The sequence below is a fragment of the Dryas octopetala genome, chromosome 7 (genome assembly GCF_963921425.1).
Source record: "Dryas octopetala chromosome 7, drDryOcto1.1, whole genome shotgun sequence".
NCBI lineage: Eukaryota > Viridiplantae > Streptophyta > Magnoliopsida > Rosales > Rosaceae > Dryas > Dryas octopetala.
In genome coordinates, this window is record NC_141372.1 from 19,505,053 (window position 1) to 19,648,039 (window position 142,987).

At 36.2% G+C, this 142,987-nt stretch overlaps 12 protein-coding genes, 1 long non-coding RNA gene and 3 pseudogenes across 28 annotated transcripts; 7 read left to right on the forward strand and 9 right to left on the reverse strand.

Annotated features, from left to right (window-relative positions):
• Positions 1-527: 527 nt before the first annotated feature.
• Positions 528-941, forward strand: LOC147280321 (protein PHOSPHATE-INDUCED 1-like). Its single transcript, XM_086252181.1, has one exon. It carries the CDS (start codon positions 528-530, stop codon positions 939-941), a length of 414 nt encoding a protein of 137 aa, XP_086108307.1.
• Positions 942-1,401: 460 nt separating this feature from the next.
• Positions 1,402-5,788, reverse strand: FUM1 (fumarase 1). The gene is made up of 17 exons (XM_086250152.1): positions 5,459-5,788; positions 5,247-5,364; positions 5,014-5,163; positions 4,781-4,891; positions 4,620-4,703; positions 4,394-4,492; positions 4,258-4,308; positions 4,117-4,166; positions 3,622-3,703; positions 3,383-3,477; positions 3,220-3,286; positions 3,037-3,087; positions 2,796-2,891; positions 2,247-2,345; positions 2,108-2,137; positions 1,962-2,027; positions 1,402-1,787 (listed from the first exon to the last, which is right to left on the reverse strand). Exons 1-17 carry the CDS (start codon positions 5,602-5,604, stop codon positions 1,701-1,703), a joined length of 1,482 nt encoding a protein of 493 aa, XP_086106278.1. The 5' UTR covers positions 5,605-5,788; the 3' UTR covers positions 1,402-1,700.
• Positions 5,789-14,619: 8,831 nt separating this feature from the next.
• Positions 14,620-19,068, forward strand: LOC147280323 (putative polygalacturonase). Of its 3 annotated transcripts, XR_015123377.1 has the most exons (8): positions 14,620-14,801; positions 15,349-15,419; positions 16,651-16,971; positions 17,104-17,224; positions 17,318-17,492; positions 17,603-17,673; positions 17,808-18,719; positions 18,854-19,068. XR_015123377.1 is itself a non-coding variant. In XM_086250852.1 (7 exons), the coding sequence occupies exons 2-7, from the start codon at positions 15,408-15,410 to the stop codon at positions 18,479-18,481; spliced, it is 1,374 nt and encodes a 457-aa protein (XP_086106978.1). In that variant the 5' UTR covers positions 14,620-14,801; positions 15,349-15,407; the 3' UTR covers positions 18,482-18,826. The 3 variants fall into 3 exon arrangements, 2 of the variants coding, with proteins under 2 accessions (XP_086106978.1, XP_086106980.1); XM_086250852.1 differs by lacking the exon at positions 18,854-19,068 and having other exon boundaries at positions 17,808-18,826; XM_086250854.1 differs by lacking the exons at positions 14,620-14,801; positions 18,854-19,068 and having other exon boundaries at positions 15,348-15,423; positions 16,651-16,948; positions 17,808-18,826.
• Positions 19,069-19,428: 360 nt separating this feature from the next.
• LOC147280324 (major allergen Pru ar 1-like) lies at positions 19,429-20,331 on the reverse strand. Its single transcript, XM_086251696.1, has 2 exons — positions 19,985-20,331; positions 19,429-19,882 (listed from the first exon to the last, which is right to left on the reverse strand). The coding sequence occupies exons 1-2, from the start codon at positions 20,166-20,168 to the stop codon at positions 19,581-19,583; spliced, it is 486 nt and encodes a 161-aa protein (XP_086107822.1). The 5' UTR covers positions 20,169-20,331; the 3' UTR covers positions 19,429-19,580.
• A 12,447-nt stretch (positions 20,332-32,778) lies between these two features.
• LOC147280325 (uncharacterized) lies at positions 32,779-34,665 on the forward strand. The gene is made up of 3 exons (XM_086252182.1): positions 32,779-33,090; positions 33,420-34,227; positions 34,337-34,665. Exons 1-3 carry the CDS (start codon positions 32,779-32,781, stop codon positions 34,663-34,665), a joined length of 1,449 nt encoding a protein of 482 aa, XP_086108308.1.
• Positions 34,666-47,751: 13,086 nt separating this feature from the next.
• On the reverse strand, positions 47,752-49,377 carry LOC147280326 (uncharacterized). Its single transcript, XM_086251910.1, has 6 exons — positions 49,337-49,377; positions 49,082-49,255; positions 48,893-49,000; positions 48,737-48,806; positions 48,539-48,637; positions 47,752-47,937 (listed from the first exon to the last, which is right to left on the reverse strand). Exons 1-6 carry the CDS (start codon positions 49,375-49,377, stop codon positions 47,848-47,850), a joined length of 582 nt encoding a protein of 193 aa, XP_086108036.1. The 3' UTR covers positions 47,752-47,847.
• A 2,943-nt stretch (positions 49,378-52,320) lies between these two features.
• LOC147280327 (uncharacterized) lies at positions 52,321-52,729 on the reverse strand. The gene is made up of 3 exons (XR_015123494.1): positions 52,686-52,729; positions 52,459-52,599; positions 52,321-52,373 (listed from the first exon to the last, which is right to left on the reverse strand). It is a non-coding gene; the product is annotated as an uncharacterized LOC147280327 (long non-coding RNA).
• A 181-nt stretch (positions 52,730-52,910) lies between these two features.
• LOC147280328 (uncharacterized) lies at positions 52,911-56,306 on the reverse strand. The gene is made up of 3 exons (XM_086252183.1): positions 53,845-56,306; positions 53,643-53,748; positions 52,911-53,564 (listed from the first exon to the last, which is right to left on the reverse strand). Exons 1-3 carry the CDS (start codon positions 56,304-56,306, stop codon positions 52,911-52,913), a joined length of 3,222 nt encoding a protein of 1,073 aa, XP_086108309.1.
• A 5,701-nt stretch (positions 56,307-62,007) lies between these two features.
• Positions 62,008-62,676, reverse strand: LOC147280329 (uncharacterized; annotated as a pseudogene).
• A 209-nt stretch (positions 62,677-62,885) lies between these two features.
• LOC147280330 (uncharacterized) lies at positions 62,886-63,760 on the reverse strand (annotated as a pseudogene).
• An 8,614-nt stretch (positions 63,761-72,374) lies between these two features.
• ATHSP22.0 (HSP20-like chaperones superfamily protein) lies at positions 72,375-73,297 on the forward strand. The gene has a single exon (XM_086249518.1). It carries the CDS (start codon positions 72,671-72,673, stop codon positions 73,295-73,297), a length of 627 nt encoding a protein of 208 aa, XP_086105644.1. The 5' UTR covers positions 72,375-72,670.
• A 1,441-nt stretch (positions 73,298-74,738) lies between these two features.
• LOC147280332 (pentatricopeptide repeat-containing protein At1g33350 pseudogene) lies at positions 74,739-82,911 on the reverse strand (annotated as a pseudogene).
• A 5,300-nt stretch (positions 82,912-88,211) lies between these two features.
• LOC147280333 (Tetratricopeptide repeat (TPR)-like superfamily protein) lies at positions 88,212-96,663 on the reverse strand. 11 transcript variants are annotated; one of them, XM_086251344.1, is made up of 12 exons: positions 94,139-94,595; positions 93,883-93,924; positions 92,624-93,790; positions 92,392-92,533; positions 92,087-92,264; positions 91,119-91,274; positions 90,823-90,874; positions 90,621-90,663; positions 90,415-90,536; positions 89,735-89,774; positions 89,198-89,328; positions 88,212-88,701 (listed from the first exon to the last, which is right to left on the reverse strand). In XM_086251344.1, exons 9-12 carry the CDS (start codon positions 90,486-90,488, stop codon positions 88,650-88,652), a joined length of 297 nt encoding a protein of 98 aa, XP_086107470.1. In that variant the 5' UTR covers positions 90,489-90,536; positions 90,621-90,663; positions 90,823-90,874; positions 91,119-91,274; positions 92,087-92,264; positions 92,392-92,533; positions 92,624-93,790; positions 93,883-93,924; positions 94,139-94,595; the 3' UTR covers positions 88,212-88,649. The 11 variants fall into 11 exon arrangements, with proteins under 11 accessions (XP_086107470.1, XP_086107460.1, XP_086107461.1 ...); XM_086251334.1 differs by lacking the exon at positions 90,823-90,874 and having other exon boundaries at positions 90,621-90,727; positions 94,139-96,663; XM_086251335.1 differs by lacking the exon at positions 90,823-90,874 and having other exon boundaries at positions 89,735-89,809; positions 90,621-90,727; positions 94,139-96,663.
• A 5,428-nt stretch (positions 96,664-102,091) lies between these two features.
• On the forward strand, positions 102,092-112,023 carry LOC147280334 (gamma-tubulin complex component 2-like). Of its 4 annotated transcripts, none has more exons than XM_086251631.1 (22): positions 102,092-102,325; positions 103,285-103,416; positions 103,566-103,624; positions 103,724-103,769; positions 103,857-103,991; positions 104,127-104,258; positions 104,567-104,650; positions 104,732-104,830; positions 104,967-105,058; positions 106,729-106,801; positions 106,877-107,029; positions 107,141-107,260; positions 107,405-107,458; positions 107,865-107,948; positions 108,051-108,125; positions 108,213-108,344; positions 108,752-108,877; positions 108,967-109,074; positions 109,673-109,735; positions 109,910-109,984; positions 111,272-111,471; positions 111,566-112,023. In XM_086251631.1, exons 2-22 carry the CDS (start codon positions 103,333-103,335, stop codon positions 111,690-111,692), a joined length of 2,121 nt encoding a protein of 706 aa, XP_086107757.1. In that variant the 5' UTR covers positions 102,092-102,325; positions 103,285-103,332; the 3' UTR covers positions 111,693-112,023. The 4 variants fall into 4 exon arrangements, with proteins under 4 accessions (XP_086107757.1, XP_086107756.1, XP_086107759.1 ...); XM_086251630.1 differs by having other exon boundaries at positions 103,292-103,416; XM_086251633.1 differs by having other exon boundaries at positions 103,344-103,416; positions 103,854-103,991; positions 111,566-112,022.
• A 7,779-nt stretch (positions 112,024-119,802) lies between these two features.
• On the forward strand, positions 119,803-124,795 carry LOC147280335 (gamma-tubulin complex component 2-like). Its single transcript, XM_086252185.1, has 9 exons — positions 119,803-120,163; positions 120,274-120,332; positions 120,432-120,477; positions 120,572-120,706; positions 120,833-120,964; positions 121,272-121,355; positions 121,446-121,544; positions 121,681-121,772; positions 124,693-124,795. Exons 1-9 carry the CDS (start codon positions 120,080-120,082, stop codon positions 124,793-124,795), a joined length of 834 nt encoding a protein of 277 aa, XP_086108311.1. The 5' UTR covers positions 119,803-120,079.
• Positions 124,796-126,085: 1,290 nt separating this feature from the next.
• On the forward strand, positions 126,086-128,312 carry LOC147280336 (putative glycosyltransferase At5g25310). Its single transcript, XM_086251579.1, has 4 exons — positions 126,086-126,775; positions 127,382-127,525; positions 127,629-127,764; positions 127,876-128,312. Exons 1-4 carry the CDS (start codon positions 126,545-126,547, stop codon positions 128,103-128,105), a joined length of 741 nt encoding a protein of 246 aa, XP_086107705.1. The 5' UTR covers positions 126,086-126,544; the 3' UTR covers positions 128,106-128,312.
• Positions 128,313-142,987: the final 14,675 nt, after the last annotated feature.

Below are 142,987 nucleotides of genomic sequence, written 5' to 3' on the forward strand. Positions count from 1 at the left end.
GGGCATAAGACTAATAGAAAAGAAATAGAATGATGGGCTTATTAAATAATTAAAGAGTTAATTAATTAATTATTTAATTAAAGGTTAATTACCTAGTCAAATGGACCAACAAACTTGGTCCATAAGACTAGGATGGTCGGCCCTCCTTTAGTGGAAAATAGTTTTCCACTCAAGTCTATAAATAAGGGGACAAGTCAAGTAGTCAAGTAGTCAGTACAAGAGAAGTCCTTCTCAGTAAAGATCACTCTACGTTCTTTCTATTTCTCAAAGGCCACACTTGTGAGAAGAGAGCTAGCACTCTCATTCTCCAACAAGTTCATCCCATCTCCTCCTAGTGTAGACTTATTAGTGGTCATACACATGTGTGACTAGAAGAACCAACTAGTGAAGAGCTTGTGGATTCATACCTTAATGGGCTTCCGATCAAGAAAACAAGGTATGAATTCTCCTTGGTTAAATCATGTTTTATTGCATCATATTTCAATCCGAAGCATAATCATATGAATTTTAAATTCTGCTGCGTTTATATGATGATATTCCAACAGTATGGACACGTGAGAGACCCCTCGGCGCACTACCCTAGTGTTTGTGCATGGCCTTATGTTGTTCCCGCAGATGGTCCTCTGGGGCAGGTGGCCCTTGTGCCACCCAACGGTGTTGGCATTGATGCCATGATTATAAACATTGTGACGCTTCTTGCAGGGACTGCTACGAACCCATTTGGAACAGGGTATTATCAAGGGGATGCCCAATCACTGCTGGAGGTTGCCACAGCTTGTCTAGGGGTGTTTGGTGATGGAGTTTATCCTGGATTTCCTGGGAATTTGACGGTCGATGAAAAGACCAAGGCAAGTTACAATGCCCGTAATCCTAATGGCAAGAACTTCCTTCTTCCTGCCATGTGGGACCCAACAAGCTCCACTTGCAAAGTTGTTGCTTGAATTAGTTCATCATATTCATAGGGTTACATTACATGTATCAGATATATAACCCAGGAACGGTGTTGCCAATATCATGCTAATTTTGACACCGAAATAGGTGGATAGATTTGTTTTGTCCAGATATATTTCACATACTGTGGAAACCATTTTAGTACTAAGGTATTAGGAAAGCACCCTACGAGGTCGTTGTATATAGTTAAGGCTTATTTCTTGTTTAATATGATCATTCACATGAAAGAACTCAGTGGCAGCTCCTATCTATTGTTTTCTCCATGCTTCTTGTTTTTGTTGCCTTAAATTGTCTAATCTTCAATGAAGTAAGTATGCAGTTCAAATATATACACACATTGATATAAGGACACAGAGCATAACGAGGCTAAGTGAGAATAGTGAGAATGGAAGTAAACTAATTAAAGACAAAATGGTTATGCATATCGAACCATATCAAAGGGTGGTAACATGAGTAAATTTCATCCTTTATTCTATTCTGCTGAGCGAATTCCCAATACCATGTATTGTTACAAAAATTGGGAAGGCTTTCCCCTCATTGTCCCAATAAATCGTTCTTGCCAACAAAATTGCCCCAATGAACAAAGCCAGCCATGGAGAAAACCTTAAGAATATTGTTCGTTTGTAAATGTTATGAATTACATCACTATTGAATCCTTATTTCTCCTGGAGACGAAATGCAAAGATGAAACAGAGGCAATTGATGCATAAATCAAGAATTCAATTTTCAACGGCTTCTAAACCAGTCTGTCAGTCAGATGGGCCAATCATCTTCTCAGGCACCACAAGAGTATCAAATTCTTCGCTGGTTAGCACTCCAAGTTTCAAAGCAGCATCCTGCAGATTGTTACATCTTTGTTAGATTCAATGTTTCAACCATCCAAAATGCCAGGGATTAAGTAACTATGATGCCAAATCCTATTTCCAATGGGGTTAATGTATTGCATTTATTTCATGCTTCCTACTTTGAAACATAACAGATTATCACTTAGAAAAGGGAAGAATTAGCACCTTCAAAGTGGATCCTTCCTTGTGGGCTTTCTTTGCAACTGCCGCAGCATTGTCATAACCAATTTTCTGAAATAGAAGCAGGAACATAAGTCTGATTCAAATCAAAGGTACAAAAGGAAAATGTAAGACATGAACAGGAAACTTACAGGATTCAAGGATGTGACCAGCATTAGTGACTGCAAATCCATGCATTTCCATACAGCAAGAGCATAAAATCAATTAGCTCTGGGATCTAACATATGGCATATTAAACAGTTCTATGTTCGTCACCAAGAATGAACTGACCTCGTGAAGTAACTTTGAAATTCTTTCCCTATTAGCTTGAATTCCCCTCACACAGTTCTTTTCAAAGGAAGCAGAAGCATCCCCAAGCAATCTCAGAGACTGTCAGTAGAGGAGGCAAAAAAACAAGCTAAATGAACAAGTGCATGCATTTTGTGACGTAGAAGGACATAAGATTCCCAGCACAAAATCAAGTACGTATAATTAAAAGGGCATCTCCTTAAGCAGGTTCATCATACAGAGCTGAAATTATCATTTAAATGCTTTATGAGAACATTGTAACTACCAAACTACATTCAAATTCCAGTATGCACATTTGGTTCTTTTTAATTTTCTCACCTAATAGGCACAGAATTCTCCATACTTCAAACAGGTGATGTCTGAACTATTACATTTTTTTCAGAAAGCAGAACTGCTAGACTGAGTGACTTCTTAACAAAGCATTATCAAGTGGCAAGAAATGTGCCTACCCAGCTGCTACCAGTTGTTCTGAAATTGCCTTACACACAACATTTCAAATAAAAATCATAACGATCTTACGGCAGAACGTACATGTAGGAGACAGCTAGCAATCATTGGCTTGAATACATTAAGTTCAAAGTGACCATTTGATCCACCTACTGTAATGGCCACATGGTTACCCATAACCTGCATGACAAAAAAAGATACCAATTGCTGATAAAGAAAAGTTCTATAAGCAAGATAACAACATCCAATCATCATACTAACAGCTTGCTAATGACTTCCCAATCATTCATATTATCTTCATGAAACGGAACTTGAGACACATTACCTGAGCACAGACCATTGTGAGAGCCTCACACTGAGTAGGGTTAACCTTTCCCTGAAACAGAATAAATTCAGTCAAAATGACTGGTTCAGTGAGATTCGAAAAAATACAGAAAGCTAGTAACAGGTTTTGGGCTATTTAGTCATAATTCACAAACATATGTTAGGCAAGATAAGAGAATTTTACAGGCATAATGCTGCTGCCAGGCTCGTTTTCAGGAAGAATGAGTTCACCAAGGCCACAACGCGGACCACTGTACAACAAAAGCACTGTGAAATTCAAAAATACAAAAAGGGCACGGGGAGGAGGGATGAGGAAAATGCATGTGTTATCCAGCTAGTAGACAAACCTTCCTAATAACCGTATGTCATTTGCAATTTTCATCAGAGAAGTAGCAACTGTGTTTAGGGCTCCACTAGTTTCAACAAAAGCATCATGTGCAGCCTGGAAAAAACAAATGACATAGGGCAAGCACTATTAGTTTGTTGTACACAATGCAAAAGAAATGTACAAACTGCTCCATACAGTCAAGTATTCCTTCCACCAAAAAGAAGAAGAAGAAGTATCACAATTAGTGCAGTGACTAACCAAAGCTTCAAACTTGTTTTCTGCAGTGACAAATGGTAAGTTTGTTTCCTCAGCTACGGCTGCAGCTATCTTTACATCAAATCTAGATGACAGCCAGAGCATGACCGGTCAGTTTTGCAAAATCTGGATCATGCTAGACCACTGAAGAAGCAATTACTTATTCTAAAAGATGGAAGACTTGACATCAATGCAAATGCAAAAAACACTACAAAGTTACAACAAAAGTTATATTTTTACAAATTTTGGTTATAAAATACAAAGCGGGCATCTCTCTGTCTAATAACAATTTAACTATAAGAAATAGTGAAAGAAATGGTGTACAGAATGATTTATGGGGAAAAAAATATTAAATCTTTAAATATCAGAGCAGGAAAAAGGAAAAAAATAAGAATTGAATTGAAACCATGATTCTTACAATTGAAAGCACATCACTATACCAATGTAAAGAGATAAAAACAACTAGGAAAAAATAGTGAACCTTAAAGCTATTCATACCCCTTCTTTGTGTTCAATCCAGTCCCAACAGCGGTACCACCTTGTGCAAGCTGTTCAATTGAAATTACCAATCAATCAGAACATTTTAAGAGAAAAATAAAAGGTGAGAGACAGCAACCGACAGTCATATGAGATGCCAACCTGATACATGTGGGGTAGAGTACACAAGACTCGGTCAATTCCATACTTCACCTGCAGCCAAAGCAAAAGGCTTTTGGTAAGTCCCTCCCAACAACATAGTAAGTTTGTCATCTGGGCAAGAGGAAAGTAAGTTTACTTGTGTCGAATAGCCGCTGAACTCTTGTCCAAGAGTCAAAGGCGTTGCATCTTGTGTGTGAGTGCGTCCAATTTTAACAATATCTTTGAATTCGTCGGACTGGTCATTTCAGAACAGATGGAATTAAGAAAAAGGTTTGACCTCTTTATGAAAAACTAAAACAGCACTACAATTTTGATTCATGAGATATCAATCTGTTTTAAAAGGTTAGTAAGATAAATCAAACCTTTGAATGTAGAGAAGTATGCAACGTTTTCAACTTTGGTATTAATCTTGAATTTATTTCCATTGCAGCTGCAATGTGCATGACCTGGAAATCACACACAACGTTTAAAAGACAAAAAAACAAAAAATAAGTACCACGAAAAGAAAACACAAAAGGCTTACAGTTGGGAAAGTGTCATTAGAAGATTGTGATCTATTAACATGGTCATTTGGGTGCACAAACTTTTCACCACGCTTATGACCAAGTATCTCAGCCGCTCTGTTTGCAATGACCTGCAGGACACAGTTGAAATTTCAATAATACAACATTCATAAACGTATATAAGGAACATGAGCATGGCCATAGTTTCAAAGGATGACGCTCATGGCCATAGTTTCAAAGGATGAGTGTTAACCTCATTGGCATTCATGTTACTTTGGGTTCCACTGCCAGTTTGCCATACAACAAGTGGGAAGTGTTGGTTTAGCTTTCCCTCAGCCACTTCTTGGGCAGCTTGCATTATTGCTTTCCCAATTGAAGGATCAAGACCATACTCCATGTTCACCTGCGGTTTCGACACAAATGAGCCAGACAATTCATCGAACATGTACTATGCGTCTATCAAAGAAAGAAAGACAACCCACAAACCTTGGCAGCACATTTTTTGAGAACGCCAAAGGCACGAACAATGGGTTCGGGCATTCGTTCACGCTCGCCCCCAATATCGAAATTCTGCAACGACCTTTGAGTTTGCGCCCCCCACAACCTGAAAATGACGTTTTTTTATAAATAAATCAGTTTCAAAATTAAATTAAATTAAAAAAGGATACAGATAAAAATGATCGAAGACAAAGACGAACTTGTCTGAAGGAACAAGAATGGGTCCAAAGGTGTCCCTTTCCTCTCTGAACGACGTCGAATACGATCGCCAACAAGTAGCGTAACGGAGCGCCGTTAACGGCGTCGATCCACCTGCTACTCGCCGTGATACGATGTACATGGCCATAACGGAGGGGTTTCAACAGAAATGCGAGGCAGGGTGTCGTAGAGGGTTCAGTGAGTCAGTGATGGGAGTAGAGAGAAAGAGAGAGAGAAGCATGGAAGTTGGGTGAATCGTGATTGGGTCCAAGTCATTGGGCGGCGTGCCAGAAATGTGGGATTTTCTGGACTGTGAATGCGCAATCACCTAACAAACCCAACTGTCTATTTCATGTCCTTCTGTGGCTGCGCACTGGGTCTGACTCTTAACTCGTTTCAATGTTACATTTGGGCCAAGTTGGAGCCATTTTTCTGTTGGGCTGAACCGCGAGCAAGAGGCCCAGTACAGAAGAAAATCTGGACCTACCCTCACAGGCTCACAGTCACAGCAAAACAAGAATGCTGGCTTTCTCTCTCTGGCTTCTCAACCCAACCCAGCCACACCAGTCCAATCCCACCTCCGACCTCGACCGGGCTGGGGCTGGGGCTGGCCTCTTTCTCAACAGGAAAGAGAGAGGGGAGAGAAGAGAGGTGAGAGAAAGGCAGAGAAGAGACAGAGGGGAGGGAGAGAGACAGGGGAGAGAAGAGTGAGAAAGGCAAAGATGAGAGAGAGGGAAGCAGAGAGAAGGGGGAGGTCAGCCGTCGGTTTGAACCGCCGGCGATAGAGCGGCGCCGGCGATGGTGGGGTTAAGGTGGGTCTGGACTTGGAGATGGTGATGGGTGGTTTGGAGTGTGTAATGAGTGTATTATAGTCATTTGGGTTAGAGATTAGAATTGTAATTTAATAAATGAAGGAAAGGGGTGTGTAGTGAGAGGAAAATGGGTGTGCAAATAGCAGCACTCCAAAACAATCAAGAACAAGTTCAAAGTTCAAACCCCAAGGTGTTGAAAGCATAAAAAATTGAAAAGAATCTAATGGAGAGAAGACCTTTGGATTCAACCCATGAGTTAAGGAGTTGTCTTTGGAACAAAAGTGTCTATTTTATTGACCATACAGTGCAGTTCCATTGTTGGGTGCAAGTTTTCTTCCTTTGTGACCAATCTCGTTTCTCTAGGCTAGGGCCTGTTTGGTTTAAGTTTTGGAGGCTTAGGAATGAAAAATCAATTTCATTCCCACGTTTGGTAAGTGAAGGGATGAGAAATGGTTTCTTGGCCCATGAGAATTTGATGCACCCAAAAGGGGGAAAATGAATATCTCCTTTCAGGTTGGGTTTTGTTTTCCCTCCTCTTGGGAAAACATTTACTACATTTTTCAAAGAAAAATATACCCCTTATAATATTTGAAAATATCAATTATAATACCTTCATTTATTACATACCTTAATTTACAAACCAAACATGGGAATGAAGGTATAGAAAAAAGAGAGCAGTTTTGCCCACCTCCTTTAACTCAGGTGTATGCTCACCTCCCATCTAAAATGCTGTCATGTGTTTAAAAAATTAATCATGAGTTAATCTATTGTATTTAATTGCTTCTGATGTTATAATGATGAGAGAGAAAAATAATTTGACAACTCTTTTCTACTTTTATCCTTATATTTTATTACTCAACTTTTTTCCACTTTTTTATTACCTATTAATTTCTCTTTTCTCTTTTATTTAATTATTTCTAATAATTTTTGCTTCTGTTTTTTTTTTTTTTGCTCTTCTCCAGTACGCCTCTAGTATCCAAAAAACCACATCCATTTAATAATTTTTGCTTCTTTTTTTTTTTTTTTTGCTCTTCTCCAGTATGCCTCCAGTACCCAAAAAACCACATCCTTTTTTTTTTTGGGTCTTCTCCTGTATACACCTTTTATCTACTTTTTTAATTAATTAAAAAAATATTCTAACAACACATTTTTTTTGGGCCTAAGAATTCTTCTCTCTTGTCTCATATATGACCTTTTCAGATCAAACAAATTTTTAGGCCAATCCAAGGTGTTGCAGCATTTGAAGAGAGAAGAATAGTTGCAACGACATAATTTTTTTTTTTTTAACTCATGTAACTTTTTTATTGGATTTTCTATATATGCAAATGAGTTGTTTTAGATTTTTGTTTGGCCGACATTTTAGATTAAACTTTGCAAATGAGTTTTTTTGTTCGAATTGCAAATGTGTTGTTGGAATATTTTATTTTTTCATTAATTAAAAAAATAGATAAAGGTGTATACAGGAGAAGACCCAAAAAAATGGATGTGATTTTTTGAGTAGGCGTACTAGAGAAGAGTAAAAAAACAAAAGAAGCAAAAATTAATAGAAATAATTAAATAAAAGAGAAAAGAAAAATTAACGGGTGTGGAAAAAAGTTGAGTAATAAAAGATAAGGGTAAAAGTAGAAAAGAGTTGTCAAATTATTTTTCTCTCTCATCATTATAACATCAGAAATAATTAAATACAATAGATTAACTCATATTTAGTTTTTTAAACACATGGCAGTATTTTAGATGGGAGGTGAGCATACACCTGAGTTAAAGGAGGTGAGCAAAACTGCTCTCAAGAAAAAATGAACAAATTTTACTTCATATTCCTGTACAAATCAAATATGGGAATGAAAATAACAAGGTAATTTCTAGTTTAATTACTTTCCCACAAGGTTGAAAATATTGAAAATTCCTTAAATATCGATACTCAAATTTACGAATATATTGACGGATATATCGATATCGACAAATATCGGTGTAAATTATAATTTTGAATGAAACTCTTAAGAAATATTGAATCAATCATTAACTTATGTATCATAAACTACTATATTTATGATAAAACTATATGATATGAATGAGTATAATATGCATCGCTTATAGGTATGAAAACAAAACTTGAACTATAATGAATTATTATGCATAATTATGAAATTAAAACATGAGTATTTTAAGTGAAACTTTAGGAATGTAAACACATCGAATAACAACCCCTTCACCTGTAATAACACCCATTCTTCTTTAATTGTTTTAGAAAATAATAACAGATATTCACTAACTCATTCAATAAAGGTCGGTCATCACTTGGTGATGTCTTCCTCTCGAAAGCGAGGGGTGATCTCATCTATTGATTGATCCATGGAGAAAACCCATTAATGACTAACCCATACAATAAACACCCAGCCCACAAACCCATTTTTTTGGCCAAAAAACAACAACATTTCATTAAAGAAAAAGCCTAAGTATAGTGAAAACAAAACGACGAGAGAGAAATATCAAAACAAACAAAAAAAACCAAAAACAGTAAAACAACTAACACCCACCTATAGACAAACATCAAAAGCTCAATACCCAGCCCCAGTTCAGATCTAATCTACAAGAAGCCCACTAACTCATTTAATCTACTAGAGACTAGAGAGGAACAAACGAAAGAGAGACATAGGGAGAGAGGACTCTCGCTTATGACTCGCCATAATGGCCGACAGATAGCTCGTCATCATTGCCAATAGCTCGCTGTATCGATATTACCGAAATATCTTACAGGTGAATTAAATAACGAGACCCAAAAAATCTTATTCGCCCGATATATCGCCAATATGGTCGATAATTTCATCCTCCATTTTCCAACATTACCAAATACATAAATGAGAATTTTACATTTCATTTCTCCTGGAAAATATATATGAATTGATTTCCCAAGAAATCAATTCCGTGAACCAAACGGGCTCTTAGGGTTAGCCTAAGTGATGAAGACAGGGGCGGACCTAGGATTTTAAAATGGCGTGGGTTGAATTTCAAAGATAGGTTGTCTTGTTACTTGACTAAATATTTTCTGAATATGTTGGCAAGAGTACCGTCTTTATCATCCACAAAATGCATGGAAACTTCAAAAAAAAGTATGATATGAATTTTTCAATCCATTTATAATTTATTGATATGATTTCACTATATAAAAATTATTCTTCTATCTATTTCTCCCAATGATAAAAGAAAAAATATAGGGAATCGCAAGAAAAAAAAAAAGACATTAGATCAAACACTTGATCCCTACCTTGGAAATTTTTATAGAAAATTAAGAAATACTAATTAAAAAATAGGAAAAACAAAGATTCATATCCCTTATAGCTGAAAATTATAGTGACACTTTCTATTAAAGAAAGAGAAACATGGGCTTATGTTTATGTTGGTGAACTTCAATATCCGGTGGGTACTTATGTTTATGTTGGTGAACTTCAATATCCGGTGGGTACTCAACAACAATTACAACAAAAAATAAAAAATAACAATAGTATGGTCAAACATCTGACTAGGCCCACTAGAGGATGTATGAGGAGAGTTGTTAGGTTGAATACAAGAGTTGAGATAAGATAATGACCATTGGGCTAAGGCTGATAAGTGAGCTATGTGAGATTTGGGCTAAAGCATACATACTAAGGGTTTTTTCTTTTTCAAGAAAATTGGGTGGGCTGCAGCCCACATGAGCCCTCACTTAGGTTTATCTCTGGATGAAAATGAGTGGGATAAATGTTAAGATTAGATTATTCCCTCAAATAAAAAAAAAATAAAAAAAATCGTTTATACGTTGGTTCTTGGATTCCATATGTTTGGCAATTTAATAGGAAAGGTTTTTATTTTGTACATATTTCTTTGCCATTTTCTTGATACCATGTTGAGGTTGTTAAGAGTGCAAGATTTTGATAAAGAAAGAAATTCACGCTAGGAATCGAAACCCCCCCCCCCCCCCCCCGACTCCTCTGCTCGATGCTCGACATTAATCAACACTCATAAAAGAATTGAAAAACAGACAACAGTGGGCTCCAATTCAATAATCAAACCAAAAGTTACACCCTTTGAAATTAACTTCAAATTAAAACCAGTCAACCCAACCCCAATATCATTCAATTTGTCCCTCTTAACTCAGGGCCTACTGTTACCTCGTGGTTGTGGAAATAAGAACTACTACCCAATATAGCCACATTTGTTTCAGCTCACCCACCTTGATCAGAAACAAAAATGGACCAAAAAAAAAAAAAAAAGGAAAAAGCTTTTAATGCAATTTGGTGCGAAAGCTTATACACGTTCATGCATATGTTTGATGTAGCGGCCATTTCCAGTTAGCAGCCAAAAAGGAAAGAAATTGTGGGTGGCAGCTGGCTTTCTTTGTTCGCTCCTTGACTGCGGCGGGTTGCCCATGTGATTGTCTTTTTAGTTTTTAAGTTTTAACCAAGGCCCAAGGGTGTTTTCGTCAATATACTTTAAATCACCACAAGCACTTATCACCTATTACTATAAAATTTCAGAATTTTTCTTTATGCTTAATTATGTTTTTATGTCATTTACAAATAAATCAATAAACAAATTTTAAATTACACATTAGTTAATGAACTATTCCTAAACCCTAGACTATTTCTAAATAATATAACAGTCACTATTAACTAAAATAAATTAAATAAAATTATACACCATACAAAAAAGGATATAACAAATATTAAAAATTACACGTACCCTCTACCACCAGTCCCACGTTACTAACAACACTAACGTTTGAAAATTTAAAACAATAATGTTAGTTGTTTCACATTTTTTTTTTTCATATTTGTATCTCACCTGATGTGTCATTACTTTACTGGAAGAGTATTTTCTTTTTCTTTTTTAGGTTTTATTTTTTAATTTTTAATGTCTAATGTATAAAACCATATAAGATGGTATGAAATTGTGGTATAAAAATGTGGTAAGTGTAGCATTACTGAATTTAAAAACAAAAAACAAAAAGGTCAAAATATATCTCACATTAACGCGTGTTTAAAGCTCAAGTTAAAAACTAAATAAACTCATAATTCAATCTCAATCCAGGTCAACTATCTACCTGTACATACACTCAACGAACATGTGAAATTGATGGGATACATATATAATTGTAGAAATAATGTGCCAAGCACTAAAAGATAGCAAGTGGGAAAATAAAACAAAAGCAAAAACTCGATCACGTGAGATTAGTCAAGGTTCCAAACGAACTTGGTAGATCTCCAGTAAGGTTATTGTATGACAAATCCCTGCATAAATCACGAGTAAGAAAGGCATACTATATTGCAGTTCCTGACCGTTGTTGAAATAAGTATTTTGATTCTCTTCACTTTAGAATAACAAAGAAGATTAAAAATTGTGCATCTTCTGTATAATGACATTTTATTCCACATTAACTTAAAACATCAAAGTCCAAAAGCTCTTAGTTCATAGACTTATTTAGTAACTGTGCAACCTTAGACTCAAAATTTCAAATCATAAAACCGAGTAAAAAATAATTTAACACTACAATAAAACATGCAAAACCAATAGTGCCCAGAGTTTCATATACTTCAAATTGGTGGACGTGACAATTACTGTTTTTGAATTGGTAATGTGTGACGGTCATCATTTTTAATTGGTAACTGTGCAACCGTCATCATTTTTTAATAGGTAAGTGTGTGACAGTCACCGTTTTTTAATCAGTAACTGTGCGACAGTCACCGTTTATGAAACGGTAATTGTTTTATACTGTTGATAATGTCATTAGTTCATATAAAAGTGTCATCATGAAAATTAGCAAATACCATTTCAGTTTCAAAATAATAATAGTAAAATCAGTGATGGAATTAAATTTTGTAGTTAAACGACAATGATTATAGATTTCAATTAAAAAAAAAAAAGTTTCTACTTGTTATGTTGTTGATACTGTCATTACTCATTAGTTCCTATAAAAGTGTCAAAATGAAAATTAACAAATGTAAATTCAGTTTCAAAATAATAATAGTAAAATTAATAATTGTGTGCTAGTGACTGAATTAAGTTTGTAGTTAAACGACAATGGTATACTAAGAAAACAATACAATACTAAGGACATGTAAATTTTTAATTTATGACCGTTAAATAATATCTAATTAAAACAAGGGAGACTTAGAGTTTAGTCCATTTTATGAGTTTTTCTTATACTAAGACCGGTAGTGATTTAGAGTTTTTAATCAAGTCCTTTTATTTTTCTTATTTGACGGTTGCATGTTAGGTTTTAATTTCGGGATTTTGGGCGGACAAATCCCAATCTACACCCTAGAAGAGGAAATACCCTTCAAATCGGGAGAAGACTTTATTATGAATTAAAATGATTTTCTTATAAATTAAAAGGACTTGATTAGGAATTAAAAAAAATTTCTTATAAATTAAATGATTTTATTAGGAATTAAAATGATTTTCTTATAAATTTTAAAACACCTCCGGTCTTCATCTAAAAAGTATTTTCTAAAAGAACCAAGTCTAATTATCTCTTAAAACAATAATGAGCGAGATGGAATTCAAGATATTGCAAATTTGTAGCTTAAGAAAACTGCAATTACCACATAATCTAATTTGGTCATGGAATCCATTATCTCTATGATGCGATTTATTGTGGAGGTGGTACTATAGTACTAGTTTTTAGAAGCTAGCTTAAATTTAAGCTTCTGTTCATTGCTTGAGTTGATAAATATATATATTTAGAAATTAGTTATATGAGTTATTTATACTTACACGCCTTAAGGTTTATTGTCTTTTCACATATTCCCTGAGGTTTAAAAAATTACATACATACTTCCTAAAGTTTCAAAACTATTGCACATAACCACTGTAAGAGAAAATATTAGGCCATAATAAGATAAGGTGTCCAAATAAGAATTTTGGAACGGTACAAAGAGGTGGTGTGAACATTTCAAGGAAAAGAGGAAGAGTGAGTGGATGAGTCAATACATTAAGGGGAATGGGGTTATGTGCAACAGTTTTGAAACTTTAGAGGTGTATGTGTAATTTTTGAAACCCTAGGAGGTGTATGTGAAAGACGATAAATCTTAGAGGGTGTAAGTGCAAATAACTCTTAGTTATATATACTTTCTTAACTAAAGTTACATCTCTCGGTTGGTTAAATAGTGTAGCTGTAAACCCAGACACTCGAGTTTGAGTCTCTAATTCGACCTTTGGAGCTGGGCAGTAAGGAATGTAAAATCTTTTGTGAATACCCTAGGCCTGACATGAATTGTTTATCTTTAACCGGCCTAAGAGATTAGTCTGGTGTGCGAAAACTGACGCATGACACCTTACAAAAAAAAAACAAAAAAATAAAATAAATAAGAGCATCACTTTTTCAAAGTCCATGTCTGTCAATGACAGACAAAGCTCTTTTGGTTTTGGGGAAAATTGGAGGTGGAGGTGGAGGTGGAGGTGGAGAGGCTAGAGACAAAGGTCATGTACGGCGTCCGAGAGAGAGATAATGTGTGTGTGAGAGAGAGAGGGAATGAGGTAGAGAGTAATTGAAAAAACACAGAAAGACAATAATGTAATTTTAAAAGTAGAATATTAAAGCACTTCATTAACTGGGCGGGGCCATTGACTTTTATGGTCTTGGAATATATATAGGGATATGAAATTACATATTGACTATTATGAAATTTTCAAATGTTTTGTTGATCTATTTATAATTTGTTAATATTTTCACTATTTATAGTTTTAGTTAATTCTCACTTTACACCTAGATATTTATTTGTCTTATTTTATTTTTTTCAGTTCATTTTATTGCTCAAGCCATAAAAAATGCTGATGTGGCAGAAATATTTATCAATATTGACGGATTAGCTGACAGAATGGACGAAAAAAAAATAAAGTGAGACACAACGAATAATTGTAAGTGATAAAATAAGATACGAGGAATAGTTGTAGGTGATAAAATAAAACACGGAAAATAGTTGTAGCTGATAAAGTGAGACAAATAAATATTTGGGTGATAAAGTAAAAATCAACTAAAATTATGGGGGTAAAAACTAAATTAAGCTTTTTTCTTATATGAACAAACAAATAAAAAGAGAATTGTGATAAGGTGTAGTGTTCACCCACATGGGCCACATGCCACACGTAACGTAACCTGGTATTTGGCATTGAGCTATTTTACAATAGCCACTAGCCAAGGCAACATATGGCGCCGCGGGTTTTGGTAAAACCGAACCAAAAGTAAACACAAAGACGTGTTTGCTGTTGATGTTGTTGTTCTTTTTGTCGTTAATGTGACCGTACGAGGAGGGAGGGAGGGAATAAAAATTGAGCAGAGCCTCAAAGAGAAGAGAAGCGGGAGACAGACAGGACAGGACTCATAAAGGAGGAGGAGCCGAGGACTGAGGAGAGTTCCCTGGGCCCACAGATGACGGCAGGAGTGGTTGCGATCTGGAGTTTCAGCAACTAAGTGACGTCAGCCAGCCACAACCACAACAACAACAACAACATTGGCATGGTCCCACAGCCCCACTGTGCACCCCGCATGGCATAAGAGGCAAGTCCTTCATGCCTCTCTGTCCACACACCCATCTCAAACATTTTAATTAATTAATTTAATTAATTAACCACTGTCCATCATCAAATTACAGAAATTTAATTTCACACTCTGTTAGTTTTATTTTTGTGTGTGATTGATTGAGGTTTTAGTGCTGATTTTGGGGCCAAAATTGTGTCGGCAAGATATGAGTTCGGTTGGGACTTGGGATTTGTAACTCTGTTTATGTAAAATCAATGCAAATGGAAATTATATATTGCCTTTTTATTCTCAAAGATTTTCTAAACCAATATTCAAATTGCACTTTCCAACTTTGATGCGTGGGAATTGCTTTTTATTGTTACGAAAATATGCATAAGAAGGAGCTGGCTTTTTCTTTTTAGCTGTCGCTTTCTCCTACCGCCCGTTTGTTTTTTTTTTTGTTTTCATGTACATCATTGGCATTATATCCACAAAAGCTCTTCCTTTTCTTCCTTCTCTTCCTTTTCTCCTTCTTCTTCCCTTCGTTTTGTAATTTATATTACCGTTTCCTCACTGGGTTTTGTAGAATTTTAGAGCCTGCTGCTGTCTGAATTTTGTTGGAGTTGAGTGAAGGGGTAGAGACTCATGAAGAGGCTAGTAAGTACGTTGGTTTTGATATTTAGTGTTTGATTCATATATATGTGTATTGGTGGTTTTTTTGTTTTTGGCTTTTATCATCTGGGTGCGTGCAAAAAAAAAAAAAAAAGATCTTTCTGACTGTTTCTTAGGCTTTTCGATCTAATGGCTCTTCCTAATCAAGATTTTGCATTGTATGTCGGATTTACATACGATGTAATTTGGCAATGTAAACTAGTAGTTACGTGAATCATCTGCTATATATAAGATTATTGAATTTTGAACCCGGCAATGCAGCATTACTGTCTCCCTCCCACCCTCTATATCTGTTATTGGTGTGTGGACTCGTGTGTGTGTGAGAGAGAGAGAGAGAGAGGGAGAGGGAGCATAGGATGTGCTTAATTCTGTTAAAATTGGAAAGTGCATCTTTTACTATTTGTCGTGTCCTTGATGATCTCAACCTCGTATTCTGTTGTATCTCCACGTTGGTGTGCTGCTGAGCCATCTTTCCAATGGCTTCAACTTGTCTGCTAGTTTGGATTTTATGAAAGTTTGCTTCCTCTATTTTATCATTGATCTCAATAGCTAGTTTCTTTTTTGGTGGGTAAGTAAATCTCATTAATCACCAAAGAAAAAAAGAGTTACAGTCCCACACTCAGACTACACCAGGAAAAAAAAAAAATTGAAAAAAGCATCTCAGCCATCACCAACAAGCACAACAATAATACAAGACGCCTGCAAAGAACAATTTTCAACACTGCGAATCTAGCATAGTGAAAGCCTAGTTTTTACTTATGAGTTCTCATATTCTTAGGTTGCTTCTGCTTTGTCTGCATTGTAGAATAGGGGCGTAAATCTAAATTTGGCCAGGTTTGCATGTATCTTTGATCTTTCCATATGCAAATGACCATTTACTTCAAGTCTTCTTTCACTTTGTTGAAATCTTCTGAAATTTTACGCTATTTACTTTGGTCTCTTTTACTCTCTGTATAAATGATCAAGGTTTCTACTTTACTGTTTTTCATGCTGTTGTACCAAGTTTGTTGTAGGATTTTTGTGTTTTCTCTGCAGTGAGACAACCAAATCTAAAGCATTTTTTGTTCTTCTGGCATGATATTATATTGATATACAGATACATACATATTCATATTATATATATATATATATATATTTTTTTTCTTTGGTTGAAAACGGTGTGACAGGAAGGCATCTCCAACTTCAACCTTTTCTTCTTCTGTTTTCTTATTTTCAGTTGGCTCTGCTTTTGCTTCTGGCATTTAGTAGTGCTGTTCAGTATGATGGAGTTGGAAAGAATGGACAATGTGATGAAAACAAGAAGCCTTTGGTTACCAGACCTCACAGTGTGTCACTCTTGGAGTTTGGGGCTGTTGGAGATGGGAAAACATTGAACACGGTAGCCTTCCAAAATGCTATTTTCTATGTCAAGTCATTTGCTGACAAGGGTGGTGCTCAACTCTATGTTCCACCTGGCAGGTGGCTTACTGGAAGTTTTAACCTTACCAGTCACCTCACACTCTTCCTGGAAACAGGTGCCATCATTCTTGGATCCCAGGTTCACAAATTAACACAAATTCTTCAGTGCTTTTTTCTAATGGAAACATTCCCACTTCTTACAAATAAACGAAGAAAACAAAATTATATAAAGACTCGATTTTTTAGTTGTGTTGGCAATGGTCTTTTGCAGGATTACACTCACTGGGATATTGTGGAACCCCTGCCTTCTTATGGTCGAGGGATTGAATTTCCAGGTTGGAGATATCGTAGCTTGATCAACGGAAACAATTTACACGATGTGGTGTTAACAGGTGAGGATATTTGTCCATCAAAAGTTGTCTTTTGAGATGTATCCAAGTTCTGTCCCCTCACGTAACTCTTCCACATTTAATAAATTGTACCAGGTGATAATGGGACCATTGATGGACAGGGTTGTGTATGGTGGGAGCAATTCAGCTCTCATTCCTTGAATTATAGCAGACCGCATCTAGTGGAATTCACCGAATGTGATAATATCACTATATCAAATTTAACTTTCTTAAACTCCCCTGCTTGGAACATTCATCCGACATATTGCAGGTACGACTAGTAACATATGAGTCCAACTGTTGCATTTCTTGTATCCTTAACTCAATACCAAATGTATTTTAGGGAATTGATATTATTCTTTATCTGTTGAAATAATACAGGGATGTGCAAGTTCAAAACATAACTATTCATGCTTCTCCTGCATCTCCATATACCAGCGGTATAGTCCCAGGTTTGTCAACCATTACCTTCCAGACAATGTATTAGATAATGTATTTTCTCTATGCTGAAGTCCTTACATAGTTTATGTTAAAAGTGCAAAGAGCCTAATATCTTCCGTAAATGTGTATATCATTGCAACTTCAGATTCTTCAGAGAATGTATGCATTGAGAACTGCAACATTAGTATGGGTCATGATGCAATTGTTCTGAAGAGCGGTTGGGATGAGTATGGAATTGCCTATGGCAAACCGACCAACAATGTGCACATCCGGGGTGTTAAGCTTCAATCTTCTTTTGGCTCTGGCTTGGCATTTGGTAGTGAGATGTCTGGAGGCATATCAAACATACTTGTAGAGCAGCTTCATCTATGTAACTCATTAAGTGGCATTGCGCTCAAGACAACTAGGGGAAGAGGAGGTTATATGAAAGACATCATTATATCCAATGTAGAAATGGAAAATATTCACCTGGCAATTGAGGCTACTGGTCAGAGTGGCTCCCATCCTGATGAAAAATTTGACCCTGATGAACTACCTCTTGTTAGAGGAATCACCTTTGAGAATATGGTTGGCACTAATATTACTTTTGCTGGTACATTTTCTGGAATCGACAAATCGCCTTTCACATCCATCTGTCTCTCAAACATCTCATTCTCCACTTGGAATTCTTCTACCTCATGGTTCTGTTCCAGTGTGAAGGGTTTTTCCAGGGAGGTGTCTCCTAAACCATGTTCAGACCTCCAGGATTCAACTTCCAATTCTTCATCAGCTTGCTTCTCTTCCTTATTATACCTACATAATTATGCTACAGTTTTGTGAGATCATCATCATCATCATAAAAACAAAAGCATATTCAGTCTGTACATGAGATACCAAGTTCTTCCATTTATACAAGAGAGTTTTGCAATAAAGCTCCAATTTAGAATCTTCCATCTCTGTTTATACAAACAAGCACTCTCTGCCCTGCTAGGCGGACATCTTCTGAAGTGGTGCTGCATCCCGATAATATATGCTCATGTACAGCCTCATTTCTTCATTCGTGTACAAGGAAATTTTGGTAGTGCAATTCAACCCTTTTTCTTTCAACATCTTTAGTTACAATGTAAATGCATGAAATCTGCTACCCAGATTAATCATTGATATTCTGCAACTGAGAAAGTGAGCACCAATGTGATTGAATTAATGACACAGGTTGATGTACTCAGAAAATGACTGCATTGACTAGTAACAGCGGAAGGGACAATGGGTCAGTGCAAAATGATCACTGCATTAACTTTGCACATTTCTTGTTTTCTGTCGTTTAAAGCGTGGTGGTCCGAGGATTGATACCACTTCAGTAGGACAGCTTCCTCAACTAGTTTTAGTGTATTTTACCAATCTTTTTTTCTTAATAAATATTTTTATCATGTGTATTTTATCGATTTTCCATTATTGCTGCAAGAAACACTCAACACACCCATCAATTAAAATTTCCAAAACCCACCAAACCTCAACATCAACTTCTTGTCGTACTTTGTAATTCAAGTTTAGTAATGCATGGACTTGTGCATTGTGCACTATTATTCTTTGTGCCCTGGACCCCTGGCTGCTTATGGAATATGAAGGGTAAAGGGTAGTCTGTCGTTGTCTTTATTTTTGGTACTAGACTACTAGTATACGACATTTACATACTTCCTCCCCATTTTCTTGACTTTGAAACATCAAACAGGCATTGACCAAAACAAAAGGAAACATCATACAGGCATTGTTTACACTCTAGCAGATAAAATTTAACAATTAATTAGCTTCTGTAATCAATATTGTTAATTATTTATATATTTCTCATGTCCAACAAAGATTACAACCAAAACCTCAATGGAAAGTAGTATTTATATGGTGAAAGTTGACAGGGAAAGAAGAGATGGATGAGGCCAGTGGATCATTCGTAAGCACCAGGGCTTTCAAAGAGGTAAGCTTCAACAACTTTGTACATGCCCATTGCTCTTTCTTTCCCACCCTTGATTTCTTCTTCATTGATCTCAAAGTCACCAGCAGGTTGGTACTCACTTATCATCTTACACACACATCCTGATCCACTTGGAGAGGCTTCAAACCTCACCTCGTAAGCAATAGACTTGATCTTGTCCTCCAATACGTCTCCTTCGATCAGAGTGTACTTGCACACCAAATTCTCTACGTCCAGGGTGTCTATTCTATTCTTCATGTACTTGTAACGAGTACCTGCATCATCATCGTCACGCAACACATAATTATGTACAAGTTTAAAACGACGTAGTTTTAGATATACGCACAAGATGAACACCAAAACTGATGCTTAATTACCCTCGGCAAAATTGATCTGCTTGATGCTTCCTTCACCTCCATCACCTTGGATGATTTCGATGCTCTTAATGGCTTGAGGCATGAGCTTGGGGATGAGGTTGTGGGAGTCGATGATCAAGGCCTTGAACAACCTGGCTGCAGCTACAGGACTAGCAAATTCCTGGCTCAAACTGATGCTACCCATTTTAATTGACTGGCCAAGCTTGCTGATCAAAATGACAAGATCACTTGAGGTTTAATTGGGCTGAGAATTGGCTCAATGGGAAAGGTGGTTATATAAGATGAACTGGTGCAGATGACCAAGAGCGAAATCAATATTTATAGATTAGAATTTGACAAGCAGTGGGATTAATATATATATATATATATATATATATATGTGAACACTGAAGTGAGGCTGATGGCTTGTTATTAAGTTGGAAATCAATATAGCTGCCCATGTTGGACCATATAAGAACTATCTACTATAAGTCATGTTGATTCATGGAACACAAAATTTGACCCTATATAGATTTTCTGGCTAATACCACGATAAAGTTGTAATTGTTATTATCATTTTTTGTATGGGCTAGTAATAAACGGACGGACTCAATGAAATTATTTGGACCATGTGATCATTTGAAATTTCAAATAGATATCTCAATTATTGCTGTTGTTGTTGTTATTACAATCATCAATATTAATTTATGGCTTATTCACGCTAATACCTCCTGAAAGTAACTTTAATTTTCAATTTGCGCCTTAAAACTTCATTTCTCTCACTTTACCTCCCGAATTTTACAAAATATCATATTTTGTCAAGTCCGTTACAAGCTCCGTCAAATAAGCTGACGTGGCAGTTTATTGCCCCTTCTACATATGCACCACGTAGGCTTTTTTGACGGACTCATAGACAGACTTAACGGAATATGGTATTTTGTAAAGTTTGGGGGGCAAAGTGGGAGGAATGAAATTTCAGGAGGCAAATTGAAAATCGAAGTTATTTTTAGGGACATTGACGCGAATAAGCCTTAATTTATATAATCAACTAACTGTTCTTTCTTTCTTGTCCTTAGTTAATAGTTGCAAGCATCTAGATCATTTTAAAACAACCTTAATTATTGCCCCAACTTGTTTAGATACATATCATATAAAAGAATCGAGTCATTCTTTAATGTTAAACGTGGAGTAACCATTTATCCCTCTCTTGGTGCCAGGGACAGACACCCCATTCATGAGTTTAAGGGCTTGGTCAGTATGAGCTGCTGCTACGCAGCCCAAGAAAAGGCTAGCAGCTACTATAAGCCCAACTTCAAGCCGGGCCTAACAAGTGCAATATTAGCATGTCCTTGGTTGATGCCAGACAACCAATTCAGCATTAAATTTTGCATTCATTTCGAATCATATGCAAATACATGGGTTGATTGGTGAGTGATTTTGGCCTAATTTAATGAGTTTTATTAAATCAATCAAAATATAAATGCATGGGATTCTTCCAATAAGAGAAGCGGCTGAAACGTATTGCCTAGTTTCTGTTTTAACAAAATTCGGTGGATGCCTGGTTCTGCGGTCCACAGATTGTGTGACTGTTTTGATTAGTACATCAGAAACTAGTTCATGACCACCAATTTGCATCCATGAAAATATTGGATTGGTACTAGTAATACCTGGTTTGTGGCCTACATTTATGATGGGACTGACTATTATGGTGACTGAAAATTACCATATGCTTTTAATTAATTCTTGTAGTAGAAAATCACATTGTGCTCTCATGCTTCATTGCAATGATGCCAATTGTTAACTTGGTAAGGACCATAAGGTAACTTCACACTCGTGCTCTTAAGTTCGAATCCTTCATCTTCTAATATCATTTGATAAACAATAAATAATAAGAAGAAATTTCATACCCGATTCTATAGTCTATATAAATAAGGAGAATTCAGAAAAACTACCAAAAAATTATGTGTTTTAGGATCTACTACCAAATGGTCAATTAAGGAAAAACATTTTCCTTTTATTCCCATGGCACCCTTGCTTATTTTGAACAAAAACTTTTTAAGCTTTTGTGAGGGAGTCCATCTGGTTCATGCTCGTCTTTTCCAAAAAGTGGTATGCTTGTTTGATTTTGAAAAATTAAAGGTAGTGGAAGTCCTTCTTGCCGAAAGTAGCTGCTAGATGTTCTACGTATGATCATGCTCTTCCATTATTGCTGAAGAAGTGCAGAGATTCTCCGCTTTATTGGTGAAAATGCTCCATTATTAAAGGTTGAAAGTACGTAAGATTCTTGCTGGAGATGGTTATGGTTCAATTATGTTTTCAATGTTATGGAGCTCTTCATTGGTAAAATTATTCTAAAATTGTTCGTTGTCTCCTTCTACTTGTATTTGTTGCTCTAATTGTGCAACAAGTTTCTCAAAAGATTCTTGTGTCTTTGTGCTCATGTTAAGTATGGGTCCATAGAGGCCGTTGATAATCTTTTCTCTACTGTAAACGCTCATATTATCTTCTTCCCATATAAGCGTAAACTTGAGACTCATCGAATTATAAAATTGGACAAGTTGCCCAAATGGAGGATGCCGCTCAGAAGGAGAAGGAGCATAAAGAACTTGCTGCGATAAGGAGAGAGACTGAATACTTGGCCAAAACGGAACAGACTTCTCCAAAAGCTGAAGTGAACTATTTGAGAGCACAATTGGAGGACGCTCATAGAAAGAAAGAGGTTGATCAGAGGACCATTAAAGCGCTTGAAGAGCAGGTGAAGAGATTGTGGAATGACGCCTACGTATATTAAGGGCTATGGTGATTGCTTTTTAGGAAGCCTAATGTATATTTCACTTATCTTTCATTTTAAGGTTTTATGTTTTTACTTGAGTCAATCTGCATTAATCCCTGTAGTCATCACACTTGAGTTCACACATAGAGTCAGACCTAGCACAAACTGAGCGAAGTCCTAGCACGAGACTAGGCAAGAAAAGAACCACGGCCGAGAGTAATTATCTGATCTTGGCCCACAACCGCCTGATTATTCTTACGGCCGACCCTTGTGTCTTTGGCCGAAGCACCTATTTTATTATCGTCTTTCTTGATGGTGGCACGCCCACACTCCCTGAACGTAGAGGTGTACAACGGGCCGGCCTAGCCCGGCCCATTTAAAATTGTCCATTCATGCTTCGTATCGTGCTCGGTTCAGACCGGCCCTATTAATTATTTTAATTTATTTAATATTTAATAAACCAAAGATTTAATTTTAAAAATTAATTAACAATGTCAATATAAATTTAAAAAAATAGCAATTAATAAGAAATAAGTTTGTAATTGAATATATAATTGTATTTAGTTTTTGAAAATATTTTTAGTATAGAACTAAAATTAGTCTTCAAATTTAAAAAAAAAAAAATTGAGGAACTAATATAAACGGGCTGGCTCGTAACGGGCTCAGGCTGGCCCAACCCAAGACGGGCTCGTGCCAAACCGATCCATTGGGATAGGGCCAATTGTAAATGGGCCGTGCCTGTGCTGAACTTGGGCCGGCCCGACCCAATGTACACCTCTACCTGAACGCCACGTGGCATGAGAACTTCTTTTACGACTAAAACAATATTGAATATGTAAATACGTACTGTTGCAAATGACCAGTTTGACCCATAAAATTAGTAAGTGATTGTCGCCATCATTATAAAAGACGTAACGAACTATTTGTCATACTCTGCTAGTGTCATGTTAACAATGTGTTTCAGTTTAGAATTTTTATTGATGAGAATCGTGTACGTGTTTGATATCTAATAAGCCAATTTGTCGTACATTGTCGATATGTGCCATATGATTGCGTAAAATAAATATGACAAATTCTTGAATTTCGGTTGCATTTCCTAAAATTTCATCTAGATATTGTGTAAGAAAATTTAATGACTTAATTAAGATATTTCCTTAAATGAGTGTTGTCTACTCGCTTCTTCTGAATAAGTACCAACGACAACGACAAAGGCAACTACAAAATAAGAAGAATTTGATTTGATTGGATGGTTTTCATGGGATTAGATTCGGAATTGGATAAGTCCGATAAAAGCTCATCTATGGAAGTAGGTAGGCCCAGAGCGTTCAGTCAAGTAAAGAAGGACCAGCTGAAGACTAGAGCCTCGTAACATGTTGATGAAGACCTCCGAACTGAGGGTTTGATCAGTAGAGGGGACAACTTTGCCTCGTTGGAAAAAGAATATCCCTGCTCTCTAGCCGACCGATCCCGTTGATTATATAACTGGGAGGGGGAACGTGTTACATTAAAGGTACACAATCAAAGGTGTCCTGGCCTCTAATTACCACAATGAGGTTGGCCCTGTTTGTTAGACGATTGGAGTGCTGGTATATTCTCTAAGAGGCCTATAGAAACACATTTTGATTTGGAAAGATTTCAAAATATAAATCCCAATATGTGAGGGTATCCTATTTTGTTTTTAGAAAGTTCAATATATTTTTTAATTATTATTATCAAATATTTGAACTTAGGATCTTCTCTCACAAAGAAGAGACTAGGCGTCACCATTAGACCAAATGGTCATTGACAACAAATTCAATATTCTTTATAACAAATTAAGAAGTGTATTATCATTATTCAACTCGTACTTTTTTGGGTTGAAAATGTTTCAACATGGTAAAAAATTTTATGTTCATGTGTTCAACAAAAATTACATGTTTTATTTTTAGTTTTTGTGTTTAAAAAGATTCGATATCGTCTAAAGTTCTATGTTCCAAATGTATATATATATATTATTATTATTTTTTTTTCAATTAACAATGCCCTTATCGTTAAAAGGCTCGTGTAGTTGAATTTTTTTTAGGAGATTTATAAAAATGAATAAATTCTAAATTGAAAAGGGAGGGAGCAATATTCTATCAATTGCTTGTCTAGGTCATCTATTGCCATATTTATTTGATCTGCTTCACTTTCTAAGCCATCATGTTCTTCTATTTGCTCATAAATTATAATTAGAAATCTGACACATGCATCTCATGAATAATTTCACATATTTGTACTTTGGGTAAACTACTTTTTTGGACGTCCTTGTGTTTTGACTAAAAATCATATTTAGTCTTTGCGGTTTTCAATTTTTCTAATTTGGTCCCTGTGTTTTATATTGTTTGCAATCTTTAGACAATTTTAACAAAACTCAAATATTCAATTTAGGGATAAATTATCCACTTGTTTTTAAGAAAATTTTTGTTGGGGGATTGAAAAACCATCTTATGGGATTTCTAAAACTAATTTCAATTTTTATTTTCGTATTTATTTGCAAAAGAAATTGAGGCTCACAAAATTTTAAGGGTTTGAACTTTGAGTTTGTGATTTCTTTATTTCTTGTTTGAAAATAAAAAATTCAAGGTTATATACATGATTTTAAGTCATTCTAGAGTAAATTAAACTTGTTAGTTTAAGCAAGCTATTAGTTTTGATTTGAGAAAAATTTTCATCTTAGGTGCATAATGTCCCAAGATTGCAAAATATATAAAACACAAGGACAAAATTGGGAAAATTGTAACCACGAGACTAAATGTGCTTTCGGGTCAAAACACAGGGACCAAAAATGTAGTTTACCCTTTGTGCTTTATTTGGATTTCTACCTCCTGCTTTCTTTAGGTTAGGTAATTATGTCCATTATGTTCCTTTAAAAATTAACTATTATCTATTGGTCTTAATTCTATCATAGAGGTGTACAATAGGCTGACCCGTTTAAAATCGACCCATTCGTGCTTCGTGCCGTGCTCAAGCCAGCCCAATTATTTTAAACCTTAAGCCTAGCCCGCCCCATGTCCAAGCCCATAACGAGTCGTGTTGATTTTTAAAATTAATCAACAATGTTGATATAAATTAAAAAAATAGCAATTAATAAGAAATAAGTTTGTAATTGAATATAAAATTGTATTTAGTTTTTTGGAAATATTTTTATTTATGGAACTAAAAATTAGTCTTTAAATTAAAAAAAATAATTGAGAAACTAATATAAACGTGTCGACCTAACCCAAGATGGGCTCGTGCCAGGCTGGCCTAATGGGATAAAAAACCTTGGCTAGCCCAGCCCATAAGTACGGGCTAGGCCGTTCTTGGGTCGGCTTGGCCCGATGTACACCTCTATTATCATGTTAACATGCTTGTTGTTTGATGCTTTTACTATGTCTTGAAATTCTATATATATATTAAATTTATAGTTAAAGTTATTACTACTTAATTTACCTATATACATCATGCTTATATTTAAAATTTTAAATTCTCCCTTAATATTATAATTCTTAGTTTTGATGCTAAATTTTATATGTTTACTAAAATCTTGTACAGTCATTATATAATTAGGTATACACCCTATAACTGCTAAATTTTTGTTGAGATGTACTTCTGTTGCTGCTATGGTTGCATATTGATGATTATTTATAACTGCTAAATTTGTTCTGAGATGTACTTCTGTTGCTGCTATGGTTGCATATTGATGATTATCTCATCTATCATCATATACATAAACTAATATTTTTTTTCCTACTTGTGCTATATTTAAACATGCACGCTAATCCTAGCTATAAGAATTGTTCCTATGTGTACTAACCTATATCCTTGGTTTTTAATTTCGTTTATTGCTTTTGGACTTAAAAGATTAAGTATTACTGTTTGTGGATAAATCCACATGGATTCAATGGCCAATCACAAACCAACACGTGGCCCACCAGGTCCCATTTTTTGCTCTGACTTTTCAAATAGTCAACTTGGTTAGACCCAGCCATCTGTGTCATCATCTTAGCTCAGCAAATGCCAACAACATGTACATATGAGATCGGCTCTTACCTCCGGGTTACCCATGTCCAATCCGAACCGACATTGGGATCCACCAGGAATTTGAGAGATTATCTTTTTCGGACACCATCAGTTTGGCTCAGATCTGGAGATCATCTTTCTTCAATCACATCTCAACCATTGGTTCGGCTCGGCCCGGACCAATGACCGATCACGATCAGACGTGCTTCGACAATCTTGTCACCACCCGATCATCTCAACCATTGGTTCGGCTCGGCCCGGCCCAGTGACCGATCACGATCAGACGTGCTCCGACAATCTTGTCACCACCTGATCATCTCAACCATTGGTTCGGCTTGGCCCGGACCAATGACCGATCACGATCAGACGTGCTCCGACAATCTTGTCACCACCTGATCATCTCAACCATTGGTTCGGCTCGGCCCGGACCAATGACCGATCACGATCAGACGTGCTTCGACAATCTTGTCACCACCTGATCATCTCAACCATTGGTTCGGCTCGGCCCGGACCAATGACCGATCACGATCAGACGTGCTTCGACAATCTTGTCACCCCTTGATCATCTCAACCATTGGTTCGGCTCGGCCCGGCCCAATGACCGATCACGATCAGACGTGCTTTGGATCTCCACATCACCACATCAACTCAGTCCATTCCATTCCCAGTTCGGATCGGCTCGGCTTTGGTGATCGTCATCTCAAAACCTTGTTGCGGCCGGATTTCACTTGAGGGGATCACTGCACTACCTACCTGATCGGCTTGGCCGACTTGTCTAAATCCGATCCGATCACACATGGGTTTCACGTCTACACGTGAGGCATGTGTTCGGATCGGCTCGGCCTCCCACCGCCATCCTAAAGAAGATCACGTTGGGACGAACCGCCATACTCAAGTGCACCTGACGTGACTCTCTGACAGATAAGACATTCCAGCTCACAGCCATGACTATTGGGGCATTCCATCTGATCTTCCATCCTTGCATTCAATGCAGCATTGAATGCAAATGAGGTGAGTAGCTGTGCATGCTACTAGTTATGACCGAACGCGTAGATCTCTCTCAGCCACTCAATCACATGCAGGTAACTTACTCTCCACACCTTCCCTTGTCTATATAAACCAACTTATATGCACAAAGCCAGGATCCCATCCATCCAGCCATCATAAAGCAAACACTTGCACAAACTTTGGCTTACCAAAAACACACTTGGACTTGCTGAGAATAAACCCATAACATTTGCCTTGTTCTTCCCATTCTCCCAAGTTCATCACATGTTCTTCCTCACTTCCATTCAAACACCATCAAACACACATCACTGACTTCATCATCGGAGCGTGTTTGGCTGGTACCACACCGGTCCATCTCCTTTGATCTTGTGTTTGTCTACAGGAAGATCTCAATCAACATCCACGTCACCATCCATCAAGGCTTCGGATCAGCCAAGTCACCACCTCTAAGTTGTTGCATCTCTCTTACGGAAATTTGCATCAACAATTACTTCTTAATTTATCTATACAAGTTATTTCATGCTAGCTAATACTACTAACTATGTTAGATTTATTCTGAAAGGTTCCCACTTGGTACAAATTACTTTTGTGCTTTTGTGTTTGTCTTAAGCTTTTCCTAAGAAATTCTGCTGCATCTATCTCATTAGCTATTATAAAGATCTTCATATCTAACTATTTCTTTGTCTTTTCTTCTGAAAAGTTCCATTTCGAATCGTCCAATGGGTTGGTTTTTTGTCTTCTAGGATTTATGCTTTTAAATTGTAATGAAAATCTTTGTTTTTCTAACTAGTTCTTATGGTAATTTTGACGATGTGCTGGATATATATTGCTTATACCTCTATTTCGTCTAATCTTTCTATTATATTAACTAATAGTTGCATATATAACAATGTTATTTTTCCTAATTGGTATATTATTTTTAATGATTGATGTTGAGTAATATGATAATCCTACAGGTTCTTTATCAATTTCATTGATTTTTTCTAATGCCTCAATGCATGCTTTATTAGTCCTAGTACTTGTCATTAAATAATCTATCTATTTAATTTGCTGTGTAATTTTTCTACTTGTTCCATTAAATGTTTCTGAACTATTTTTATTTTTTGTACTTCAACTTTTAGTTCTATTATTGCTAAAGATTGTATTTCTACTTCTATAGGCTTACTTATATCTATAAGGTTGATTAGTTCTTTATTTATTTTTTTTGGCTTATTCGAGCCAATGCCCCCTGAAAGTAACTTCAACTTTCGATTTGCCCCCTAATACTTCATTTCTCTCAGTTTGCCTCCCAAACTTTACAAAAGACCATATTCCGTCAAGTCCGTCTATGGGTTCCTCAAAAAAGCCTACGTGACGCTTATGTGGAAAGGGCAAACAGGTCTTTTACTCGACGCAAAGCCGACTCAGACTGACATGTTGCCAAATCGGCTCCACATCAGCATTTAGTGGGACCTTTCTGTGTAATTGAACCCAATTATTGCTAAATGGATCATTTAGGCTGTAAACAAAGCCCGTAAAAAAAAAAAAAAAGCTGTAAACAGAGAATATAGAGAAAATATTCAAAAAGAAAGGGTTTGTGTAGATCGAAAGGAAAGGGGTTTGTGCAGATCAAAAAGGAAAGGTAAATCTCTGCAGAAGATTCTATTCTACTGGAAGGAAAAAGGTTTTTCAGAGTATTCCTGGGTGGAAGATGACAGTGCTTAGGGAATACGGATCTTCTGGACCGATGGAAAGTTAGTGGGCATATATGCTTTTACTTTAGGGTTACACTTTGTTTGTATTGATGATATGATGAGTGTGCATTTTGCATCACTTTATGATACTAATTCCTTAACCTAGAGTATTAGAACTCGATATTTTGTGTTTCTTGTCTTATTTTTGTGTTTTCAGGTCAAATGAAGCAGAAATAGGAAAATGAAGCAAATGAAGCCATTTTGGGACATTTCCTGGTCAAACTAGGAAAACGAGTGAAATCCTGGTCAAATCAGGAAAAGTGCAGAAATCCTAGTCAAATAAGGATTCCTAGTCACACTAAGAAACATCAAGTCCAGAACCATCATTGTAGAGCCAGAAATGAGAAATCCTGATTGGAACAGGAAATCCTGGTTGAACTAGGAAACCTAACCCTACTAGGGAAAGGAGTCCTAATGACACTAGGAGACCCCAGGGGCAATATGGTCATTACGAGAAGTCGAAATGGATAAGGAATCCTTCATTTACAAGAAATCCTAGTTGCACTAGGAAATGTTGGTCAAAGTCAACTTTACAAAGTCAAGGTTCCAGAAGCTTCTAGAAGGTGGTGGACATCCATGGAAATGAATAGAGGGAAGAAATGAATTCAAATTCAAATGAAAATGAGGGGCAAAATGAGAAGTCAAAGTCAATGGTCAAAGGTCAACTATGGCAAGTCAACAAGTCAAATGGGCCTTGGGCCTAGGTCATGCCGAAGTCAAGAGGGGCCATGCATGCATGCATGCGCCTAACCCTCGCAGCCCAAGCCCAATGCGCATGGTCCAAGGTGGCAGCCCATGCATGCACATGCATGCCATGCAAAACCTAGCAGCCCATGAAGCCCAATGCGCAAGCCCAAGGTGGCAGCCCATGAAGTGAAACCCTAGCCCACCTTGTGCAAGCCACTTCAGCCCAAGATGCAAGCCCAGTGGGCCAAGACCAGCAGCCCAAGCCAGCAGCCCATGCATAAGGAGGAAGGAAACCCTAGCTAGGCTAGGCGTGACTCACTTAAGCCCAAGAGGCCTTGCCTTTGCCGCAAGCCCATGCCTCCTAACCCTAGCTGCTGCCGCAAGTAACCCTAGCCTTGCTTCACAAGGATTTCTCCTCTATAAATATATCTTATTCCTTCAGAACTTAAGACCCCCTCCTCCTAGTTATTTTTCAGTTTTCATTATTTTTAGTTTTCAGAAAGTTAGAGAGAGAGAGAGCCGAAATTTAGAGAGAGCTAGAGAGAGAGTGGTGTGACAAGCAAGAGAGAAAATGACTCAGCCCTTGCTGCAAGCCCTAGCTCACCTTGCCGTGGGTTCCTCCAGCTTGCTAGGTGCTTCCTTCTTCTTCTCTTCTTGCCGCAGCCACCATAGTGATGTATCTCTTGATTTTTGTTTTTCTTTCCATCTAGAATTCTGTTTTTAATATTAGTTTGTGTTTTTGAATTTTACATTAATATGAATTGGGATTTTGTTATTTGTTTCTGTTTTCTTTTATTTAATTTAAGTATGTAGGTTTATTTATTCTATCTTGCATGTTATCCGTCTCTTGATCGATTAGTTTGATGTTTGCATGTATTAAATTTCCATTATCTATTTGAATCCGTCACTAGTTGTTTGCATCCTTTGACTGGCCACCTTAGGGTAATTCCATCTAGTTTATTTGTTAGGTTTAGTTGTGAAATAATCAAAGACACTAAATCACAAGTAACAAGGAAATAAGGGATTATTCTTGGTAATGGGGTTGGGCGACCTCTATAAGGAAATAATCAAAGCTTGTATGTTGTGTATGTTTGACGTTCTCATAGATCTTAATGACTCTTACATGGATAACAGTTGCCCTAGGCCTAACAAAGCTCTTAGGGAACATGTAAGTTAATTGATTAAGGAAGGCCCAAGAAGCTCTTAATATATGCATTAGGAGAACAATTGCGAGAAAGTAACTAATCAAACCTTTTTAGCAGTTAAACTTTAATACATTGTGTTTGAATTAATTGTCATTAGCCTTGGATGGTTAATTGTCATTAGCCTTGGATGGTTATCGCATGCTTATCTGATTTGAAACTGAAAACTTAACATTGCAAGATAGAATAAAGGGTGTGTGCGTGTGGTGATGGGTGCGTGTGTTTTCATCTCTCTACAACCCCCATTTAGTTATTCTTGTGATTAATTGAATTGATTTGTTGTTTATTAACCATTCCCTGTGGGATCGACCTCGTGCTTGTACGCTTTGCTACTGATGCGATTTGTGCACTTGCGAGTATACTTGGAATGAAATAGATGTTTATTTTGTTCTAAGAAAACATTCAACATGATAATGGTCCCAAACTTTTGGGTTTTTTTATTGCTCATCTCTATTATTGAGGCATTGTTAGGGTTCCTTTAGTCTTTTTTTGTCGGTGGTCACATGTACTCTTGTCTTTTAGGGATATACTGTTTTCCTTTTGTCATTGACTGTTAGGTTGAAATTAATTTTGAAATTGATTAATAAACCAAAAAACATGTTTTTAAAAGGACAAATTTCACTTTTATATGTTTTTTGCAGTTTAATATTTTGAAAACAACATCTACCGATTATATCCTAATTTGTTATATTTTTCATAAATCGAAAATGTGTTAAATTGGACAGTGTTGCTAAATGGAGTGTGACTTGGTTTATGAAATTTATTTGTGTGGATTTATGAAGGTAGTTAGTAACAGTAATGATGTTTTGTCTTTTTGTGTTATTTGTAGTTGGTCCAGAAGAGGTAACATTTAAAGTCTTTCATAGGGGTGAACTAGTGTGTATTGATGGCAACCTGAGCTATGCTGGTGGCAGTGTAAGTTGGTTTGACCACTATTGTGTGGATTTTATGTCTCTGTTGGAGCTAAAAGGCATTGCCAAACTGTTAGGCCATACCGATGTTGGTTTCTACATTAGGGCTAACAATTCCATGCTTGAGATTAAAACTGACAAAATGATATTGGTTTAATTGAGGCAATACCATCTAGTAACCGTAGGGAGATTAGTCTTTATTTGAAAGGAAATGAAAGGAAAGGATACAAAGTGTGACACTAGATGAGTTATTGACAGATGTACTTGCCAATGTGAATGTTGAAGGTGCAGATATAAAAGATAATCATGGTGATGAGCCTGGTGAGGATAAAGATACTAATGAGCTTGGTGATAATGAAGATACTGATGGGCCTGGTGAGGATGAGGATATTGGTGAGCCTGTGATGGATGAGGGTACTGGTGAGCCTGGGTGGATGAAGTTGATGCAAGTGATTTAGATTGGTATGACAGTGAGTATATGGACAGGGACTCAAAGCTGAAGATTTTGAAAGAGGATGAGACACTGTATAAGAGTTATGTGGATAACATTGCACCTGAGAGACTTGATTTGGAAGAGGATGAGCAAGTTTCAAATAGTACTCATTCTGATGGGATTGGCAACTATAAAGGGTCTTCTTCTGAATGTGATGATGTTGACAGTAGATCCAGGGGCAAGCTCCCTAAGTTTGATATATTTAAATGTGTAGTCTTTAGACCTGAGGTTGATATGAAGAATGTGCAGTTCTGTTTGGGACAGAGATATGCTACTACAGATATATTTAGGGCAGCAGTAAGATAATATTCTATTCAGACTGAGAGAGAGTTGAAATTTACAAGAATGACCCAGATCCTGTGAGAGCCATATGTGTCCATAAGAAATGTCCCTTTGTGGTGTTTGCATCGGCTCTTAATGGGAGTGTTGATCTGATGGTGAAAACTTTAAAAGTAGAGCACAAATGCTGCAAGTCTACAAAAAATAGGGTTGTCAGTTGCACTTGGTTGGCAATTAACTAAGTATGCTTATCAACTTAGCTGCAATCCCAACTGGAATCTGCAAGGCTTCAAAGAGCAAGTGAGGGTTGAATGTAATGTTAATGTTAGTGATTCAAAGGTATATAGAGAGCTAAAGAGAAAGTAGCAAAAATTCTAGAGGGCACCTACACTGAACAATATGCTAAGTTGTGGGATTGTGCTGCAGAGTTGAGGAAGCAGAATGTGGGGACCACAGTTGTTATTAAATCAGAGCTAGAGGGTGAAAGTCCAAGATTTGAAAGGATTTACATATGTCTAGGAGCACTTAAGCAAGGGTTCCTTGATAGATGTAGACCATTCATAGGTCTTGATGGTTGTCATATCAAGGGTCCACACCCTAGTCAAATATTGTCTGCTGTTGGGGTTGATGCCAATAATGGCATGTTCCCCATTGCTTATGCAGTGGTCGAGGTTGAAAATTATTTTACTTGGAGATGGTTTTTAGAGCTGTTAGCAGTGGACTTTTGTATTGAGAACTCTCATGCATATATCTTTATGACAGACAAGCAGAAGGGGTTGGTAGATGCAGTTGGTGAGCAGTTCTCACATGCAGAGCATAGACACTGTCTGAAACATCTCTATGCTAATTTTAATACTCAACACAAGGGGTTAGCCTTGAAGCATCAGATGGAGAATATAGCAAGGGCAACCACACTGCAATGGTTTGATGCTGAGATGAAAAAGATGCTTGATATGGATGATGCAGCATTCAAGTGGCTTTGCGAGAGACCTGCAAAACATTGGGCTAAGTCCCATTTCAGAACAGATATCAAGTGTGACAAGCTCCACAATAACAACTGCGAAGCCTTGAACAAGGCTTTACTAGAGGCAAGAGACAAGCCTATTCTGACTATGTTAGAGAGAATTAGGCTATATCTGATGTTGTTGACAGCTGGTAGGAGAGCACAAGTTGATAGGTGGAGGCATTCTATAGGACCAAAGAATCCACAAAATCATTTAAGATTACAAGAAAGAGGCATTCTGGTGCATTCCTAAATTGGCAGGGGAGAGAAAATATCAAGTGACGGAGCACAACCAGAAGTCACACAGAGTGGACTTGGACAAAAAAACATGCAGTTGCAGGGTATGGGATCTTAGTGGCCTGCCATGTGTACATGCATGTACTGCCATTAGTAACTTTCATGGTGAGCTTGAAGACTTTGTCACTGATTGTTATAAGAAAAAGACTTATAAGAGGACCTATAAGCCAATGATTAAGCCTATGACAAGCCATGACTTGTGGGTGAAGATTGGGGAGACCCCATTGATGCCACCAAGGTTTCACAAGCAGCCTGGAAGGCCTAAGAAGGCTAGGATAGCCCCCAAGATGTGAGACCCCGTATTTTTCAAAGTTTTATTTTAAATTATTTTGAGAATTTATTTTAAGGATCTTGGGAATTTATTTGGAAAATAAAAAGAGTTTTGATTTAATTTTTGATTTTTGTTTTAAATTGAGCTTTACCAAAAGTTGACTTTTAAAACTAGTGGGTTTTTGTCTTTGACTTTGGGCATGTTGGATAGGTCTCGAGTTTACGAGTTCGTAGACATGAAGCACGCGTAAATTGGAGTTATGATTTGGGTTTTACAGACGTTCAAAGTGAGGGGCATTGTAATTTTGCGTTAAAGGGTTTTAAAAACCCAAAGGTCATTTTTTTATCTCTCATTCTCTCTCTCTCTCTCTCTCTCTCTCTCTCTCTCTCTCTCTCTCTCTCTCTCTCTCTCTCTCCCCCGCGTCTCCCCCTATCTTTTCTCTCTCTATCTTCGCCCGCCTCTCCCCCTCGGCAGTTTTGCCGTCCAACCACCCCTCGACCAGCAACGGGCACCGGCAAGTTCCTCTCGCCGTCGCCGACCCCTAGCAGCCCTCCCCTTTGCCGGCCGACCACTGTAGATGGAGAATCTACGCGAGACAGAAAACGGTCTCGCCGGCGATTTGCATTTTTCGACGGAGTTGTGAAGCCGGACCACCTGGGTCCTCCTCCCCTCTTCATGGCGAGTTCAACCATGGGCTTCTCTGGCTCCGACGACCTCCCAAGGCGGCGAATCAAAGCTTCATGGCAGGCGGCTGTTCCGACAGTCTTCGGCGTTTCCGGCGGCCTTTGGCTGCGAGTGAGCCACGGCCACTGTAGCTCCGCCTTGTCTGGCGGCGAGTTGGTTGGTTTTCTTCATTGTTCTGACTCTTCGGAACCTCCAGAAAGCTTTTCCTGGTCCAGTGGTACACGGGCTCGGGAAATCTTATTCCCAATGCCGTCATGCTGCCGGATTTGTTATCCGAGCGTTGCCGTCCAAGGACATTTTGGTCTTTTCATGTGGTTACACTTGTGGTTATTTGTGTTTTGCAGGTTAAGCAGGCTGAGGAGGCAGTGAGGAGAAGTTGAGGCAGTGGGACCCACTTTATTTTGTTTAAATGTTTTTATATAGAGGTTTTACATAAATGTTTTATTTGAAAGAAATTTATTTATTTATATTTATGTGCATGACTCAAAGGAAAGAGAAAACAGATTTAAAAAGTTTGATGTTCAGTATTTTTATGGGCCCGAGGTTCGGGGCGTTACATAAGACCTCCAAGTAAAGCTCATAAGTTGAGAAAGTTTAATATAAAGATAAGATGTAGCAGATGTGGAGATGAAAGCTAGAACATCATATCATGTCCCAAGATGAAGGCTGTAGGCAGCAGTCAGGTAACCTATATTGACTATGTTAAAGAATAATTGCGTAGCTGGTTAGCCTATTCAGACAGTGATATTGGTATTTTGTTGTAGAGCTTATCACAGTAAGCATCCCAACAAGAAGGGCAAACCACACAAAATCAGACTAGATCTTCAAAATTGACAGTGAATTACCAATATTATCTATACTAGTTAATCTCATGCTTACTTGACAATAACAACTGTGGTATTTTGCTTGTGATGGTTGCATATGCAGGTCAAGAGGGGTGGAGGTCAGACAAGACCTACACAACAAAGCACCACAAGGCAGGCTGCATGGTCATCACAATCCCAATCTCAAGTCCAATCTCAAGCCCAACCTTCACAACCTCTCTCAAGCATTGGACAACAAAGGGCTACAAGGCAGGCTGCAAGGTCATCCTAAGCCCAATCACAATCCAGTCTTAGCCTCAATCTGAAGCCCAACCTCCACAGTCCCAATCTAAGCAACCATCTACATCACAAAAAGAAAGTGGTCACAAGAGATATAAGTCTCCTACAAAAAGGGTAAATTCAGAAGCTCATAAGAAGAAGTGCAAGAAGTTGTACATGAAGAAGAAGCCATGACTGACTTTGGCATTTTGAACAACTTTGCATTAGGAAAATATTTTGCCATTATGACATTAGGAAAATATTTTGGAAAGACAGTTTATGAATAATTAAGGTCTTTTGAGTATTTTGGGTATTTTGGAAGGACAACTTGTGAGTTATATATGTTAAGTATTTTGTGTATTTAAGGTGGGAGAATATTTTGGAAAGACAGTTTGTATCCAATCCAATTTTTGGCAGCTACATTTCTAAACCCATGTTTAAAAATAGTGTTAAATTATGCTCATACAATCACATTTACAAAAAAATGAGGTCATGAAATACATACACTAAATTTCAACTTCATTGCTAAATAGAACATTACAAAGTTGAACCACTGCCAAGAGATGTAACATTACATTACAAGGTTCAAATATAGGGGTTTTTTTGGACAAAATTTACAACGTTCAAGATGAAGCCATGACAAAAACTACATAGTACATTAAACCCCTAAAACTACCCAACAAACATTGCAAATCCAAAAGCCAGTTCCACATACACACTCTACCACATTTGCCACACCAGACCAAAACAAATACATACAATGAAAAAACCCCATGACAAAATCAACCCAAACCACAGACATTTCTCCCTTGCTTTCCCCTTTGAAATTTGAGTTTTCAATTCTCCAATTCTTCTCAATAGCCCAGGTATGATAGTCTTCACACAATCGCAGATTTGAGGATCGAACCACTCAAAGTACCCATAACCTTTGGACCTCTGCACCAACACCAACAATAAATCAAACCCATTTTCCATTTTGAATATACAAAAATTAGAAATTTTAAAGCTCAAATACCTACCACCGAAGATAGTGGACAACAAAAAAACCTCCTTCCTGGGTGGCGATTAGTCCAAGAAGTTGAAAATCGAGTGACCCGTTCACAATAGCAGTGAATCTGTTCTCCCCTTGCACCCACAACACGCTGCCTATTGCTTTGGTGGCTCATGTTGCTCATGGAGGTGTAGAGATTTTGAGGAAGATGAAGAGAAGTGTAAAGGATGAAAGAGCAGATTTTTAGGGCTCATATTAAGGAGCTGGAGGGAAAAGTGGCTAAAATGAAGGGAAATGGTCACAATCCCAATTGGGGGTCCCACTAAATGCTGATGTGGAACCGATTTGGCAACATGTCAGTCTGAGTCAGCTTTGCGTCGAGTAAAAGACCTAATTGCCCCTTTCACGTAAGTGCCATGTAGGGTTTTTTGACGAAATATGGTCTTTTGTAAAGTTCAGAAGGCAAACTGGGAGAAATGAAGTTTCAGGGGGTAAATTGAAAGTCGAAGTTAGTTTCATGGGGCATTGGCGCGAATAAGCCTTTCCTTTTTTTTTTTTCTTGGGAATTTCTGGATATTGCTATTATTGTCTTTTAATTTCTCAATTATGTAGTATAAGTTTTGTCTAATTTTCCTAATGGAATGCTTTTGAAATTAATCTACTAGTTGTCCTAGTGTTCTTGTATTTTTTGACTGTTCAAACTTAATGCTTTTTGATAAATTAATTAATAAATCTACTATGCTATTTTATATTTAATGATCTTTATTGTGTAATTAATATATGCTTATAATCTTTACTATGAAAATGATAGACTAAAGTGTTATTATCTAGGGTAAGTTTTTTCTTTTGTTGCTCACTCAATTCTAGGTTAAGATATTCTATCTTAACCTGTCTTTCTCTACCTTAGTTGCTAACAGTGTTTGAAGATTATTTTCTATATACTTCTATGTCAACTAGACTGATATGGATGAAATCCTAGAATATTATATACATATGTTTTTTGTTGATTATTTATACTTGTTTCTATAACTTGATGCAACCTAGAAATTTCCGATGAATGATAATTATTATGGGATTTGTTGAGTGGGGCTAACTGTTGTCTAAGTTCTCTAATTGTATATGATGACATGCAAAATATCACAAATAAATTTTTCAATATGAACTGATAACTTCAATCTTCAATATACTTTACTATCTAAAAATATTATTATAATGATAAACAAGGTTCTGATACCAAGTTTCTCTTACTAAGTGTGTCTATGAAATTGTTGCTTATGAACACTATGTATGGTATGGTACAACACTATAGTTTCTCTTACTAAGTGTGTCTCTGAAATTGTTACTTCAGGACACTGTGTGTAACGACCCGACCCAAATTTCACTAGAAATTTGAATTTTTATTTAATTGGTTTTAAGAGGTTTGTTAAAAGAAATTGAATTGTGATATCTTGAAATTTTTTTTCTAAATTACTATGAGAAGTTTGAAAGTTTTTTTTTTTTTCATGACCCAAGTTGTTTTCACCAAAATGAATTCATTGGAAATTGAATAGTGTTGTTTTATTTTAAACTTGACCAAATTTTGACCAAATTGAAATAGTTGGATTTTGACTTTGATTTTGGCATGGTTGGGTACTGCTCGAGCCCACGAGCCCGTAGACACGAACCGTGCGTCAATCGGAGTTTCGGTTTAAGAGTTACAGACGAATGAAGTAGAGGGCATTTTAGGCTTTTGACTTAAGGACTTTTAAACACTAAAAAAAAACAAAAAATCAGAAATTTCTCTCTCTAGAAATTTCCACACATTTCTGTTCATTTTTTAAACACTCTCTCTCTCACAAACACTCCCGCTCTTCTCGCACACCCTCTTTCATCTCTCTCTCTCTCTCTCTCTCTCTCTCTCTCTCTCTCTCTCTCTCTCTCTCTCTCTCTCTTTCCCTCAACACACCCTGCGCACGCACACCGGCTGCCCAGACTGCGCCGCCGACCACCACCTGCCTACCCAAACCACTGGTGTGATCCCCCGACGCTGGCGACCCCCCTAGCTGTTCCTCCAACCAGCCAATCCCCCTTGCGTGAAGTTTCTGCTCGGAAAAACATCACAGACCGCCGGCTCCTCTTCCAATTTCGGCCAGCTTTTCGACGCCGATCACCTTGTATTTGGGTGAGTTTTCTTCCTTTTCATTTAGGCTTCCATTTTTCTATCGTTTTGGGGTTTGAAATCTTGAATTTAGGAACTTGAAAATTTGGGAATTTAGTGTCATTTCGGGTCTTCTTGGGTTTTTGGATTAGACGGTTGTTATTGATGATTGTTTTGGACAAATTTCATCCTTAGGAACCCCATTTGTGGTTTAGAATTGAAAATTTGAATATATTTGGGAAATTTTGTATATTTGGTTAAAATTTGGAATTGGGATAGCCACTTTGGGTGGCACACATAGTGACTTCGAACCCCCACTGTCATTTCGTGAATGTAGGACTATTTTTGGGCAATTGTTGAGTGAGTTGTTGTTCTTGGCTAGGTTGAATGTGGTTGGAGAAGCTGAAGTTGTTTTGGGACTAAATTGAGACATTGTTAACACCGATATTAATTTAGGACGAACTTTCCGATCGAAGTAAGCCTTGGACAAGTTTCTTTTTTAAGTTTAGGATTGGTTTTGGATTCTTATGCGACGTTGGTTTGAGCAGGGAGGATTTAGGAATAGGTTTTAGAGCGTTATAGTTTTGGGGAAAACGATTGCTAACCGTTATGAAGAACCTGAGTTGGGTGGGACGTTAGGTTTGTTTACACACACACACACACGTTATTTCACTACAACAATTTTGGCCAAATGCCTCCAATGATTTCAACTAAAGTTGGGAGGGTGCCAATTGATATTGTGGCTAGTCACTAATGTTTATTATTAGCGATTACATCACTATGTTAGACATCAATTGTGATTACATATTCAACTAATTTGTCTGAATTGTTGATTAAATTGTGGTTAGTCATTAGTTTAAACTAAAAAAAGGGTTTAGTTACATCTTTTCAGAGCAAAAAGAAATGTTGGTTTAATCAGTGGTTCCCTAGTGGTAGCATCTCTTTCTTCCCATCCCCAAACCAAACGGGATCCAGCATCGGTGGATGTCAACACTTACGCTAGAAAGTGCCGATCGGTTCAAATCCCCAAATTAAGGGGTTGCTCCTCCTCTAGTCACCATCGAAAAGTGGGTTCCCTTTAGGTTGTTTATTGCCAAATAACTGAGGTTCAATCCTTCCACTGTTGTTACGCATAGGTGGTGGAAATTCATGAGTTTTTTTGCTTCTATGGTTACCGTTATTTATGTTTGTGGCACCTGGACTTGGGTTTTTCAAAAATTGTGGTTCCTTTTTGTGCTTGGGCTGTGCGTGAATGAAGAAGCACCTGCTACATTAGCATATTGGTCGGTTGTATTACGTAGACGTTAGTTCTTAGTCAGTCCGAATGTCGAAGTTCTGAAAGGACCAGCAATCAAGTAAGCGATAAATAATCAATGATAATTGGTAATTGTACAATTCCACTTGTTGCTCTCCTACCAACATGGAATGCTTTGTGGTTATATTTAGACTTTTGTTGGCATAACTGCCTTTTTTTTGTTAAGATTGTAGTAGATTATACATGTTTTGAATGTCTTGGTTGTGCTGAGGATGCTGCTGTAAAATGTGCTGACTGCTGGAGGTCCGAACCTCAAGGTGGAGGTTCGGTCCTCAGCTTCATGTTGGCTTCCTGGAGGTCCGGTCCTCAGGGTGGAGGTCCGATCCTTTGCTTCATGGCTATGCTGAATTGTACACGTGTCTGTATTTTTAGTGATTGTGGTTATTAGTTCTGCTAGTTAGTCTATAGCTAGCCTATAGGTGTGTGTCATGTGGCTTGTTTTGTTAGAGATTTAGGTAATTGGTTTCAATATTATGTTAGCAGTCAATATATAGCTTATGATTCTTGATTCGTGTACTCATTCACTCATTCAAGCAATATAGTTTAGTTTCTTCAGCATAATTCCTTTTATTTTCTCTCTATTTTTCTATACTCTTTTCTTGCTTGGATCTGTGATCAGGTTGGTGTTAGTTAGTGTTTATTTTGTGGGAGTAAATTGGATTTCTTCATTGCAGTGGTCTTTTAATGAATTGAGCAATCATGTCATTCATGATTCAGCAATGAGAATTCTGATAGCCATGACAGACTTTCAGTTGAGATTGAGTGAGGAATTGAGGGTCCTAGATAATTTGACAATGCCTATTATGTAAATTTGCCCTGGAAGGCATTTTTGTAAGCAAAACTTATATGGTGGTTTTAATTGGTATTGTTGTAGAAGGATCAACATGGTTGAGTAGTTGCAAGTCTCAACACAAGTCCAGAGGACCTCTTCACTGAGGTAGCTAACAAATAACTTAAGGAGGAATGCAGGAAGTTTGATATCAAATGTTCCCATCCTGAAACAACAGCTCAATTGTTAGGCAAGGTTAATCAATTTCTATATCTTCTTTCTCAAACTTCTTTTAAATCAATTAAACGAGTCAAGATACCATTGCTCATCTTTTCTGGTGGTATGCTCTTACTATATAGATGTCTTTTGTCCCATTTGAGGTGGAGTCTTTTAAGGAGCTAATGGTGTTGTGAGAGACCTAGCTATTTCCTATTGGCCTAGGCATATCAGATTGAAAAGTGATACCCTGTCTGAAAATGACTAATACATTAGACATATTTGGTGAGATAAGTTCTCCATTGTATCCAGCTGTTGGCTATTTTATCATTGCCAATTAAAAAACAGACAGAAAGAGAAGTAATGACTTGTGTGATTTTGCATTCTAGCATTGATGTTAAATACACTCATAGAAGTTTCAATAGTGGAAATTAGTCCGCTCACCAAATACTTGAAAAAAAAAGAGGCAAGAATTCCAGTCACATAGATATGAGATTATCCATCCACATTAGTTGCTAGTGGTAGGCAACGAATGACATTGCTATCCTGGTAATGCAATATCATGTTTACCTTTAAGAAAGATTAATTTGTGATGCAATATAATGCTCTACTTTTTTTTGATGTAGTAGATTCTGAAGTATTTGATGATTGCAGGTGTTGGTCGGTGGATTAGGCAATTATAGAGCTATTCAAAACTATTAACTAGTGCTGGTAAATTTTCAATTCAAATTGATGATGCCCTCATCAATGAATTATGCTTGTGAACTTTTACCACTATTCCTTTTCATCCTCAAAAAGACATTTGTAAATGTCATAATTTGTGTAGGGAACTCAGGTGGGCCATTGATTGGAGTTGATTCCACTGCAATGTCATAATTTGTGTAGGGAAATCAGGTGGGCCATTGATTGGAGTTGATTCCATTGCAACTTTCACACGCAAACGTATAGTATGTTTCTTTCATTGATTGATATTAGGACTCACTCTAAGTTAACCAAATGATTTAGTTAATACTTTTGAATGCTTAATTGTATGGTCTCTTATTATTTTGCAGGGACAAGAGTATCATCGCGTATTAATTTTGCTATACCTAATTGTATATGGAACTCTTTACAATGACTTGTTTGGATCGATCAATTTATCCATTGTGTATGTAAACATATTTCTCTCATCTTATTTATTTTACATATTAGTTTTACATAATAGCCACAAGGTTAGAATAATAGTCATTATTAGATTATCTGATAATGGCTATTTTTACATAACAGCCACAAGGTTTCAATTTTGACAATGATTTATCTTATTATTTTACCCATAATAAAGGAACATGCTTAAGTTGCCAATGTTTATTTTGATTGTTATGAGATAAATGACAATTTAGTATTATGCAGTTGTATACGGTCTCAATTTGTGATCTATGTTATGCACATGACATGGACTGAATCATACCCTAAGTCTGAATTGAGCCATTAGTCTGTACAATATAAGTATTTTCATGGTGTCAAAGTACTGTCTTGATGACCTCAATTTTAAATGTTTCCTTTTTTGAAGAGTCTGCATGAGTCCTCAAAGTAGGAACTTGGTGTTTAACATCTTTTTAATTGATGGTCTTGTGAGTGTACGTTATTGATAAAAGTCTACTTGATTGATACATATATAGCATTTGATGCTTTTTTAGGATGAACATTATAAAAAATTAGCTAAACAATTCCCTGCTATACCCTGTTTAATCTAATATTATTCATGATTTATTCCAAGTGACAACAATATATTTGCACTTAATTTTCAAGAACACTACAGGCCAAGTGGTGATTTGGTGTACAAGGATGTAACTCATATTGGGGCAGATTAGAGGTGGATAGACTAGTTTTTTTTTTTTTTTTTGGGGTGCTGAAGTGTATTAACCAGAGATTGTACGTGCTTCAAGCCTCATCCAGTTCTTTATTCAAGTTTATTAATGATTAATAAGGGTTTGGTAAAGCTTTACCGCTTGAGCAATGAGTATCAGACTCACCTCACGGAGTTCTTAGATACTTGTTTCCAATACTATTCAGTTGACAAAAAAGTTAAATGTCCTTGTCGATTATGCTACAATCAATATTAGAGATTTAGAGCTGAAATTCAGGAGCACCTTACAATTGAGGGTATGGATCCCCGGTATATGGATTTGCCATGGATCAATCATGGCGAGGCGATATCGAACCCAACTATTCCCCACCTATCCAATGACATTGGTGTGATGAACCACGACACAGATGTATCTGACATGCACTGCCTGTTTGGTGATTTGTTGTCGTCAACAATCATTAGCAAAGCAGGAGAAGACAGCGGGACAACACCTCTAAATTTCGCTGGTTGCACTCCCGAAGCCGAATATTTCTATAAGTTTGTGGAGGATGCTAATGCCCCTCTTTATCCAAGTTGTGATCACATTAAAAAACTAGAGTTCATCGTTGCTCTTTATCATATTAAATGTTTGCACGGTTAGACCGACAAGTTTGTTTCCGACCTTCTTACTTTGCTCAAGAGATCCTTCCCAATAGGAAAGATGCTCCCTTCCTCATTTTATCATACTCGAAAACTAATCGGTAAGCTTGGTTGGCATACGAAAAGATTGATGCATGTTGACATGATTGTATGCTTTTTTGGAAGGATTACAGTAATGATGTCGCATGCAGTGTATGTGGGGCAAACCGGTACACCAGTCAGGGTAGTGGAAGTGGTCAGAATGTTGCTGCTAAGGTTTTGAGGTACTTTCCACTTGCTCCTCGACTTCAACGGTTGTATATGTCTAGGCCCACTGTTGAGTATATGACTTGGCATGCTTCCAACCGTGTGAAAGATGGTGTCATGAGGCATCCGACTGATTCTCCAGCCTGGAATAAGTTGGACAATCGATACCCTCACTTTGCCATAGAACCAAGAAATGTCAGAATTGGTCTAGCAAGCGATGATTTTAATCCCTTTGGACACATGAGTAGCCAACACAACACGTGGCTGTGGTTATTTCAGTCTACAATTTGCCCCTGGATGTGCATGAAGCAGTCATATTTGTTCCTATTTCTGCTGATCTCTGGTCCTAAGGCACCGGGAAATGACATTGACATTTACTTGGAACCCCTAGTGGATGATTTACGTCTCTTATGGTCCGAGGGTGTACGTACTTACGATATTGCAAGTGACCAATCATTCACTATGCGGGTAGCTTTGCTATGGACAATCAATGACTTTCTAGCATATGCTAATTTGTCTGGATGAAGCACAAAAGGAAAATTGGCTTGTCCACAATGCGCTCATTATACAGAATCCCAATACTTGCATCGGGGTCACAAGCAGTGCTATTTGGGATATCAGAGATTTCTTCCAATTAACCACCGGTTTTGGAGGGAGAATAGTGCTTTCAATGGTTATGTGGAAAAATAGACAGCCTATATGCCCTTAAGCGGGTCTGCCTGCTTGCAACAGTTGAGCACCATATCTTTCAAATTTGGCAAACGTTAGTCCAAGCCACTCGGCAAGATGTGCACCAGTACAGGTGACTTGATAGGCTACACTGGTCCTTGGAAGAAACAATATGTTTTCTTCTCTTTACCGTACTGGGAGTTCAATCTTCTTCGTCATAACTTAGACGTCATGCATATCAAGAAGAATGTGTGCGACAATCTGGTTGGTACGCTTCTAGAAATTGAAGGTAAAAACAAAGATGACATCAATGCAAGGGCTGATTTGGAATTGGTAAATTGGAAACCTAGCCTTCACCCCATCAGACGTGTGAGTAAAACCTACTTACCTCCTGCGACATTCACCCTTTGCAACATAGAGAAGGTCATGATTTGCTTAGTGTTAAAAAGTGTGAAAATTCCAGATGGATATTCATCAAACCTTTCGAGGAGTATCAATGTACATGAGAAAAAAAATTCATGGTTTGAAGAGTCACGATTGTCACGTGCTTCTACAACATTTAGTTCTGTTAACTATACGGAGGGTACTTTTTAAGCCTATCACTTCCATCTTCCTTGAGCTATGCAGCTTTTTCAAGAATATTTACAACAAAACGTCCACCTCGAAAGCATTCCTAGACTTGAACCCCCGTATTGCTTTAACTCTGTGCCAAATGAAGCGTATCTTTGCTAGCCTCCGACATTTTTTGAGGTAATGCTAACAGCTCCAAGAAAACTCCAGATGGCCTCAAGGCAGTGAAAACAACTAAATTCAAGTGTTTTCACTATCATAAGGCTGGCCATTTCAAGAAAGATTTTGAGAAATGGAAGGCTTGGATGATTAAGAAAGGTATTCCCCATTGCTTCTATTTAGAAGTTAATTTACTTGACTCTTCTATTAATGCTTGGTTTCATATTGCAAATTCCTTGCAGGGTATCAAAAGAAAGAGGACACCAAGGAAGGATGAAGTCAACATCAGAGTAGGCAATGAGATGCAAGTAGCAGTCAAAGCCATAGGAGCTGTTAGCATTAGTTTAGGAACTAGTTTTGTCTTAGATTTAGAAGAAGTATTTGTAATCCCTTCATTAAGTAGAAATTTAATTTCTGTTGTTCAGTTGGTTAGGATGAATTTCAAACACTACTACAAAAAACGTAATAGACAACGGATTTTATCCGTTGTGTAAGTTGCCAAAATACCGTCGTCTAATCGACCGACGTCTATTGGGGTACCATTAAACAACGGTTATTTTCCGTTGTCTTTATTACATTAACACAATGGTAATTACCAAAATACCGTTGTATATACATACTAAAATCCCATGGTTTAAAGGCTACTGTTGTTGAGTATATAACTACACCACGGTTTTCTCCTCGAACCCATTGTTTTACGTTCTCAAGACAACGGTTACGTGTACTAATACATGTATTTTACAACTATTTTAGTTATAAACACGAGGTGAAATACTCATTCACACAACGGTTTTTGGATTTTAACCGTGGTATAGGTCATTCTAAAAATAGGTGTATAAGATGTGTATATGTCTTTCATACTATGGTGTTTATATGAAACCGTTGTCTTCATTACATTACCACAATGGTAATGACAAAAATACCGTTGTATATACATCCTAAAAATCTCATGGTTTAAAGGCTACTGTTGTTGAGTATATATATACACAACGGTTACGTTTACTAATACAAGGTGAAATACTCATTAAAACAACGGTTTTTGGATCCTAACCGTGGTATAGGTCATTCTAAAAATAGGTGTTTGAGATGTATATATGTCTTTCATACTACAGTGTTTATATGAAACCGTTGTATTATGAATTTAAGAACATCAGATTTTAACTATATAACCGTTGTGTAAGATAGTAATTTCAAGTTTAATTAGATGTCTATAGATATTATATACATCGGCTTTCTAAGGTTTGTGTGGTATTGTTATGGATTATACAACGGTTTCTAATATGGAACTATTGTAAGTTAATGTTACAGACCACGATTTCGTCAGAAAAATTGTTGTAAAATGTTCCTGTTTACATTTGGTTTACATAGGCATGCAGTACCTGAAATAGCTACCTAGGTGTTTTTGGTACAACACCATTGTTCCAAGTAGCATGTTTCCCTTTATAATGTTAACATTCTTAATAAATTATACATTAATTCACAAAATCACAATTTGCTCAAATTTAAACTAATCCACAATAAATAAGGATTTTGGAATTGATAAAGTACCAAATATTAAAAGGAATTTCAAGGTAGCTAGTAATTGTATATATGTAGTTTACTCTCTAAACCCAATGCTATTCACACAACCAGCCATGCCATACAAAAAAACCATCTATAACTCAAAAATCAACCATCAAGTTTCTAATCTACCAATTTGCTGCCATCAATCTAATCTAGCAATTAATTAAGCCTAGCTATCAATCTTGGCAGCACGTACCCAAAAGAAGCTAGCAAAGTGATCAATGATATATATATACCCCAAGCTAGTCTAGCTAAACACATGGCCTACAAAATCAAGTTCAAAAATGCTATACGTCAAAAATCCACCTTCTACTCGATCTACATATACTGCCCCACAAAGTTTGCCCATTCAGCCCGGACTTCATCGATATCTTCTTGGGTATAAGTATTGTCCTTCCTTCGCTCCCACTGAAACAAGGCAAAAATGGAGTAGTAATTAAAAAGAAAATTCAACTCAAAATTAAAACATAATGAATCCAATAAAGAAATAAACAATATGCCCCTTAGGTAAAAAAGGCCAAGACAACTCATGATATAAGTGCACAACTACATTAATTAAGAATTAAGCACACATATATAACCAGCAAAATGTCCTAAGCTAACTGCACCCAAAACAGAATCCCCCAATGGCCTAAAGAAATTGCACCAGACCACTCATGAATTTGTTATTAATAATATAAGTGCATAACTACATTAATTAGAATCAAACTGAAATCAACCTCAAATTCACACATGCAAGTGATCATCAAACATGGGCCTAGCTATATAACATGGTCACTTCCACAAGTTTGAAAGAATCCACCCAGTATTCCCAATCTGCATGCACCCAAAACAGACTCCCCCAAGCTAATTTGTTTCCTTTTATTCCTTTACTACATTTCCAATTTTTCAGCCACAAAACAAAGAAAAGAATTTCAACATTTCCAAGTAAAAGACAATTTTCATATCACTACTCAGAGTTCACATGACCAACATAATGCCAAGTTACTTATACTTCACTAATGCATACCTTATTCACAAAAGCTAAGCTCTCATCTTCAATTATTTCCTTCATAAAACGCATAATAAAATAGCCACACTCCTTATCACTTGGCTGTTGAGGAATGCCCTAAATGCAAATAAACATTAATTAGAATGAGCACATATACAGTCCACTTAGCAATCTGTTATTTGAGTTTTAAAGCAAACTACAAACAAGCCAACCTACCGCCATATTTTTCCAGATTACTGCCTTACGCCCTTGCCTATTCCCTTGAGCATTGAAGATTCTAATCCCACTATCGCATGAAAAACCAAATGATTTTAACACTTGCTGATATATGTAAATGAACTTATAAACTGATGAGGCGTCTAATCAACTTACTTGTCTACCACAGTTTTCCATTCATCGCCGATCAGACGTCTTCTCATTGGGTCCATGAAATAGACAATCTCCTTGTCCGGATTGATAACAGTCAGCATCCAATGACATCTACACATTTATAATTCTCATTAAATACCTTATATGGTTGGAAATCAGTATTTACAATGACCACATAAATGATTAACTTACCCGGAATTGTAAGGGACCAAAAAAATCTTATCATCACGAGATCCAGCGAACCTATCTGCCAAGTACCTTGATCTTTCAGTTACATTTCCACACCCTATCGCACCAGTTCTCGCAGGGTCAACAAAACCAACCATACTTAGCATTTTTGACCTCTTTACCACATCGTAGAGGTGCCTAAAAAAATATTCCGTAAGTAATTGCATAATCTCTTTTGCTGGATATAAATATGTATAGAAAAGTAGTCTCATTAAATACCTCATGTAAACGACAATGCAGGTTGCTGATATTTCAACCATGCCACCAAATTGGACAATATCTTCACACAGAAGGTGGGTTTTACGAGTTGCCCCAAAAACATCTGCCTCTATTAAAAAGTTGATTGTACCCTCATCATTCAATACATTTTGTGCATACATGCACAACAACTTCAGTGGCGTAGGCATTGTTTGAAGATTCAACACAATCCCTTTCCCCCTATATTGCTTCTCGCCCTTTCCTTTGGCACGTTTCTAGGTTAAATTATCAATATATGTTAGAGGTAGCTTTTAAAAACACCCAAATCAGTTAAAATTACAACAATACAATTAGGTGAGACATAAAAACATACCTCTTTACCAACTTCCTGCTGATTCTGATATGTTACAAGATTTTTCGGCCATGCTACAATTGTCCCAACAGCTTGACCAACAGTTACTACTTCGTCTTTAATTGGGATGGGAAGCAAAACTGAGTCATCCAACGAAGTATAAATTGCAACCCGCGGGCATCCCTCTGCCAAAGGAACACCATGCAGTGTCGGTGGGTTGGCATCGTCAACTTCAACTAATGTAGCGTATGCAACAATATTTTCAAGTGAGCCAACAGCCAACATGCATTTTTTCTCCTGTGCAAATAGCCAAGATAAAATAGAAGTTAATTTAATGACTTTCACAACAAAAAATTAAGGCAATTAAACTTTGGGTAAGCTAGGATGAAATATATACCTTCAAAACACTATTCTTGTCACTCACATAGTCTAGGTCGACACAGTCAGCATCCAACATGTTCGTGTTGTGCTTCTCCTCCTTTGGATCATCAATCTTTTCCATGCCCATATTCTCAATCATCTCAATTTCATTCTCCTCATTTATCTCTATTTCTTTCTCCACATTCATATCAATATTCTTCACAACTTTTTTCTCCACATTGGTGCTTGCCTTATCAGAGCCATATTCAGCAGTATGGGGAGTTGGGGGAGTACGGGGAATAGGGACTAACATTACTGGGGTTGGTCCCTCAGCCTTGGAATTCTTCCCTGCCTCTACTGAATTCAATTTATCCATCCAATATTTTCGCTCCTCTGCTATTATTTTCTCTCGCTCTTCTTCCATGATCTGTTTGACACTTTCTCTTATTCTCTCTTTCATACTCTTTCGTGGAGGGAAGTTAAAGTAAGAACTGGGCTTCACATAACCTCCCACAGCTCTAACTCTCCCTGAGTGCTCAGGGGTCCCTAATGCCATTGTTAGCACATCACTGGTACCAGAAGTAGATAATGTCCCCTCAGATACTTGTTTCTTCAAATCATCCTGCAACCATACATGAAATATAAATAATCAGGGACCAATAAAGCCAAGATAAATTAAATTATTAAAGAACTCAACACTTTCAAATCTAACATTGGCAGAATTATAATCAATGGAATATCTATAGCTTACTTACAATTCTGGCAGCAGTCTCAGCTACTTTTGCATCTGGGATCTTCCCATTTTTATCTTCATGTGCTTTAATCCAAAGGGTTGCTCGATCAAACCCCCCCTCAGGCATTGTTTTCATCTTTAAAATAACAAATAAATGTAAACACTAACCAGTTCATGTTTAATAATCATTGTACCAAGGCAGTTAAAGTAAACACTAACCAGTTCATCCTCCAAACCAGCATACCCTTTACGCGATAGTCTATGATGATACTCATGCTTAGATTTCCTCTCCACTTGTTCCTCGTGAAGTTGCTTCAAAACAGAATATTTCCACACATTGAGTTATATACAAATTTAAAGACAAGAATTGTACGAAAATATATGTAGAAAGTAATAGCTTACCCCAAACTGATCCCTAAGCCTATGTAGCACAAACTCCTTCCAATCTGACTTGTCAATAAATTGATAGTCTTTAGGAGGATCACTTAATAGCTCAGGTTGATCTTTGTAAGGGAGAACAAATTTACATGTCAGCCTAGACTTGAATTCTCTCCACTTATTTGATGCAGATGCTAACACCATCTTCTTACATTGAGGACTCAGCACAAAAGCCATCTACAATCAATGATGTACTAGTTAAATAAATGATACTATATAATGTTTTAGTTAAATGATGTACTAGTCATATAAATAACCAAGTATTGTTGCTTACCTCTACATTTTCCCAAATTTTATTTTTCATATCCTCCGTAACATCCTTCCACTTCTTTATGGTAATTGGGATCTTTGTACGTGCTAAAGTCCCAATGTAAGACTGCATTTCGGTTGCTGCCTTCCCATGTGGCTGCCCTTTTGAATTAAACTCCACCACCTTTTTGACTTTCATTATTTTTCGCTTTACAATGCGATGCATTGTAACCATCCCCCTTTTCTTCCTTTTTCCATTAACTGAGCTATCTGTGGTAGCAGTGTCCTTTGTCACCTTCGATTCAGTTACAGGAGGCTCAGCTACCTTTGATTTGGAGGTTTTCTTCTTCGAGGAAGCCACTCTCTTTGGCGCCATTGTCTAGGATGAAATGAAATGATATGAAACAGTTTGTAAATAGAGTATATATTTAACTAGTAAGAAGTATATATAATAGAGACAATACAAAGATCGATTAGCACAGTGTAACTTTTGCAAGATAGATATGTAAATGGAGGATCTTGTAAATGGATCCTTGTTTAATTTTCTAGGGATCTTATAAATGGATCCTTGTTTAATTTCTAGAGACCTTGTAAATTAGAATGAACAACCTGCTCGAGAATCACATAAATCATCATGAGACAAAAAAAAAACTAAATGCAACTCAAAGAGAAGCAATATGAAGCAATCTAGATTTTCCTGGAGCTGCCAATAAAAAAAGACATGCCAACCAAGATTGTCTAGAAAGAGCCAGCAGTGTTAGAATGAATAGAATGCAAAGTTTTCAACCCATTCCAAGATAAGTATATATACGAATGTTCTATTCCTCATTATCCAACTGCATTTAAAGTTGAAAAAATTCAAAGCTCACAATCACCTTGATGATTTCAACAAGCTGGTCTACTCCACTTTCACCAGGAAATAGAGGCTGGCATAATAGGCATTACTTAGTTAGCACATATATGTGAGTCTAAAGATAAAGGAAACTCACATTAAAGAAGAACAACACCTACCTGTCCAAGCAGTAATTCTGCTAGAACACAGCCAGCAGACCAAATGTCAATGGCTGTGGTATACTCAGTTGCACCAAATATAAGTTCAGGTGCTCGATAGTACCTCGAACAGATGTAAGATATGTTGGGTTCCCCTCTTACCTGTCAAATGTACATCCAATTCAGTATTGTAAAACCATTAGCCAGAATGAGCATATTTAAAGAATGCTTGGATGCAGAAAACAAACCAAGACTTTTGCACTCCCGAAGTCACAGATTTTAAGCTGGTGAGTACTTAGCCTATCTTGCAAAGAATGTTGTGAAGCACCTGTAGAACCAGAAATAAAAAAACATTAGAAATAATTCATACATGCAGAAACACACTTAAGAACAAATCACACATTAAAAATAAATCACACAATCATTGCCACACCAAAAATAACCAGTTACCTTATATAAATGCCATTTTGATGCTACTTATCAATCCATATACCCTCACCATCAGGTCTAATGCAGTTTGTAGGATTGTCTCTAACCATTTCATCCAATGTCTCAATAGATGGCAGGCCTCTAGTAAAAGGTTGATGGTCAACCATACTATCCCCTAACTCATCATCATTATAATCGACATCATTGTAATTTCTATCTGGGGTTGATAGAACAACAGACCAAGCAGCATCTGCAGGGTCTTCCACGTAAAAGACTTGACTCACTTGTCTTGCCAAAACAAATTGATCATGCTTGGAACCTATCCTACTAAGATTGACCAAAGTAAAGCCTAGATCATCTATTTTAATTCCATTTGTACTCTCAACCCAATCACACTTAAAGATAGGTATCCTAAACTTGAAATAATCAAGTTCCCATATTTCTTGGATCACCCCATAAAAACACATATTTGTAATGATGGGGTTTTTATCCTTCGCAGATGCAACTTGCATTGTCTCCCCTTGCCAACACACGCCACTGTTTTGAACAGCCCGAACGTCATCACGAGCCTTAGTATTAAAATGAACCCCATTAATGGAATAACTTGCAAACTTTGGGACTTCCATGCATGGTCCATCAGCTAGCCACCTCAGCGTGTCTGGTATGTCATGAGTTTCACAATTGAGTTGAGATCTAACCTGTAAGGATAAGCATTCTAATAAAATACAGGAATTACTTACATACATTAGTGCATCCTTTGAACAAATTAAACTTACTCGATTCTTTAACCAAAGAATGAAAGTGTGATTGTGCTTATCTTGCAGCCACTTCTCATTTTTTTTGAACCTAGGATTTGTAGCCTTTAAATAGCTCATATGATCACTACACAAAATTTGAGATTCCTCAATTAATATTGAGAATTCAGCTAATCAAAGACATAATTAATGAAAAGACAAAGGAAATCTGGGATTGTCTTACGCGATATAAGGTGTCACTTCATATGTATTCTCTAATACAAACAGATGAGCTTGGTCCAAAAGTTCACGATCAACCCTATGTATAGAAGCACCAGATAAGGCCATACATTCCTTAGAAGATCCTTGATTGTGTCTTGATGAGATTCCAATTGAACTGCCAGTAGAAAGATGTTCAGAGCAAAATTCTAAAGCTTCTTCGGCAATATAACACTCGGCAATGCAACCCTCGGGTCGATGGCGATTTCGAACATACCCCTTTAGCACTTTCATATACCGTTCAAACGGATACATCCATCTGAAGTAAACTGGTCCACACAACTGAACTTCTCTAATGAGATGCACCGTTAAATGAACCATAATATCAAAAAATGATGGGGGAAAGTACTTTTCAAGCAAACAAAGTGTAAGCACTAGATCTTGCTGCATCTTATCTAGTATAGAAGCATCCACCACTTTACTACATATAGAATTGAAGAAGAAACAGAATCTGGTTATAGCATATCTCACAGGCTTCTCCAACACTGAACGTATGGCCACAGGGAGCAATTGTTGCATGAAGATATGACAATCATGTGACTTCATTCCAACAAGTCTTAAATCCTCCATTGATACCAGACTTCTAACATTTGAAGAATAATACTCAGGGACTTTCATACCAAGAAAGGATTTGCATACAGTTCTCTTCTCTTCCCTAGACAGATTCCAACTTGCTGCAGGCAGATGTGTTCTTTTTTCTCCAACAATAGGTGCTAATTCAGTACGTACCCCCATGTCCAGAAGATCTAAACGAGCAGAAAGACCGTCTTTTGTTTTTGTAGGAATGTTCAACAATGTACCGATAATACTATCGCATACATTTTTCTCAATGTGCATAACATCGAGAATATGGCGAACATGAAGAGATTTCCAATATTCCAGTTCAAAAAAGATTGACTTCTTCTTCCAACACGCTCTTGTATCACCCTCCACATGGTTACGGGGCCACTTTTTTTTTCCAAAAGGCAAGAAATTAAGACTATCCACCTTTGCCAATACTTCCTCTCCACTTAATGGCACAGGAGCTGGAGAAAGTTCTTGACGATTATTAAATGCAGCCCTTTGATTTCGATAAGGATGAAATCGTGGTAAGAATCTTCGATGGCCTATGTATGAGCATTTATTACCGTGGACCAACCTGTGGGGTTTTGTGTGTTCTCCACATATTGGACATGCATTATATCCTTTTACGACACAGCCAGATAAGTTACCATAGGCTGGAAAATCGTTTATTGTCCACAACAATACAGCCTTTAGAGTGAAATACTCTCCTTTGTATGCATCATACACTCCTACAACTCCCTTCCATAAACTTTTTAAATCATCAATCAAAGGTGCTAGGTAAACGTCTATATCATTTCCAGGTTGTTTAGGACCAGAAATCAATAGACTCAGCATCATGAACTTTCTTTTCATACACAACCATGGTGGAAGGTTATAAGTGACAAGTAGAACTGGCCAGCAACTGTATCTACTGCTTAAAGAACTATGGGGATTGAACCCGTCAGATGCAAGTGCGAGCCTAAGGTTTCTAGGATCTTCAGCAAATTCAGGCCACTTATCGTCCACTAACTTCCAAGATGGAGAATCTGCAGGATGCCGTATCTTACCATCTTTCACTCTTTTATCATAATGCCAAGTCAAACTCTCAGATGTTTTACTAGACTGAAACATCTTTTTAAACCTTGGGATAATGGGAAAGTACCACAACACCTTCGCAGGCACCCCCTCCTTAATAGTTGAATACCTACTTAACTTCCACCTTGACACATTACAGTTAGGGCAATTAATCTCATCTGCATACTCATTTCTATACAAGATGCAGTCATTAGGGCATGCATGTATTTTCTCATAGTCCATCCCTAAAGCACACAAAATCTTCTTTGCCTCGTACATAGATGTGGGTATGTTATTACCTGATGGAAGAAAATCTCCAAAGGCAATCAAGTAGTCAGTGAAACTTGCATCACTCAATCCATGCTTCGCTTTCAAATTGTACAATCTTACCAGTGCTCCCAACTTGGTGAATTTATCACAACCAGGATACAAAGGTTCATCGCCATCCCCAACCAAATTAATGAAATCGTTAGAATCATTTGAAAATTCTTCCTCTTCATTATCTCCCATATCCACTGTTTCGGAGACAAAATTATCTTCTTGTTCCTCCACACTTCTAGCTGCATTCGCAAATGTACTAGAAACTTCTCCGTGCCATATCCAATTTTGGTAACTTTGGTCAACCCCATTAAAATATAGATGATCCCTTATAACTCCAATCCCAAATTGTCTCATATTTCCACATTTTTGGCAAGGACAATGAATGAGGTTTGGGTTTCTAGCATGCTGTAATGCAAACTTGAAGAATTCTTGAATCCCTAACTCATATGCCCTTGATCTTCTATCCGCATACATCCATGACTTGTCCATCTTTGACTTGTCCATACAAACATGCATGTCATTTATAAAATCATACCAAATATTGACTCTAGTGAAACAAAAAAAGTACAAAGATAAACTAAACACAACCACTATACCATTGAACATGGGCATGCAATTGAAAACTAACTGGTCTTACAGTAAAACCCATATCAGTAAAACCCAATAAACCCCATATCAGTAAAATCAATCACAAACCAGAGAATTTAACACAACCCATGAATATTAACTAAACCCAGAAAAATACCCCAAATTTTTATCAATCCACAATAACTTCACCCAGAACTAGAACAAGAATAAGAGAGACAGAGTAGGTGACAGAGAGGAAATCAACACTAACCTGCAGGCTGATCTAAATTACATATTTCAAGCTAGCACAATGCATCTTAAAATTATACACCTAGTTCAGTCTTAGTAATTTCCTCAATTGAAATAAAGCAAACACAATGGAGTAAATGAACTTATATGGTTTCTATAGGGTAGGGGAGGGGTAGCAACTTTCCACTTCAATATACAATTACTTACTCATAACTATTTTTCTCATCAAAATCAAACATTCATTATAATGAGTAACAAAAGTTAATCAATAGCATCAAGAAATCAATATAATCCTTTCAATAGTCTACAAATAAAACCCCTAACATCAAAATAGAAGAAAACAAGATGCCAAAACCAACAAAACGAAAAAAAAAAAAAAAAAAAGGGCCTGATGAACTCACCTTTCCAATTCAATCAGCAGCCTAGCTATTTTCTTTCCCCAAGCTCAACAATATCACCAAATATCACCAATATGAACTTCACCTTCAGCAAAAACACAAAACAAAAAGGTTTAGAAGAACCTCAAAGAACAAAAATCAGATATGCACAAAAAAAGAAAGAACAAAATCTAATGAGGAAAAAATCCCCCAAAATCAAACCCTATATCAACTTTACCTGAATCGGAGTGCAGAGATGCGCGAAGATGATTCAAGGGAGTGCAGAGATGGCCGGGCGATGAGGAATGGGCGGAGACGATGAGGACGGAGATGGAGATCGGTGACGTTAAGAGACGTGCAGATAAAGAGCAAGGGACGACGTCGAAGATGGAGATTGACGCGTGATGAGGACTGAGATTGATGCACGAGAGGGAAGATCGATAGGTGAAGCCAGAGGACTGAGTTGAGGACTAAGTTGTGGGCTAAGTGTGTGTGAGTGTCTGAAAGGTGAAGTCAGAGGGCTTTGACCCAAAAAGACCTAAGGCGCGCGATATATTTCATTACCCGCAAAATTTTATATTTTTGTGAAACTTGCCCAACACAACGGTATTCCCTAAAACTATTGTCTGTTAATTGTTAGGAAAAATTATCAAACCAAATACCATGGGATAATAAACATTAATATAACGGTTTGTTAAAAACCGTTGTGTGGTAAATTAAGATAACGGCAAAAATACAAAACGTTGTCTATTGACCGATGTCTATTACGTTTTTTGTAGTAGTGAAATTTATCATTAATAAAAGTGGCTTGCAGTTGCTTCACAATTCTTCTGTTATTGGCAATGCTTTTCTTGTTAATGATCACTGAAAGATGGTTTGTTCTGAATATAAAAATGTCAATCACATTAATGTTTCAACAGCTAACAAAAGATCAAGGAACATTGAAAATTCGTCTGTATTGTGGCACAAGAGACTAACACATATATCAAAAGAGAGAATGCAAGTTTTAATCAAGGAAAACTTCATTCTAGATCTTAATTTTTCTAATTTCGGTGACTGCATTGAGTGTATTAAAGGAAAAACAACAAGTTCTAGAAACCAAGGAGCTAACCGAAGTCATGACTTGCTAGAAATAATCCATACAGACATTTGTGGGCCATTTTCATGCAAGACAATATGCAAGAATTCATACTTTATCTTATTCATAGATGACTTCTCAAGATATTGCTCTTTGTATCTTAATTGAGAAAAATCGCAGTCACGTGAAGTCTTTAAAATTTTCAAAATGGAAGCAGAAAAACAATTGAGAAAGCAGATTAAAATTGTGAGGTTTGACAGAGGAGGGGAATTCTATAGTAGGTACAGTGAGGCAGGACAACATATGGGACCATTTGCTCTTTATCTACAGGAAAATGGTACAAAAGCTCAATATACAATTCCAGGAAACCCACAGCAAAATGGGGTTGCTGAAAGAAGGAACATGACTATTATGGAAATGGTATGAAGCATGATGTGCACAACTGGATTTCTAAGTTCCTATGGGGAGAGGCTTTGAAAACAGCTAATTACGTGACCAACAGAGCTCCAAGTAAGTCTCTAGACATGACCCTTTTTGAGTTATGGACATGAAGGAAACCTGGACTATTACATTTACATGTGTGGGGTTGCAAGGCAGAAGCTAAACTATATAACCCAAATATGAGAAAGCTAGATTCAAGGACTACAAGTGCTTTTTTCATTGGATATCTTGAAAAGTCAAAAGGTTATAAATTTTATTGTCCATCTCATCCTACCAGAATAGTGGAAACAAACGTTGCTAAGTTCATAGATGAAGTTGGATCATCAAGTGGAGCTACAATAGACGATTTTCAACTGGAAGAACTCAATAGTGGAGAACACTTGCAGAATAATTATTTAGAATTAAACTTATCTTTCCCAGTTCAAAATGCTATGGCATCAGAAAGGCAGATAGACTTGGAACCACAAGAAGTAGTGGAAGCTGAAGAAATTCATAATGGAACATTAAATCAAGTGAATCAATCACCTAATGACAATCAGATTGTGCAGAACATTAAGAAAGTTCCTAGAAGGCATTCAACTAGGCAAAGAAAACCAGCTTTATCAGATGATTATGTACTATACTTACATAAAATAGATTTTGACATTGGGGAAGAGACTGATCCCAGAAGCTTCACATAAGCAATAAGTAATATTAACTCTCAGAAATGGCAAGAGGCAATGGAAGCTGAAATCGAATCAAGTATGAGAATGAAGTTTGGGAGCTGACTGAAGTACCTCAAGGGTTCAAGCCAATAGGCTGCAAATGGATATATAGAACAAATAAGAACCCTGATGGCAGCATAGAGAGATATAAAGCTAGATTGGTAGCCAAGAGATTCACTCAGAAAGAAGGGATCGATTATAATGAGACATTCTCACCAGTCTCAAGCAGAGATGCATTCAGGATAATCATGGCCTTAGTGGCACATTTTAATATGGAGCTGTAACAGATGGATGTCAAAGCAGCTTTCTTGAATGGACAATTGGAAGAAGAAATCTACATGGCATAACCTGAAGGTTTCATAAAGGAAAGCAATGAACATCTAGCTTGCAGGTTAAGAAAATCCATTTATGGACTCAAACAAGCATCTAGGCATTGGTATGTCAAAATTTGATGCAGTGATCACCTTATATGGTTTTCAAGAGAATCCATCAAATGAATGCATATATCTCAAGACCAGTGGGAGTGATTTTATTTTCTTAGTCCTTTATGTCGATGACATTCTTCTGGCTAGTAGTAATAAAGAGTTGCTAATTGAGACAAAAGCTTTTATGTCAGACAAGTTTGAGATGAAAGATCTAAGAGAGGCATCTTATGTACTAGGAATTGAAATTAAGAGAGACAGAAAGAATTTCTTACTGGGATTGTCGCAGCAAGCATATATACTGAAGGTCCTCAAAAGGTTTGACATGTTGAATTGCAAACCTGGTAATTCACTAATATCCAAAGGTGACAAGTTCAGTAAGAAGCAATGCCCCACAACTGAGCAAGAGCAATTATTTATGAAGGATAAACCTTATGCTTCTTTAGTAGGATTTGTAATGTATGCATAGATGTGTACTAGACCTGACCTTGCTTTTGCTGTAGAAATGCTAGGAAGATATCAAATAAATCCAGGTCAACCCCACTGGATTGCAGGAAAGAAGGTACTTAGGTATTTACAAGGGACAAAGGATCATATGCTAATATTTAGAAGAGTGAAAGATTTGGAATTGATTGGTTATTCAAATTCTGATTTTGCAGGGTGTGTGGATAGTCTAAAGTATACATCAGGATACATTTTTATGTTTGGAGGTACGGATGTATCATAGAAAAGTGTTAAACAGACCTTAACTACCACTTCTACAATGCAAGCCGAGTATGTGGTATTATATGAAGCATTAATACAGGCTCTTTGGTTGAAGAATTTTATGTTAGAGATAAAGATGGTGAAATCAATAACTAACTCTATAAGAATCTACTGTGATAACAGTGGAGCTGTGAGTTTCTCCAAGAACAGTAAGAGAACATCTAAGTCTAAGCATATTGGGACAAAATATTTGATGGTTAGGGAGAATGTCAGCGCAGGGGAATTACAAATTGAGTATGTCAACACACAAGATCAGTTGGCAGACCCTTTCACTAAAGCCTTGGCAGTTGGAGTTTTCAAGCAACATGTGTTGAACATGGAAGTATTGGAAAATTTACATACTGCAGCTGAGTGGGAGCTATAGATACAATGGGAGTTCTTTATATTTTTGGCTAATTGATGTTTTCTTGTTTGTTCTTAATTTTGGTTTATTGGAATATAGTTATAAATGCAGAAAAACAGGTGCTATTAGTTCAATTTTTCCTTATTGTCGAAATTCTTGGTATATTTTCAGTTTGGGTTAAGATTGATCTAAACTAATCATGATTACAGTTCTTGTCAGCTCGATTCTTAATACATGTACATTGCTATTTATTTTCGATTTTGAAGTTTTAACAGTAAAATATTTTCTGGTATCAACATGCACAAACTATAGACAAAGACATTGTCATTTCATAGTACACCAGAAATGTTTATAGCATATTATCTTGTGCATGCATATAGAGGTCTTGCAAATAATATTCAATGATTGTGCAAAAGGGACATCATAATCATTTAGAAAGACCAAGTTTACAAATTCTGTTGCTGTGAGAGGGACAACTGCATTGTAAACTGATATGTCATTTTCATCCCTTGTACGTGACTTACGTGGGATATAATTTTGAGTATCAATGATCATGAGTGGCTATAGCAGATTAAATTGCTTTATTACCACTCATAGTCTGATGCTTGATATTATATTTTGACAAAGTTGATCTGAATATTTTGTTCTGCATAACATGTCCAGTGCGACTTTGGGTTACTTGTAATACTGAGTATACATTTCTTGATTCAGAACAATGTCTGTCCAAGTGGGAGAATGTAAGAAATTAAGTGGACTAAGTCATTGTTATATTTGGATTCAGTAACTCATGGTGTTATTTAAGATACAAGTAATAAGACTGTTAGTAGGACTCAATTCCGTTGGTTCACTTCTGACTTGGACTAGGATTACTTAGATACTAGGAGATCTCATACCAATAAACAAGGAATGGTACAGCTAAGTCTCTTATAGAGTCATGATAGGATTGGAACCTGAAATCCTTTTATGGGAGGGATTTGGATTCTAATGACTATAAGAGCATAAATCCCTGATCACACATCAAGTTTTTAAGTCACATTCTGCCCCATTGCGTGAGAGACTAGTTGGTATTTGGTGTGCTGATTGGAAGACCTGTGCCTGTGGACTTGCAAGCAACTAATAGCAACATGTCTTCATCTAGTATGTATTTCTTGATACTCTGTACTTAGGCTATTGTTTTAAGTTTACAAGATATTGAGTTATACTTGTGTTATTATTTTGTATATGCTACAGATGTAATTTAGCAACTAACAATCTAATCTTGCCTCAACTTCGTCTCTATAATCGACTGCATCATCAAATATTTGAGGGTGGGATATCTCATGTGGTGTACACTAACCTATATCAAATAAGTCTCTTGGTCGATCGGGTTTTTACAACAACATGCCAATCATTGTCATGAGGATCTTGCATATAAAATACTTGATGTGCCTGTGACCCGAGAACAAATGTATCTGGTGGTGGAAGCAAGCAGGAGAAGTTTACTAACTTAAATCCATACTCATCGGTCTTCATTCCCGAATTCCTTGCTGACTCAGAGTCAACCCATGAAAAATCAAATAAGGTTACCTTGCGGCCATGATAATAGTCCAACTCTATTATGTCGTTCAAAACTCCGTAGTATTTTACCATGCCTACAGTGGGGTTGGGGTCTTGTGCGCTCGCATAGCTATCCACCTCTGCCTCTACATGAACACCACTATTTTGTGCTTGACCAAAATCATCGATAGATTTTTGGAACCGGAAACCATTCATAATATATCCCTTCCTACGCTCGGCTCATCTATTAGGTCCACTAGCTAATGCTCTAACATCACCATGAAGTTCCACATGCCTAGCCGAATTTGTTCGTCAACGTACCTGTCCAAAATTTTAGTCAATTTATGATTAATTTGCAAACAACCTTGTATAGCCATAAGCTTAGAAGAAATTAAACATCTATCACTAATTTGCAAATCCAATTTCATCCAATCAAAATGAAATAAAAGAATTATGCAGAAAAATTGCATAATAAAACAATGCTTACATGATTGCTAAACCATTTAGGAAATGACAAATGGGCTAAGCGTTGAGATTTCTTGGCACGTACACCCCGAGGGCGTTGCACTTTTTCCCTTTCAATATGTTATCTGTTGAGCAATAATTGCACATGTTAATATAAATGATACAATTTCAGTAAGGTAATTACATAATTGGATACTCATCTCTCTCTCACTCACACTCTCACTCATCACCTATTCACCAAGATTAATATACATATAATGGAACAAGCTTACCTTATGTACAGTTTAACCTCTGCACAATTAAAAAGGACATATCGGTGTGCCCATTCCCACTCGGCATGTTCAAACAGGAATTTTTCAGCTGTACCTAGAGCACGACCTGGTTGTGAAAATAACGGTATGCTTGGCCTCGTCCTCCCCCTAACTGCATCATAATTTCATCCAGGTCTATTTCGACGAGTGATCGTGTCATCCCCAAAATACATGCCACAGAATGACAAACATTCTTCTATAATATACCCTTTTGCGATACTTGCCTCCGGCTGTGATTTATTCTGAACATATTTTTTAAGGGTATGCAAATACCTGCACAATTAAATATGTCAGTAAGGTAATTAACAATAGGAGTGTGAATCAAAACATAGGACAACAATAATATTTAAGTACTAAAAGGAAAAAAAAAATGGATTCAAAGTCACAATTTCCGATCTTACCGCTCGATTGGATACATCCATCTATAATGCACAAGTCCTGCAATCAAAGCTTTATCAGCTAGGTGAATCATCAAATGTACCATGACGTCAAAAAATGCCAGGGGCATTATTTGTTCTAATTGACAAAGTGCAACAATTATTCTTTTTTACAATGATTGAAAGTGATTGTGACTTCCAACTTTCGTGCACAAATTTCGAAAAAATAAATTGATCTCAATCAACACACGAACAACATTTCTCAATGGAACCGCACGACGAATGGTGAAAGGTAGAAAATACTGCATAATAATATGACAGTCATGACTTTTCAAACCAATTAGCTTCATTTCCCCCACTCGAACGCATCTTGCTACATTAGAACCAAACTGTATGGTAGTCTCACAGATGCAAGTACATTGCACATTAAAGTCTTCTCAATTGTCGACAATTTGAAAGTTGCAGGTGGTAGGATTGTTCGTGATCCTACAATCTTGGGGTACTGAAGATTGGACTTGATATTAAGTTTCATCAAGTCCATTCGAGCCGCAAATGAGTCTTTGTTTTTCCTTCCATACTAAGTAGGGTCCTAACAATACTATCGGTGACATTTTTCTCAATGTGCATGACATCGAGATTGTGACGAATAAGCAAGTCCTTCCAATATGGTAATTGGAAAAAAAAAAAAAAATGCTTTTCTTTTTCCAAAGGCCCTCATAATTGTTAACCTTGCACCTATTGCGGGTCTTTTTTTCCTTTATTCCTTTTTCCAAAATGAAATGCCTAACCGCTCAATGAATTGAGACACTCTGTACCTGTCATATAAAACGAGGGGAATCGCACCTCACCTTCACTGTTAAAGGAATAAGTCATCTTACGAAACCTGTGATGTTTAGGTTGCCACCGACGATGTCCTATATAACACTCCTTGTGCCCATGGGAAAGATGCATGGAATCGGTGTTTTGTGCGCAATAGGGACATGCCTTATTTTCTTTAGTGCTCCAACCAGATAACATGCCATATGCAAGAAAATCATTAATAGTCCACCTCAAGCTGCATGCATAATGAACTTTTCTTTTTTAAATGCATCATAAGTTGGTATCCCATTATGCCATAGATTGCTAACTCATCAATCAACGGAGCAAGATAAACATCTATGTCATTGCCTGAAGTTTAGGCCCTGGAATGAGCAATGAAAGCATCATGTACGGCTGTTTCATGCATAGCCATGGAGCAAGATTATAAACCGACATAACTACTGGCCAAGTACTATGAGATAGGCTCATCATGCCAAATGGATTGAATCCATCACTAGCCAACCCTAACCGAACATTACACGGCTCTGATGCGAATTCAGGATACAAGCTGTCTAAATTGTCCCACGCAAGTGAATCTGCTGGGTGTCTAAGGACTCCATTTTGTGGTCTACCCTCGGCATGCCAAACCATGGACTTGGCTGTATGATGTGACATATAAAGGTGTTGTAGTCGTAGAGCCAAAGGAAAGTAACGTTAAACCTTCTAAGGCACCTGTTTAACACTACTTTCTTTACAATCTGCAGTAGACTTGTATTGACTAGCACCGCACACAGTACATGACATATCTGTAGAATTTTCCTTCCAAAATAGCATACAATCTTTTGGACAAGCATCTATCTTTTCATAAGTCAAACCCAAATCAATGATGATTTTCTTTGTGTTATAAAAAGATGACGGTAAGTTGACGCCTTTTGGAAACCAATTTCTTAACAAATCCAACAACTTAGTGAAAGATAGATTGGTCCACGCAGACATACACTTGAGCTGATAAAGACATACTAAGAACGAAAGCTTATTCCGGCCACAACCTGGGTACAATTTGGTCTCAAAATCTTTAACTAAACGATAAAATTTTTATGCATATGGAATGGGATCAGGCACAGGAGGAGACAAATTCGTATTAGAAGTGTCACCACCGAATGACATCTCAGGCATACAAAAGGCATCATATATGTAACATGGATGGGAAATCACCATCAGGCGTGATCGGTTGGTCAATGCTAACTCTGGTCAAAGACTCACTGTGTTCTGTCCAAGGTGCTCCAAGGTAATCTGGATCCATGCCCAACATACATACATGCCTTTCTACAATGACTCGGGGTCTCTAATATCGATTACAACACTCTTTACATGAGCACTTAATAGTACCTTCAAATCCACAGACTTCTAAGGCACGGTTAATGAAAGAACACAATCGAACCTTGTACTCATCACTTAGTTGGTCAAGAAACACCCAATCTTTATCCATAGTACCAGAGAGCAACACAACTATCCTTCAATGATAACATAATATTAAGTTCAATAGTCCCAAAATGATGAAAAATATTAATAGCAACAAATAAATAAATAAAGGAAATCGAATCTACCTATATTAACTTTTAAAGCTATTACAATACTCAATTCAACATAACATTGACACACATTTCATTTTTTACATGTCTGCTTTAAAAAACTTTAGATGTCACTTATATAACCTGGACTCTAAGAAAATCACAAAGGCACAGCACTTTCATAGCAATTAGGAGATTTCAAATATAGCCTTCAAAGACACAAATACCAATCATAGGCGTTAGAGACAAAACACATGAGTGCATTCCATGTTCCACAAGGTTAGTAGTAGTACATAATGGTATTATATCAATTTAATCCCTAAATAAAATAAAAAAATTGTTGTCTGCTGATATACCAAGTTTTAGTTAAATCAACAAAATAACAAAGCGATCCAAAAATTTGTTATCAATTTATCGTGCAAAAATCAATACCATGTTCTTCAAAGTCAACAAACAAAAAATATTTTATGTATTTCAATATAAATTGCTTTGCCAATCACTAAATACAAATAGTAATTAACTCATGAATTAGGGAATACAATACTTACACAAAAATCAAATTTGGCTACTTGGTTTGGGCTTTGGGTGAGCTGTGCAAAGTACTCCTCGCCAGAGTTGGAACCCCTCGATCTGGTTATCACCACCGATACAGTTGATCAGAGCATTCAGATTTCACAAAGAAGAAGGGGGTTGCGCGAGAGAGAAGAAGGGATGCGCATCTAATTGTTCTTGTTTAATGAAGCATAACCAACCAAAACCACGTCGTTTTGACATTCAATTGGGTGTTTAGATCTGATCTAAACACAGTTTGGGCACTGAAGAATGCCCATTTGATATGCTTTCGGCACCGTAGCAAAGCCCAACGCCGGTGACACACTACAACAGCAGAAACATTTCAAATCCCTATAATACATATAATATTTATTTTTCTTACTTATCACTATTATTACTTGGAATGATTTTGTATGCTTGCAAATATCTTATCATTACTCCTTGGGTATTATTACTAATGAAATTAGGAACACTTTTATGAAATGGTTCATTTGTAAAAAATAATAATAATAATAATAAATATATATATATACTAAATAATACTCTTATAAGTTTCTAATTTCAATTTAGTAAATATTACTTAACTTGTTTCCAACTTTTATAGGACATGATATATACATTATATCATTATTACATTAAAAGAATAACGTACAAGAGAACCAATTCAAACATTATGAGGCTCAAATCAAGAATGATTGCAGAGGAAAGAGGTAGATGATAGGAAGAGTGAGGAGTTAGATGATAGCACGGTGGATGATAGTGATGATAGCATAAGGGAGGATGCCAATGGAAGCAGAAGCTAATCCTCTCAAATACTTAGATCATTTGTCAAAATAAATTTCTAAGACAAAGATTAACAACTGTGTATAAAAAATTTTGTGTTGAAGACGAACTGCCAATCCGAGATGCAGACATTCTATGCAAAAATTAGAATTTATCCAGAAATTCAAGAAATGATATACATAAATTTAGAAATGTGTCAACAAAGAAGTATTGAGATATACCTAAGGTGTGAAAAATATTCTAAAATTTCAGATAATATAAATAAAAGGACAAATTGCAATTTAGTACCTCAAGTATATCTCATATTGCAAGCTGGTACCTCGGGTTTAAATTTCAACTTTCGCATACCTTGTCACACCCCAAAGTGGGGTCTGTCACTTTGAGCATGTGGCAGCGCCACATTGGTCACCAACCTTGAGATTAAAATCATCCCAAAGAAAATGATCAATGTTAGGCTAGCTAATTGACACTAGAGTTTGAACAAAATATCAAAGTAAAATTTTTTCTTTTAAACAAACAAATGTAATCAGCAAGAGTTGTTAAGTAGTGAGCCAGTAAGTTTGAAAATGAATTCATGAAATGGAAAATAGACTCTTGCTTTAAAAATCAATAAGTGAAGTAAAATAACAAAAGGGTATTCATTAAACCTTTAATTGAAACCAGTTATAGATTGAAACAATATAATAAGTAATGAGACATTCTAATCCTTAGAACATAAACTAGCAGATTTCTCAACCAAAGGATAAAATAAAGTTAAAATAAGAAAAGGAGTTGTTACACACTCATCCATGCTAGGATCCTCCTCACTCGAGTAGTAGGATGTTGGTGGTGTTGGAACTTCTACACTTGGAGACCTATCTCTCCAGTTACTTCTTCCTTCTTCAAAATTCGTGAGGTCCACCATGCTAACCATTGTATATCCTAAGTTTTTCTACACTTAATAAACTGTGTAGGGGTGAGCATCACCAATACCACTGATCACACACTCAACTAATCTAAATCATTTCCAAACATTTCAAAGTAGTTTCAGATATGAAAGTAAGGCTTTATTAAATAAACATTTTTCCCAAACTGGCCGGATTTTCAAGCATAACATTCATAAGGCATTCAAACAATATTAATAAGTTCAAACCAATATAAACCATGTGAAACTTATAACAAGAGTGTACATTAATTTTGTTTGAGGTTCTTAGAACAAGATATTGATATAACCAAACAATATGATTACTTCTTGGTCTCGGGTTATAATAATAGTTTGCATAATTCAACAAATATCATAACCACAAATCATTACATGAAATGCAAATGCATGTATAAAAATAAAGAACAATGCAATTCGTACATTTTCTCCATTTCAAAGCTCACCTATCAAAGTTTTAAGATAAAATAGTGGACTTATTCCCTAATTTGTAATTTGCAGTACCCCTATGCCCATTTCCTATTCTTCAATAGGTCTAGATAGTGAGATGTCCTTTAGTGGAAATAAATAAATCTATTCATTCCCCTTTAGCATATTCTTAAACCATATAACCTTCTAAAGACACTTGTATGCATACTTTTAGGGAATTGAACTCAAGGATAAAGTTTTCGTCTTACCCTTTCATCTCTAATTAGGAAGTCTAAACACTCAAAATACATTATAATATACATTCTTGATTCAATATACATGCAATATGAATGCTAATGTAATGCAATGACAGTTTTCATAAAGGTAATCAAGCCTTCAATGAACCAGATTTCAATTATGCATATTTAATCAAGGGATGATAGTTTCATATATGCATGTTTAATTCATTAAATAAATCATACAAGCATGCTCTTAATTAAGGAATTAAAAACCTGTAAATCACATTAACAATAATACAAAAGTAGCATGCTTGTATTATATTCATTGCAATGCAAAGTAGGTTAGTTATCTACTGCCCTTTCAGTTTCAGTTCCTTAGCCTTTAGTCCAATTAGTTTACTCTCCTAAAGACATGCAATACTAAAGTAAAGCTATGAAATTAGATTCCAAATTATTCTTAATTTGTTTAAATGACCACTCTAATTATGCAGGGTGTCAACAATTTATTATGAGGCTTGTTATTTAGAGGCCAGTAAGATTGGTAATCACATGAGATGTGAATGGACAAGAATTGTTCTATCATTGCTTATGGAAGCGCCTTTAACTATCATGTGTGGCTGCTTTGGAAGTAGTGAGCTTCCAACTAGGAGTCTTAGAGATCTAGAATATCCACCGAGGGGTGTGGAATTCCGAAAAACTAGTGGGAGGTACCATAAAATATTTTAGTATGCTTCTAATTAAACATTGATGAAAATATCTACTAATTAATAAATTATTATTCATTTTCTGTACTGAGTGATATGATTAACCCACTCTCCTAGTTACTGGGCAATAACATTTTGACTGAATGATGTCGGAATCACAAAATTTATTTTGGCATTCGATATCAAGTGTATCCTAAAAACTAAAGTGTTAGCAAAAGGAAGTAGGGCAAAGGTTATAACCTTAAGCCTAGAGCAAGATCCAGAAAAGTATTAGCCTAAAAAAAAGTGTTTCCAATAAGGCAAATATGGTCATAGGAAGAGGAATTGCAAGGAGTATCATGCATCTCTTCAGAAAAACAAGGCTTGAAAAGACATGTTTGAAACTCTAAACATAGAGTCTATTTTGCTATTGATTCAATTTCTATTGAGTCAGATTCTGGTGCTAGTTCTCATGCAATGACTCGTAGAAACTAAGAGACTTAGTAAAAAAGGAAAAAAAAAAATAAAACCTAAAAAAGAAAAGGAAATATCATGTCCAGTAAAGTAATGACACATAAAGTGAGATACAAATGTTAAAAAAAAACAAGTTGGGACAATTAGCATTATTGATCCCAAACTAAGCCTTACTGCCTTAGCCAAAAAATAAAGAAATAAGACAGTGCAAATCAGCAGTGCAAATCAACATTATAAAGAAATAAATAAAACAAGAAAGAAGAAAATTAAAAGAAGAAGCTGGAACCTTCCCTATATCTCTAAAATGCTCTAAAGAAAGTTGTCCAGTTTAGAATTTTCAAGAACCATGTACACCCCGCCACGTCCCTCTCTCGATCTCACACGTATTTGCCAAGTTTTCAAGAAAAAAAAAATTCACTGAGAGCTCAGCGCTAAAAACACAAAAAAAAAAACAAAAACAAAAACATAATGTGAGCTTTATTTGTACAAAGTGAACTTATTTATCATTGCAACTTTTTAGGTGGATTTGATTATCATTAAGGGTTGTAAAATGGACTTTAAAATAATGTACTTATAAATATATCCCTAAATAAGATTTTAAAAAATAAATAAATATAAAATTAAAAGAAGAAATAAAAGAGTACTTTTAAACATTTTATTCCCTAATTTAGATTAAATAAACAAACAAAATATGAAAAAGAACTAAAAAACCTAGCCAGCCCCACCCAAGCACCCAACCTGACCACCCTCCTCTCCTTCCTCATCCCTCCCTCCCTTCCTCTCACCCTTCTACTCACCCCACCGATCGAGCGATTCTCTCCCTCCCTCCCTCCTTTCCGAGGGCTTATGACCGGCGACGTGGTAGCCCGAAGTAGAGAAATCAGCACATTCCTATTGAGATGACAGTGTCCCAGCTCAGAGGTGCTTAATTTGCCACACAACAACATGGGAAAGCACCCCCTAGTTACTTATTCCCAAGCCCCAAAAACTTTTGCTCCCAACCACTGTTTTGAAAATAAGTTACTTTTATATTTTGGCTTATTTACTAGTTTGCCCCTTGAAAGTATCTTCAATTCACATTACCCCCTAAGGTTTATTTTGTATCACATTACCCCCTGAAACTAATTCTCATGTATCACTTTGCCCACTTCGTATTTTTACAAACTTTGGAAATTAATTAAAAATAGCTCTGGACTCAGAAAAATACACGGAAAATTCCTACGGACTCGTCTTGACTCGTTCTAATTTACTATGAGGTCAAATTCCAAATTTATTTCTAGAAAATTAAAATAAATTTCCCTCTATAAAAATTCTAAAATTTCCATAAGGTCTCGAATGAATTCTCAAAAATATTTTGCAAATTACCAAAAACCTATTTTAGATAATTCCTCCTAGACTTTACGAAAATTTTAGAATTTTTCTAGAACTTATTTTCCTTTAAGACCGAGAGGTCTTTTGGGTAGCAAGTGTTCAAAAGAAAGGTAGTGTTATTTTTTAGAAGACCAATGATGCAAACTTCGTATTTTTTGGAGTTCCGGAGATGATCCTATGATTTTTCAAAGAGTCTTGAGTATTTTAATTTTTTGAAAACACTCAGATGGAAAATTGGTAATAGTCACAACGAATCCGTAGGAATTTTTTGTGTATTTTTCTGAGTTCGAAGCTATTTTTAATTAATTTCAAAAGTTTGTAAAAATAGAAAGTGGGCAAAGTAATACACGAAAATTAGTTTCAAGGAGTAATGTGATACAAAATAAACCTTAGGGGGTGAAGTGAGAATTGAAGTTACTTTCAAGGGGTGAAATAGTAAATAAGCTTTATGTTTTTTAATCAAACACCTCATTATTGAAAATAATGCAATCCCAAACTAGTAGTGCTAGACATTCTAACTTTTTTTTCAACTTACATAACATTTATACATTGGACACTAAAAAATAAAAAAAATAATAATAAAATAATAATAAAATATCATGTCTAATCTTAATGCTGGAATAATTAAGTCATAATTCATTGGTTGATTGTATCATTAACTATTTCTTTATTTTTTGTTTTGGTGCGAGGAACTTATCATGAATCCACTGATTTCTGCTGCTTCCGTTATTGCTGTTGGGTTGGCCGTCGGGCTTGCTTTTATTGGACCTGCGATTGGTCAAGGTACTATTGCGGGACAGGTTGTAGAAGGGGAGAGAAAAATACGAGGTACTTTATTGCTTAGCCTGGCTTTATGGAAGCTTTAACAATTTATGGGTTGGTTGTAGCATTAGCTCTTTTATTTGTGAATCCTTTTGTTTAATTCTAAAAATACAATTTTTTTTTTTTTATTTCCTTGGATTTGATTTGCTGCTCTTGTTTTTTTTTTTTTTTTTTCAAATTATATTAAGATTAAGTTAAGGTTTAACTCCTACAATTAAATTAACATTATTGATTGCAAACTAAGCCTTAGCCAAAAAATAAAGAAATAAGACCGTGCAAATCAACATAATAAAGAAATAAATAAAACAAGAAAGAAGAAAATTAAAAGAAGAAGCTGGAACCTTCCCTATATCTCTAAAAAGCTCTAGAGAAAGTTGTCCAGTTCAGAATTTTCAAGAACCATGTACACCCCGCCACGTCCCTCTCTCGAACTCTCCTCTGTAAGTTCCACACTCTATAAATACATTCCTAGCCTGTCCAAACTCAGACAAGAAGAGACAGTGCACACTAGAACGGCAACATACCATCTTTTCTTCTTCATCAAACCAATCCATTCCCGCAAAGGATAAGAGATCGAAAACTAAATAAAGATCGAGAAATGGGGCAATTACGTTCACTTGTCTTTACCTTGAGCTTCCTCCTTGTCTGTCTTTCTGGGTCCTCCAACGGGTCATTGCTGCCATTCCTAGATCATCGTCCAGCAGGAAGTTTGCTGGTTGATCATCTGTGGTCGGACCACTTTGCAGACCCGTTCCGAGTGCTTGAGCAGATCCCATTTGATGTCCTTGACAAAGACAAAGACGACGGGGTGGCGGTGGCACTCTCTGCAACGAGGGTGGACTGGAAAGAAACGCCAGAGGGTCATGTTATAATGTTGGATGTGCCGGGACTAAACAAGGAGGAGCTGAAGATCGAGGTGGAGGAGAACCGGGTGCTGAGAGTGAGTGGGGAGAGGAAGAGAGAAGAAGAGAAGAAAGGGGATCATATTCATTGGCACCGACTTGAGAGGTCTTACGGAAAGTTTTGGAGACAGTTTAGGTTGCCAGACAACGTGGATTTGGACTCTGTGAAGGCCAAGTTGGAGAATGGGGTCCTCACTTTGACACTGCCCAAGTTGTCTCCTGATAAGATCAAGGGTCCTAGGGTGATTAGCCTCGCTGGAGGAGATGATCAGGATCAGCCTGCAACCAAGCCCAAGCTCAGTGAGGCCAAGCAAGAGCTTTGAACCTAAGAATTATTTCCTATATAATCATAATATATGCATCTTGTAAATTAATAAATATCGATGTTTTCGAATCAGTATGTATCACTCTCTGTTTGTTAGAAAATAAAGTTTTGTAACCGATTTTCTTTTCTTTTTTACATCTTGTGCTGGGTCTTACTACAAGTCCTTGTCTGTCATGGTGTGAATTTTCATGATAAACACATATAAAACAAAAACCCGAAACATTTTGCTTAATAACGTCTAAAGCAAACCTTAAGCCTTAATTTCAGAATCACTTTCACATACTGGTGTTATTACTAATGCAGCTGCTCGTCTTCTTACTTTGGCTGCTGTCAGCTCTTGTTCAAGGGAAGGGATGAAGGTGAAAGGATAGGGTCAAATTGGGTACGGTTTACAAAACATGATTAAAAAGTAATAATAAATGTAACAAATTGCATTACTCTGCTGAGTTGAATCCTCATTCCCTTAGTACAGTACTGTAGTCTGAGAAAGAGCTACAATTTGTGGCGTCTCAATGTTGACTCTTGTCCCAAACAGCTATGGCTTCCAATATACGAAATGTCAGCAATCTGCCATTTTAATTCGGAACTGAATAAAAGAACATTGATTCGGAAATGACAATAAAGCTCAAATAATGCACTTTTTTTTTTTTTTTTGAGAAGAAACAAAATCCAATTTCAACTCTAACTTTAAACCACAATCTTCAGCCTGATTGAAAGGAAGGGAAGGAATATAGGTTAAGGGAGAAAGAAACATCAATGCTTTGGGAAGCACCAAATGTTTGTCTAGATCTACTTAATCCAATACAAGACCACAACTGACGATAAAAATCAAGTTCACAATAATGAAGTTCCATCAAGAAATAAACAATAGAAAACACATACACGAGATAAAGGGCAAGCATAAAGTAGTAAGTGTTAAACAAACTCCAGTTAGTCTCCACAAAGCAAGAAATTAACAAAAAGTAAATAGAAGAGAATCCAGCAAAAAAAAAGAGCATACAATTGCATATATTAATGTAATCTGTCAAAAAATTAATGACAAAAACAACAGTGTTGAAATTCTTACCAGAACAAAAAAATTGATGCTTCTAGTTGTCACTTGGAAAGCATACAAAAAGACCAACTGGGGGTATGCAGTTGGAAATTACCAACTCGATCGGCTAGAAGACCCTTCAATGTTTAGTACACAAGGCTTCCGCTAATGAAGGGTCCGGAGGAGGCAAAGACGTACGCAGTCATACACTTATTTCCAGAGAGGCTAATTACGAAACTTGATTAACCCACGACCACCGAGTCATTAGCCACTAATGCAACTAGCAAAACAAGTTCGTTTAATTTCCCACTCTCATCCTCACGTCTATGTAAAAAGATGAAGAATGTGAATATAGAATAGGAATCAGAACCTTTGCTCGAATTAAATCTGGGCTTATAAGCTCATTTCAAATCATGGGTTGAGAAGAATGAGGAGTTTGAGAATTAATAATAAAGCCAACAAGGACGTCCAGGATTTTGTAGATCTCTTCCGTTCTAGGATGTGTTTTTTCAACAGAATAAAACTGGTAAACTTGGTTATCAACCTCAATCCAACTGCAACCTGGGGTCTTATAAGCATTTCGCTCCCTCAGCATCTTTCTGACCTTCCGGACATCATCCCACTTCCCCAACTGCCCATATATATTGGCCAACATGATGCCATAACCACCATTATTTGGATCAATTTGAATCAATTTTTTAACTGAAAATTCAGCCAGATCAGTTCGACCATAAATTTTACATCCATTAAGCAGAGAACCCCACACAACCTCATCGGGTTCAATTCCCATTCCCCTCACAACTTCCATGGCTTCCTCAAATCGACCTGCTCGACCAAGAAGGTCTATCAAGCATCCATAGTGTTTCAATCTGAGGCTCAATTCTGTAACCCTGAGTCATCAAATCAAAATAAGAAATACCTTTCTCAACCAATCCTCCATGAGTACAAGCATTGAATAAGCCAACAAAAGTGACCTCATCTGGTCTTACATCATCCCACACTGTATCATCTCCTCAAACACACCAATTGCACTGTTGCTTTGGCCATGGAGAGCATAAGAATTGATCATGGAATTCCAAGATGTCAAGCTTTTTCGTGAGGTCCTGTCAAAAACCCTTCTTGCCACTTTGAAGCTTCCACATTTCCCATACATATCTACCAGAGCATTTGAAACAAATGAATCAGGACCAAGCGCATTTTTGTATAGCTGTGGATCCCTTTACCAAGCTGCAGCATGCCAGTATGGCTACAAGCAGAAAGTGCGCAAACAACTGTAACCTGACTTGGTCTATTTTCTCGATGTTGTCCCCCATGCTCAAGAAGACACATTCTTTTGAACAAAGAAATTGCCTCCGAGAACTGGCCGTTCTGCGTGCACCCGGCAATAACAGCATTCCAAGAAGGGACATCTCTCTCCGTCATCTTCTCAAACAACAACATAGCATTGCCAATCTCCGCAACTCTAGTGTACTCAGAAATCATAGCCGTCCAGGACACGACATTTTTCTCAGACATTCCATCAAATACTTGTCTTGCAGAGCAAACATCCAAACGGAACCTCGAGTAGGAATCAACAAGAGCTGTTCGAACAACTGGGTATTGGCCAAAACCAGATTTCATGATGTGGGTATGCACCAATTGAGTCCCATGAGAATCAAAAACCTCTGGACAAGATTTCAAGACGTGGGGGTATATAAAATGGTTGGGTCGAGGACGTCCCTGACGAAGCATGTATTGGTACAATAGACAAGCAGAATGGTGGTGGGATTGGGAGGCATAACCGGTGATCATGGCAGCGAATAGGTATACATTGGGAGAATGGAGACGGTCGAAGATTACGCGAGCATAGGGAAGGTTGGCGAGTGTGAGAAGGCAAAAGCGGACGAGTTTGAAGGCGTAGAGCTGAGTTTGGCCGTAGCCCAGGGTGATAATAAAGACTTGCAGTTGCTTCAGATGGTTGATGTTTTTGCATTTTGCAAGCAGTTGGTTTAGATTCACCATCTTATTCCTTACTGGGGTTTCTCTCTATTACGAGAGTGTTGCTATTTGCACACCATTTTTATCTTTTTGCACACCCCGCTATTTGCACTTTTTTTTTTCTTTTTGCACATCTCTTTTACACTTTTTCTCATTTTACACCCCAACACTCCTCTCACTATTGAAATTTTTCATATACACACATATTTCAATTACCTAAATATCTTAATTCATTAATCTTAACAAATTTCTCTTATACACCCGACTTAATCCATTCAAACAATACACATCCACCATCTTTTTTGTCTCCCGTACAGCCTTCCCCCCCTTTTTTTTTTCTTCTTTTTCCCCCTACTTGAGCCACCACCCTCTCTCTCTCTCTCTCTCTCTCTCTCTCTCTCTCCACATGCACCACCACCACTACACCACCAAAACAACCACCACGTACCACCACCACCACCACCACCACCTTCTTCTTCCTTCTACCCAAGCCAAAACAGCCACTACTACCTTCTTTTTTTCCTCTCTCTCTCTCTCTCTCTCTCTCTCTCTCTCTCTCTCTCTCTCCCCCAAGTAGATATCAAAAAAAAAAATTGGGCACAGGTGATTCGGTGGACCAGTGATAGGGGTGTGAATGAGAGAAAGAAAGAGAAGAGGGGTTTTGTGGTCTTTTTCCTTGGGTTTATTGTTTTTTTTTTTAAATAAGGGTGTGCAAATAGCAGCACTCTCTATTACATTGAGTTTGATTCTGAATTTATAAAAGACCATAGATGTCCCCAAGGCCCAAACTACCAAATAAATGGGCTTCTAGAGAAAATTAAGCTTAGGTCTAAATTTGAACTATCAGACTAAACCATATAAATTTTTAGATTTTGATTAAAACCCATTTTTTAAGATTGAGGTCCAAAAATTGTGAGACATCATCAATTAATAACTTTTTAATAAAAATAGAATAATTATGCAATACAAAGAGACCTTGACGTGAATAAAAGTGTTGTAAAATTACAATGAAAGTTAAACCCTAGCCGCCACTTCTGTTTTCTCTCTTCTCTCTCCTCAAGCCCGCCTCCCAGTCGCACACTCCAGGGAGGGTGAGGGGAGTTGGCCTTCCCTCACCTCCCCTTTTCTCCCTGTTGATGTAGTTTGAGAATTAAATCCTAATTCCCACCTTCACGGCGTACAAGCAATAATTCGATGAAAGATAAATAACAAACACAGCCAAGAAAACAGAAAATAATAAACCAACAAGCACACACAATCACACCGAGATTTGTTACGAGGTTCGGCAAAATTCCTGCCTACGTCCCCGGGAGAGATTTCCGTTCTTCACTATGAGAATAATAAGTATTAAGATTACAATTGGACTAAATCACATAACCCAATCCCCAAATCCCTTGTACACCCTTTCACAAAGTGTTTCCCAAAACCCTAGATCTCTCACCCAAGATTAATTACCTAATCTTGATCTCACCAATTCTAGATTGTGTGCCTCCCAAGAATCCTAAGGACTTGCTCACTCTAATCTGATTCTCTCACGTTTTTCTAAGCCCCTAAGGTCCTATTTATAACCATAGGCCTTAGATTACAATCCTAGATAAAGTAGGAAGAAAGTTAACTTTAAGTAGGAAATAAGTTTCCTTTATACACAAGGAAAACCTCAAAACTTGCCCAAAATGAAGTCCAAAACGCACCAGGAATTAATAACCTTCCAACACCTATTTGGACTCCTAACTTCATCCTAGAATACCATGGAAATCCCCCATGAACCAGGAAATCTTCAAATGCGAGCCAAATTAACAACACTCCCTTCCCTTCCCCTTCTCCCCCCAACTCAGGGATACTCTCCTCCCTCAATAGTGAGAGTTTTTCCATACTTCCATTTTGGAAGTCTTTCCTACTGCATCTTGCAGCTTTGTTTTTCTCTTTTATTTTCACTTATTTTGGCTTATTTGGTGCTTTGATACTCTCAAGTTTTCTAGGACGCTTATCTCAAGGTGTTTGATTGGCACTATTTCTGCTGATACCGGTCATGTTTCCACCGGTTACTACTACTCGATCTACCACTATGAACTACTATCGGCCTCGATTTAGAGTTGTTGATAGAATCGTGTACCCTAACGCGACAAGTTCGCTAAGTCCTTTGGCGTCTCACCGGCTCCGTTTGGTGGCTATAATGTCTGTTCAACACCGCTGTGATGAGATCTTGGAATTTCTGTGGGCTTTGATGCTCCACTTCTGTTGGTTTTTGCCTTCTTGTAAGCCTTTGGGTTCTTTCTTTGTATTTACTCTGCCTTTTAGCTGATCTAATGCAATGAAATGCTTTATCAAAAAAGAAAAAGAAAAAAAGACCTTAGACGTATTTTTTGGAATGTAGGCTGATATGATCTCCTTAATTTAAGATAACTAATGTGAATCAATTTTAAAGATTATTGATGATAATGTTGTTATTAAAAAAATAAAAAAAGATAAGTTGGTTTAGGCAGCTTGTATACATTTTCTTGTATTATTATTATTATTTTTTTTTTTTTTATGATATGCACTCCCACTGTCTCACACATATCTATTGTAAATTATAATAAAATAATTAATGGCATGGACAACATAAACATATACATTTAGTAACTAATACATGTTGGAGTTGTATTTCGACACAACCTCATTATGGTTTCATAGTTGCCTAAGGAAAGATGCAGCCTAAGTTAAAGGATCTATAATTCTATTAATTAGGTTACTCCTTGAGGCCTACACGGTTTGTGTTAGCTGGTTTATTAGGCTAAATGGATTCCTATTATATTAAGGACAAGGAATTAGAGTTCTATGGTACTAAGGTGGTTCTGTGAGTCACCCATAGAGCTCACCTCTATATAAGGCTAGGTTCCCCTTGCACGCATAGATCATTCGCTACGAAGGACTACACCCCATTAAGTAGAAGAAGTGCTAAGGCTCTGCAATGTGAGGAAGATTCTCGGCATTACAACTACACTAAGAAGATGGACGTAGCTATGATTAATTTTGGTATGTGCTTAGTTACTACAAGCTTTAAGGATTTAACATGTGGTATCAGAGCATAGGCTTGTGTGATTAAAACCAAAATAAAAATAATTGTGGCTGATCAGTTGTAAATATAAAAAGGATCACACTGCAATAGTTCATTGAATTTTATTTGTCTAACTTATGTAGAATTCGATGCATCCATATGATATATAAGTATTGTTGCCAATGTGAAAATATTGTTTTCCTACACGAATTGTTTTCAACTATGTTTTCATGTGATCTTTTGTAAAATTTTAATTGAGATCAATTCTGGTTTGGGGTTTGGACACTGGTTTCTTGTGTCTAAAGTAACATACTCTAAAAATCTCCTCCTTTGGCTTTCCTTGACAAAATAACAACCCATTCACCTCACAATGCTCTCAACACTCAACCCAACACTTTGGTATAAGCTTCCAAAAAGTATACCTGCAAGAAGAAGTAACTAGTACAACACAAAACATGATAGCACAACAACCAATGCAGTTTAAACAACAAATTCTCCCCTTTTTTGTCACGGAAAGACAAAAGGGCACACACAAAAATAAGAGTGAAGTTCAAGAGTACATCGAGGTGGAAAATATGCAAGAAAAATCAATAGCAACATGGTAAAAAAGAAACTGAAGTAAATGCTATAACTTCCCTGAAATTTGAACTCCCCCGAAATTTGAACTCCCCCTAAAGACTAACTCCCCCTAAATGCTAACAACCCCTAAAGCTGTATGGTCTTGTTAAAAAGACTGTATATGACAATTGCCAGACTAGTCAAAATAAGCAAAGTTTGTACAAGTGGTTAACACAAAAACTAGAACAGAAAGCAGCCATATGATTTGACAAACAAAAATAGAGAACCCTTGGAACAGATGAAAGCAATGACAATTGACACAATAAAGATCCTATGAGTTATATGTGTTTCAAGGACTTTATTTTGACAAAGGGATTTGACAAGAAAAAAAATTTGAAAAGAATTAATCACCAATGTCAACACTCTAATAGATATGAAAAATGAAAATTGTAAGTTTTTGTTAGCAACTAAGCATATTTGGGATATATGAAGGTCATTGCTAGCAATCAAGTCTTGTTCTAAGAGTAAAACAATGTTAAAAACAACAAAAAAGTTAGATAAGTTTCATCCACAAAAAGATATTAGAATTTGACCACTCAAGAAAATTTCTAATTTGTGAACAAATCTTAAAAACAAAGTTTTTCAACTCATGACAATGGCTATGGGAAAATTATTTTTATATTTTGTTTAGGCACACCCCATATTAAGTGCAATGATTTGGTCCAATTTTGCGACTCTTTACCCTAGAACACCATAAAAACACCTTATCACTCCCTAGGGCCGTGACTTCTTGGTCACACTTCCTCTTTTTTTTTTTTTTTTTTTTTTTTTTTTTTTTGTATAGTGCACATTTGTTCAAATGAGGAACACTTAACTTAAGAAGAGTCACAAATGAGGAATTAGGATGAGAAGCTAAATTGCATCATCAAACAAATTGTCTTTGAAAAGTATTTAACAAGTTTGATTGACCATGACAAAGTGTTAAATAGAAAGAGACCTCAAAGCTAACATTTGACAAGAATAAGGGATTATGCTTATTGACATGACAAACGTTAGGCAATTAAGAACCTTTTTGAATATCAAGGAGAGTGTGACAAGTAATGTTAAGACATTTCAAAACATTTATATTAAAAACAAACTAAATATACCTAAGCAAGATAAAAAGAAACTTAGACATTGAAGCACATTTAACTACAAGGGATCACTCATTTGTACAAATGCCAATTGACTTCCGAAGACTAATGTGCTTTGCATTCTCCAAAGCTTTGGTAAAGATGTCTGCAAGTTGCTTTTCGGAATCAACAAAAGTCAAAGTAAGAGTTTTACTCTCCACAAGATCTCTAATGAAATGATGTCTTATGTCAATGTGCTTGATTCTAGTGTGTTGGACCGGGTTCTTTGAGATGTCTATAGCACTCATATTATCACAATAAATGAGAAAGGTTTTCTCATCAATTCCATAATCGGCTAACATTTGTCTCATCCAAATGAGTTCCCTGCTGTTATGTCTTCAGCTTCAACAGTCGACAAAGAGACAGAATTCTGCTTCTTGCTGTGCCAAGACATCAAGTTATTTCCAAAATAGAAAGCACTACCCGAAGTGCTCTTCAAATCATCACTACACCCAGCCCAATCGGAGTCACTGAACCCAACCAATTTAGTGTTGGTGTCATGTGTATACCACAAACCACAGTCAAGAGTCTCACTTATATATTTGATTATCCTCTTTGTTGCAAACAAATGAGATTCTTTGGGATCACTTTGGAATCTAGCACACACTTCTACCGCAAACGCTATGTCCGGTCTACTACGTGAGGTAAAGGAGACTCCGTATCATGCTCCTATACAAGGTTTGGTCCACTTGCTTACCACTTGGATCCCTATGAAGTTTGGAGCTTTTACTCATTGGAGTATTAGCCACTTTGGAAGACTCAAGCCCAAACTTTTTTACCAAGTTTCTAGCATACTTAGATTAAGAGATAAATATCCCACAATTTTCTTACTTAACTTGCAGCCTTAAAAAGAAATTCATTTCACCAACTAAACTCATTTCAAATTCACTAAACATTACATCAATGAATCTCTTGACATGAAAATTGGAAGTTGAACAAAAAACAAGATCATCCACATAAACTTAAGCAATCAAAACATCATTTTTTAACCTTTTTACAAATAGGGTCTTGTCAAGCGACCCTCTTTGATACCCATTGGATAACAAATGATGAGAAAGTATCTTATACCAAGCTCTTGGAGCTTGCTTCAGCCCATACAAGGCTTTCTTTAATTTATAAACATTATCTCTCATGTGAGGATCCTCAAAACTCTTTGGTTGTTCTACAAAAACTTCCTCATTCAAGTAACCATTTAAAAAGACCGTTTTAACATCCATTTGATACAATTTAAACTTAAGATTACATGCAATGGCACAAAGTAACCTAACGGACTCAAGTCTAGCAACGGGTGCAAAAGTCTCATCGAAATCAATACCCTCTAATTGAGAGTACCCTTGAGCAACAAGCCTAGCCTTGTTTCTAACCACATTCCCAAACTCATCAGATTTATTTTTAAAGATCTATTTGGTTCCAATGACATTTTTTTTGACTGGTCTTTCTACAAGAGTCCACACTTGGTTTCTTTCAAATTGGTTTAATTCTTCATGCATTGCACTCACTCATTCCTCATGATTGAGTGCTTCTTTGACAATTTTAGGTTCAACAATGGACACATAGCACACATGAGCAAGTTCATTAGCCATTTGTTTTCTAGCTCTAACTGGTCGGTTTATAGAACCTAGAATCACATCTTCACCATGGTTACACCTCACCCATCTTGGTTTTTCAAGTCTATCACTCATAATTTTGTCATTTCGATCGCTCTCTGACTTATTAGACTCAACAATTTTTGAGTCATCAGTAAGTTCATCACTGCCTAATTTGGACTCATTTTTAATCAAATCATCTTCTTTTGGAACAGATTGAGGGAACAATCCATCCTTATCTGCAGCCATTTCAATAGATGCATCATGATCATCTATTTTCACATTTATGGACTTGTTCGCAAATTGAAAACTCTGAAAGCTCTACTGTTTGATGAGTAGCTTAAAAACAGACCTTCATCACTTTTAGAATCGAATTTCCTCAAATGTTCTCTATCCCTAAGGATGTAACATGTACTCCCAAACACTCTAAAGTGTGTAACCTTGGGTTTCCTACCCTTCCACAATTCGTAGGGAGTCTTTTTGGTTCCCGGCCTAAGGTAGACTCTATTTATGATGTAACATGCTGTGTTGACAGCCTCAACCCAAAAATGTTTAGCAAAATTTTTGCTATTCAACATCACTTTTGGCATGTCAATTAAAACCCTATTCTTTCTCTCAACAATTCCATTTTGTTGAGGTGTTATAGGAGCTGAGTATTCATGTTTAATACCCATTTGACAACAAAACTCATCGAATTGAGAGTTTTCAAACTCAGTTCCATGGTCTGATTTAATTCTGGACAGGGATGACAAACTTGTCATACCTTCACTTTTCAGCAGTTTTACAATCTTGACAAGATGATGGAAAGTCTCCGACTTATCCTTAAGAAATGACACCCAAGTGTACCTAGAAAAATCATCTACCATGACCAAAATGTATTTCTTTCCACCTATTGACAGAGTTTGGACAGGACCAACCAAATCCAAGTGAACTAGTTCAAGTGTCCTAGAGGTGCCTATGTCTTTGACCCTTTTGTGTGGTTCTTTGGTTTGTTTTAGGGGTGGGCATTTAAAACCGAACCCGTACCATTCCATACTGTGTCAATTTTGTACCGAAAAATAATACCGATTACATACCGTACCGATACTGTACCGTACCGATTCAAAATCGGTATGGTATTGGTATGAAACTTTCAATACCGTAATATACCGTACTGTACCGAATTATATTTAATTTAATTATTTAATATTCTTTTAATTAGGTGTCGTCATATTAGTGGCTATTTGGGCAAGTCTATAGACTATAGTAGACTTGCCCACAGCGAATTCTCAATCCTCTATTCTAGTATTCCCCATTCCCCAGCAATATATGGGCAAAAAAGTTAACTAACCTAATATGTAAGAATATTAGGTTAGAGTTAGACAATTACTAGTAAAGAATTAACAATTAATATGTAAGAATAAAAGTGCAAGGGATTGACAGTATATCTTTTTGATTATTAAATGTTGTTTTTTGACAAAAAAAAAAGGTTTAAAATGTTGGCACATTCCGAAACCATACCAAATTCATAGAACACTGGTATGGTATGGTATCAGTTTTAAAAATGTCTATACCGTACCGAATAAAAATTTCAGTATGGTATCGATATGGGGCTCATACCGTCCCATATCGTACCGTGCCCACCCCTAGCTAGTTTGTTTCCCCATTTGACATGGACCACAAATAAAAGTTTCAGGTTTTCCCATCTTTGGTAGACCTCTAACAACCTCATACTTAGACAACTTGTAAAGGTCATGAACATTAATGTGTCCAAGTCTTTGATGTCAAAGAGAGTTAGTGTCATCAATAGCTCTATTGCAAGTATTCTCAAATTTGCCAACATTGTCATCAATTACATAGCAATCATCCCTAGATCTAGAGGCATTTAAGATCTCTCTTCCTTGGGAATCAACAATTCTACATCCATTATTGGACATACACATTTCACCACCTCATTCATCACATAGTTGACTAATACTAAGTAAATTAGAATTCAACTCATCAACAAACCTTACATTTTTCAATTCGGGTATGCCGGGAATGTGTACAACCCCTTTTCCACTCACATAGGACTTCTCTCCTCCTTCAAAAGTCACACTACCACCATCAGAAGGAGCAAGTGAGGTAAAGACCTCCTTATCTCCCATCATATGTTTAGAACACCCACTATCTAAGTACCAAATATTTCTCTTAGTAGCAGAAAATGTGGTCAAGGTTACTAGACATTTAGTGGAGCTCTTCATAACTCATCTTTGATGTGGACTTGACTTAGTTTTGGGAAATGGGGTGACAAGTAAGGCAATTTTGGTTACCTCTTTGAGTAGATTGTTTACTTACTCTTGAAGAGAAATACTTCTCTTTGCTTCGTTTGATTTCTTTTCTCTAAGTTTGTTGCAATTTGGTCTAATGTGACCCTTGACATTACAATGATGACAAACCAGGAGAAATCTTGTTTTTCTTGTGAAGTAGAGCAATCAATTTGTGTGACACTTGGTAAGGCTTGACTTGACTTAGAATGAGATGTATGTAGACCAATGTCATATATGTTAAAGCTTAAACTTGATCAGTATTTTGACGAGGTTCCTAAGTAGTGAGTCTGAATTCTTCAAATGTAAGTATCAAGATATATCTTAAAAGTTAAAACAAATGAGCGTATATGGGAACTGCAATAACTAAAACAGATAGCATTATAACAATATGAGGGCAAGATTGAATTAATTGTTTCTTTATAATGCATTAGCACATAGCAACATCAAATGGGCATGAAGAATGTGTAATGGTACTCCTCAAGTATGCTTGTAACATACACGTAAGAGGTAATTGATAATATACCATTCTTATGCTTTGCAGTGCATATGTTACTTCATCCCCAAGAATAAAACTATCTCCTTGCTACTTCTCTGTTCTTAAACTCATCACCTTATAATATGTACATGGCAGACATAAATGGTAACACAGCATTATGGGATGCTATTGCATCAAAGCACCATTCTATATTCCAGATTCTCTACTGCTTCGCTGCAATTTCTGATCCATACACCTCCGGTGATCTTCTATGCACGACTGCAAAAAGAAATGATCTGACCATGATGAAGGAACTCTTGAAGCATGAATTAAATGTTGACTCACAGGATAGCCATGGGAAAACAGCAGTACAAATAGCCATGGACGAAAACAATGTAGACATGGTAAATTTGCTAGTGATGAATGGAGCAGATGTCACAAACGCATCATCAGGTTAAGCTTGGACTCCAGGTAGGGGGAATCCTCACACCCTGTCTATGAGACTTTTATTGTGTGTATGTATGATAATAAATATTGTTGCGAGTAAAAATGCATTGTTTTTGCTTGTCATATCGTATGGATTTTCGTGTGTTAATTGATTGATGATCTGAAAGTAAATGGTTGTATTTTTATAACCTTGGGTTCGATTCCCTAAACTTCCGGAAGGGATTTGTACGGACGAGCTAGTTGAATGTTCGATAAGGAGGCTAACTTATGAGTTACTAATCGGAGATGGCTACTCCCGCTACAGTACCAAACTTTTGCTTGGTAAGCGTAGTTGTTGGTATTTTGGTAATGAGAGGGGTGTGTTAAAGGGAAAGTTTAAATTTTAGGAGAGAGTGATTCGGTGGGTAACTGCTGAACGAAACCGACGGGTTCGGCACTGGTTTGCCCAACCACCTGCGCCCATTTTTTTTTTGTAGTCTACTTAGGCGAGAGGAAAGAGGAAAGGGGAAATGAGAGAGAGAGAGAGAGAGAGAGAGAGAGAGAGAGAGAGAGAAGAAGGTGGTGGTGGTGGCTATTTTGGTGGTGCCGTGGTGGTGGTACATGCGGAGAAAGAAAGAAGGAAGAAGGTGGTGGCTCATGTAAGGGGAAGAATAAGAAGAAAAAAAAAAAGGGGGGGGGGGGGGGAGGGGGTGTGAACGAGAGATAAAAGAGAGGGAAAGAAAGGGGTTGTGTGGTCTTTTTTCTTGGGTGTATTTTTTTTTTCATAGGGGTGTGCAAAAAGAAAAAAAAAAGTGTGCAAATAACAGCTTTTTATTTTTATTTTTTTATTTTTTATGGGTTATTTAGTCTGTTTAGACGGGTTATAACATTAGCCCTTAGATCTCATTAAAAGAGATCCAGGCAGCCTGCCCAATCCCTTATTTAATGTTAGGCTTATTCATACCATTGCCCCTGTAAGATACACTTTTTTTCACTTTGCCCCCTGAAACTTAAATTCTCTCAGTTTGCCACCTGAACTTCAAACAATTGTTGCAAAAAACCCTATACCGTCAACTCTGTCAATGTTTCTGTTAAAAAAGCTGATGTGGCACCTATATGACATGGGTGGAACCCTTTTCTAGTTATGTAACATCCATGCAGACACTAAAAATTATAAAAAATATGATTATATGAGTAAGGGACGTTGCAAATTTCGAGCTTAATGTCAATTTTTTATAATTTTTAGTGTCTGTATGGATGTTACATAACTAGAAAAGGGTCCCACCTATGCCATATAGGTGTCACGTCATCTTTTTTAACGGAAAAATTGACAGAGTTGACGGCATAGGGTTTTTTGCAACAATTGTTTGAAGTTCAGGTGGCAAACTGAGAGGATTTAAGTTTCAGGAGGCAAAGTGAAAAAAGTGTATCTTACAAGGGCAATGGTATGAATAAGTCTTAATGTTAAATGAAGGATCCTTTAACTGAAGGGGGCTGCATATATGAATTATCTATTTTTATTATCATAAAAGCCGTCAATATCCGCATATACATTATATATACATCTAAAACTGTATTAAATCAATTTGTTGTGCCTCCAAAATCAAAATCAGTTCATCTTTCAAAAATTAAAGTTTTATCGATCCTCGTGTAATTAGTTACACTATGTTTAAGCAATAAGAAATGATCTTACTCTCAAGGAGATGGAGATCCCATTCCCATATCTCAAACGATTCCTCAAATGTTGGGCCAAGGGAGGGGAACAAAATGTACGAGGAGCATTGCAAGATAAGCCTTATGCCTCTCCATTACCATACCATATACATGAACCTAGTAAACTCTTCATGTTGGGCATCTGATTTGAGAAACTCCATCTTCAATGTATAGAGATGGGTTGCTCCTAATTGTTGTGTTGCACAAAGCTTTCGGTTAGCTGTCAGTCCCTATTGCTATTGTCCTTCGTGGCTTATGGATTAGGAATATACAGCCTCTCTCTAGGCTTCGCTATCGCTAATGTATGATAAGTCAATTAACTTAAGAACCCTGTGAGAAAAGTTAGTCAATTAGGATTACTTAGGTTTATTTATTATGTTTGGAAGTAGGGTTTCCAAAGTCAGCTTAGGATGATTTTATGTTGTTAGGATAAATTTGTAATAAAAAATGAGGTGTCCAGTTTGGCATGGTAAAAATAGCACCAGTGCACCACCCTTAGAACTTAACAAAGTCTCACCAAGGATTTGCAACAACAAAAGTGAGAAGCCAAGACTGTTAAGTAAAGCCATACTTGTTGATTTCTCACAATATCCCAAGTACAACTACATGAATGCAGTAATATATGCATTAAAAAAAAAAAAAAAAAAAAAAAAAAGAATGAATTTCATGTATGACAACTTGACAAGTCTCTTTTTAATAAGGCAATAAGGTACATGTTAATTCAAGCCCTTGGCAGTAGGCATATCTGATCTGGCTTGGTTAGCAAAAAAAATATTGGTACAAATTTGTGACATCTCTTTCATTCTTTCCTTGGTTCCTATGAGAGGGTGGGGGCTGGTGTTAGATCTTACCCTCCAAATTTGATGGAAGTTACATCCGATCATATTCACTACTCCAGCAAAATGGTATAGAAAAAGGCTGTGCCTTCTGCAGGAACAGAGGGCATATTCTGATGGTCCCTCAAGCACGTGTGGTAATTTTTTATACAATTTTTACAGCTGGTGACAAAACTGAAATCCTTGTATACATCCACAAACAATTATCCACATGGCTCTTCAAATGCTAGATATGCAAGAGATTAACATTCAGACAACAGTACGAGCTCTTCTCTGAGCTTCTTCCAAGTCCTTCAAGAACCTGCATTCCCAGCCAAATAATAATTGGATCAGAGAACATCTTATATTAGACAATTTGGAATACCCTCAAACAATTACAACATATGATTAAAAACCTCTACGGTATATTTATACCAAAATCCCTTTGTTTTAAGAAACAACTGTCTGCCCACCATCACAACTTCCCATTCTCCAGGATTGGTTAGGTGAGTGAAATGGCTCTATTACCATCTTGAAGATTCCTAGGAACTAAAATTGTAGATGAATTTAATTCACACAGAATTAATAATGCAACCCCAAGTACCACAACTCAAGATTTAGAAAGGCTAAAAGTAATAATGCCAAACTAATAGTTCCTTAAACTTGCATCCAACACAAGAACGAAGTAACTGGCACCAAGCCAGAGTATTTAAAACTAGTGCAGAGGTCCAAGCATTGACTGCAGCTAGCACAGCAATGTTAACTTTTTCACAATGCAAGTATTTATGTGAAATTCACAATGATGACCTGAAGCATACCTCTTAGAATTGAGAACCACAGAACCACCGAGTATAAAACGAATTCCAGAATTCATAGCATTCTGTAAAGCTACAGAATGAGACTCCTCATATGTTGTCCCGCCCACAATGAAATGACCACTTCTTGAGGCCTGCTTAGAGATAGTTTGCGTCATTCACAACATTAGCAAAATTATTGCAATTTTTTATCCTTACACTATCAGATTATAAGTTTAACAAGATGATGTAGAGGTAATTATAAGTATCATAGATCCATGGTTATCCGTTAGTCCTTTGGGATGCAAACCAGACAAAATGATGTGGGCCAGACAGTAGAAACAAGGTGGAGCAACTTGAGAGGAGAGGCCAAAGGGAGACTGAGCAGATGATAATTAGTAACAGCCAGGTGTTATATTTGAGTCATTTGAGATGACCAGCAAGAAACCTGGTAATTACCATAGGGTGTCTACAATTATGAAAATCATGATTCATGAAGTGCAAAGCAATCATGAAACCATAGGGATTAAATTTAGGGTCCGCTGAGAAGGCTAGGCCTACCTTCATCAGGTTGAGGTTGCCTGGTCTCCTCGATGACCTCCTAACTTGTTCAGAAAGCAATGATTTATAAGAGTCCTGATTAATAAACTAAATATTGAAGAATAAGCTGTCAATAAGCACCAGGCATGTATATAGAGCAGCACCCAAGAAATGGGCTCCAGCCACCATGCATAGAACAGAGTGTCAAAAGTGCAGCAGCTTCATTTTCAATGTTCCCAAGGTTAAGACTCTTGAAGACATGAAATTCCAAACGTAGTAAACTTCTCTCTAATCCCAAAACACAACCACACTATTTGAAATTGGGGAATATACTGATGTAGGCTTGCATAAATTGAACCCCATCTACATCCTACCTAGTTTAAACAAGGGCTAACAGTTTGACATTCTCATCGTATTTCTGATTAGATGACATAATTTGAGATGGCTTTAAGCTTGTAAACTGTTGTTCTCTCATACAATATATAATCTCGGATAATAAAATTGGAAGTTTTTACTTATTAGAAAATACGATCAGTTTGGGGTAGGTTAAGAATATCCTGGAAGACAACTTGTGTTATATGTCAATACTTCAGGTACTGCCTGCTTAAAATGAAACAACACAACAATCCCCAAATTGCAGCTAAATTATAACTTATAAGTGCTCCCCAGCAATTATTTTAATGAAAAAAACAGCAACAAACCTGCCCTGCTGAAAGTGATTTCCAACAAACGGGTAGTCCACATCTCTCAGCCGTCCCTTGGTAATACTTTCCATAGTTTGGAAGAGAAGAGGCTGGTGTTGTGTGTAGACATTCTCAACCCCCTACAGCATTAGTTAAAATTCTCTATAAGCTTATAAAGCACACCCTACAATAGAAAGTAGAAAGTATAACTTTCCCAAACAAACCTTAGCCCACGAGCCATGTTAAGTGCAATATTTAAGAAATCTCGATTTCCAAAAAGATCCCCTGTTCGCTTATCAACACCAGCTTGCTTTAAGAGAAACTGGACAAGCTGTAATGCCAAAATAGCCAATTTATTAAAACCCATGGATAAGTCTAGTAACCAAATTAAAGGTACATGACAGCTTTTGGCATAATTACTGCTTTGATTGAGCCTCCCAAAGAAGGGTCAATCTCCAACAAAATTGGATGACAACAACTGAAATAGACATAGGACAAAACAGAGTCTCCATTGTTAGTTATCTGAATAAAGGTAGCATATGAAGAAACCTCAAGTGACAAGGATTAGGAATGGATGATTGCCACTTAAACACTATGTAACACCCGCCCCCCCCCCCCCCCCCCCCGCCAAAAAAAAAAATATATATATTAATAATGAAGGAAAAGAAAAAACACAATAGGGCTAAAGGATCTAAACAGGGGTTACAATATTGGTTACATACCCTAGGCTTGTACTTGGCAGACTTGGAAGACAGTTTGTTAAATAACTGCATCAGTTGCACAGGGCTCTACTTCTCATAGCGTAAAGCATACAACATGACAAGTCGTAGGCGGTCAATATCAGATACACTTTCATTGTTTAATAGATTTGTTACTGCCTGCAAAGTACATAGGAAAAAGAGGTGGTTGTTTTCAGATTCAAGTTTCTGTGGAGGTTAAACTCAGTTGCTATCTCAAAGTCAATAACTTAAAAAAGTATATCGTACAGACTAAAAAGCTCAAGACCAAATTCTAATATAACTTGTGACAAGAAGAGTAAATATGGCAAACGAACACAGACACACTCATCGCCGTTCTTGTGTCAACTTCATAGCACTACTTAAGTCACGTGGCTTACATGTGTTTCATGAAAAAGGTATGCCATTTTTCCATGGTAGTTCCAAACTGTCCAAATGTCATCAGATGGTTATGATCTCAGGATAGGCCCTCTTCATTTAAAAATGATCTCAAGGGAGAGAAATCAAATCAAATGCATGAAATTCTGTCTCAGTTTTTTTTCCTTGTTAAACATTGACCTTTAAAAACTTGAAATTCTTTCTGAAATTCAAATGCTTTAAATTTTATTACGCTCTAGAACATTAGTTTCAAAACTGTTGAACATCCCCAATAAGCAGACGGTAATAAAGTAAACAATCATATAAAAAAATTATAGACATGTTCTCTGCTCCTTGTATGACTGGACCCTCTGCCCACTCTGCATGTATGCATGATAAAAAGAAAAAAAAAATTCGAAAATTAATATTAAAAAAAACAATTGGAAAAGAACAATTTTCCCCATAGGTTTTAAGGATAAGTAGAAAAAGTAGTTGTAGACTTGTAGTGGGATAACAAAGAGGGATAAGGAGGGACAGAGGAATGAGAATGTGGGAGAAGTGGTTTCAATTTCTTTTTACTTATTCTTTTACACTACCTCAAAAGCTGCCTCATGGCCACCATTGCAAGCCAACTCCTGTTCTGTTTGTGAAACAACATAAGTTTTCGCTCTTCAACTAGCTTGCTCATTTCTGTTACCAGCGCCACATGCTTTGAAACATTTCCGTGCATCTTTCTGTACTCGGGGTAATTGTCAACAAATTTGGCCATGCCCTCTGCAACAAGTAAACCATTTAAGTATTTAATTACATATGATTTCCTTTAACCATTGTTCCCCGTGACAACAGTTGCCAAGCACAACAAGTCATGAATCTGAAATTTTCATATTTGCGTCCTACGAACCTATCGTCTGAATGTTCTGGTTACTTTTTGAAATTTGCTGAAATTCATCAACCAATTGCTTGATGTTCATCCCAATATCACCAAAGTTCTCGTACATGTTTTTTTTGAAAAAAGCATCTTGTTCTGATGACAGCACAACCTCCTATAAGCACCAATATCACAAATGTAATAGTTTAGCAATAAAAATTACAAACACAAAGATGTGCATTATAGGAGGAAAATACAGTTCAACCTGTTGATCCTTTGGAAATTTTCCAATGCTTCTTAAGTCAACTTTGTTGTCTTCAATACCGATCAATTCGTGAACCATTGCCTGTACTATAGTGTAACCAAAGAGCACCATTTAAATTTCTAGTGGTTTTATCCAATTGTAATTTAAAATGGTTTTATCCATTTTAAAAAATCCAATGATTTTGTTTTTGAAATGAAATGAAAGTGAAGAAATAGTAAAAAAGAAGAAAACAATGTTTGTAGCTAACATGCAAAACCAATTAGAAGTGTGGATAATGTCAAGCAAAGAATTCATCATGTCTAGACATTAGAAAGCACGCAATAGAGTACAAATCTATACTGCAATAAAGCAGACTTTGAAGGTTTTGGCAAAGCTTCAAATCTCATAATATTTCTGAAAACCTAGTTGATATTTTTCTCAATGAGAAATAGAAAAGGATACAAGTTGAATGTGCTCCACGGGGTCAATTTCTTTGTTTTTCTTTTTTCTTTTTTTTTAAGAAACAACGTTTATTAACCAATAAAGTAAAAGAAATAAAAAACACACATGCAGTGGACAAAAAGTCCACCCCAAAATTACTTGCAGAACTACAGTATAACAAAAAAGACTCACAAATTGAAGAAAATCAAGGGTAAAAAAAAAAAAAAAGCAGCTCGTTTTAGCTCTCTCAATCACAGAGAATCTCTATCTTCTACAATAAATTCATTTCGACCAATGTATCTTCAGAATTTTTATTTTTATTCTGAATTCCTTTTTCAAAAGAAATGAAACTGCCCTTCAACCTTTTTTACTTATAATATCAATAGCAGATTTTGAACAACAACAAGAAACTGGTGCTGACATGATGTATAAGTGGATTTTTGACTGTGCTGTTCAGCCATTACAAAGAACAATAATGAACATGGATAATAAAATTGACACCAAAACCAAGAAAACCAATTGTTAATGAAATGGTGTGAAAAGGCAGATCAGAAAAACAAATACGAGCCAAAAAAAGGAAAAAAAAAAAAAAAAAAGAAAGAAAGAAAAGCTGGTTGGCAATCACAATCCTCGCTCCCTTCTGTTTTGCACCGTAAGCAAGCGCCTTGCCAGCATCTCTGGCACCAATGACAACAAACAGCCTACCAGCTAAAGGTGAACTAGTCATACTTCCACTATTATGTGAACCTGTGAAAAAGATGTGGGAACCCAGAGCACCTTACAGAAAAATTCTAGCCATAATAAAGAAAGAAACATAGCTAGTACAACATAATAGAAACCTCGCAGTCCATCTTCAATAGCAGAAATAGCGCCAACGTAGTCTGCATTGAATCCAAATAACTTCCCGTCAGTTGGTCTCCTCATAATGCAATTAATAGCACCTATTAACTGAATATTGTGATCAAGATAGAAATCCCATTAATAAGTATGTATATGACTCAAAAAACAAAACACATGTATAAGCATGACTCACATGTCAGCCGACTATTCAGACAAAGAATGTCAGCATCGTAATATTAACTGTTTATACACTACCTTGCAACTGGATCAACCTCATCACAGTACTTAAGTGCAGCTTCCTTGTGAGGAATTGTAATGCTGTGTTGGAAACGAAGACTACACACTGTGATCTTGATGTAAAAGAGCAGAACAAACTGTATACAGCTACTATACAGTTGCCAATTGGATTTGGACAGCTGGATCCCACCTAGATCAGGCGCAAGTGGTCTGCTGCACATCTGCCCGCAGGGCCCATGGCACCAGACACAGGGGAACAAGCTTGAGCCACCTCTCTCTCTCTCTCTCTCTCTCTCTCTTCCCATTAGCAGCTTCTGCACATTGGTCCCGCCACTTTTTTGGTTCCAATGTAGGTCATTTGTCAAATTCCAATTCATTTTTTGACCCACTTTTTGCCAAGTCAGTTCCATAATTGTCATTTGAAACCCCATTTTGAATTAAATTGTCATTTGACAACCCATTGCACATAGGACAGACACATTTCAATTCCTTCCATTTTCAACACCAACAAAGCATGGACTCCTCATTTCGAAATCAATGAAATGTAATATATTGCATAACTCATTCATACATGGATAAGAATGCTTCCCAGCAACAAAAGCTGTTACCTTGTTTCTCACTTCTATCCAACTACAACCAGGCATTTTCTTCACCCCTTGTTCAACCATCATCTTCCTAACCATTTCTGCTTCCTTCCATTGTCCACTTGCACAATACAAATTTGACAGTAGCACATAGCTTGTCTCTTTATGTGGTTCTAATATTTTCATAGTTTCACCCAAATATCTTCCAAATCCTATGTCCCCCTGTACAGAGCAGGCTCCAAGCAGAGTTTCACATGAGCTGGTCTTAGCACTACCTACTTCTGAATAGTTATCAACCAGCTCCTTGGCTTCTGCTAAGTGACCACCTCTGCCTAGCATATCCACCATGCATGCCACATGATCCATTCCAGGAGAAAGCCCATAAACTGACCCCATTGTTTCAAAAAGCACATGACTTTCCCCTATAAGTCCTGAATGGCTGCAAGACATCAACAAGCCAATAAAGGTCACATTATCTGGTTTTACTCCATTTTCCACCATTTCTTCAAAAAGCTGTAGAGCTAGGATAGCTTTCCCATGCAATCCAAATGCAAACAACATAGCATTCCAAGATACCAGATCCTTGTGAAATATATTTCTGAATGCATGGATTGACCCTTCCAAGTCCCCACATTTAGCATACATGTTAACTAAACCATTCACGATAAAGACATACGCATGGAAGCCATACTGAATTATGCAACCATGGATCATTTTACCATGTCCTAGTAATGCCAAGCTTGAACATGCATGAAGGACAGCTCCAAATGTGAAATCATCTGGTTGGAGACCACTTCTCAACATATCAACAAAGAAGCTAGCAGCTTTGTTTCCATGTCCATTTCTTGCATACCCTGAGATCATAGATGTCCATGAGACAACATCCCTTTCAGGGGCTCGCTGAAATACAAGAAGTGCTTCGTTGGTATTCCCCAATTTCATGTAGGTATCAATCATGGCATTCCAGGACACCTGTGTTAGAGTTCCAATGGACTCAAAAACCTTTACTGCATTGCCAAGGCAACCTAAGTCGGCATAAAAACTTAAAATCGAGTTCTTTACCTCTATGGAAGAGCCCCAGCCACTTTTAATGATAAAAGCATGCACCATGCAACCACACCAAAATTCTAAATCCTCAGCGCAGGCATTCATGATTGCACTGAAAGTCCACTGATCCGGCTGACACAAACTCTCATTCATTTCCTTCAACAAACCCAAACATGACTCCACCTCATAACATCGTGCATAACCCAAAATCATAACATTCCAAGCTATCTCCACCCTTCTTGGCATCACATCAAACACTTTACGCGCAATGCCAAACTGGCCAGAGTTTGTTAGCGCAAATAAAAATGAACACCAAGTTACTTCATTCCTAAGTTTCATCTCTTCAAACACTCTGCTAGCACTAGAGGGATTCAAACACTTCCCATACATATCAATAAGCGCATTGCTAACCGGCAAGTAAGACTGGTAACCCAAAACTGTTAAGTAAGCATGAACTTTGGTTCCAATAGGAAGCTCGCATGCGCCAGCACACGCGCTTAAAGTTGCGGTGAATGTGAAGTGATCGGGCCTAGTGTCAGAGATTCTCATGCGGCGGAAAAGAGAGAGCGCTTCTTGGTGAAACCCCAGTTGGGTATAGCTAGTAAGCATTGCGTTCCAGGCGATTGAGTCCCTGTAAGGCATTTCATCGAACAACTTGCAAGCACTTGCTATCTGACCAACCCTTGCAAGGGCTGCTATCTTTGACGTAGTTTGGCACAAGGTTTGAATGCATGTCATCGGGAATTCTAACAGAAAGCCATTACCCTACAGTCTACACGAACAAGCCGTTTTGTGTATGAAGAATGCTACAGATAGTAAAAAAGAGAAAAGGACCGAACCTTGCAACTTGCAATGGCTGCTATTTTGACGTAATTTGGCACGAAGTTTAACTACATGCCATTCTATTTGAGAAATTCTAAAACAAGGGCACAAGGCCACTAACCTGCAAAAGCCCCTTTTGTGTAGGAAGATACACCCGTACACGCAGCAAAAAAGAAATAACTCCAAGGTGTTGGAGGTAGGGGTGGACACGGGTCGGGTTTGGCCCAAACCGCAGACCTAACTAGGGATGGCAAAATTCCCCGCCCCCGAAAATCCCCGTGGGGACCCGCCCCGATTAAGCGGGTATGGTAATACCATCCCCATCCCCGCCCCGCCCCGTATACCCGTTTAATAAAAATATTATATTACATAATTATATTTTAATTTATTTTCTTAATTTTTGTTGCATATCTTTAAAATTTAATAGTGTTCTTTTTATGATTTAGTGTTATTGTAATATAATATGATGAATTTTAGTGTATTTCATCTATTATATTATATATTTATATTAATTTGATATGTTATTAATAAAAAAATTATTTTTTTGAAAATAATAGGGGCCCCGAATACCCCCGATGGGGACCCGATTACCCGGCGGGGCGGGTATGGTATTGGCAAACCCGCCCCGAACCCGCCCCGTTGCCATCCCTAGACCTAACCAATACCCACGGGTTCACATTTTGGCAAACCAAACCAATCCAATTGAAAGATAGAAACCAAACCAAACCAAACTGATGTGGTCGGGTCGGGTTGGGCGGGTTGGACGGTTTGTAAAATACCGTGAAAAATGAGGAAACTAGCTGGAAGGTTCGAACACAAGACCACTAAGAAAAGAAGACAACACCTTATCCACCAGACTGCCAATGTTTGGTTATTTTATTCTTACAATAAATATATTTATACATATCTAATATATTAGACTAATTGAATATTCACTTAAATATAATATATTCTTTATTCTTACAATAAATATATTTATACATATATAATATATTAGAATAATTAAATATATTTCTTTGTGATTCACTGACTTAAGTGAATATTCAGTGTGGTAAGGATACAAACCTATATATAAATGTTTCATATATCAACTTATATATAAGGAAATGTTTCATATATACAAACCTATATATAAATGTTTCATATATAAACCTATATTGGTTATTAATTAGTTTATGGAAATGTAAACCTATATATAAGTGTTTTGGGGTTAGGGGTTTGGTTTTTATATATACTAGTATACTATATATATACTAATAATCTAATATACTAGTATACTATAATATATAAATTATAAATTTAGAACAATTAGAAGGATGTCGGGTCGGGTCGAGTTGGGATGGGTATTTGAAAGATCAACCCGCAGACCAACCCATTTAAGGTCGGGTTGGTCGGTTTGTGCACCGATTCCTCTAAAATGTGGGATAGAAACCAACCCAATCCAACCCAATGTGGTTGGGTTGGTCGGGTTGGTCGGGTTGGAACGGTTATTGTGCACCCCTAGTTGGAGGGAGGAGTTGATTCGAAGGTAAACTAGACCACCCAAGTTCGAATCTCAAATTCGACTCTTTGAGCCGGATAATAAGGGAGGTAAAATATCTTGTGAATGACTTAGGTCCGACGTGGATTGTCTGCTTTTAATCTGCCCAAGGGATTAGTCTAGTGCGCGAAAACTGACACATGACACTTTCGGTTACAAAAAAAAAAACCATGTGAGATGGATAAGATAAATGTTGTTAATGTTGTACTTGCAATGGTATTAAAACAAAAACAAAAGGAAAGAATGAAATTAATTGAAAATTTGACCAAGTTCAAAGAAAAAGACTAATTACAACTTACACCTTGACGTTTTGGGTGATTTAGAACTTAAACCATATTTTTCTAATTTTTTCAATTTAGTACTAAAGGTTTTAATTTTGACACAATTTGACACGACTATTTGTCTGACCGTCATATCCAACATTAAATGCTAACATGTTACATGTGGTGCCCACATTTTGGCCAACTTGTAAGACTAACCAACATCTCTTCAGGGCCTGTGAGATCCATACAAGTTGTTGGTAGGGTTGCTACCTCAATTGATAGATCCCATAGTCAGGTAATTTTAACTTATACTTTTTGTAGGTAAGCCATATATACAATATTTAGATTTGTGGTTGGCTAAAACGTGGGCCCTCACGTCACACGTTAGCATTTGACATTTAAATGATAGTCAGATTAACGATAGTGGCAAATTGTATCAAAATTAAAAGTTTAGATACTACATTGAAAAAATTAAAAAAATAGTGTGCAAATTATGAATACCCCAAATCTCATAGGTGTAATTGTAAAATGTTAATTGAAACTTTTATTTAAGTATATTGAAATGTCAATGAGCATCAAGTCTCCGTTTATAGGAAGAGGTTGTGAGTTCGAATCTTACGGACGACAATACAAGTTATTGGTCTAGCAATGTTTTTCTTTATTTCTTTTGAAAGATATCTCCAAGTTCCAATTTTTCATTTCCCAATATAAAAGAAATAATTTATTGAAAAAAGTAACCCGTTAACATAACTTTATGCCAAAAAAATAAAAACAACACATTTTTTTAACAAAAAAAAATTGAGAAAAATTATGCATTTATAAATACATCAAGGTCACGTCATAAATGAGATGAAGTCACAATGTGGGTTAAGATGGAGATACGATCTTACAACCCATTCATCAACCTCATTTTAAGGGGTCATTCTAGCAATAAATCTTTTTTTTTTTTTTTTGTAGATTTTATGTTTATCTTTAAGCTGCAAAAAAATTTTCTTATTTATTTTTAAGCCATAAAACATGGAGTGTCCAAATGTTCATTGTGATTTTTTTGTTTACTAGTTCAAAACGTTACATTTTCACATAAAGTAGAGTTACAGTTTTAGTTAATTTATTTTTACATTCTAATTAGATCTTATGATTTAAGACTTAAAGTTTAACTTATTGGAGCCATAAATTAGGATGTACTCCTTCATCATCCTAAGTTTTTGATTAAAATCTTATGGCTTTTTCAATTTTGATTGTATTGATGAGTTTGCATTTCGCATCACTTTATAATACTAATTCTTTAACCTAGAGTGTTAGAACTCGATATTTTGTGTTTGTTATCTTGTTTTTGTGTTTTCAGGTCAAATGAAGCATAAATAGGAAAAATGAGCAAATGAAGTCGTTTTGGGACATTTCCTGGTCACACTAGGAAAATGGGTCAATTCTTGGTCAAACTAGGAAAAGAACTGAAATCTTAATCAAATGAGGATTCCTAATCACAAGAGGAAACATCAAGTCCAGAACCATCATTGTCAAGCCAGAAATGAGAAATTCTAATTGGAACAGGAATTCCTGGTTGAACTAGGAAACCTAACCCTATTAGGGAAAAGAGTCCTAATGAGACTAGGACTCTAGGGGCAACATGGTCATTACGAGAAGTCAAAATGGACAAGAAATCTTACATCTACAAGGAATCCTAGTTGGACTAAGAAAGGGTGGTCAAAGTCAACTTAATCAAGTCAAGGTTCCAGAAGCTTCTAGAAGGCAGTGGACATCCATAGAATCAAATGGAGGGAATAAATGAATTCGAATCCAAGGGGAAATGAGGGGCGAAATTGGAAGTCAAAGTCAATAGTCAAGGGTCGACTATGACATGTCATGAAGTCAAATGGGCCATGGGCCTAAGTGAATGTCGAATGCAAGGTGGCAGCTCATGCATGCATGCGCATGCCATGCACTCCATGCGCCAACCCTAGCAGCCCAAGAAGCCCATCATGCCAAGTCCATGTGGCAGCCCATGTGCATATGTGTAAGTAAAACCCTAAAGGCCTATGCATAAGTCACTTAAGCCCAAGGAGCCAAGCCCATGTCGCACACCCTAGGATTCCTAACCCTAGCCTTGCCTCACAAGGATTTATCTCTCACCTCTATATGCCATGCACTCCATGCGCCAACCCTAGCAGCCCAAGAAGCCCATCATGCCAAGTCCATGTGGCAGCCCATGTGCATATGTGTAAGTAAAACCCTAAAGGCCTATGCATAAGTCACTTAAGCCCAAGGAGCCAAGCCCATGCCGCACACCCTAGGATTCCTAACCCTAGCCTTGCCTCACAAGGATTTATCTCTCACCTCTAAGTTTAGGGTATAGAAATGAGGTTTAGAGTTTCGAATTAGGATTTTTAGTTAAACGATTTGATTATAACATTCAAATATATACAATATTTCTTTTATAACAATCCTCACTTAGTGAGGAAAATATTACTCCATACATAGTATGCCATTTATTAAGTAATACAACTGGTATAATAATGAACTCAGCACAATAAATTATTATTAATTAATATATTTGTTGTAAATACTGGTATTTAGTGGATGTCCACAATTATGTATTTGAGGTTTATTTGTAAGGATCCATATCTTTTCCTAAACTCCCTAATCTTCTAACCTAGCTAATCTTTTAATTATATTAAATCCTAAGATACACACTCAGAAACTTGTATAATCAAATAATCCTAAATTATGTATTTAGTTTTTGAGTGGGGATATGCAATCGATTGTGGTGGTGGTGTGATTTTTTTTGTTGCCATAAAGTTTTTTTTTTTTTTAAAGTATATCTTAATGGTTTTTAGATTTTTTATTTGTTTTTTTTTTTTTTTTTTATGTTCTATTATATGAATCGATTGAAATACATTTTAAGTTAATAGAAAATCTGAGGGCATGTGAGGGTAGGTGCCTAAATGGACAAAAAAAATTTCAAGTGGTACACATGCACATGCCCAATAGTTTAGGTGGTAGTGCCAACTACCAAGAAGCTTTTTTTTGTTAAAAAATGACATTTTATATCTTAGAAAAGTATAAGATGAACCTATATCCTATACCTTAAAAACACTAAAGACATGTTTTTTTAAAGGGAAATTTTCATTTAGATTCTTTAATTTAATAATTTACTGAATAAAGCCTTATAACTTTTAAAATTATAACTAAAATCTAATAATATTGTAACAATTTCATATTACATAAATTTGGTCCATTAGTTTCAATTTTTTCATACATACCAGATGCCGAGCCTTTGGAAGTCATTTTCGAGTGTTCGGTAGTGTATTTTTACTTTTTCTCAGTTCCTGGTTTGTCAATTTTTGGGCGCAGCTTTCACAAATCTCATTATATATCTTAGAAATGTATGAGGTGAATTTGTACCCTATACTCTCAAAAAATAAAAAAATAATTACATATTTCTTTGACAAGACAAATGGTCAAAAAACTTTATTTAGAAAAAAAAAAAAGATTTTATTTGAAAAAAAAAGTCATAAGGTTTTTTTTTTTAATAAAAAATGTTAAAAGGACTAAACTCTAATTTTTTATTTTTTAAAATAATAATGGTCATTAGTCAAAGTACTTTATTTAGAAAAAAAGAAATGTTTCATTTAAAAAAAAAATTATATAATTTTTTTTTCAAATACAAAATATTATAAGAACTAAACTCTAATTTTTCCTTTAAAAAATAAAAAAGTGTTCCCTTTTCCCCTCGTTCCATTTCTCTCTTTTCCCACTTCTTCTTCCCTTTCTCTCTCGTCTCACTCTCCAGAATCCAGATCGATCCCTCCGCTGCAACTCCCTCATTTCATTTTGCAGTTGAATTTTGAGGCACTTGAGGAACTTAATCTTTGTATGAGTTTTCCTATTTGCTGGTCTTGGCGAAAGAAATGTAGGGTAATTGGGTACTGGTAGTCTTCGTCTTCTTCAGGTGCGCCTCTCTCCGTTTATTTTCCATTCAACAGCTACTAAAGTTTAGGCATTCTATATTTAATTATCTATATATGCATTTTCTTGTATGGAAATATCCCAAATTGTCATGGTGTGGTTTCAAAGTTTGATATATTTTCTCTCATTTATGTAAGCAAAATAAAGTATGTGTTTCTCTAAAATTTGTTTCCACCAAGAATAATCTGGAACAGTGTATGAAGCCAAACAACTTCGTACGGTATGTTATGTATTTTCTTAATATAGTTTGCTTCTTTATTATTGTTTATTTATCTGGTAATTCCCATCAATTGGAGTTTATTGTTTATGCTTTTTGTTTGCTTTCCCAAAATTGAATAAGGTTGTTCTATTATTAACTAAGACACTGATAATTCACATTGAGTGGTCTCCTAGATTTTGAACAAAGATTTTGTTATTTTTTATCTATGAATGTTTTTTGTTCTTTCTTCAGTGGAGTTTGATTTTTATTTTTTTCTTTTCAGTTCCCTGTCATTTGTTATTGGGGTATATTTTTAATCAAAAAAAAATTATTTAAAGCGTGTTTTTCTTTGGAGTACACTGTCAATTGTTGGTGGGTATTTTTTAATCAAAATATTTGTTTTTTCCAAAGGATTTTGTGTTTTCAAAAACTAATTAGGGTAATCAGATTGAAAGATAGTTTAATGTAATTAACCTTGAAAGATAGTTCCAGAAGTGACAGAATGAACTGTATTCATCTTTTCTATGTGCATGCAATTTTTCCTTTTTAAAGTTTATGATTAACGTGGATGACAATGTTCATTTTCAGGTTTTGAATGTTAAAGATTTCACTGTATTTGTATCTGGTTGCAAAGGATAAAACTTTTAGGGTCTACCCAGACAAAAGCTAAATTGATTTGTGTCTGGTTATATAGTCATTGACATTGTAGTAAGTAGCTTTATTATTGTCCTATATGTGCAAAGTTTACAGGGAGATTTAAGTGCTGGGTTTTGGTGAGTTTTTGAATTCCGATGGAGAATAGTTCAGCAATATCATGCCCTTCAACTCCTCGTTGGAACTCCGAGAGGCCATTCCTCACCGGCCGCTTTCACCAGGTTCCCATTTTTCCTTTACTCTTCACTTCAGTATTCTCTCTCTCTCTCTCTCTCTCTCTCTCTCTCTCTCTCTCTCTCTCTCTCTCTCTCTTTCTCTATGAGGTTTGCAAATGCCACTCAAATCAAACTTTTTTCATTTTTTGCTTCAGGAAACCAAAACGACGTCGCGTTTCGCTGATTCCAAGGGCTATTCCATTGATTCCCTCACGTAATTATTATATACAACATCTTCATGCATTGCATTTACATTTCTGTTCATACGCTTCTTTTCTTTCTTTAATTGAGAAAATAATTTTGGAATTTGCAGCCTGGGATTCGAAAACCCCATTGGTTGTTACAATGCTGCTGTTCAGGTGAGTTTGAATTTGAATTTTGAAATTTTGAAATTTTTTGGATGAAATGAATGGTAGTCGTACTTATGATGATTGTTGCATAAGTAGGAACTTGTGGTCATCGATGACCTCTTGTCTGCAATGGTTGGGATTCAAGGACGCTACATTTCGATCAAAAGGGTCCACGGAAAGGAGGACAGTTTCTCTTTTCAAGTTGATGCATCCATGGATTTAGCTCTTCAGGTATGAATTATTGGAATCTCTTTGTTGTTTTTAGTCTTTATTATTTCTATTAATTTTTTTTATTTGAAAAGAAACAAACTTGGTCTTTAATATTATCACAATTTTATTATTCTTTTTTTAACTGAAATGTTTCAGGAATTTGCGAAACGTGTATTTCCTCTGTGTGAGAGCTTTATGCTCATTAACCAGTTTGTTGAATCAAGATCTCAGTTCAAGAATGGCTTAGTGAATCATGCCTTTGCTGCTGCATTGAGGGCGCTTCTTCTAGTAGGATTCCCCTTCTTCCTATTTTAAGTCCTTTATACAAGTTCTGCTTGTTTCATTAACATGTGATGTGATTGCAATATTTGCTATTTGTTCACTCTTCAAAATGTGGATTTTTTACTTTTCCTACAGGCAGCCGTTTTCGGTCTGGTTGTGTTATTTTAAACTAAAACCTAGTTAATCACCGCTCCATTTCTTTCCAATCTGACCTAATGCTCACGGGCAAAGGAAAGGATAAAATATGGGATAAAGAAAATGATGCATAATTGATCTCGTCAATTGAATACCACCTTCCAACTTTTCGGTATTAGGATTACCAGGCCATGGTGGCACAGCTTGAACACCAGTTTCGACTTGGAAGACTGTCCCTACAAGGCTTGTGGTTTTACTGTCAGGTTTGAGCTTCTCTGAGACAAATTTAACCAGTTTTACGTTTTGTTTTTTAAACTAAATGGGTTCTCTAATCTCTGTTGTAGCCAATGTTGGGGTCCATGCAAGCACTATCCATTGTAATACATAAGGCTTCAGCTAATAATTTGGCAGGTTCTGCAGTTCTTAACCTCCTGCAGAGCCAGGTTAATCTTTATGTCTGCGTTTCTCTAAATTTTGGCTGCTTCCTTTGGAACTAATAAGCGTTCTCATCACTTTTATCTCTTTCTCACCTATTGTTTTATTGCTAATGCATACTAATCTGTTCTTTGAAATATCCAGGCTAAGGCCATGGCCGGTGATAATGATGTAAGGTCATTGCTAGAAAAGATGGCGGAATGTGCTAGTAATGCATACCTCGGCATATTAGAGAGGTACTCTTTGGCTAGTCTACTGTCAACTATTCTTTGGTTGTGAAAATTGCAACTTTCCCCCACCAACTTGTTATACATCTCTAGTTGAACGTGGCTGGTTAATTGCATGAGCATAATTACTACAATGAAGCAGACACTTTTATTCCCATCAACTAAGTTTCTTCTATGTTCTTTAGTACTATATGGGAACAAGAAGTATTATTTCCTCCTATCAAGACAAATGCAATTCCTTTTGCTGCTTAGTCATCTTTTATATATTTCTATAAATTAATATATATATATATATATTTCTTTTTTTTTTTTTGGATTGGGGGGCGGGGGGGAGCGGGGGTAGGTTATTTGGGGAGCCTCTATCTATTTGTAAAGGAATGAGATAGATAGAGTCTGTGGGCAATTGTACTAGACAAAAACATGTTTCTGACCCCAAAGTTATCTTTGTGCAACACAATTGACACTATAGGTATCTTTGACAAAGGGATTAGGAAATAGAAGACCTTAGTTCCACTTAGGCCTGTAAAAATGGTTGAGCCCTATGGGCTTGCTTAGAGTTAGGGATTTGTTGGTACGGCATGGGCCAAGCTTTTCTGGTGCAGCCCAACCCGGACATCAAAATATAGGCCCAGCCCTGTATTACGGCCCAAGCCTTTACCCAATGTTTTCTTAGAGTCTGTTTATTGGAAGTTGTTTTATTGCTTAACCTTGGATTTGAATTTGGATTCTACAATTTTCCCACCACATTCCAATGTTGCTTGAGCTGTGGGCTTTGTTTAGTGAAAAGTTACAGTTAACAATTTATAATAAATGGCCTGCTAGCATGGCCAAATAGACTCTCCCATGGGTTCAAAACTGTCTCCGCCCATGGGAAGGGCGTAGGACAAGGCTATTTGATCAGGGCTCAGTGGATCTAGGGCCTGGACCACCCCTCTGTTGGATAGGTTCAACCCATTTTACAGGCCTAGTTTCACTATTTTCTATTCATCTCTGATGAGGAAACTAGCATATTTGGTTAAAAAACTAATTCTATTTAGAAAAAGTTTCTAAACTTTCTATTCTATGTGTCAAAATTCCATCATACTTCTTTACAATTAGAGGTGTAAAATGGGCCATGCCATGCAGGTATGATCCATTTAGGTATGGCCTATTTGTGGTTATTTCTCGTGTTGTGACTTGCCTTAGCGGTGCCCCTTTTATTTTGCTTCTCGAGCTTGGTTGGTTGGATTGTTTTCATGTCTCACACAGTTCATGATGTGTTTGTTCATGGAATGGGCCCATGACGTGTCATGCCTGGCACAACATTGACCATGTTCTGTTGTGTCATGTTAGTCTGTTTTATAGATGTTATGCCTGTATCGTCTTCATGCCTTCCTGGCCTGCTTACACTTCTATCTATTGTATTGCTCTCTATGAAATAATTTGTGTACAAAACTATGGTGTTTATTTGTTCATGCGCATTTTGTTGTAGTATTTATGTACCTTGTTTCTAGATATGCAATCCTCAAATTATTTTTTACTTGGATTCATTATCTTAAATCTATTTTAATGTGGAAGGAGATATTAGTTTTTTTTTTTTTCTTTTCTTGTAGGTACTAATGGCTTTGAGTATCATTTGCACAATACTTTATTCCTCATTTTGATTGATTTCAATGTTTGGAAATGAAAATTACTTTTAGGTGGGTTTATGAAGGAGTCATTGATGATCCTTATGGTGAATTTTTCATTACCGAGGACAAATCTCTTCAAAAGGTATATCATCTGTTTTCACAATTGTGAGTGCATCAAATTTATGCTTATTACGTTACAATTTATAGAATTTTACAGGAAAGCCTCACTCAAGATTATGATGCCAAGTACTGGAGGCAACGTTACAGCCTCAAGGATGGAATTCCTAGCTTCCTTGCAAATATTGCTGGGACAATTTTGACCACCGGAAAATATCTAAATGTCATGAGAGAATGTGGCCACCATGTTCAGGTTCTGGTTATCTTTTTTTTTTTTTTTTTGTAGAGAAAAAGAAATGAAAAAATCCCTTTGCCTCCCATGTGGTTTTATTATTACACGTCATTGACTGGATTATATGAATAGGTCCCTGTATCAGAAAATTCGAAATTGATGAGCTTTGGCTCAAACCACCGTTATCTTGAGTGTATAAAATCTGCTTATGACTTTGCCAGCAGTGAGCTCTTAAATCTCATCAAAGAAAAGGTGAGGTTCAGTTTGTCAGTATATGGTTTTCCTGTGCATCTTCTTTGGTGCTTTCTTGTATTTCTTGTATGATTACATTCATGCTGCATTATCTTCATTGCAATTATTTATGTTGTTGATCATCTTCCCTCTTTCCTTGTGTAGTATGATCTGATGGGAAAGCTACGATCTATAAAGCACTATCTTCTTCTTGATCAGGTATATTGTTTTATGACCAATGAACTTGGAAATAGATAAATTATATAATCTAATTTAGTACTAACTTGATATATGTCCTAAAACTAAAACTATTTTTGGGTTTTGTCCCGAATTTTCTATTTAGGTCTGTTGAATTTTTTTCCATGTCATTATTTTTTGGTATGTTTTCATTTTTTTGTGAGGAAAACATAGTTTTTCGGAAAAAGAAGAAAATATTGTGTTTATGAAAATATTAGTTAGAATTCATGAAAAATTGGTCATGGTTAAATAATTGTACCATGTTGTGATTAAGAATCGATCAATCATGTTATACTTTGCAGAAGCTTATCTTTCTTTTGAGTTTTTATTACAAAAATCATGTTATCCATGATCAATGGAAGGGGGCAAATGATGGTGTCTATTGCAGGGTGATTTTTTAGTTCATTTTATGGATATTGCTCGAGATGAGCTTACGAAAAAGCTTGATGAGATTTCTGTGGAGAAACTGCAGGTTTGGTCTTCTCTCTTCATCAAGTCCCTTAGCAGGCAAATAATTCTCTTTGTTTGCATGTTGGAGATAACCGAGATGTTTAACTGTTTTTTGGCTAAATAGTCTCTACTAGACCTTGCTTTGCGTACCACAGCAGCTGCAACAGATCCTTGTCATGAGGACTTAACATGTTGCGTGGTAAACAGCTCTATCCTTTTGCTCGCATATGAAAAATTTATGTATATGATCTAGCATTAATTAAAAATTTTCACCCTTTTGCTTCAGGAAACATCTTCTTTGCTTAAAAGACTGGGGACACTTAAAGACCGTGAAAAGAGCAGGAGCATTCTTGATGATAATGATCTAGAGGGGCCAGCGAGCATAACTGGCCTTGAGACATTTTCTTTGAATTATAAGGTTTGTTAATACTAGATTTTCTTTTCAACTTTCCTTTTATATATGTAGAAAAACTGTGATTTCCCCACTTCTGTTTTCTTTTTGTTTGTTCAGTCTAAGTTATTGGCCCAGCAGTATGTGTAATACTGATAATGTATCCTGAAGAGTTTATAATCCAAATCCTTCTTCCCCCTCCCTTTTCTGGATCAGTAGGGATTGCATGAGACCTTTTCTCCAAAGAATGCAGTAGATAGATTGTATGAATTACTTGACATGATGTATATTTAGAAGGGCGCTCTTCTTGGTTTGACTTTTCTCAATTGGGTCTTGCTCTTGAAAATATGCATATGATGCCTTTTTTATCTCATCCTGCACCATAATCAAGCCATTTGTCTTTGATTTGTTTTGACTGTTTGGTTCTTTTTCAGATTCGGTGGCCATTGTCTATAATTATCTCTAAAAATTCCCTAACAAAGTACCAGTTGATTTTCCGCTTTCTTTTCCACTTTAAGCACGTGGATCGCCAACTTTGTGCGGCATGGCAAGTGCATCAAGTATGTGGGCTAGAATCTTTTTCATGAAATGTAGCCAGGCCATATAACCTCATTTCTGTGTTTAATTCAATGTAAATATGTACTTGCAGGGAGTTCGTGCCCTTAACATACGTGGAACTGCTATCTCCAGATCATCTCTGCTGTGTCGTAGCATGCTTAAATTTGTTAATAGCCTTCTACACTATCTAACATTTGAGGCAGGTTTTACCTTTCTAATTGCTTTTTTTCCCGGGATGCCTTTGCCATGCTATAGCTGTAGTGTAGTGCTTAATTTTCTTTTGTTTTTCCCTTTTTTTTTAAAGGGTTTACTTCTTTGTTTGGCCATTGTTGACACAAACAGCATGGTACATTCTTTTACAATTCCAAATAGTGAATTTTCATGGGAAAAATTGAATCTGATGCTCGGGTATGCTTGCAATTGATCTGCACCTCTATGGATTGTAGATTTAAATATGCATGTTATATATATTTTCTTTCCTTTTAATGTATGATCTTTGTTGCATTACCTTGCGCTTTAAAATATGTAGCATGCTATATGATTTTTATTTGTAGTTGAGTGATAAAGTATGTCTGCAAGTTATATCTGTCCATTCAAGGCTCTTTAGAGATATATGGCTGGGTCTGGAGGGGTCCGGGGTTTGTTCTGTCCCGTTGACCATAAAGAAACAGAAGAAGCTACTGTCCAACCTTAAGAAACCCATCTTAGTTTCTACATTTTCTGAAATATATTTTCCTAGCAATGTTGAGAAAATTACTGGACTTATGTTTTTTCACAACAGAATTTCTTGTTTACAGGTTCTTGAGCCCAATTGGCATGTGATGCATAATAGACTTCAGACTGCAAAGAGCATAGATGAGGTCTGGTCTTCCTCTTATAGAAATTGCATTGTCTTCACTTGAAACAAAGAAAAATGGAATCTTTTGGCTGAGAAGGAGAAGGAGAATGCCATTTATTCTAGGACATTCTGATAGATTCCACAGTGTTCCCCTAGAGAAGCTCATGTTTGTCTTACAAAGTTCTTCCTGATACAGGTTATCCAACACCACGACTTTTTCCTTGACAAGTGTTTGAGGGGATGTTTGCTTCTTTTGCCTGAATTTCTCAAGGTTTGTTCTTAATATATGCAATCATACATACATAACTAGAAATAGAGGGATACAATATAAAAGAGGTGACTAAAAATAGAGGGGATTCTATATAGAAGAGTTTTGAGAGCTCTCGTCAATAGGAAAGAGAGGACAATTTTAATAAGGAAATCTGGATAGGGAAGGAAATGCAAAAGACCAGATATGTTTGATATAGGAAAATAGTAAGAGCATAGAAAAGTTCTAGCATCGCACCGGCCTTCGGCACCACAAATCTTGGACTGACTCCAAGTCAACTCATGCTTCACACAGGGAACACATACTTTAAAAGCTTACACAGTAATCCCTTTAATAGGCTCTTCGGTACATGAATTAGTGAATCATGACATCTAATACATTGATCATGTGATGGAGACTCGAAAACAAAGAACCTAAAATATATGTGTAAATTGCACTTATTACTTAAAAAAGGTGCAGAGACTCTTAATCATATGGTGCTTGGTACTTGGATGGGCTTATTTACTATTTCAATTGTCCCTGAAGGTACTGGATGAGCTTATTTATTATACTTTGAACTTGGCTCCTTCATCAATGCTGTCCCCCAAAAAGTTCTGTAATAACTACTTTAGTCATATCCCTTTGATTATCCATAGGTCTTGAAAGAGTGATTGAATGGTTCACTCTTGATGCACCTTATACCATCAAAAAAGTCATATGAGTCTGTCCCACTCCCATATAACATTTAGGCTCCACTTGAATGGAGAGATTCAAAAGAATGAATTTGGATTTTGACATTGATTAGAATAATCATGGAAATACTAAATAAAATGGGTATGAAATGGCTAGATGCATAATACTAAATAATATTATGAATTTAAAATGACTAGATTCACTGAATCTTTTGAAATTCGTGCATTTCTTTTCATTTCTTTCCACAACTAACTTTTATACATTGTTAACATTATATTCAAACAATTTATCCATAAACATTCGATAAAATCCCTAGATTTGAAATCTCACATTCCAAATGGAGCTTTAGAGAATTTGACCTTTGAAGCTTTGTCAAATTTTCTGGTTTCTCATTACCAAGAATTCGACCACAGATTTTTCTCTTATCTCCACCAAGGGATGGATAATTTGAAATCAAAATCTAAATATTCATTTATAATCTGTAAGAAATCCAAAATGTTTTAAATCATGGCAGAGTGGGTTAAGACATGCTGAAATGGTGATTATATCTGTTTTTGAGTTCTAGAATCTGGACTTCGGTCTTTGCTTTTCCTCAATAGTGAGTTCTCTGAAATGCAGAAGGTAGAGAGGCTGAAATCACTTTGCCTACAATATGCTGCAGCAACTCAGTGGTTGATTTCATCTTCTATTGATGTTCCCAGCCGTCTTGAGTCTGATGGTTCAGTTGTGTCAGAAAAACCCAAGCAATCGAAATCACGGAGCCCATATCAGGCACTAAAACTAAGCTCCAGCAACAAAACTGTTACTGATTCTATTCTGTAAGATACACCTCTCTCTCTCTCTGGATCACATGCACCATCGTGCACACACACCTACTCCCCCTCCTCTTTCTAATACCCATTTATATTGCAGCAAATTCGAGAGGGAGTTTAATGAAGAGCTTCAGAGGCTGGGACCAATATTGAACAGTAGTTCTATAGCAGAACCGTATTTGGCTCATCTTTCACAGTGCATTTTAGGCATTGGAAATGAAAAATGAATTCTGGACTCTATTTCTGTTACTGTGATTTATGGAAAAGTTTTCTTGCTGTTGTGTTAGGCTTGTGGTTTTTTGCACGTCCAGAGTGTTTCAAGACTGCAAGTTAGGTACTTGTTAAAGAATTTCAGTTGGTACCTCTGTGTACTAGGGAAATTATGTTTTTTTTTTTTTTTTTTAAATGTTTGTTTTGGCGGGAGGGGGAGGGAGGCTGTGCTTATATTTACTGCTACTTTTCTTCTTCTTTTTTTTATTCTGTAATTTTTCTGTAAATGTTTGTATCTGGCTACTCATGAGGTGGGATTTGCTATTCTGGTCCACTGCTTGAAATCATTTTCTTAATCTAATGAGATTTGTCATCTCTCTTTGATGATATGGTGGTTTTGTGGCGGTTTTCTCATCATATTAAGGAGTCTCTTCAAAATTACTGCACCCTTTTATTGCAGTTTTCTCATCATCATATTATTATTATTATTTTTTATATAAGAAATGGAGATGTACATCATTCAATAATACATTAGATAGCCAAGTCGGGCCGTCCTCCACCCGAACTTGAAAATCTGGACACCCCATTTAGAACCTGCAAACATGCCTCACTCATATTTGATCCCACAATGTGTCAGCCCTGTAAAACTTAAATTACTGAGATAGATTGTGTGTTGTAATTTGTAAATTAAGCTTGAATTCAGTATTTTATATGATAATAGTACGTAATTTCTCCTTTTATTTTATTTTCCTCTATCACATTTTGATTATAGAAAGTAATTCTATAATTAGAGTGATTTATACTTTAATCCGTGATTAGTTTTTAATTTAATTTTAGATCGAGGTGTGAAAGTATATAAATGAAGTTTAAGGTATAGAAATGAGGTTTAGAGTTTCGAATTAGGATTTTTAGTTAAACAATTTGATTATAACATTCAAATATATACAATATTTCTTTTATAACAATCCTCACTTAGTGAGGAAAATATTACTGCATACATAGTATGCCATTTATTAAGTAATACAACTGGTATAATAATGAACTCAGCACAATAAATTATTATTAATTAATATATTTGTTGTAAATATTCGTATTTAGTGGATGTTCACAATTATGTATTTGGGGTTTATTTGTAAGGATCCATATCTTTTGCTAAGCTCCCTAATCTTCTAACCTAGCTAATCTTTCAATTATATTAAATCCTATGATACACACTCAAAAACTTGTATAATCAAATAATCCCTAAATTATGTATTTAGTTTTTGGGTGGGGATATGCAATCGATTGTGGTGGTGGTGTGATTTTTTTTGTTGCCATAAAGTTCTTTTTTTTATTATTTTTTTTTTTTATCTTAATGGTTTTTAGATTTTAGATTTTAGATTTTTTTTTATGTTCTATTATATGAATCGATTGAAATACATTTTAAGTTAATAGAAAATCTGAGGGCATGTGAGGGTAGGTGCCTAAATGGACAAAAAAAATTTCAAGTGGTACACATGCACATGCCCAATAGTCTAGGTGGTAGAGCCAACTGCCAAGAAGCTTTTTTTGTTAAAAAATGACATTTTATATCTTATTTTTTGAAAAGAAGCTATTGATTTTATTTATTGAGAGTCAGTAAACACTGCTTCAGTGAGCCAAGAAGGCATTACATCAGTCCAGAAGGACACTCCAACATGAGACTTAGCAAATTGGGCTAACTGATGAGCCACTCTATTAGCATCCCGCCCTCGAAATTGGCAAGTGGCATCCCGAAAGGATGCCATGCGCAGGCGAGCTTCCTCCACCAAGACACCGTCGGCATGCAAGCAGGGAGAGTCATCCATGATACATTTTACTGCATATTGGGCATCCATTTCTAGGATCACATGCTGGTAGCCCATATCCCTAGCTAGAGTCAGCCCCATTGCAGCAGCCATTAATTCTGTGGCATTAGGAGAGAAGGACCCCGGGACATGTTTGGCCGCTGCAACCATAACAGCACCCCTAATGACATTTTATATCTTAGGAAAGTATAAGATGAACCTATATCCTATATCTTAAAAAAATAAAAACATGTTTTCTTAAAGGTAAATTTTTATTTAATTCTTTAATTTAACAATTTACTGAATAAAGCCTTATAACTTTTAAAATAATAACTAAAGTCCAATAATATTGTAACCATTCCATATTACATAAATTTGGTTCATTAGTTTCAATTTTTTCATACATAACAGATGTCGAGCCTTTAGAAGTCATTTTCGAGTGTTCGGTAGTGTATTTTTACTTCTTCTCAATTCCTGGTTTGTCAATTTTATGTTAGATTTTAACTCTAAAATTTTGGGCGCAGCTTCCACAAACCTAAGGCTGTCCATTGGTTTGGTATTTACCAAACCGACCGACTACCGATCGAAATTTTTTGGTTTGGTAAATCGATTTTAACAAGCCGAAAATCAAAAATCCGAAACCAAAAAATTACCGAAAAAGTTGGTTTGGTTTTGGTAAAAACCGAAAAAAGTAGGTAAACCGACCGATTACCGAAAATTATGACCGAAAGCAACCGAATCGATTATTACCGAAAAAACCGAAATATATACCGAAAAATCCGAAATAATTACCGAAATTTAGTTATATATATATTTATATGTAATATTATTACATTAATAATTAATATGGTTAGTATATGGTTATATATATTATATGTATTATTATTACATTAATATGCTTAGTATATAGTTTATATACTTTATAGTTTATAGTTTATAACTTTATATAGTATATAGTTTATAATACCATATAGTTTATATAAATATATAGTTTATAACTTTACTAACTTTATATAGTATATAATTTATAACTCTATATAGTATATAGTACAAAGTATAAACTACTTATATAATAATGTTTTAATATATAATTTTAGTTATACTTATTTCCTATATAATAAAATTACTAATTAGTATATAATTTTAGACTTTTAGTTATAACTTATAGTTTTAGACACTTTACCTTATATATTCTCTATAGTCTATACACTTTATCTTATATCCTAAACTTAAAACTTAAAAGTTAAATACACTAAACTTTATTAATATCATATACACTATAATTAAAAGTTAAAAGTTAAAACATAAAATCCAATTAAGCATACAATTTTAATTTCTAAACACTAAGTCTATTATTATTTATTAATTACTCTATAATGTTATATATACCTAACATTGTTTATGTATATAATATATAGTTATATATAAAGTTATAAAGTTATAAACGAATTAGTACTTAATAGTTACTATAGTTTGATATTATATAGTTTATAATACTATAAGACTATAGTTTATATAATTTATAGTATATAGTTTATAATACTATAAGACTGTAGTTTATATATTTGATAGTATATAGTTTATATAATTTATAGTATATAGTTTATAATACTATAAGACTATAGTTTATATATTTGATAGTATATACTACATAGTTTATAATACTATAATTTATATATGTAACATATATAACATATAACATATAGTATTATAGTCTTATATTAGGGTTTAGTATTATGGTATTATAGTTTTATACTATAGTTTATATTAGGGTTTAGGATATTTTTAATTATTTATTTATATAGAAATGTATTACATAAATTAAAACAACTAAAAAACTCCAAACAAAACCCCAATCGAAACACGTGTCACGCCCACAATTTGCCACCCATTTTCTCTTTTACTCAGTATACCCACCAAAGTGCTAAGTATACCCACATAGAATTGCTAAGTTTACCCACCTTGAAGCCTATAAATAGGAAGCCATTTCTCATTTCCAAATCACACCATCACCTTGAGAGCTTCTCTCTCTAAAGATTTTTTCTTTATCTCTCTCTAAAATTCGTCCATTTCTCTCTCCTAAAACTTCATAACTTGTTTCCATCATAATTTCTTCATCTAACGTCCGATTCGAGATCCGTTTTTGACCACGCGATTGTGACGCTGAGCCCGACCTTTCTAGATGATTTCTAGGCTGATACTCTACAGAAATTAGGCTTTCATTTTCAAAATCTAAGGTAAGGCCCTAAACCTAGTTGAAGTTCTGCTGAAATGTTGTTAGAATTTTCTCATGTTAATTAGATTCTTGTTATGTTTAAATTAGAAAACCAAAGTAGTACCGAGGTTTTGCCCGTGGGAAGTCTCCAACCAGGTAACCCAACAACCTAGCTTATTTAAATTACTAATTATTTAAGTTTTAGTTATAGTCGAAGCGCTGTCCGAATTTTGTTAATTAATCAACCTAATAATGGATTGATAAAGATATATTAATACCAAATGATGTGCTGTCTAAGCAAGTCCATGAGCAAACAGGCGTTGGACACTGAGCTTGATATCCCCCAGTCTCCCATGTACTTATCTGGACACATCGTAGGGCATTAACTTATCAACTTTTAAGACTTTATTAAAATGAACTTGAGTAGAAACAAAATAGGAGTTCAAGAGTTGAGCCGTTACTCGGTTCCTGAACAAAAGAATCTGACATGACTGTCTGCCTCGGGGTGCAGGGTCATGTTAGATAAAAAACCCAGTAAATACAAAGATTGGTCTTAGTAGACTGGTTTCTAAAATTTTATTGGAACATGACTGAAAGGAAAGATCATGCTGAAATTCTGTCAAAAATTACTTTTGACTGAATTATTGTCGGGCTTGGACTTTCTAGTTACCTAGAGAAGAAGTCAGGACATTGGTGCTTCTGGACCGCATCATCAGGTTAAGCTTGGACTCCAGGTAAAGGGAATCCTCACACCCTGTCTATGAGACTTTTATTGTGTGTATGTATGATAATAAATATTGTTGCGTGCAAAAATGCATTGTTTTTGCTTGTCATATCATATGGATTTTCGTGTGTTAACTGATTGATGATCAAAGAGTAAAGGGTTGTATTTTTATAACCTTGGGTTCGATTCCCTAAACTTCCGGAAGAGATTTGTACGGACGAGCTAGTCGAATGTCTGATAAGGAGGCTAGCTTATGAGGTACTAATCAGAGATGGCTACTTTCACTATGGTACCAAACTTTTGCTTGGTAAGCGTAGTTGTTTATTAATGTGTTCGATCATCAGGTAAGTTTCAATTATTGAGTACTCACAAAACGTTTGCGAAAGTTTGCATGTTCATACTCAAAGATTGTGGAAATTCAACTATCTTTATTGGTGCTGGTTTTTGTGGTGAATCTTTTCCAATTCTTTTTCTCTTTTAGCCATATATCTATATGTTTATTTTAACCTACTATTTTCAAACCTAGCCAGGGTCCCCCGAGGGGAAGCTATGAACGTATATGATGTTTACCCCCTACCTGCTTTCTTGCAGCTATTCCTGGGTTTGACAATCTTGATTGATCAGTTTGGGCGTGGCACTCCTACATCTTGGTTGGCTTCCGCAAGATCTCTAGGTCCTTTACCATGTTCTTTTGCTACTATCATTGGAACCTTGCTTTCTTTTTTGTTGTTGTCATTTTCTTTTCGTTAAAGTTGTAATGTATTTCAAACATCTGTAGTGTGTTGGTTGGGGTCTTTTGTAAAATTTCGTTGAAGGTCTTTTGTGAACTCGTCATTCTAACAAGTTGGCTTTTTAATATAAACTAGTTTGAAGTGTGTTTAATTATATCAAATCCTGTGTGCAATTTAACTATGATCCAACCCATATTCTATCAAACAAAGGGCTTAACTCGTTTTAAGAAATCTTGGGATTATAACGCTCGAGATACGAATATTATATTCTCGGGAATTCTTAAGACGGGTGCTGCTGTGGCAATCCCAGATTGGGATGTTACACCAACGCTAGTTACAAGAGGGTAAAGGAAGGCAGAATGCTGATGGGGCGTGTAATTATGTCCATGGGGCAATCAGTAGTCGCCCCACGTCCACGTCATGGTGGTACGTGTTCCCGTCGGTGTTACACACTTTGGGATAGAGAAGGTGCTCACGGGAGGCTGATGCAAAATTACTTTATCCCTGCATCGATAGAAGACACAGTGACGTTTCGGAGACGCTTCTGTATGCATCAACCCCTATTCAACAAGATTTTGAACGACGTGTGCCTCCATGATGATTGGTTCCAATCCAGGACAGATGCCCTCGGTAGACTTGGTTGCACACCCCATCAGAAGGTGACTGCGGCATTAAGAGTGATGGTGTATGGCCAACCCCTCGATGGGGTTGCAGAGCTCTAACCATTAGCCAGGGCACCATAAATGATGCACTATATAAATTCGGTCGAACCATCACCCACATCTATGAGGAGGAGTATCTCCGCAGACCTAACTTGGAGGATATGAGAAAACTCATGCGAAAGAGGCGCTAGAGAGGATTTCCAGGAATGATTGGAAGCTTAGACTGCATGCATTGGGTGTGGCAAAATTTCCCCATGGCTGAGCAAGCTCACTATCGTGGGCACTATCTTACACCAACCGTTATTTTGGAAGCAGTTGCCTCATACGACACGTGGATTTGGCATGCAAACTTCAAATTTCCGGGTTCTAACAATGACATTACCGTGCTAAACTGCTCACACCTCTTTGATTGAGAGATATCTGGAAGAGCCCACAGGGTGAAATACAGTGTGAATGATGTGGAATTCAAAATCTCATATTATCTTGCTGACGGGATCTACCCTAAGTGGACGACTCTAATTTCATCAATATGCAATCCGGTTTCGGAACCTCACAGGTTGTTTGCGAGGAAACAATAGGGCTTCTGTAAGGATGTGGAAAGGGTGTTTGAGATTTTAAAAGCCCAATGACAGTTTATCAAACGACCCACTCGTTGTTGGGATATGGATGATATGAGTTATATCATAAAGGCGTGCATAATATTGCATAACATGATTGTCGATAATGAGCGACAGTAAGATGATCCAGCCTGGCAGGAGTTTAACGTGGAAGGGGCGATTAGAAGGGCATAAGCAGAGTATGACGGTGTGGAACCAAGCATACAAGGTGGGCCTCCATCATTTTTACCTGAAGAGAATGTTCTTCGCAATTTGATTAGGAACAGGCGTATGAATGCACACTTGAAGGAAAATTTGATTGAGCACATATGGATCTAAGCGGGAGGTGCACCAAATGCTTGAGGGGCCAATGTTGTTTAGTTTATGTGTTTATGGTTTAGTTTATGTGTTTGTATTGTGAAATGAAATAAATTGTATTGTGTTTAACGTTTTTAATATTCTAATATTAATATATTAATATTAGTGTCATTTTGAAGAGCTAATTAAATTATTAACAATAATATAATATTCTTAATCATAAAATATTTTAAATATTTAATTAATGGGCACTTAATCAATTTTAAGATTAAGTAAATGAGTTAAATATTAATATCCTCATATTTGGGCCTCAAGCACCGTTGTGTTGGTAATCCCCAAAATTTATATTTTTACACTTTTCGATACCCAAAATTGATTTGGGTGTTAGGTATTTGAGGATCACCATTGTAGAAAGCCTAACGGTTAAAAAAGTATAGTATGACTACAGTCATTGTAGAATATTTGTTTCAAATGAGGTGCTAGGAATAAAAGTCTAGCCATGGCTCTTTTGGGATGGGGTGGGTTTTTGTGAGTGATGCTCTAGATCAGAGGTTTGACAATGTAGTTGGAGAGAGAGAGAGAGAGATGAAAAAAAAAAAAAAAGATAAAAAAATGGAAAGAGGATTAGGCTTGAAATAACGAAAAAACCACTGAAAAAAAGGACACGTGCATCCAGTTTTTTTGACGAAAAAACTAACGGAATTGGATGGAGACATAATGTTCCAAATTTTTATAAATTCAATTGGTAAATTAATTTAATTTTTAATTTAAGTAATGAAATGCAAATAAGGTCATAATTCAGATGAATAACTTGTAAAAAAGCCATTGTTTAAATAATCTACTCATCTTTTTATTCTAATCTTTCAATATTAATCATTGGCCTTGTTGATCTTAATGCACCAATTCATGTTTAAATTTATGTTTCATGCATTCATTTGTATGTTCTCATGGTTCAATTCTTCAAAATTTTGTTTCCTATGCATGAGGATGAGGCTTGCATTTAGGGGGAATTAGCTAGACAATTTTTTTCCGAGTTTTAGAGATTATGAATTTTTTTTTCCCTTTTCCTACCCAGCCCGTGTTTTCCCTTGAAGAAATGATTTCTTTATTTTTTCTTCTATCTCTCTCATCTCTCTCACGTTTTCTCCGTCCATAACCCATCACACCTCTCCGTCATCAAATCTTCCATTCTTCACTCAATTTCGGCACATTTAGAGGATTACCCATTATTGTGAGTTTTAAGGATTCTGTTGGTGTGTTTTGCCCTTGATGTACCATTATGCATAGCCGAGCCTAGTAGTGAGTTGTCGACTAGGAGCTGAGTGCTGGGTTTTGGTGAGTTTTTGAATTCCGATGGAGAATAGTTCAGCAATATCATGCCTTTCAACTCCTCGTTGGAACTCCAAGAGGCCATTCCTCACCGGCCGCTTTCACCAGGTTCCCATTTTTCCTTTACTCTTCAATTCAGTATTCTCTCTCTCTCTCTCTCTCTCTCTATGAGGTTTGCAAATGCCACTCAATCAAACTTTTTTCATTTTTTGCTTCAGGAAACCAAAATGACGTCGCGTTTCACCGATTCCAAGGGCTATTCCATTGATTCCCTCACGTAATTATTATATACAACATCTTCATGCATTGCATTTACATTTCTGTTCATACGCTTCTTTTCTTTCTTTAATTGAGAAAATAATTTTGGAATTTGCAGCCTGGGATTCGAAAACCCCATTGGTTGTTACAATGCTGCTGTTCAGGTGAGTTTGAATTTGAATTTGGAATTTTGAAATTTTGAAATTTTTTGGATGAAATGAATGGTAGTTGTACTTATGATGATTGTTGCATAAGTAGGAACTTGTGGTCATCGACGACCTCTTGTCTTCAATGGTTGGGATCAATGGACGCTACATTTTGATCAAAAGGGTCCGCGGAAAGGAGGACAGTTTCTCTTTTCAAGTTGATGCATCCATGGATTTAGCTCTTCAGGTATGAATTGGTGGAATCTCTTTGTTGTTTTTAGTCTTTATTATTATCTTTTATTTGAAAAGAAACAAACTTGGTCTTTAATATTATCACAATTTTATTATTCTTTTTTTAACTGAAATGCTTCAGGAATTGGCAAAACGTGTATTTCCTCTGTGTGAGAGCTTTATGCTCATTAACCAGTTTGTTGAATCAAGATCTCAGTTCAAAAATGGCTTAGTGAATCATGCATTTGCTGCTTCATTGAGGGCGCTCCTTCTAGTAGGATTCCCCTTCTTCCTATTTTAAGTCCTTTATACAAGCTCTGCTTGTTTCATTAACATGTGATGTGATTGCAATATTTGCTATTTGTTCACTCTTCAAAATGTGGATTTTTTACTTTTCCTACAAGCAGCTGTTTCGGTCTAGTTGTGTTATTTTAAACTAAAACCTAGTTAATCACCGCTCCATTTCTTTCCAATCTGACCTAATGCTCACGGGCAAAGAAAAGGATAAAATATGGGATAAAGAAAATGATGCATAATTGATCTCTTCAATTGAATACCACCTTCCAAATTTTCGGTATTAGGATTACCAGGCCATGGTGGCACAGCTTGAACACCAGTTTCGACTTGGAAGACTGTCCCTACAAGGCTTGTGGTTTTACTGTCATGTTTGAGCTTCTCTGAGATAAATTTAACCAGTTTTACGTTTTGTTTTTTCCTTTTGTTAAACTAAATGGGTTCTCTAATCTGTCTTGTAGCCAATGTTGGGGTCCATGCAAGCACTATCCATTGTAATACATAAGGCTTCAGCTAATAATTTGGCAGGTTCTGCAGTTCTTAACCTCCTGCAGAGCCAGGTTAATCTTTATGTCTGCGTTTCTCTAAATTTTTGCTGCTTCCTTTGGAACTAATAAGGGTTCTCATCACTTTTATCTCTTTCTCACCTATTGTTTTATTGCTACTGCATACTAATCTGTTCTTTGAAATATCCAGACTAAGGCCATGGCCGGTGATAATGATGTAAGGTCATTGCTAGAAAAGATGGCAGAATGTGCTAGTAATGCATACCTCGGCATATTAGAGAGGTACTCTTTGGCTAGTCTACTGTCAACTATTCTTTGGTTGTGAAAATTGCAACTTCCCCCACCAACTTGTCATACATCTCTAGTTGAACGTGGCTGGCTAATTGCATGAGCATAATTACTACAATGAAGCAGACACTTTTATTCCCATCAACTAAGTTTCTTCTATGTTCTTTTAGTACTATATGGGAACAAGAAGTATTATTTCCCCCTATCAAGACAAATGCAATTCCTTTTGCTGCTTGACTATCTTTTATATATTTATATAAATTAATATATATATATATATTTCTTTTTTCTCTTTTTGGGAGAGGGGGGGGGGGGGGGGAGCGGGGGGAGGTTATTTGGGGAGCCTCTATCTATTTTGTAAAGGAATGAGATAGATAGAATCTTGTACTAGACAAAAACATGTTTCTGACCCCAAAGTTATCTTTTTGCAACACAATTGACACTATAGGCATCTTTACAGAGGGATTAGGAAATAGAAGACCTTAGTTCCACTTAGGCCTGTAAAAATGGTTGAGCCCTATGGGCTTGCTTAGAGTTAGGGATTTATTGGTACGGCATAGGCCAAGCTTTTCTGGTGCAGCCCAACCCGGACATCAAAATATAGGCCCAGCCCTGTATTACGGCCCAAGCCTTTAGCCAATGTTTTCTTAGAGTCTGTTTATTGGAAGTGGTTTTATTGCTTAACCTTGGATTTGGATTCTACAACTTTCCCACCACATTCCAATGTTGCTTGAACTGTGGGCTTTGTTTAGTGAAAAGTTAAAGTTAACAATTTATAATAGGGGGGGCTATTCACACCACCCTAATCCACTAAGTTGACCACCCCACTTAAATTTTTGCCCCTTTTTGCCCATTTTGCCCCTGCATTAAAAAAAAAAAAAACCATTTCTCCAATTTTGGCCGGCCACCCTTCCCCGCCGCCGCGGAGCTTCACGAGGTCGATTAGCCGCGCACGGTGGTCGGATGAACAAGGGAAGACCAGGGTTGGACTCATCGTGACCTGGGGAACAAAACCCAAGTGGTCCGGCGTCTCAAATCCGCCGGAAAAGGAAGATCGCCGACGAAGGGGCCGATCGGGTCACGACGTCGATTAGCCGCGCACGGTGGTCGGATGAACAAGGGAAGACCAGGGTTGGACTCGCCGTGACCTAGGGAACAAAACCCAAGTGGTCCGGCGTCTCAACTCTACTAGAAAAGGAAGATCGCCGGCGAAGGGGCTGTCGGGTCTTCGCCTGGGTGGGTGGGTCTTCGCCTGGGAGGGGTGGGGTCGACCGGCGAAGGGGAGGGTGTGAGACCCCGTATTTTCTAGATAATTATTCTAAATATTTTGAATATTTATTTTAAGAATTTTGAGAATTTATTTGGAATTTAAAGAGGTTTAATTTAATTTTTAATTTTTGTTTTAAATTGGGCTTGACCCAAAGTTGACTTTTAAAACTAATGGGTTTTTGTCTTTGACTTTGGGCACATTGAAAAGGTCTTGAGTCCACGAGTTCGTAGATACGCGGCACGCGTCAAACGGAGCTACGGTTTGAAAGATACGGACTTTTGAAACGAGTGGCAAACTTGTAATTTTTACAAAAATGGTTTTAAAACCCCAAAAGTCAGTTCTCTCTCCTCATTTCTCTCTCTCTCTCTCTCTCTCTCTCCCTGGTCCTCTCCTCTCCGCCACTCCTCTCTCTCGGCACTTCATCGTCCGGCCACCCCACGACCAGCGACGGGCATCGACGACCTCCTCTCGCCGTCGCCGACCCCCAGCAGCGCTCTGTTTCTCCGGCCGATCACCCACGACGAAGGAATGACGCGGAACAGCCGAGTCTCCCCTCGCCGGCGATCTGCATTTTCCGGCCAAATCGCGGAGTCGGACCACCTGGGTTCTCTTCCCCAGGCCACGGTGAGTCTCCCTGTGGTTACCCCATGCTCCGACGACCTCCCACGACGGCGAATCGAAGCTACAAGGCCGATCGTCTTCTCCAGCCAATTTCGGCCATTTTTGCGAGAATTGGCCGTCGACCCAGGTATAAAGGTTGATCCTCTCGACGTCTCCTTCGTGTCTGTGTACTTAGTTTGAGCCATTTGTGATTTGATTCCGATTCTCCTATTTTGCAGCCACGACCACTGTAGCTCCACCTTGTGTGGCGGCTATTTTGGTGGTTTTTCTCGGTCGTTGTGCCTCTTTGGAAACTCCTGGACTCTTTTCAAAGGTCCGTCGTTGTTTTTGGTGTGTTTTGTGTGCTGTTCTAGGTTGGGCAGCCACCGTGTGTGGTGATTGCCGCCCGTTTCGGTCGTTCAGTGGTGTATTTGTGTTTCTGAATTGTTTTTATTTGATTGTCTGGTAGGTGTACGGGCTCGGGAAATCTCATTCCCGATGCCGTTATGCTGCCGGATTTGAAATCCGAGCAAAGAAGCCAAGAAGGGCATTTCGATCTTTTCGCGTGGTTAAACAGTGAGTGAAATTAGATAGTCTATTTCGTTGCTTTGTGTGCTTGTGTGAATTTGTTTGCTAGAATTTGGTTTGGCTAGCACTGGGTAAAGTCTAGGCTTGAATCCTTGAGAATGGAAATGATGATGACTATGCTTTGAGGTTATGGGTTAGGAGGTGAATGTTTGAGGTTGAGGTTAATCTTGATGATTAGGGAATTGATTGGCCAGAATGATAGAACGATTAATATTATTACTGGTGGGATTTGATTTGATTACGAGGATTTATGATTTATCTTGATACTTGGTTAATTGGTGATGAAATTATTATGTGATTGAATATTTATGGATATTATTGTGGATTATTGGTAAGTATGAAACTTGAGGATTTTATTGAGGATAATTATTATCTCGTCATTTCACTCATACGAGCTCTAGTGAGCTTACCGGGTTGTTTGTTTGAATAACCCGGTGCACCATGGATGTGGTGTAGGGTTTGTGTTTTGCAGGTTAAGCAGGCTGAGAAAGCAGTGGGGAGAAGACGAGGCAGTGGGACCCATTCCATTTTGATTTATATGATTGATTTTATACAGTGATTTTATATAAATGTTTTGGGCTCGCATTCTGATTTATCAAATGAATTTTTTTATTATGTTAAGTGCATGACTCATTCTTTGAAAAAAGGTTTAAATGTCAAAGTTTCAGTGTTTTATGGGCCCGAGGTTCGGGGCGTTACAGAGGGGTAGGGTCGCGCCGGCAGCGGGGAGGGGTGGCCGGCCAAAATTGGAGAAATGGTTTTTTTTTTTTTATGCAGGGGCAAAATGGGCAAAAAGGGATAAAAATTTAAGGGGGGTGGTCAACTTAGTGGATTAGGGTGGTGTGAATAGCCCCCCCTTTATAATAATGGCCAAACAGACTCTCCCATGGGTTCAAAACTGTCTCCGCCCATGGGAAGGGCCTAGGACAAGGCTATTTATTTGATCAGGGCTCAGTGGATCTAGGGCCTGGACCACCCCTCTGTTGGATAGGTTCAACCCATTTTACAGGCCTAGTTTCACTATTTTCTATGCATCTCTGATGAGGAAACGAGCATATTTGGTTAGAAAACTAATTATATTTAGAAAATGTTTCTAAACTTTCTATTCTACGTGTCAAAATTCCATCATACTTCTTTACAATTAGAGGTGTAAAATGGGTCATGCCATGCAGGTATGATCTATTTAGGTATGGCCTATTTGTGGTTATTTCTCGTGTTGTGACTTGCCTTAGCGGTGCCCCTTTTATTTGCTTCTCGAGCTTGGTTGGTTGGATTGTTTTCATGTCTCACACAGTTCATGATGTGTTTATTCATGACATTGGCCCATGACGTGTCGTGCCTGGCACAACATTGACCATATTCTGTTTTATCATGTTAGTCTGTTTTAAAGATGTTATGCCTGTATCATCTTCATGCCTTCCTGGCCTGCTTGCACTTCTATCTATTGTATTGCTCTCTATGAAATAATTTGTGTACAAAAATATGGTGTTTATTTGTTCATGCGCATTTTGTTGGAGTAGTATTTATGTACCTTGTTTCTAGATATGCAATCCTCAAATTATTTTTTACTTGGATTTATTTTCTTAAATCTATTTTAATGTGGAAGGAGATATTAGTTTTTTTTTCTTTTCTTGCAGGTACTAATGGCTTTGAGTATCATTTGCACAATACTTTATTCCTCATTCTGATTGATTTCAATGTTCGGAAATGAAAATTACTTTTAGGTGGGTTTATGAAGGAGTCATTGATGATCCTTATGGTATAATTAAAACAACTTAGAAGTGTCTTGAGAGATAATTTTTTAATAGGAATCTTGAGAGATAATTAATGGGGGTGCTAACACTCTATACTGACTTAATTTTACTGTTGAATTTGTATGTATAGGGTAATAGTTTCTTGCCAGATATTTGGAATGTGATGTTGCCAAATTGAGAATTTGAACCATATTTTGAACAAGAATCCATTTGATCGATGGTTCAGATTGACAGTCTAGACTCTCTGATAAGAGAATATTTCTACACACTCAAATACAAGTTTAGAAGAATGTGCCTAAATGAAGATATCAAAAAGAAAAAAAAAATCTTGGACTTGTGCCACCACATTCTTTTTCTCCCCTAATTTTATATTCTGAATCATATATGCTCCTTGTATATGACCTAAAAGTTTTTGGTTAGTCTGTGTTGGATCCACATTTCAAGCAGTTTGGTATGGCACTAGTATGCTGATTCTAATTTGTTTGACATAAAGATTTTAGTTTGGCATAAAAGATTGTTTATCAGGGGAAAAAGACATAAAAGATAGATAATTTATGTTAGTGCAGGGTGATCGGACTGATAAGAAAGATACAAGTGCCTTTAATACGTGGAAAGATATCATCATTCCTGGGAATGTCGATGATGGGATGACTACAAATGGGGCCACCCTTGTCCGCCCTTTGCCACTATCAAAGCGAAAGTATCTAGCAAACTATTTAGGCCGTGCACAAGGAAAGGTTGGCCGTCTTAAGTTGATAGAGCTTTCAAAGCAATTTCCAGATAAGGTACATTGTCTTCTGTTGCTTCTTGATTGACTGAATGAGAATATTTCATTTGTGGCATTTTATATATGTTCATCTAGTTTCCAGCTTTAATGTGGAGTTCAGTTCAAACATGAAGTTTGAGATATTTATAGTCTGTCTGCACTGTAGATATTTTCTGTGGAAAAAATACTTTGTACCCACTTATTTTAAACTTTGTGGACCAGTGGACCAAAGCAGAGGAGAGTCTATTTGGTGCATTTCCTTTAAGCATGATTAGTGCAGATAAATGGTTGGAACTTTTAAGCACACACATTTTCTATATCCTTAGCAAAAAAAAAAAAAAAAAAAAAACCAACATGTTTTTTTATAATTTTTGAAAATGTTATGCTGGAATTGATGATACTGCACAGGCACACAGTCCTGTTGGTGCTTGGATTTTAAATTTCAGATTATAACATTTAGCTATGGGTACTGCTTTAAGCTGTATTTGAATTTGCTAGACTTGCATTGTGTTTGACCCATTGGACATAATTACTTTCAATTGATGAATTAGGAATACCTTTAATTCTTGTGCTCTTATTATTAAGGAGAAAGATTCAAAATAAGCCTTATTGATATTATAAACAGTTGGAATGTCCAGAGTTGAAGTTCAGTGGCCCTGACAAATTGGGAAAGATAGATTATTTTGAACACCTGCGCAATGCCAAGTTCTGCCTTGCTCCCCGTGGGGAATCATCTTGGACTCTTCGATTTTATGAGGCTTTCTTTGTGGTATCTCTCTCTCTCTCTCTCTCTCTCTCTCTCTCTCTCTCTCTCTCTCTCCCCCATATAAACATATTAGTCTTGTAGAAATAATGCTTTGTTTCTGCTATAGGAGTGTGTCCCAGTGATATTATCAGATCAAGCAGAACTGCCTTTTCAGAATGTTGTTGACTACAGCCAGATATCAATTAAATGGCCATCCAGTCAAATAGGTACTGAGCTTTTGCAGTACCTAGAGTCAATACCAGGTGAAATGCGGCATTCCTTTCTCATCTTGCGTTGGTTAATGCATACTTCAGCATATCTAGCGAAACTTTATGCCCATTTTTTTTTTTTGGTCTGTTTTTTCTCTCCCGCAGATGAAGATATAGAGGGGATGATAAGCCGTGGTAGACAAGTAAGATGTTTATGGGCCTATGCTTCAGAATCAGCTTCGTGTTCTGCAATGCATGCTATTCTTTGGGAACTTCAGAGGAAACTCAGGCTGTTTCAACAGTCAACTGAAACATTCTGGCTGCACAATGGATCTATTGTAAATAGAAACTTAGTCGAATTTTCTGATTGGAGACCTCCAATGCCGTTGCCTTGATTTAATTATGCTTAGATTGATCTATACAGCTTCCTTGTATAATTTCTTTGTGCATCTCTAAAGTTCATATGTTCATGTTTTTTTTCATTGCTTATTTTTTGTTGTATATTGTTGATTGATATATTTTAGGGTTAGTGACAAGTGTCAGGGTCTCACATATTGCAGAACATCTCTCTCCACCTTAATCTCGACCGAATTTATCTTTGAGTTCTCTTTTCCCTGCTTTTTCTAGTATAAATAAAATAAATGAACACAAACTTATTCAATCCAAAATGCAACCATTTCCTTGTAACACAAGAAAATACAAGGTGCTTTCTGTCACACTCACTCAACAGGAAGAGAAAATTTTCCACGCCACAAGTTGTGTTCTTGAATCAACTAAAATATTACAGGAAGTCTAAATTCATATCTCTTCTCTTCTACTTCTAAAGTGGTAGAGGAAATGAGAACAGCCATGTTAACTAGTTGCAGCTTTTCTTGGACCTACCAGCTGCAAGCAATCCCTTCCCACAATTTGCTTGTTCAGTCTTCATTGGAACATGGAACTTGTAGAACAAAAGCTGACTCAAGTTCAAGAGAAAGTGGTTTGGTTAATGGAGAAGCTGAGAAGTTCTCTGGGATTTTGAACAGAAGATCAGTGTTACTGTCTGCAGGAGTTTCTTTGGTTTCTTCTGCAGTGTTGGGTTTTCCAAATGAGGGCTTGGTTCATGTAGTTCGGGCAATTTTTCACTTTTGTCCTTGTAATTTTCGTACCTGTAATTTTAATTTTGTCAAATGCATTCATGTAGTTATCAACAGTGTTTAGGCTAAATCAAGATTTCTATCAAATTAATTGACAAAATGCCCACGTGCAAGGGTATTTCAATCTTTTTGGGTTGGAGAGAAGTACTATTATAATGTCATAAACCCACACAAAAAGACAGAAATAGCCCAGCACACGTGCACCACTCGAGCATCAATAATTTGAATTAGATCTTAATTAATGTAGTCGTTAACTTGTGAATACATAATTAAACAGTTAATTAGAAATAGGTTTAATTTTGGAAGACCATTCGAACTAAAATAACAGTTAATTAAACAGTTAATTAACAGTTAATTTCTAAAATCATAATTAAACAGTTAATTTCTAAAATCATATAGAAATTTAGATTTGTACTTAAATCTAATTTTTTAGGTTATGGTCCAAAAAATAGACTTGTTAAAGATTTTGACTCATATTATCTCTTAAAATTAAGATAATTAATATGAATTAATTTTAAAAATTATGAAAGATAATATCCGTTAGGACATTTTTTATTTTTAAATTGTTTAATTAAAACATTCAAGATTATCTAGTTTTTATGTTTTATAATTTAAAATAATAAAAGATAATATCCGTTTAAATTATACAAATATCAAAACAATGCATTAACCCAAAAAATCGAAAATAATCAAACAAGTAAAAAAAAAAAGTATATATAAGTACATTTCAATTGTACCAATACCTATGTTTATATATATATATATATGTGTGTGTAAATTTCAATTGTACCAATACCTGGCTTGGTATATATATACACACATATTCGACTAGGTACGCACCTGATCCGAATGCTCGGTTTCAGTCACCGTTCGTTCAGCCATGCTGCTTCATTCCCCGAGTTTTAAGGGTAAATCCTCATATTTTCACCTTATTCCCTCCTAGGATATGAAATAAGCTTGGTGGAGGCATTATGTTAGGATTTAGCTCTGGAATTTTGGGCAAAACCCAAAATCTTAGAGCTAAACCATAACATAAACGCCAACAAACCATCAATCGATTGGTACAATCGAAATGTACCCATAAAGAATTTTTTCCTTATTTGATTATTTTCTATTTTTTAGGCTGATGCATTTTTATTAGATTAATATAATTTAAATCCCACAATTAATTTTAGGATGATGTAATAATATTAGAATATTATAATATCATAATATGCTAATATTATAATATTAAGATAATATAAACTAGGATAATATTATGATAATACTAGAATAATATTAAGATTTAAATATTATTAATTTTAGGATAATATTAGACATTTTTTAAATTAAAAATATCTTGACAATATTTTTGGACCTCAGTCAAAAATTAAAAAACATTAAAGTATTAATCTAAGAGAGGGAACAAAAATTGGACCGGCCTGTAAATGGCTCTTAATTAAAAGTTGAAATTTGATTTGTACTTATAGTTATAATCAATATTTGCTCAAGCCCAAAGCCCAAGTGAGTTGAATTTAGGTAAAGCCTAAAATCATAAATATTAAATATTTATATTTTGGAAATATTAATTATAAATACATATATATATAATAAGATATTTGACTTGGTAAATTAGTTTTGAATAAAACTAACAACCAAAATATGATCAACCAAGTTTGACTTGACATTTTATTTAGAATAAATAAATAATAAAATGAAAATATATCAACAACTCATCTCACCCTACATGGCCGACCCACTCTAGGATTATTAGGAAAATTAGTTTTCTACTTACACTATAAATAAATATTATTTATCCTTAATAAAAGTAAGAGTGAGTCCACATAAGATTCTGACTTTCAAAGTACGTTCTTTCACTTTCTGAGAGTTTGAGAAAGAGTAGAAAAGATAGCAAAGCCATCCATAGGGCAAACGACCACACCAGAGTGAAAAGAGACTTGATTGATAACTAGCACTCTTGATCATCTCTCTCATCTACCTTGCTTGGATCACATTCTTGTGGACTTTTCTTAGAGGTACGACTTTTGTGGTGCTAAAGGTGAATCAAAAGGTAGAAAGAAGCCATCATGGATAAGCATAGCTCCATTGATGAACAAAATAAGGTATGCCTTTATTAGTTTTGAATTTCGTATATGCATGTGATCGTATCCTAGTTTATGGGTTTGATAAAAAATTTCAATTGTTACTTTCCGCTACGTTTTATATAATATATGATATTATGATCATCCCATGCTAATATTTCCAACAAGCGCCACATCAGCAATTTCTTATTTTTCAAATTTTCTAATTTATCCCAACTTAAAAAATTCACCAAAAATTCATTTGGACTCCGTAAAATCTCTTGGAAAATCCTACGAACTCATAAGACTGCATGAGTACTATTTATCTAAGGCCTTAAGCAATATTTTTATATCTAGTGGATATCCTGCAAGTAGTATACAGGGTAGATGTAATATAGTATATGAAAAAGGGTTATCGTACCCACAAGAATTTTTAATTTAACTCAAGAATTTAAATTCCTTATTTAGATCTAACTAAAATAAAATAAACAATAAATACAACTTGAAAATTAAAAACGACCTTGAGATGATTTATGATGAGAGCAATTTAAAAACGAAAAACGCAAAGACAATGATTAACAATAGGTAAACAATGAAGATAGAAGATTATGATTTAACAATCAATTAGAGAGACCGAGGGATTTGGAATCAACCACAAGCAATCTAGCTTAGGTTTTAATACATTCAATATATTCTTTAAATGATAATTCTCGTATCTAAGTTTCTCTCAGACACTTAAACCATAGTTTTTCTTAAGTGCATGATTCTTTTCTTCTCAGGCAAGGGTCGTATACTCTATTCATACAGTTTATCCTTTTCAGGCACAAATTTAACATGTAAGATTCATTATGCTCTAGAAAACAAGAGAACCAAGCAAATCATTATTCTTTCTCAAGCAATAATGCAATTACCACACTCAATCACAAGAACCTAATTCAAATTATATTGTCTCTCAGCCTTAAATTTGACTTCAAATTTACTAGATGCAAAGCCCTAAGGTGCGCAGTCAAAAAACTTAACAAATAGCAACAATTAAAACAGTGATTAAGCATTTCTCTAAAATAAACTAGAAATCCGTCAAATAATATTAAATCATAAACCATCATGCTAGGGCATCATCCTAGCCCTAGAAAAAGAGTTTAGCTCCTCATGTTTTCAAAGAAAACAGAATGAAAAATATAGAAAATATGGAAAAACTTATGAACTACGATGATGGATGAAAGAACCCAATGATGGCAGCAGCTTCTTGTCTCTCTCACACGTCCAAAAAATCCCCTTTTTAAAGAATACACCCCTCCTCAAATAGGAACAAATCCTACTCTTAGTAGGTGAAACACACTTTCTTGTTTGATTGGGTTTATCCTTATGAGGAGTTGTCATTGATGATTTGGCATCCAAAAGCCCAACAAAAGTAGGCTCATACCTTAGAAAATAAATCTTCCTTCTAGATACTTCCCAAATGCATGTGACATCAATTGGGCTCCAAGAATGAAATCTAAAAGGAATAATTCTGCATATTAATTCACACAAAACCTTATGCATGAACTGTCTGTACTAAAACGACAATAATTTTTCCTAGAAAAATGTAAATGACGAACCGTAAAATGATGAGGATCGAAACTAGGGCTATCTCTGTGAGTGGACTAACTTTTAATTTTTCTGAAATGTTTTATATGTTGATGATTAAATTCTATTACTTGGCTATATTGAGTTTGAATTTAAGCTAAAGGATTTTTGAGTTAAAATTTGGCTTTTAAATTCTTCTTTCCTAAGTTTAAATTGAGATTTATGGTTTTTGTTTCAAAGTTTCATGGATTCATGAACTTAGATATTGTGAGTTGAACAAATGCATATTTGATGAGTTTGGACTTGTTACGGGAAGCTTTGGAAAAAAAATGAAAGGACTTGAGATTGGTTTTTATGAGTTTATGAGTTGTTATTGATTTTCAAACCACCCACTTCAGTGCCCTTCCAGGTTATCAGATTAGATAGGTCTTTGGGACCCATTGCGGCACACACATAGGCTTTGGGCCGTGTGTCGTGATGCTTGACCCTTTGGGGGTTGGTTCTGCGTGCACGTAAGACAGAATTTATGTCTCTGCATGTGTATGATAGATTCTCGACTCTGCGCATGTATGACAGATTCTCCGGGTAACTGACTTGGTGTGTTGTATTATATATGTATTATACGGTTTTATGGTGATAATTTATTTTAAATTTATAAAACTATTTAGAATTTTAAATATTTGAATTCTATTTGATAAATAGTTTATACTTCTATTTGGTTTATTAAATTATGAAAACAATTTTGAACGAGTTTTTGAAAGCGTTTTAAAACTGGGGGATTTCAAAGGGCATCGTAAGGTTTTAGAGTTAAACGTGTGTAAAAGGGTTTTTCTGAAAAGATATTTAATCTTTGATTTTCATTTCCATTTAACTGTCCACTCACTGAGCCTATCTCACCGTTTTCTTGTTTTGTCTTAAATTGTCCCCCCAGGTAGTAGCTTTGGTGGAGGTCGAGCTAAACACGTCGAGGCATAACATCCATTTTCCGTTCCCGGATCTTGTAGGCATCACTTCCATTTTATGGAAGTTCCTTTTCTTTAATTGTAAAAATTTCTGTAATAGGAGTAGTGGCTCTGATTTCCATACTTAAATTATAAGGTTATTTTATATTGTTGGGTCTGAGACTCCTTTTTGGTTGTGGTAGAGGTGGTTGACGTTTTAGAAGTGTTTTTAACAGGTTTTGAAATTTCTGGGTTAGTCCATTTTCAGGAGAGGTTCTGCAGAATTTTCGGTAGGATTTTCCTTGATTTTGGATTCCCACAGGACCTTTTCGGGTTTCAGGGTGGAACCCGGGGGCGGTTCTGTCATTTTCTCCCAAAGAGTTTTTACTAGCAAGGTTTTAATGAGGTATATTCAATGTGTAATGGACATCCAAGGGGGAGTGTTATGAATATTTAGTAAATGGATGTCCATATTCATTCATGTAATTATGTATTTGATAATATGTAGTAGTCTAGTCCATGTAAACTTGGGAGACTCGAATGTTTATCCTAAGTCATCCCTGGAGCATATAATTAAATAAAAGAGATTCTTATTTGTCATCTTGAGTCATCCTAAAGTAAATTGTGGAGATTCTTATTTGTTGAGTGAAATATGTAAACTTTTTTATTCTTATCTAAATGTCTTTAAATGGTTTAAAAGTAGGTTATTTTGGAAATGGAAAAGATTTTGTGTCCTAGTAGGGCACAAGATCTATGTGCCATAATCTGATGTGACAAAATTATTTTGCACACATTATATTTATTTGTCATATATATCATTTTAACTTCATAATTTTTAAAAGACAATCTTTCCCAAACCAAATCTAATTGCCCAAATCAATTTTTCTCTCATTACCACTCAATCCCAAATTAGCTTTCATCTCCTCCCAACACTCTCTTAAAATTCGGATGATGTTATTCTCTGGATATATTCTTCTCTCTAGGACTTACCTTAACTTATAATTGTGACTTTTCAATTGTATCTAAAGGTCACAAATGATTTTTGGTTATTGTTTAACATATTGACATTAAAACACATTTGTGCTTTTTCATCTATAAACAAAAGTCATCTTTCTGCAAACTAAAACTTATATAAATCATTTATAGAGGTATATGCCAAATAAAACAACAATGGATGGAATTAAACAAATTTGAGCTAAAGTTGAACTTTAAACAAATTATATTTTAAGCTAAAATTTGAACACGTATCATAGAATAACCAATGGGGGACCTACATTAATAAATTGGTTTGGCCATGAAACTGAGCTTTAATTTCTTGTGACTACCATTAGCAGTTCATATGAGAGAGAGAGAGAGAGAGAGAGAGAGAGAGAGAGAGAGAGAGAGAGAGAGAGAGAGAGAGAGAGAGAGAGGAAATACCTTGAGCTTTTTGTGATTTGTTTACAGTTCATCGATTTTGGGACTGAGATTTCTTTCAAAATAGTATTTGATTAGAGTAGATGCTAGGGTACATTCAATGAATTTGGGGATGAAATTTTTTTGGAATAAATTTTTTATTTATTTAAATTTTGCAAGATTTTAAGAAAAGTTAAATTAGACTTGTAAAGCTTATGTGGCAATGCCATATCATTAGGGCACTCTAGCACTCTTCTTTTCCAAATTTCTCACACTAAAGACTTTTAGCTCTTTGTTTTAGAGTTATAGAAATCTAATTCTTGATTAGTGTTCGTGCTCCGATGGAAAAGTACTCGAAACTCCTCGAGTAATTCTCGAGGAGAGCTCGAGCATTATGAAGAGAAAGATTTCTAAAATTCTATTTTAAAAAATGGCAAAAAATAAGATAGATTTCTATTATTCTATTTTTAAAATGGCTAAAAATATTTAAATTATACAAATTTAATAAATTATTTAAATTTAGTTTCTTCATATAAACAATAATTTTAAATGAAAATTTAGATTAAGTACTTATTTCTATATATTATTAAGCAAACTATCATTTTTTTAAGGTGGACTATTAACTTTTTTGAAAATTGTTTAGATTCGGTACCCAAATGATATTCCTAACGACCAATTTCTTTTGGGTTTTCTTTTTCTTTCCTTTTTTTCCCATGTATTTTAGCAATACAAATTGAGGAGTAAGCTAGTTAGTCTATTTTCATCATCCAACCAAACAACCTTATATTTTGTGGTAAGATAATCTTCCAAAACCTAAGTAGTATAAATAAGGTGCTCATACTTGACAATTGTGAAATATTGTTTTTAAGCATTATAGATGATTTAATGATAAAATAACTATGTTAAACATGATGACTTCATACAAAGTTGTACGTGTGCTAAAGTAACATTACAATTGGTGGTTCCTTTACTAAGCATTAGACTAAACACTGTATTTCATCCTCTCCTCACATAAACAATCTCTAAGACCTTCGCACATTTTAAATTTTAATGCATATTTGCTTTCTCAAACTTAGTTTCCTTTATCAATTGGAGTTGCGGATATGACATAAATGGTAATGGGAGCTGAAAGTTGTTACTGCTTTTTACTACATCAAATTTTATGTCGAATTGGGGGTTGAAAAGTTACTATCAAGTTTAGGTGCTTTACTACCATAATTATGTTCAAAAAACAAGCAACTTTTATTTGAAAATGTATATTACAAAGGGATACTGACTAATTCAACCATTATACCAAAGTTGAGCTTTTACGATGTGAAATTTACAACGCACAAGTGATACATGTTGTAAATAATTTTTTTATTACATGTCATAATTGATGTTTATAATTTATTTTTTACGACATTCACTTTACGCGTGTTGTAATTTCTATTAAAAAAATTTACCGTATTAATGGCGCACATAACTTGAATGCTCTAAAGTTGTGGAATGCTTTTATATACAAAGTTATTTCTTATATTAGAAAGTTGTGAAAAAACAATTAAATATGCTTGTTTCTTCATTAGGTTAATTTATGAAATAGGTTTTATAAATTTAGTATTAATATTTCAGAAAACATAAAAAAGTATCATTAAAATCACAGTCATCTACTCTAAAAACGTTTGTGGTTATGGTTAATTTTTATTTATTTATTTATTTGTAACTAGCCTAAAAGTTGTATTTGGTTTAGATATCATAATCAAAAGTTGAAAGGAATAAAAATTTGTGTTATTTATCATCTAATTGTCCACTTTAATTAATATAATAATCAAGTAAAATTGGTCTCGACTTTTTCATAAGGTATTGTACATATAGAACATACTTGCTTTTTTGAAAATTCTGATACGATATTATTTGTCCTTATAAAATTTCATAGAATTTAATAAATAAAATGACAATAATTAAACTTACCACATTATACTACATAAATGAGTCATAAAAGTCTATCACTCACACCTCATATTGTGTCAAAAGCCCTTCAGTCAAATTTATATTTTTGATCACGTAATCCTATTGTTATCATCAATTATCCTTCTACAAACTATAGTCCACATACGGTACGCTTCATTTCACAATTGTATATGAATCTTAGCTCGGTATTGGAAATCTTATAGAACTAATTAATTTAAGAAAGTGAAATCCTTCCTTTTTTTACTAGAGCAAAAAGGGGGACTAATTGCCTAAATAAGCTAATACATTTAGAAGTATTTGACTAATTGACAGGACCGCCCCCGGATTCCACCATGAAACCCGGAGAAGTCCTGCGAGAATCCAAAATCAAGGAAAATCCTACCGAAAATTCGGTAGACCCTCCCCTGAAAATGGACTAACCCAGAAATTTCAAGACCTATTAAAAAGCAGTTCTAAACAGCAACCACCTCTACCACAACCAAATAGGGGTCTCAAACCCAACAATTTCAAAGAAAACCCACTTAAACCTTAGGAGTGGTTATCAGAGCCACTAATCTATTACAAGAAGTTTTACAAAAATTAAATGGCGCCTACAGGGTCCGAAAATGAAAAATGGATGCTATGCCTCGACGTGTTTGGCTCGACCTCCACCAAAGCTATTACCTGGGGGGACAATTTAAGACAAACAAGAAAACGGTGAGATAGGCTCAGTGAGTGGACAGTTAAATGGAAATGAATTCAAGTCTAAATATCTTTTAACTCTAAAACCTCACGTCGCTCTTTGAAATCCCCCAGTTTTAAAATCATTTTTAAGCTTAAGAAAATTATAAAATCAATGGAACTCATGGAAAAGGTAATTGAAACACATTTTTTTCAATAACCAACCGTCTAAATTAACAAAGTCATAAAAGAATAAAATTGAAATCATTATAAATCTCGAAAAATAGTTCTCGCTTAAAATCCATATTCAAACTCTTGAAAATAACGATTTCATTTTCCACCATGCTATATACCCTGAATAACCTGGCCATACACCTGTGCGGAATTCCTGCATCACACAGGCAGGCAATATCCTGGCCATACACACGTGTGGAGTAAATCCAACACGTGCAGGCAATATCCTGGCTAGGGGTGGGCGTTTAAACCGGAAACCGGGTGCACCGTACCGAACCGGGGGGAAAAAAATCGAAAAAAACCGTTTTGACCAAAACTGGTCAACACCGGGTCAAAACTGGACTGGACCGGTCCAATCCAGTTTCGGTCCGGTTTTCCACTTCCCAGAACTGGACTGGACTGGATTGGACCGTTTAATTAATATGTATTTTTAATTTTTATATATATTTAATTTTTATACAATTTTTATACACTTTATAAACATTTTTATATACATTTTTACACACATTTTTACATACATTTTTACACACATTTTACACATTTTAGATAATAAAATTAATATTAACCTAGCTATATTTTAGACCCTAAAATATATTTTATATAACCATATGACATATTATTCTATATATATAATAATGTTTTAGTATATAATTTTAGTTATACCTTTTATAATAAAATTAATATATTTTTTATACTCTATAATCTATATACTAAACCCTATATAGTATATACTAAAATTATTATAGTTATAGGATATAGACTTATAGTATATAGTTAATTAGTTATAAACTTCTAATAGAGGAAATTATGTATTAGGGTTTAGGGTTTAAAGTTTAAAAGAAACCCTATAATCTAATAAGTATATAAGTATATAAGTATATAACATATATAATTATATACCCAATTGAAACCCCAATTAGACTCATAATCAACTATAACCCTATACTCTAATACAATTATAACCATATACCCTAAACTATATTAATTAGTTAATTACTCTATACATATATTATATATAAGTAATAAGTATATAAGTATATAAACCCAATTGAAACCCCAATTAGACTCATAGTCAACTATAACCCTATACCTTAATAAAATTATAACTATATACCCTAAACTATATTAATTAGTTAATTACTCTATACATATATTATATATAAGTAATAAGTATATAAGTATATAACATATATAATTATATAAGTATATAAACCCAATTGAAAATTTGAAACCCCAATGAAACCCCAATTAGACTCATAGTCAACTATAACCCTATCCCCTAATAAAATTATAACTATATACCCTAAACTATATTAATTAGTTAATTACTCTATAGTCTCTATACATATATTATATATAAGTAATAAGTATATAAGTATATAACATATATAATTATATAAGTATATAAAACCAATTGAAACCCCAATTAGATTCATAGTCAACTATAACCCTATACCCTAATACAATTATAACCATATACCCTAAACTATATTAATTAGTTAATTACTCTATACATATATTATATATAAGTAATAAGTATATAAGTATATAAACCCAATTGAAACCCCAATTAGACTCATAGTCAACTATTACCCTATACCTTAATAAAATTATAACTATATACCCTAAACTATATTAATTAGTTAATTACTCTATACATATATTATATATAAGTAATAAGTATATAAGTATATAACATATATAATTATATAAGTATATAAACCCAATTGAAAATTTGAAACCCCAATGAAACCCCAATTAGACTCATAGTCAACTATAACCATATACCCTAAATTATATTAATTACTATATACATATATAACATATATAACTAATTAACTATATAAGTATAACTATATAACCACAATTGAAACCCCAATGAAAATTAAAACCCCAATTTAATTACAAGTGTTTAAGTGACTTAAGTGTTTTAAAAATTAAAACCCTAATTTAATTACAAAACTCATACAGACAAACATTAAACAAGTAAACACTAAACACACAAACATTAAACAAACAAACCATCAAACATTTAATTACAAACATCAAACAGACAAATATTAAACAAACATTAAAAGTCAAATACTCAAGTCACTATTCACTTATTCAGTATTACTAAACATTAAGTAAACAAACAGTCAAAGTTTCAACAAGTCTCAAAGTCTGAAACCCTCAGCCCTCACGCCGCAGCCCGAGCCCGCAGTCCAGACCTCACGCCGACTCGGCGACTCGGCGACTCAGACTTTAGACAGCAGCCCGCAGCCCGCAGACCTCACGCCGCAGCCCGCAGCCCGCAGACCTCATGCCGCAGCCCGCAATCACGCAGACCGCAGTCGCGATCTTCCTCTCGCCGTCGCGGTCTTCCTCACGCAGTCACGCCGTCGCGGTCTTCTCTTCCCTTCGCCGTCGCCGTCGCCGTGGAGATCTTCCTCTCGCGACCAGGCCGTGGCGATCTTCCTCTCGCGACCAGTCCGTCGCGACCAGTCCGTCGCCGTCGCCTCTCGGGTTTGTCCGTCGCCGTCGCCCCGTGGGTAAGTTCTCTCATCACTCATTTCTCATCTCTCATATCTAGTATCTCGGGTTAGATTTTGGGTTAGATTTAGGGTTTGACTTTGGGTTAGGTTTAGGGTTTGATTTGGGGATTTCGGGTTTGATTTTCTGATTTACTAGATTTTGGATTTGATAATTGTAATTTACTGATTTACTTGATTTTGGGTTTGATAATTGTGATTTACTTGTTGTTTGGGAAAATTGAAATTTGTTGGGAAAATTGAAATTTGTTGGGAAAGTTGAAACTTGCTGGGAAACTTACTGATTTACTGATAATTTTGTTGGGTTTGATAATTTTGATTGTGAATATGTATGTTAAATTGTTAGGAGAGATGGACCCCCAATCACATGGCACCTCTAGTAACCTCTCCTCCACTGCCTCTGCCTCTGCCTCTTCACCTTCACCATCACCATCAGCATCAGCATCAGCATCACCAATACCAACACCACCACCATCACCAAGCCCACCACCAGAACCAGCAGGTCCAGCACCTACACCAAGTGGTGGAAGGCCACCACTACCACCAGAAACTAGTTCAAGGAAAGTAATGAAGGCAAGAGCCCCCATTTGGGAACACTTTGAGAGATATGATCATGTGACTGAGTTTAAAAATGCGGATGGAACTACAACTCAAATTACGAAAAAGAGAGCTAGGTGCAAGTATTGTAAAGATCACTATGCTGCTGACCCATCTTTGAATGGTACCTCTGCATTGAAGAAACACATAGATCATATTTGTAAGTCCTACCCCAGATTGAATGATAAAATGCAAAAGACATTGTCTTTTGACCAAACATTGAACAATTTAGTGGCTAGGGGGTCTAGTAAGGATGATTGTCTCAAGGCTTGTGTGGAAATGGTGATCATGGATGAGTTACCTTTTAGCTTTGTTGAAGGTATAGGATTTAGGAGATTTTGCAGTGTTGCTTGCCCCATTTTTCAAGTCCCATCCCGTAGGACCCTTGTTAGGCATTTTTTGGTCTTGTATGATGAAATGAAGGAAAAGTTGAGAAATGATCTTGCCTCACATAGGGTATGCCTCACAACCGACACTTGGACTAGTTGTCAAAACATTAACTATATGGCCATCACTGCCCACTTTATAGATAGTGAATGGAAGCTCCACAAGAGGGTTTTGAACTTTAGAGTGATAGCCAATCACAAGGGGAATTCAATTGGGAAGCTTCTAGAACAATGTTTGCGAGAATGGGGTGTGGAAAAGGTTCTTACCATTTCAGCAGATAATGCCTCTTCAAACACTGTGGCAATTAACTATCTAAAGAGCAAGATGAGGCATTGGACAAATGCTAATATGGTTTTGGGGGGGGATTACATGCATGTGAGGTGTTGTGCTCACATTGTGAATTTGATAGTTGGGGAAGGATTGAAGAAACTAGAGAAGTCAATTCTAGCCATTAGGAATGCAGTGAAATATGTTAGATCATCACCTCAAAGGTTGGCTGATTTCAAGACTTGTGTGGAGGTAGAGGCAATTCCATGCAAGGGTCTTGTGGTGTTGGATGTCCCAACTAGGTGGAATTCCACCTATATGATGTTAGAATCTGCTTTGAAATATGAAAAAGCTTTTGATAGAATGGGAGACAATGAAGAACACAACGCATACTTGAGTTGGTTTGGTGATGATGAAGAAGATGTTTCCAATGGTAGGAAAAGGGAAGGACCACCAAAAGGGAATGATTGGGTCAATGCCACTATTTTTGTGAACTTCTTGAAGGTCTTCTATGACATGACCTTGAAAATGAGTTTGACTACACGACCCGTTGTCCATGAAACATTCCGTGATTTAATTTCCATTGATTCGGGAATTAAATGTTTACAGTTTAGTGAAGATAATCAAGATATGTCTTTCGATTGTTTTGAAGAATTCGAGGCACAATTGGTGTTGCATCAAATGGCCATTGGCATGAAGGAGAAGTTTCAAAAGTATTGGGGGGATCTTGACAAGGTCAACCAATTTTTGATGGTTGCACTTGTCCTTGACCCTAGATACAAATTGGGCAATTTGGCATTTTTGCTCAAAAAGTGTAGTGTGAATGTAGAAGATGCCACAAGGAAGAAGGAAGAGATCAAAGCCATACTCATCAAATTGTTTGATGAGTATAACACAAGAACACCCGAAAGTCAAGATTCTAATACTAGTGGTGTGGCTGATCCTACTATCTCAAATGCCACTACTATTACTAGGGCAACATATAAGGCATTTAGAGGGGGAAGAAAAAGGCAAGAACTGGACCAAGAATGGTTGGAAGAAGCTGAAGCAAGTAATGTAGTGGTTTTGGAGCATGAGGTGGATAGGTACATCATGGATCCTATTGAAAAATGCAATCCAAACTTTGAATTTGACATCCTTCAATGGTGGAAGCATAATGGGGTTAAATACCCTACTTTGGCCCTAATTGCAAAGGATATCCTTGCAATTCCAGTTTCTACAGTGGCTTCAGAGGGTTGTTTTAGCACGGGAGGAAGGGTAGTTAATCCCTTTCGTGCTTCATTGACTCCAAAGATGGTGGAGGCTCTTATTTGTTATCAAAATTGGTTGAGATCCGATTATATCTCCTCTTTACAGTATGAGCCATCCATTGAAGAAATGGAGTTTTATGAAGCACTTGAAGAAGGTATTAAACTTAGTTTTTACTTTTTGTTATAACTTAGTTTATTGTATTAAACTTTTTTTGTTTATTGTATTAACTTAGTTTTTACGAAAAGTACATTTTTTGATTTGTTTTACAGAATATATGTCTTCAGCCACTTCAAAGAAAACAG

Excerpts from the sequence above, each read along its gene's own strand:
- LOC147280321 (XM_086252181.1), top strand. The coding sequence starts at position 528 with ATGATGATATTCCAACAGTATGGACACGTGAGAGACCCCTCGGCGCAC.
- FUM1 (XM_086250152.1), bottom strand. The coding sequence starts at position 5,604 with ATGGCCATGTACATCGTATCACGGCGAGTAGCAGGTGGATCGACGCCG. Across the intron at positions 4,892-5,013 it reads GTAACATGAATGCCAATGAG|GTCATTGCAAACAGAGCGGC; the intron begins GTTAACACTCAT and ends TGTGTCCTGCAG. Across the intron at positions 2,346-2,795 it reads TTGCTAGCTGTCTCCTACAT|TCTCTGAGATTGCTTGGGGA; the intron begins GTACGTTCTGCC and ends CTCTACTGACAG.
- LOC147280323 (XM_086250852.1), top strand. Across the intron at positions 17,493-17,602 it reads ATTCATCCGACATATTGCAG|GGATGTGCAAGTTCAAAACA; the intron begins GTACGACTAGTA and ends GAAATAATACAG. Across the intron at positions 17,674-17,807 it reads TACCAGCGGTATAGTCCCAG|ATTCTTCAGAGAATGTATGC; the intron begins GTTTGTCAACCA and ends TTGCAACTTCAG.
- LOC147280324 (XM_086251696.1), bottom strand. The coding sequence starts at position 20,168 with ATGGGTAGCATCAGTTTGAGCCAGGAATTTGCTAGTCCTGTAGCTGCA. Across the intron at positions 19,883-19,984 it reads GCAGATCAATTTTGCCGAGG|GTACTCGTTACAAGTACATG; the intron begins GTAATTAAGCAT and ends ATGATGATGCAG.
- LOC147280325 (XM_086252182.1), top strand. The coding sequence starts at position 32,779 with ATGGACAGGGACTCAAAGCTGAAGATTTTGAAAGAGGATGAGACACTG. Across the intron at positions 33,091-33,419 it reads CAGATATATTTAGGGCAGCA|AGAGCTAAAGAGAAAGTAGC; the intron begins GTAAGATAATAT and ends AAAGGTATATAG. Across the intron at positions 34,228-34,336 it reads TCTGATGTTGTTGACAGCTG|GGGAGAGAAAATATCAAGTG; the intron begins GTAGGAGAGCAC and ends CTAAATTGGCAG.
- LOC147280326 (XM_086251910.1), bottom strand. The coding sequence starts at position 49,377 with ATGGTTGAAATATCAGCAACCTGCATTGTCGTTTACATGAG. Across the intron at positions 48,638-48,736 it reads TAATCTGGAAAAATATGGCG|GGCATTCCTCAACAGCCAAG; the intron begins GTAGGTTGGCTT and ends ATTTGCATTTAG. Across the intron at positions 47,938-48,538 it reads GCTTAGCTTTTGTGAATAAG|TGGGAGCGAAGGAAGGACAA; the intron begins GTATGCATTAGT and ends GCCTTGTTTCAG.
- LOC147280328 (XM_086252183.1), bottom strand. The coding sequence starts at position 56,306 with ATGGACAAGTCATGGATGTATGCGGATAGAAGATCAAGGGCATATGAG. Across the intron at positions 53,749-53,844 it reads GAAGTGACACCTTATATCGC|TGATCATATGAGCTATTTAA; the intron begins GTAAGACAATCC and ends AATTTTGTGTAG. Across the intron at positions 53,565-53,642 it reads TTCTTTGGTTAAAGAATCGA|GTTAGATCTCAACTCAATTG; the intron begins GTAAGTTTAATT and ends TTATCCTTACAG.
- ATHSP22.0 (XM_086249518.1), top strand. The coding sequence starts at position 72,671 with ATGGGGCAATTACGTTCACTTGTCTTTACCTTGAGCTTCCTCCTTGTC.
- LOC147280333 (XM_086251336.1), bottom strand. The coding sequence starts at position 96,489 with ATGACATGCATTCAAACCTTGTGCCAAACTACGTCAAAGATAGCAGCC.
- LOC147280334 (XM_086251631.1), top strand. The coding sequence starts at position 103,333 with ATGGAGAATAGTTCAGCAATATCATGCCCTTCAACTCCTCGTTGGAAC. Across the intron at positions 103,770-103,856 it reads GTTACAATGCTGCTGTTCAG|GAACTTGTGGTCATCGATGA; the intron begins GTGAGTTTGAAT and ends TTGCATAAGTAG. Across the intron at positions 107,949-108,050 it reads TTTCTGTGGAGAAACTGCAG|TCTCTACTAGACCTTGCTTT; the intron begins GTTTGGTCTTCT and ends TTGGCTAAATAG.
- LOC147280335 (XM_086252185.1), top strand. The coding sequence starts at position 120,080 with ATGGAGAATAGTTCAGCAATATCATGCCTTTCAACTCCTCGTTGGAAC. Across the intron at positions 120,164-120,273 it reads TCACCGGCCGCTTTCACCAG|GAAACCAAAATGACGTCGCG; the intron begins GTTCCCATTTTT and ends TTTTTGCTTCAG. Across the intron at positions 121,773-124,692 it reads TACCTCGGCATATTAGAGAG|GGTTTGTGTTTTGCAGGTTA; the intron begins GTACTCTTTGGC and ends GATGTGGTGTAG.
- LOC147280336 (XM_086251579.1), top strand. The coding sequence starts at position 126,545 with ATGTTAGTGCAGGGTGATCGGACTGATAAGAAAGATACAAGTGCCTTT. Across the intron at positions 127,526-127,628 it reads TTTATGAGGCTTTCTTTGTG|GAGTGTGTCCCAGTGATATT; the intron begins GTATCTCTCTCT and ends TTTCTGCTATAG. Across the intron at positions 127,765-127,875 it reads GTACCTAGAGTCAATACCAG|ATGAAGATATAGAGGGGATG; the intron begins GTGAAATGCGGC and ends TCTCTCCCGCAG.